General features: G+C 47.1%; 1 non-coding gene and 1 pseudogene across 1 annotated transcript; one reads left to right on the top strand and one right to left on the bottom strand.

Annotated features, from left to right (window-relative positions):
- Nucleotides 1-49,931: 49,931 nt before the first annotated feature.
- Nucleotides 49,932-113,646, top strand: LOC124620214 (annotated as a pseudogene).
- Nucleotides 113,647-121,300: 7,654 nt separating this feature from the next.
- Trnas-cga lies at nt 121,301-121,375 on the bottom strand. The gene has a single exon. It is a non-coding gene; the product is annotated as a tRNA-Ser (tRNA).
- Between the last annotated feature and the right edge of the window lie 22,804 nt (nt 121,376-144,179).

Here is a 144,179-nt window from a genome sequence, read left to right as displayed (position 1 = left end):
AGCTCCCATAATCCAGCTTCGATCGGACTATGGACCGATACAAGCGAAGCAGGACAGTGCGATCCGCTTCCCAAGATGAACCGCTAGGAACTCTTAGGACATTAAGAGAACGTGTACAACGGGCCGCCAAATAAGAGACATGTGGAGACCAACACAGTTTCCTGTCCAACGTGAGCCCTAGAAACTTAGTTGTTTCCACGAATGGGAGGACAACGGGACCGAGATGTAAGGATGGCGGAATGAACGCTTTATATCGCCAAAAGTTGATACAAACCTTCTCTTCAGAGAACCGGAAGCCATTTGCCACGCTCCATGAGTAGAGGCTGTCTAGACAACGCTGAAGGCAGCGCTCCAGGAGCCATGTTCTCTGGGCACTGCAGTAGATCGCGAAGTCATCGGCAGAGAGCCTGAGACATTAGGTGGAATGCAATCCATAATTGGATTGATCGCGATGGCAAAAAGGGCTACGCTCAAGATGGAGCCCTGAGGCACTCCGTTCTCCTGGAGGAAGACATCTGACAATACGGAACCCACACGTACCCTAAACTTTCGATCCGTTAAAAAGGAATCAATAAAAAGGGGCAGGCGACCGCGTAGGCCCCACCTATGCATAGTGCGGAGGATACCTCCTCTCCAACAGGTATCATATGCCTTCTCCAAGTCGAAGAACACGGCTACCGTTTGGTGCTTTCGCAAAAAGTTGTTCAACAGGTATCATATGCCTTCTCCAAGTCGAAGAACACGGCTACCGTTTGGTGCCTTCGCAAAAAGTTGTTCATGATGAATGTCGACAAGGTCACAAGGTGGTCAACAGCGGAGCGGCGGCGACGAAAGCCGTATTGGACATTGGTAAGTAGCCGTCGAGATATTCAAGAATCCAGACTAACCGAGCATTAACCATGCGCTCCATCACCTTACAGACACAGCTGGTAAGAGAAATGGGGCGGTAACTAGAAGGAAGGTGTCTATCCTTCCCGGGTTTGGGGATAGGAACAACGACGGCGTCACGCCAACGCATGGGGACCTGACCTTCGGTCCAGACGCTATTCTAGGTACGAAGAAGGAAGCTTTTGCCCGCCGGAGAAAGGTGTGCCAGCATCTGAACGTGTATGGCATCTGGCCCCGGAGCAGAGGACCGGGACAGTGCAAGCGCACGTTCTGGTTCCCGCATAGTAAAGGGGCATTATAAGTTTCCAGATTCAGCGAGTGGAAGGAAGGTCGCCGAGCCTCTTCTGCCTCGTTCCTAGGAAGGAAGGCAGGGTGGTAATGGGCGGAGCTTGAAACCTCCGCGAAAAAGCGGCCACAGGCGTTGGAGACAGCCACAGGATCAACAAGGACCTCATTACCTGAAGTCAGGCCAGGTACCGAGGAGTGGGCCTTAATGCCCGACAGCCAGCGCAGGCCACCCCAAACGACGGAAGAGGGAGTAAAACTGTTAAAGGAGCTGGTGAAAGAGGCCCAACAAGCTTTTTTGCTGTCTTTGATGACTCTACGGCATTGCGCTCGGAGTCGTTTGTATTCAATACAATTCGCCAACATAGAATAGCGGCGAAAGGTGCGTAAAGCACGTCGTCGAGCACGGATAGTGTCCCTACAAGCCTCGTTCCACCAGGGGACGGAAACGCGACGTGAAGAAGAGGTAGTACGAGGAATGGAACGTTCGGCAGCATTGATGATAACAGCCATGAGGTATTCGACCTGACTGTCACAACTAAGAAAATCGTGGTCCGGAAAGGTCGCCAGGGAGGAGTAAAGTCCCCAGTCAGCTTTCGGTATGTTCCAGCTCGAAGGACATGGGGATGGGGTGTGGTGCAGGAGACGAACGACACAGGGGAAGTGGTCACTCGAATAGGTGTCAGAAAGGACATACCACTCGAACTGACGGGCAAGAGTGGTAGAACAGATGGCCAAGTGGGAGTAGGTATGAGTAGAGTCCGAGAGGAAAGTCGGGGCGCCGGTATTGAGGCAGACAAGATTGAGATGGTTGAAGACATCCGCCAAGAGTGAGCCTCTTTGACAGGATGCAGGAGAGCCCCAAAGGGGATGATGGGCATTGAAGTCGCCAAACAATAAAAACGGCGGGGGAAGCTGAACGATCAGGTGCATCATGTCAGCCCGACTAACAGCAGATGACGGTGGAGTGTAGATGGTACAAACTGAAAAAGTAAAAGCAGAAAGAGTAATGCGGACAGCTATTGCTTGGAGTGGGGTGGTCAATGGGATGGGAATGGTAATAGACATCGTCCCAAACGAGCAACATGACCCCACCATGAGCTGGGATACCATCCACAGGTGTGAGGTCATACCTCTCCGAGGTATAGTGGGTAAAGGCAATACGGTCAGTCGGGCGCAACTTGGTTTCCTGGAGACCAAGGACGAGCGGACAATGCAGGCGAAGGAGCAGTTGTAATTCCTCCCGATTAGATCGAATACCTCTTATGTTCCAATGACACAAGGCCATCGCTAGTCAAAAAGTTGGGGGAACGAGACGGGGGAAGAGCTGGTCACCTCGATGGCCGTGGAGGGCCAGGTTGCGAGGGAACAACGCTACAACCGACGGGAGGCGGATCCGGTTCCATCGAGTCGTCGCCAGCTGCGGCCGCTGTCCCTGGTTGTGTAGGAGGGGCAGCATCATTAGCCGACGAGAGCCCGCCTGAGCGCCTGGCAGCAGAGCGTCCCGGCGAAACTGAGGATGGCCGGGAGCAGCGACTCACGGATGGAGCGTCAGATGAAACGCACCGGGGTGGAGAGGGGGATAGAGACTTCTTCTTAGAGGCCTTCTTGGAAGGCCGAGGAGGCACAGGTATGGTGGGCTGGACCCGAAGAAGGTCCTCACGCGCGGGGTCCGTTTTGGAACGCCGGACCTCGGAAGCTGGGGTCCGGAACGTGTCCCCGACAGACGCCTGAGAAAAGGATCGCTTCTGAGGTGGCGTGGGGAGAGGAGGAGGAGGAGGAGGAGGAGGAGGAGGAGGAGGAGGAGGAGGAGGAGGAGGAGGGGTGGCCCCTGGGGCAGAGGGGGCGGGGGCCACGTGGGAGGAGGATTTGGAAGGGACGGATTTGGGAGGCGGAGGCAGAGCCCCCTGATGGGTGGAGGAGGTGGAGGGGGGACAGGATAGGGGTGAGGATACCGCAGAAGGAGTGGACACAACTGAGGCAAACGAAGTGGTCAACGGCATGGGATGAAGGCGATCATACTTCTTCCTGGCCTCAGAATAAGAGAGACGATCCAAAGTTTTGAGTTCTTGTATCTTCTTCTCCTTCTGATATGTGGGGCAGTCTGAGGATCTAGACGAGTGGATGCCAGGGCAATTAATGCATCGAGGTGGTGGGGTGCATGTATGTTCCTCACGAAGAGGACGTCCACAATCGCCACAAAGGGGCTCAGCCTCACACCGAGACGACATGTGCCCAAAGCGCAAACACCAAAAACAGCGCATAGGAGGCGGGACTTAAGGTCGCACGTCGCACCGGTAGCACATCACCTTTACCTTCTCCGGGAGAACGTCCCCCTCGAAAACGAGGATAAAGCCCCTGGTGTCGATGCGACGGTCTTTGGGGCCGCGCTGGACTCGCCGGACGAAATGCACGCCTCGGCGCTCCAGGTTGGCCCTGAGCTCCTCATCAGATTGTAGCATGAGGTCACGATGAAAAATAACCCCCAGCGTCCTATTTAGTGCCAGATGCGGGACAATGGACACTGGGATGTCCCCTAGGCGGTCGCACGCCTGGAGCGCTGCCGACTGTGTGGCGGAGGTGGTCTTGATAAGAGCGGACCCTGAACGCATCTTGCTGAGAGCCTCGATTTCCCCGAAGATGTCCTCAATGTGCTGAACAAAGAACATGGGCTTGGAGGTGGCGAACGTCCCCCCATCGGTTCGAGAACAGACCAAATAGCGGGGAAAGTACTTCGCCCCAAGCCGGCGGGCCTGTCCCTCCTCCCATGGAGTGGCCAAGGGGGAAAGGGCAGGAGAACCAGAACTAGAACTAGAAACGGCACCTTTTCTTTTGAAAGACTCGGCCGCAGAGCGACCTGATACGTGTTGACGTTTAATCCGCGAAACGTCCGCCCCGATACCACCCACTCCGACCAGGGGCTCTCCCCACGGGCGCCACCCAGCCTCAGCAAGGGCCACCTGGCAGGATGACCGTTGCCGGGACTCCTGATGCCCCAAGGAGGCGGGCATCTACTACTTGGCCGACGTGGGGAGGGTGCAGCTCAGGTATCAGCAGTACAATCCCTGTGTTGTCAGGGGGCTACAACCTAGAGGGTACATGACGACCCCACCACAACGGGCTGGCTACCGTGCTGGATTTCTGGCGCCATGGAAAGTCCATCATGATCGCTGGTGCAGATGGGGACGCACTATGGGCGTTACTTGTACAACCCATCAGGCGTTTAGGCCCAATTTGAGGAATAGCGGGCATGGTTACAACGCCGGTACAATGCTGAGTGCCAAGGTCTTAGTGCACTTAGGACCAGTGGTACCCCACATAAGGTGTCGTGTCCTGCCCCAAAAGGCTCGTACTTCTGTAGAATTTTGAAAAATGGAGGTCAAACCCCAAGGGGAAGGCTGAAACGGTTGAAACTCCTTTTAGTCGCCTCTGACTACAGGCAGGAATACCTCGGGCCTATTCTTACCCCGGACCCGCAGGGGGGCCACTGAAAGGTGTCTGAGCATCTGACAATGGATGCGATCTGGCCCAGGAGCGGTATCAGGGCAAGCGGCTAGGGCACTACGAAATTCCCTCTCATTGAATGGAACATTTACGATTCTGGATGGTGGGTGCGAAACGAAAGTCTCCACTGTTCCATCCGCTCTTTAATGGAGCGGAAGGCCAGTGGGTAATTGGAAGAAGCTGAACTCAGAGCAAAATGCTCTGCCAAGCTGTTTGCAATTTCGTCGGAGTCTGTACAAACTGCTCCATTCACTGAGAGCGCAGGGACGTTGACAGGGGTCCGATACCCATAGACGCGTCGGATCTTGGCCCATACCTGCGATGGACAGACATGGAGGCCAATGGTGGACACATACCTCTCCCAGCACTCCTGATTGCTTTGGCGGATAAGGTGGCGGGCCCGTGCGCGTAGCCGTTTGAAGGTGATGATGTGTTCAATGCAGGGATGTCGCTTGTGATGCTGTTGCGCCCACAGGCGATCTTTAATCGCCTCAGCGATCTCAGGCGACCACCAAGGCACAGTCCTCCTCCGAGGGGACCCAGAAGAATGGGGAATTGAAGATTTTGCGGCAGTAACGATGATGGTCATGACAGAGTGAACCACCGCATCAAATGGCTCTGAGCACTATGGGACTCAACTGCTGAGGTCATTAGTCCCCTAGAACTTAGAACTAGTTAAACCTGACTAACATAAGGACATCACAAACATCCATGCCCGAGGCAGGATTCGAAACTGCGACCTTAGCGGTCTTGCGGTTCCAGACTGCAGCGCCTTTAACCACATTGCCACTTTGGCCGGCACCACCGCATCAATGCCGGCATTTGAAAGAGGATCAATCGTGGCAATGGAGGAGGATCAATCGTGGCAATGGAGGAGATCAAGTCCCAGTCAGCCTTATTCATAGCCCATCTGCTAGGGCGCCCAGAGGAGTGACGCTGTGGTAGTGCCAGAAAGATCGGAATGTGGTCACTACCACACAGGTCGTCATGCACTCTCCATTGGACAGAAGGTAAGAGGCTAGGGCTGCAGATCGAAAGGTCGATGGCGGAGTACGTGCCATGCGCCATGCTGAAGTGAGTGACTGCACCGTCACTTGGAATGAAAAGATCTAACTGTGCCAATAAACGCTCAATGGTGGCGCCTCGACCTGTAGCCACTGACCCACCCCACAGAGGATTATGGTCGTTGAAGTTGCCCAGTAAAAATAAAGGTGGTCGCAAATGGGCTATCAGCACAGCCAGGACATGCTTTGGGACATCACCATCCAGTGGAAGGTAAAGACTGCAGACGGTAACAGCCTGAGGCGTCCACACCCGAACAGCAACCCGAATGCACTGCTGGTAACCAAGTTTCCTGTAGAGCAATGCAGAAGAAAGGGTGAAGGCTGGTAAGTGTCGGAGCTCAGCTAGATGGAGGAAGAAACCGCTGCACTTCCACTGGCGTATAGTATCGGCCATGGCTGAGAAATGCGTGAAGGGACTGGGAAGTCAGATTACGCCGCTGGGTCACCTGCTGCCTCCAATTGAGCACCGGAGCTAGTACTATCCATGGTGTCCGAGAGACCGGCGAGATCTACGTCCTCAGCGGACGCCAGAATGTCCACCTCTTCTTCAGACGCAGCGGTTGTAGGAAGCGGTGGGACAGGTGCCACTGCAATGTCAGAATTCTTGGGGACTTTCTTCTTTTTCTGCTTCTCTCGCTGAGCCTTCGGTGGTTCAGGCTTGCAGGGCTTCACTGGGTCAGTCTCAGGGACGGACGACGACCGTGGTGCCCTACGGCCAGCGACTGGTGGTTGTTTCATCCACTTGCAGGTGTCCGCTTTTCCGCTGGTCGGAACTTGCGAAGGGAGGTCCCCAAGGGACCCCTTCCTGGCGAGAGTAGCCGAAGGAGTCTTACTCTTCTCCAGCTGGGAAGGTTGGGGGGTGTTGCTCCTGAAGTAGATGGAGCAGGAGCAACAGGGGGTGAAGTGCCCCCCCACAATCATTCTGACCGATCACAGAGTTAACTGTGCGGGACGACACGGGAGATGGGAAAAGCATCGGAGCAGCAGCAGCGTAGGTCGACGTCATTGGTACAGGAATGAGCCACTCATATTTCCGCCTAGCCTCTGGGTAGGTCAGGCAGTCCAGGGTCTTATATTCCGTTGTATTCCTTTCTTTCTGGAATATCCTGCAGTCCGGCGAGCAGGGGGAATGGTGTTCTCCGCAGTTAACACAGATGGGAGGCGGAGCACAAGGAGCATTGGGATGCGATGGACGTCCACAATCTCTACACGTGAAGCCGGAAGTACAGCGAGATGACATGTGCCCGAACTTCCAGCATTTAAAACACTGCATCAGAGGAGGGATATATGGCTTCACATCACAACGCTAAACCATCACCTTTACCTTTTCGGGTAAGACATCACCCTCGTCAGCCAAGATTAAGACACCGGTGGCTACCTGATTGTCCCTTGGACCCGATGGACCCGCCGGACGAAGTGAACACCCCGTCGTTCGAGGTTGGCGCGCAGTTCATCGTCGGACTGCAGAAGAAGATCCCTGTGGAACATAATACCCTGGACCATGTTGAGACTCTTATGGGGCGTGATGCTAACAGCAATATCCCCCAACTTGGCACAAGCGAGCAACCTCCATGACTGGGCATATGATGTTGGTTTGATGAGTACTGACCCAGAGTGCATTTTGGACAAGCCCTCCACCTCCCTGAACTTGTCCTCTAAATGCTGCACAAAAAACTTGGGCTTGGTTGGCATAAAAGATTTACCATCAACCCGCCTACAGACAAGGTACTGGGGTGAGTAATCTCCACTGCTGTCTTTAGCCATGTGTTCCTCCCATCGAGTGGCCAGGGAGGGAAATGATCAAATTTCTTCCTGTTGAGGTTAGACCTCGATCGCTTAGAGACTGCTGGTGGAGGCCCACCAGCGAGATATGATGTACCAGGCTTCATTGCGGGTCACCCCCGATACCACCCACTCCGACCAGGGGCTCTCCCCACGGGCGCAACCCAGCCACAGCAAAGACCACCTGGCAAGATGGTCTTTGCCGGGATTCCCAATGCCCTAGAGGGATAGGCATCTACTCCTCAACATACGTGGAGAGGTAGCAGCTTAGGCATCAGCAGTGCGATCCCTGTGTAGTCAGGGGGCTACCACCAAGAGGGTAAATGACGAGCCCACCACAACGGACTGGTTACCGTGCTGGTTGTTGGGTGTCGAATATCCATTAATAAAGGGAGCAAAGATGGAAGTGGAGAATGGAGAAAATGTAGGCTACCCAGATCACACTGCAGCTGATTTGGCCGGAAGCTCAGTGTAAGTCCAACTCCATGTCAGTAGCGAATATGCTAGATCTTAGGGCAAGATGGATGTAGAATGCATCACATAAGGCGTACTTCCCCCAATGGTACGCACTAACAGAAAATTTTGAACTGGAGTGGTCAAACCCCGTAGGGGACCAGCACATTGAGGCCGAAACGTTTGAAACTCCTTTTAGTCGCCTCTTACGACAGGCAGGAATACCGCAGGCCTGTTCTTACCCCCGAACCTGCTGGGGGTATGAGCATTAGTGCTCCAGATGACATTCCACTGTTGGGCAAAGAGAGATTTGATGTAGATCTGCATATCAGCAGCTGGACTCATGAAAGGAAAAGGGGTAAATATCTGCTTCTCTAGCCAAACGCTCAGCCAATTCATTCCCTGGCATTCCCGCATGACTCGGGACCCAGAGAAAGACAACTGAACAGGTGGCATGCTCAAGGGCAGAGAGAAGCTCTTGGATAGCAGAGACCAAGGGCTGATGTGGGTAGCATCGATCGACAGCCTGAAGGCTGCTCATGGAGTCGGGACAAATTAAAAAACTATGGAGGAACCCTTAGAAACAATAAGAATGGCCTATTAAAGGGCTGGAAGCTATGCTGTTAATACATTACATGACCCTGGCAACGAATGGTGCTCGAAGCTGGTAGGAGACGTGGAATTGTATCCCACCTTATCAGTAGTCTTAGAACCATCAGTGTAAAAGACGGTGGCACCCTTTAACTCTGCAAGGATGGCACATACAAGATGTCAGGGAACCATAGCAGCAAAAGAGACCTTAGGACCCTGGAAGAGAGCGGTCCTAATCCGTGATCTAGGTACCATCCAAGCCTGGTACAGGATGAGAGAGACAGGGCGCAGTCCAGTGAATGCAGATTGAGATCCCTGCAGAGGGTGGTGAGACACATGCCAACCAGCATTCCCACCCATAGGAGGGTGTTAGAAGGGAGACATTTCATGCTGCACTTGTTATTCACATAAACAACATGACATCTGCAAAACCAGTAAAAATATTAATTAACTCTTTTGATACTACGTGGACCTAGTTCAAAGCATATTACTAGCGGGATGTGTCATGTGGAAGCAATCGTCTGTTGGTTGCCTGTTTTATTCAAAGGAACTAAGTTGTCATTTTTCTCGGTTTTCATCCCACTCTAAACGAATTCATGAAATTTATGAAAAGGAAGGGCAAAATAGCTTATTATGTGTATGGTACCTAAACCGTATATTTTTATACACGTGACAAATGAGCGGCTCGGGGGAACACAATGCTAAGCGCCATCGCCGAGTGGTGGTTGGAGGGACCAGACTACGAAGGCCATCCATACCTTGCTCCACTGACCCACAGCGACTGAGAAGTGGGTCCTCGCGGGGCAAGAGATGACCGTCTCTCAGCCAGGTGTGGTCAATGCATAGCCGGCAGAGAACAACTAAGTCCTTGTGGGAGGCCCACAAGGAGGAGCGCCACACACCTGCAGTCTCCTTGACGACCAGAAGTCTGTATGGTGAAGGCAGGGTACGCCATTCAACACCCCAGGTACCAAGGACCTTTGCTGCAAAACTGATTGGAGATCACAATCCGAAAGGCCAATCCCCAAGGCCGGCGCACTGACAGCCTGTTTGGCCAGCACATCAACACGATCATTACCCGGGATGCGGACATGACTCAGGGTCGCGCAACAGGCAAGATTATGGAGGGAATCCTGGATAGCCATCACGAGATGAGAGGGAGAGAATCGCTGGTCGATAGCTCGTAAACCGCTCACGGAGTCACTACAGGTCACGAAGGGCTCACCTGAGCAGGAGCGGATATACTCTAGGGCGCGAGAGATGGCTACAAGCTCTGCAGTGAAAACACTCCAGCCAGACGGCAATGAGCGTTGTTCAGGATGATCCCCAAGATTAATATCATAACTTATTCTGCCAGAAATTATCGAACCGTCGGTATAGGCCACATCAGAAACGTGAAACGCGCCAAGGATGGAAAGAAAGCGGAGGCAAAAAGCCTCGGACTGAGTCGTTCAGGCCTGTGGCAGTTCCAGACAAAGGCATGGTATGGGCACACAATATGGGGATATACATACATTGGCCCGAAAAAGAGATGGGAGAGGTAAAAACTGAAGCCCAGACAGAGAGCCGGGACGCGAACTGCGATCGTACACCCTGACCAGGGCCGCCGTTCTGGAAGATGGATGACCGAGTTGGGGAACAGGTGCCGATAATTTGGATGCCCGGGCAAGTTGCAAACATGTGCAGATAAGCGGCACCGGATCCGCAATGGAGGGTCACCAGCCTCCGCAAGTATGAAGTTGACAGGGCATGTGCAGAGAGCTCCAGTGGCGAGTCGTATCCCACAGTGAAGTATGGGGTCAGACAACTGCAAAGTGGAAGATGATGCCGAACTGTAAGCCAGGCTCCCATAACCTAGACGGGACTGAATCAACGCCTGATACAGTCGTAGATAGATAGGCCGATCGGCACCACGGCTTGTGTGACACAAGCAACGAATAGCTTTAAGATGTAGGCAGCACGTCTGTTTAAGCTGCCGAATATGAGCGAGCCAAGTCAATCGGGTATCAAAAACCAATCTCAAAAACCGATGCGTCTCCACCACAGCAAGAGGTCAAGATAAAGCCTTGGCACAAGATGAACAGTGCGATGCAGGCTGAAATGCATAACGCAGGTTTTGGCAGCCTGAAGTTTAAGCCTGCGCCTTGCATATAGCGCCCTGCAGCAGCCGTTCATCAACTGCAATGCCAGCGGAGCTGTAGAGCATGCGAAAGTCACCAACAAACAATGAAGTTCATTGATAGGAACTTTAGAGGCACACACTCACTCAGGAAAGATCCTTGCCGGACCCCATTCTCCTGGAGTTGGACCAGCTTGCACACGGAAGGAACATAGCGACAGAAAACTTTGAATGAGAATAGGACGTGAGGCGCATAGACCCCACCCATGATGCTTGGTGAAGATGTGATGTCGCAATGTCGTATCGAATGCCTTCTGCATGTCAAAAAAGACTGACCAAGTGATGACTGCTGACAAAGCACGTACAGATGGCAGACTCCAGGCTCAACAGATTATCGGCGGCAGAGCGACTCCTACTGAACCCACCCTGAGACGGAGCCAGAAGGCCCCGAGACTCGAGTGCCCAATTCAAACGCTGGCTCACCATGCGTTCGAGCAACTTGCAAAGAACGTTGGTGAGGTTAATGGGTCGATAGCTGTCCACCTCTAGTGGGTTATTGCCAGGTTTAAAAACCAGGATTACGATGCTTTCCTGCCATTGCGACGGGAACTCTCCCTCAACCCAGATACAGTTGGAAATGGCAAAGAGCCGTCGCTGGCAGTAAACCGAGATGTGTTTGAGCATCTGACAATGGTTGCGATCTGGCCCGAGAGCCTTATCAGGGAAAGTGGCTAGGGCACTTTGGAATTCCCACTCACTGAATGGAACATGGCACGATTCAGGGTGGCACGAGTGAATTGAAAGCTTCCGACGTTATAACCGCTCTTTCAGGGAGAAGAAGGCCAGTGGGTAAGTTGCGGAAGCAGTACTCTGAGCATAATGCTCCGCCAAGTGGTTTTCAGTTGTGTCGGAGTCACTACAGACTGTTCCAAGCACTGAATGCACAGGGACGCTGACGGGGGTCCGATAGCCATAGATTCGCCTAATCTGGGCCGAAACCTGCGATGGAGAGGTACAGTGGCCAATGGTGGAGACATACCGTTCCCAGTACTCCTGATTGTGTTGGCGAATGATGCAGGTTTGTGCACGGGGCTGTTTGAAGGCGATGAGGTGTTCCAATGGGGGATGCCACTTGTGGCGATGGAGTGCCCGCCTGCGATATTTAATCGCCACAGCGATCTCAGGGGACCACCAAGGCACAGTATTCTGCAGAGGGGACCCATAAGTACAGGAAATTGCAGATTCTGCTGCAGAAACAATGCCGGTGATGATCGTGTGAACCACCACATCAATGGCGTCATGAGGAAGAGGCTCAATAGAGACAATGGAGGTGAACGAGTGCCATTATCCTTATTCATAGCCTATCCAGGGCGGCGTACAGGGGAGTGACGCAGGGGCAGTGACAGATTTGGAAGTAGTCACTACCGCCCAAGTCATACGCACACTCCATTGGACAGATGGTAAAAGGCCAGGTATGTAGACCAAAAGGTCAAAGGGTGAGTACGTGCCATGCGCCACACTGAAATGTGAGGGGGCACCATTATTTAAAAGAGAAAGTTCGAGCTGTGCCACACTTGCTAAACAATGCGGCTCGGCCTATTTCCACTGATCCACCCCACAGAGTGTTATGGGTGTTGATTATTTTTTTTTTTTTTTTTTTTTTTGTGGTTTTAGGGCGCAAAACTTCTATGGTCATTAGCGCCCAGCCCGTGACGTAGAAAACAGGAAAAAAACGAAATTTAAAATCAGCAGCAATGGAAACAAAGTCAGAAAATTTGAGAAACTAAAGGCAGAAGGAATGCTTAAAAGTCCACTATAGAAAGGGGTTGGTTGTCCCCCAAAAAAAAAGCTTCAAATGACTGACGTCATTTCACTGTCTCTAATAAACTGTAGAACGCGGTCAGCTGAGCGCGTGTCATCTGCTAAAATCGACGATATATCAGGCGATAGCTGTAGACGGGAGCGTAACGGATTAAAATAGGGGCATTCAATTAAAAGGTGTCTGACCGTCCACAGCTGAGAGCAGTGGGGACAGAGTGGGGGAGGATCACCGCTTAAAAGATGTCGATGACTAAAAAGACAGTGCCCTATCCGGAGTCGGGCTAAAATTACCTCCTCCCGACGACGCGTTCGGGAGGAAGAGGTCCAAGCGCAAGGAACGGCTTTCACTTCCCGCAATTTATTGTGGGGAAGTGTTGACCAATGCGCATGCCATAAATGAGTAACTTGGCGACATAAACCGCTCCGTAGATCGGTAAACGGAAGAGACTGAAGAGCTGGCCGAGGAAGAGAGACTGCAGCCTTGGCTGCTATATCGGCCGCCTCATTTCCACAGATACCAGCGTGTCCCGGGAGCCAGAGGAACGCCACTGAGATGCCCCCCAGGTGGAGCAAGCGCAGACAGTCCTGAATCCGGTGGACCAGAGGGTGCACAGGGTAAAGAGCTTGGAGACTGAGGAGAGAGCTGAGAGAATCTGAGCAGATTACGTACTGTATCCGCTGATGGCGGCGGATGTAGTGGACAGCCTGGAGAACAGCGTAAAGCTCCGCAGTATAAACCGAACACTGGTCGGGAAGCCGAAAGTGATTTGGGGTGTCGCCAACAATATAGGCACTCCCTACACCTAACGATGTTTTCGAGCCATCGGTGTAAATAAATGTGGCTTCCGTCATTTGTGCACATAGAGCAGCAAATGCCCGACGGTAAACAAGTGTAGGGGTACCATCCTTGGGAAATTGACATAGGTCTGTGAGCAAGTCGATCCGGGGATGGAGCCAAGGCGGTGCTGTACCCCAAGTTGTCAAGAAGGTTTTAGGAAAGCGGAAGGAAAGAGAATGGAGCAGTTGACGGAAGCGGACTCCCGGGGGTAGTAGGGAGGAGGAGCGGCCTGCATACCAGACATCAAAGGAGGCGTCGAAAAAAAGGTTATGGGCTGGATTAGCAGGCATGGAAGACAGATGGCTAGCATAACGACTCAGAAGGACTGCCCGCCGATTGGACAGCGGAGGTTCAGCAGTCTCAGCATAAAGGCTTTCCACAGGGCTGGTGTAAAAAGCTCCAGACACTAAACGTAATCCACGGTGGTGGATAGAGTCGAGACGCCGAAGAATGGACGGCCGAGCAGAGGAGTAGACTATGCTTCCATAATCCAATTTCGAGCGCACTAAGGCGCGATAGAGGCGGAGAAGGACCACCCGGTCCGCTCCCCAAGAGGTACCATTCCGGACACGGAGGGTGTTAAGGGAACGCAGACAGCGAGCCGAAAGATAGGAAACGTGGGAGGACCAGCACAGTTTTCTGTCAAACATAAGACCCAAGAATTTTGCGACGTCGGAAAACGGAAGGTTGACAGGACCTAGATGTAAGGAGGGCGGAAGAAACTCCTTGCGTCGCCAAAAATTAACACAAACGGTCTTACTGGGTGAGAAACGGAAGCCGGTTTCGATGCTCCACGAGTGGAGGCGATCGAGACATCCTTGAAGACGTCTTTCAAGAAGGCTGGTCCGTTGAGAGCTGTAGTAGATCGCAAAATCGTCCACAAAGAGGGAGCCCGAGACATCAGGAAGGAGACAATCCATAATTGGATTAATGGCGATGGCAAACAGTACAACACTCAGCACGGAGCCCTGGGGTACCCCGTTTTCTTGGGAGAAAGTACGGGAGAGAGTAGTGTTCACCCGCACCCTAAATGTGCGCTCTGCCATAAATTCGCGAAGAAAAAGGGGCAGCCGGCCTCTAAAGCCCCAAGAGAACAGTGTGCGGAGAATGCCTGTCCTCCAACAGGTATCGTATGCTCTCTCCAGATCAAAAAATATTGCTACCGTTTGGCGTTTCCGGAGAAAATTGTTCATGATATAAGTAGAGAGAGCAACAAGATGGTCAACGGCAGAACGATGCTTTCGGAATCCGCATTGGGCTGGTGTTAAAAGACTGCGGGACTCCAGCCACCAAGCTAAACGGTAATTCACCATACGCTCCAAAACCTTACAGACACTACTCGTGAGAGAAATGGGGCGATAGCTAGAGGGGAGATGTTTGTCCTTTCCAGGTTTCGGAACGGGAACGACAATAGCTTCCCGCCATCGCCTGGGAAAGGTACTGTCGGTCCAAATTCGATTATAAAGGCGAAGGAGGTAACGCAGGCTATGGGTTGATAAATGCAGCAACATTTGGACATGGATACCATCCGGTCCTGGGGCGGAGGAGCGAGAAGAAGAGAGTGCATGTTGGAGTTCCCGCATGGAGAAAACAGTATTGTAGCTTTCGCGATTGTGAGAGGAGAAAGCAAGATGTCGCACTTCCGCTGCACGTTTCTTCGGGAGAAACGCTGGCGGGTAATGTGAAGAGCTCGAAATCTCAGCAAAGTGCTGACCCAATGAGTTAGAAATTGCGACGGGGTCCACTAAGGTATCATGCGCGACAGTGAGCCCAGAGACCGGGGAGAAACTAGGCGCGCCTGAGAACCGTCGAAGCCGACTCCAAACTTCCGAGGAGGGAGTGAAGTTGTTGAATGAGCTAGTAAAGAATTTCCAGCTTGCCTTCTTGCTATCGCGGATGACGCGACGGCATCGCGCACGGAGCTGCTTATATCGGATACAGTTGGACAAAGTTGGATGGTGACGGAAAATGCGAAGAGCACGTCGCCGCTCACGTATTGCGTCACGGCATGCCTCGTTCCACCAAGGAACTGGAGGGCGCCGGGGCAATTCGGAGGTGCGTGGTATTGAACGTTCCGCAGCTGTGAGAATAACGTCGGTAAAATGTGTGACCTCATCGTCGACGCTGGGAAAGCGACGGTCATCGAATGTCGCTAGAGACGAAAAAAGTGTCCAATCGGCTTGGGCAAACTTCCAGCGACGCGAGCGCATATATGGCAGTTGAGGCTGCAGTCGAAGAACACATGGAAAGTGGTCACTCGAGTGTGTATCATCAAGGGCGAACCATTCGAAGCGCCGAGCTAGCGGAACAGTACCGACCGCAAGGTCCAAATGAGATAAATTTGCCGTGGAGGCAGACAAAAATGTGGGGACCCCAGTGTTGAGGCAAACTAGATCCGCTTGGTGGAAGACGTCTAGCAATAGTGAGCCACGTGGACAAGGATGTGGAGATCCCCAAAGCGGGTGGTGGGCATTGAAGTCCCCAACCAGCAAATAGGGGGGTGGAAGCTGATCAAGAAGATGAAGGAGATCAGCTCGTGCCATTGGTGTAGACGATGGAATGTATACCGTACAAAGAGAGAACGTGTATCCAGAAAGGGAAAGACGGACGGCGACAGCTTGGAAGGAAGTGTTTAAGGGGATTGGGTGATAATGGAGAGTATCATGGAGCAGAATCATGAGTCCTCCATGGGCTGGAGTGCCTTCAACAGAGGGGAGGTCATATCGGACGGACTGAAAATGAGGGAGAACAAAGCGGTCATGGGGACGCAGCTTTGTTTCCTGAAGACAGAAGATGACCGGCGAGTAGGATCGTAAGAGGATCGACAATTCCTCCCGATTGGCGCGAATGCCGCGGATATTCCAGTGGATAATGGACATAGGGTGAACAGAAAATGGAGGAACGTGACCAAGGGTGCTGTCAACTCAACGACTGCTCAGAGCTTGCGACCGACTGCATGGAATTGCATTCAGTCGAAGGCAGAAGATCCTGATCCATAGGTTGGTCAGGAGCAGCTCCTGCCACCAACGGTCGGCCAGTTGACCGGCCACCAGCAGTGCGCCTCGGCGACACAGAAGATGGCCGAGGGCGATTTCCGCCAGGTGGTGCTGTAGATGGGACACGCCTTGGCGGAGAAGGAGAGGAACTGTGTTTCTTCGTAGCCTTCTTAGAAGTATGATGTTTAGATGAAGGAGGAACCGATGGTTGTGAAGTTGCGGTACATAAAAACTCTTCACGAGAATGCTCTTTTTTCGAAGACTTGGCGTCTGACTTTTGGGCTCGAGATTTAACAGAACCCGACGAAGGGTGAGCCATTGAGTGGGCAGGCGAAAGAGGTGAGGTTGAACGGGCGATCTTTGCGCTGGCCGATCTGACGACCGTGGTACTAAAGGTGAAGTCGCAAGTCTGCGTGGCCGCCTCCTTTGTTGGTGGAGGAGAAGCAAGGACAGCGCTGTATTTACCTTTCTGAGGCACGGTGGGCGGTCGACTGGCGAGTAACTTTCGAGCAGCAAAGGTCGACACCTTTTCCTTCACTCTTATTTCCTGGATGAGCTTTTCATCCTTAAAAACGGGGCAATCTCGAGAGGAGGCAGCGTGGTCACCCATACAGTTGATGCAGCGAGGGGATGGAGGTGGACAAGGACCCTCATGGGCATCCTTGCCACAAGTAACACATTTGGCCGGATTGGAACAGGACTGGCTGGTATGATTGAACCGCTGACATCGATAGCAACGCATAGGGTTTGGGACATAAGGGCGAACGGAAATTATCTCATAGCCTGCTTTGATTTTTGATGGGAGTTGAACTTTGTCAAATGTCAAGAAGACAGTGCGGGTTGGAATGATGTTCGAATCAACCCTTTTCATAACCCGATGAACAGCTGTGACGCCCTGGTCAGACAGGTAATGCTGAATTTCTTCGTCAGACAATCCATCGAGGGAGCGCGTATAAACGACTCCACGCGAGGAATTTAAGGTACGGTGCGGTTCCACCCGGACAGGGAAGGTGTGGAGCAGAGAAGTACGCAGCCATTTTTGAGCCTGGAGGGCACTGTGTGTTTCTAACAACAGGGTACCGTTCCGTAATCTGGAACAAGACTTTACAGGACCCGCAATTGCGTCGACACCTTTCTGTATAATGAAAGGGTTGACCGTGGAAAAGTCGTGACCTTCGTCAGACCGAGAGACAACAAGGAACTGTGGCAACGATGGAAGAACAGTCTGTGGCTGAGACTCAGTGAACTTACGTTTGTGAGCAGACATAGTGGAAGGTGAGGAAACCATTGCGGAAAATCCCCCATGATTACCGGCGTCTCCGATGGCGCGCTCCTCCATTGTGGGGGCCCTCACCGAGGGCACACCCGCCTTAGGTGATTGTTCACACCTCAGGTCACACCTCCCGACAAACGGACGGAGGGACCAATCGGCACTTTCGGAAGGTATCAGCTCGGGTAATCACCCCTCCCTGGGCCTGGCCGTTACCAGGGGGTACGTACGTGTCCTACCTGTCTACCCGGGGCGGGGAATTACGCGTTACCCCGTCACCGGCTACGCATGGAAGTGCGTGGGTCGGCCTTCAGACACGCACAGGGAGGAAAGAAGAGAAAGGGAAAGGAAAGAAGAGGGGGTCTCAAACGCCGTAGCGGAGAAAAGGGCAAGGAGAAGAGGGAAGGAAAAGAGAAGGACGGAGGAAGGACGAGGACTGGCAAGTGTAAGAGCAAGGAATTTGGAACTGTTTCGAGCGTCCGTCTCCGGACGTAGGCACAAACCATACTCCCAGAGGGGGAGAAAGGAAGGAAAGAGACAGAGGTGAGTGGGGGGGGGGGCCAAGATTGGGGACGGGGAGGGATGCGGAAAGGGAGGGGAAGGTATGCAGCCCGGAAAAGGAAGGAGGGCCACATTAGCTCGGGGTCCCGTGCTCGCTACGCACGTGTCCACAAAAGAGTTGTGGACCCCCTGGGGGTTATGGGTGTTGAGGTCTCCCAATAACAGAAGGTGGCTGCCGCTGGTCTATCAGCGCAGCCAATACATGCCGCAGGACATCATCTGGTTAAAGAGACTGCAGCCAGTAACAGCCTGAGGCGTCCACACCGTAACAGCGACAGCCTCTAAAGGTGTCTGAAGAGGTACAAATTCGCTGTAAAGAGAGTTAAGGACGTAGATGCACACTCCACAAGATACCCTCTCATAGGGTGCCCGATCGTGATGATAACCCTGACAGCCATGAATGGCAGGGGGTTCGAATCGCTGAAAACCGAGTTTCCTGGAGAGAAATGCAGAAGAAAGGGTGAAAGCTATCAAGCTGTAGGAGCTCAGCAAGGTGGTGGAAATTCCACTGGGCGATGACATTTTCCGCAGCCAAAAAAGGCATAAGGGACCGATTAAGTAGAGTACGCCATTGGGTCATTTACCGCCACTGAAGGAGAGCCAGAGGCGAGATCGAGGTGGTCGTGAGACGCCGAAATCTACAAATCATTCTCAGACGCAGAGCTGGTAGTAACAGGTGGCACAGTGGCAACCTCAACCTCGACCTTCCTACTCAGCGGTTTCCTCTTGTGGTTCTCCTCACGCGCTTTAAGCACTGCATAGGAGGAGGGATGGAAGGTTTCACTTCGCAATGGTAGACCATCACCTTCACCTTTTCAGGTAACGAGTCACCCTCAAAAGCCAAGATGAAGGCACCAGTAGCAAACCTGTGTTCTTTGGGTCCCCTTATGAACGCGCCTTTCGCGTTAAGTTTGCGTGTAGCTCCTCATCTGACTGCAAGAGGTGGTCACTATGGAACCTAAGACCCTGGAAAATGTTAAGGCTTTCATTAGGACTGAACCAGACAGGGATATTACCCAGGTTGTCACAGGCGGGTAACTCACGCGACTGGGCTGGGGAGGCTCCCTGGACCTACAGTCAAGAAGCCTAAAACACATACCACAAAAACTCACTGCTGAGGCATCGGAATGAGGCCAGTGATCGAGCAGCCTGTGTTGGTTACCTAGAGAGGGCTGAAGGCCGGTTGATGTGAAAAGCCGATGGGCATCGACAGCGACAGTCAACAGCGGGTCAAGACACTGATTGTAACGTACAGAATTAGAAAGTATTTTTAAGTAAATTTCCTCGTTGCATGGGTGGACACTGTGCAAAACTAAACCAATTTGAAGTGCGTGCAGGAAGTTCACCCATGGGACACATATCTTGTGAGTGGTATTCGATTCTCGGGAAAATAATGGGTTTACAAATCTGCACACATCCCTGAACCCAGCAGCACCACTCCAAATCTTTGTTTCAATACATTAGTAGCAGTGTTGTGCGATCCAGTCGTCTCTGTGATTTGGACCCAGCATGGATCCACTGGTGCTGTGCAAGTGAGGCAGTGGGATGTAGTGTGACGGTGGTAGCACTGTAGACTAACATGCAAACAGTTGGTGTGTGATTCAAGGCTTCCCTGCACAGTTGCCACGGATTTCTGACCAAACTCCGCAGGTCGAATGAAAACCGTGCATTGTCGAAAATCATGGTTAACCTACCTACTTTCGCTTCTTTTGTGATTGCTGATGCGGCAATGGTAGGTCCTGTTATGAACGCCAGCTGAACGAAGGAGCAAGACAACTCTTCCTCGACTAACCCTCCCCCCCCCCCCCCCTCTTTGATGGCACTGGCTAGTCAAAATGCTGGTAAGGAAGCAGAGCTGTTGACCAATTATCCGTTACCTACCAAACTGACGCTAAAATTTGATACAAACGGCAGGATCCTGAAGAACACTGTGCTAGAAATAGTGACGATTGTAAATTCCTTTTTACTGCTGTCTTTCTTGTTACAGATGTGCCAACGGATGCTTCTATGCAAAATGGGAGTAAAAGTTCGCAGTATAAAACAGAAATCCTGCAAGAAGAACTAAGTTCTAGACGGATTCTTGTGATCATTCGTTAATCGGTTAATGACAGTGAGTGGCAGGTCAAAAACAATTCCATAAATCACAATTTAAACATAAATAGTTTTAACGAAACTTTTCCTGTCAGTACGCAACACGTTTCGTCGTCTGTACTACGATGTTAATTCTTTTAGAAGTGAAAAGCCGAGCCAACGCCTCCAAATAAGGAAGAAAAATTAGTGATGAAAGGTAAGGTGATAGGACCGTCAGCAGAATGTGTCCTTGCTACGAAGGAGACTTTTCTCCACCCTCATTCTCTGAAGAGTCACGTACTGTATACAATCAGAAGCTGTAGTGCTATCTGACGGCAGTCGGTATGGATCTCTTACACGGAGGAGGAATAAGCGCTCAGATGGGAGAGAGATGCTGCTGTTGCTCGTTTCAGTGTTGAACAGCCAGAAACTTTCATCAGAGGTAGAGGTCGCTTGGTAGCTCCATAGTTTCTTGACGATGTTCTGTCTGGAAGATTTTATTTTTCAGCCTTCCAGGTGAAACAAGCAAAAACAGAGTTTGAGGTAGTAGATAGTAGTCTTTAATACATATATTCGCAGATCCATTGTTTGGAAGCTACGAACAGTTACTCGCTGAACGTAACGCACCACAGTAAGAACAACTCCTCTGTCCTATCCTGCTACAGTGCAAATTTAGGTAGTCAAGGTGTAAATGAAGTCAGCTGCTTTAGGTCAGCTCTCAGGTATCTTATCTCCACAGATCGCGTTCCCCATACAACGGATGGACATGAATCGCAGAATTATTATTAGAAATGCATATAGCTAACACGGAGCGGAGTTGTAAATCTAAGTACGTAATTGTTAAACGTTGAGTATTCAACCTTTTTAAACTGTATTGAATTCAGTCTTTAATGAAGAGAGAGCCCTTGTGATGAAATATAAGGAAGAGTTGTCATCGGAGGGATGCGAATTTGAGTGTCAATGTGGGGAGTTTAGAGATTCTCAGTGGCAAGGTTGTGAACGCCCTTACAAATAGAAAGGCAGCCAAATGTGGCTAAAATGGTTAAAAGCGTTATCATATAGTAAAGAGTAAACATACAAAATGGCTCTCTCTCTCTGCACTCTTATTTATACACACACGACGTAAGAGAAAGAAGCTATACTTAGGACAAAATCGTAAGTAAAACGACATACGAGCTACAATAACAGTATAGAAAAATGTTACTAGGTGACCATTTACGAAGGACAGGTGAGCCAGCCATCCTGTTAACATGAGAATAACGTCTCCAAATAACTTTACGAAACACGTTGGACGTGTCACAAAACGCGCATAGTGTGGACTGCCGTCTCTAATCGCGGCCTAATTCCAAAATGTGTCACGTATTTATTCGAGAGTGGTATGATCTAAGGTTTTCCTTCCAGCGTTAAAAACAATTTCGGTATGATAGCTACATTTCTTAAACAGCAAGAAGTGCTGCAAAATGCAGAATAAGTAAACTGGCTAGGAGCAACGTTCTTCATCGCAAAATTTGGAATGTATGTACAGCGCTCTTGTTTGAACCATCACAGTAGCCAGCGCGGTAAGGAACAGATAACCAGTTCAATGTGAACTGTAGAAGGTGGAATTTTTTTTTATTTTTTTAATTTTTATTTTTTGCAGCGTAGTTTTCTCCAAATGAGATACTTTAGTGGGAAACGTGAGTGAATCCGAAGACGCTGATTCATTTTTTACGCTTAAACTAAAAGCTCTTCTGCGAAACTTCACAGGTGGACGTAGCTTAGCTTCTTAAACGTTAGTTTTTTCGAGGTAAATCGGATGACTTGAAATTTCGAACCAGGATATGACGGAATTGGTATGAAGAGACCAGATGTTTATGTTGCGCCGAATCATCTGTTAGACATACAGATCGGTGTTGTATCGCGAAGTTCTATTGTGAACCAATTATGCGCTTCCATTATGTTTTTGTGTTCCGCCGATGCGGGTTGCGTACGCATTCTCTATCGCAATTTTACTGCCTGAGAGTGAACTACGCCTTCAGGCCCCAATATGTTAGTATTGGAGTTTCCAAGTTTACTGTAATGGACGGACAATGGAGTGGGGTACAAAATCTAGTAGAGCTGTAGAGGAATTACTAAGGTTCGTCAACAGGAATCCCTATATGCACGAAATCTCTACGACCTTACCCTTTAGGAACTGCTAATGAGGGAAACTACTTTTCGCAACCCACACAGATTGGTAGATGGCCCAGTAAACAGCTCGTCGAAAACAAAATACAGAACAGGCATAAAACCAGAAACCTCAGGAAGAGGCCGAACAGAAACAGTTAACAGTCGAAGGTCAGGATGTGCAACACAGTGCGAATCTGAAGAGCTACGGCGCTTGAAGTGGGAGAGACTTTTTCCACCATATTATGAACTGTCCGTCCGATCATTGACGTGTCTGTTCCCCTGACAGTGAAGACTTACAGGAGGAATCGTATGTAACGTATCTGTGGAACAGGAATTAAACAGTACTTTCACCGTCCCGAAGGAGTGCACAAAGGTTTTCCCCTTCCTGTTGGAAGTGCTGATGTATGAACAAATTAGGAGCCAACTTGTATTCAAACAAATAGAATTAATTTTAAATCATCCTTTCCTCCTCCGACTGCATTGAAGTGCTAGTGGCGAAGATCTTTCAACCCAGCTTCAGTAACACTTTCCCAATTAATACTGCCTGCAACACCCACTAGCAACTACAAATACATTTATCATTTTAGACAGTACCTGCAAAATGACGTATTCGTCCTAATAGCTGAGAAAACCTGTCGAACGTAGACTAAAGTGAACGGAAGGCCTCCGGGCTTAGATTTGACAACTGTAGATGTTTATTTTCCTATGCTTGGTCGTGAGCTGCTTATACTATCCTGTTATCTGTATGTTTTGAGATAACAGGTGGAGAATACCTGTCGTAAATGATAACATGAACAGATTCTTTGTAATTAGGACCATTTTGAAAGCTGTGTTTGATGATTTCGAAAAAGGAAGCAAAAATAGACAGGCTATGGAAATTACGCCAGTTGATAACAAAAATTGGAGAAGTTAGTTTGAAGTAAGAAAAAGGCAGTTGTGTCAGCAGGTGAGATGGTGTGTTGTTGCAAATCCCAATGGACTTTTGACAGGCTTTACATTTTATCAGATGGAAACCACATACCGTGACTAATCAAGGATTTGGCTTAGGTGAAATTGCTGTAATCCAGCTGACAAAGTCTTACCCCTGGACATACTATCTATCGTGAGATTTTCTGCAGTCAAGCTGGTATGTGAGCTTCTGAATAGAGGTTTCACTTTATCAGGGACTATCCAGGAAAAAAGAATACCCAAGGATGCAAGACTCAAAACTGACCATGAACTTACTATGGCAGGCTGAGGGTCGTCACATATGCCTGTCCATTATGACAAATGTGTGTAATTAAATAGATGCATAGAAAGAGCAATGGTGATGTCTGATGGGTTGACACCATGGGCAGAAGACAAGTGCTTACGGTTCAGCAAAAAGGATATCACTCAGATTGAAGTCACCAGACCAATGGCCATCCAATCATACAGTGCTATAATGGGGGGGGGGGGGGGGGAGGGGGGAGTGGTCCTTGGAAATATGGAGGTCAATCCCGAGAGGAGACCAACATATATAGGCCGAATCGTTCTCAGCACAGAACAGTAATCCTGCAAGTTTACTAACTTCTAGACGGATTCTTATGACCACTCATTAAACAGTTAATTACAGCTAGTACCAGATCAAACAGAATTCCATAAATGAAAATTTAAAGCAAAATAGTTTTAACGAAACTTTTCCTGTCAGTACGCAACACACGTTTCTTCTTCTGGACAATGAAGTGAAGAGTCTAGCCAAAGCCTCCAAATAAGGTAGCAAAGGTAAGGTGAAAGAACCGCCAGTAGAATGTGTCCTGGATACGAAGGAGACATTTCTCTACCCTCATTCTCTGAAGAGTCACGTCGTACTGTACATAATGAGAAGCTGTAGTGCTGCCTGACGGCAGTCATTATGGAGCTCTTACACTGAGGAGGAATAAGCGTTCAGATGGGACAGAGATGTTGCTGTTGCTCGTTTCAGTGTTGAACAACCAGAAACTTCCATCAGAGGTAGAGGTCGCTTGGTAGCTCCATGGTTTCTTGACGATGCTCTGCCCGGAATATTATGTTTTTCACCCTTCCAGGTGAAACAAGCAAAAACTGAGTTTGAGGTAGCAGAGAGTAGGCTATAATATATATATTCTCAGATCCATTATTTGTAAATTACGAACTGTTACTTGCTGAAATTAACGCACCATAGTAAGAACAACTCCTCTGCCCTATCCTGCTACAGTGCAATTTTAGATAGTCAAGTAGTAAATTAAGTCAGCTGTTTTACGTCGGCTGTCAGGTTTCTCCGCTCCACAGATCGCGTTCCCCATACAACGGAGGGACATGAATAGCAGAATTATTCTTAGAAATGCATATAGCTAACATGGTGTTGTAAAACTAATTACGCAATTGTTAAAGGTTGAGTACTCAAAATTTTTAAGCTGTATAAAATACAGCCTTTAATGAAGAGAGGCCTACAGGTAAAAATTTGATTGGAAACTTGGAACAACAGTTTTCTTCATGTAGCCAGGTGTACTACATTAAGCTGTATAGTGCACTCGCGCTGAACTGCCTTCTGGAATAGAGAGGCGCTGCACAAATGCGACGCAACTGGAAGCGAGAATAGAAAAAACTTGAAACTCAACCATTAGAAGATAGTAAAGAGATACAATGCTGGCTGGCGCCAGCCCCAACTATGAGTAGTCAGCAAGGTGCCGATTAGTGAAGAATTCTGCACATCGTACAAGGGCATCGCCATGCAGCACTTTCCGTACATTATGCTCGAGTCGAGAGTAATCACGTGATAACTCGAAAAAAATTGTATGATGTCGTAACAGCTGTGTAGGATATGGAAACAATCCAGAGCTGACCAGAGTACTTAAAACGAATTAGTCTATTGCCCACTTAAGAAAAAGAACGAAAGTCTTTGACAGCAGCAAGCAGTACTGCACCGTATTAATTAGCTCGGGAATGGTGAGAGGTGCTTTAGTGACTGTAGACGGTTGCGCTGAATACTTTCATTTTAAACCTTAACAGCAAGGTAGCTCTGCTCACGTCTTCGCGATCTCAACTCCCTGCTTCCCGATCGCTGATCGTGGGCGACGACGCCACTGCAGTGGTGGAAAGCAACCACAGGAGAGACGCAGTCTACGTAGAAACAGTAATAACATGGCCTTCCTAACTGTGAGACTACACCAAGGTTGTAACTGTGACACGTGGCAAAATTTAAATATTAAGTATCCCCATAAAACGGGAATGTAACCAACATGTCAACACCATACAAGAATAAACACAGGTAAACGATAATAAGGTTATGCTCACGCACAGCCTTTTCATTATGACTGCAGTAATTAAATTACTGATATCACCACCCAGCACCAAAATATTTGCTGCAAAATGATGCAACTAGTACTTATTCCATAGCGCACTTCACAGTTCTTAACTGAAGACAAATTTTGGTAAGCAGCCGTACTAGCCGTTTATGGCTAGTTTTCACTTAGCCCACGTGGGACTCTCCCGCCTGTCCTCAGGTACCATTAGCCTACTGTACTGGTATCTTCGTTACTTGTAGCGATTAGCCCCTCTCTTCCCAAGCAGATTTTAGCTGGAGTATTTGTTACAGTAAAACTTCAGTCGTAGCTAGGCAGTTTTCTTACTAACGCTGCTTGCCATTGAAACGTTTTCCACTTAATGGCGTATTACGTAAGATACATTGAGACGAACACGATGATTATACACCACACAGTAATTCATGTCTTGCATACCAACCAACACAACAGACAAGAATTCCACCAAGAACTGTAGGATAGGAATAAAAGAGTCTCATCTGAACAACGGATTTTTCCATCTAGTGGCGCTCAACAGCTCTTAAGATTTCTCAGCACAAGTGAAATTTGATAAAACAAATGCAGGCATTAAGCCAAGATACTTACAACAGAATCCAAAGAATGTCACGTACCTCATACATACTACTCGCATTGGACCTTGCCCGGATGACAAACCGGAGCACACTTACCAACAGTTCCGTTACAACACAACGTCGCTAGTTTCTGAAATAAAGACGACCAATACTATCATGAAGTTGCCCTTGTACGATGTGCAGGATACCTCTTCTCCAATCGGCAGCCTGATGAGTACTCACAGCGACCGTAATCGAAGAATAGAATACAGTTCTGATGCGACTGCCTACGATGCGTAGTCAACAGCGGAGAGTACAAACTAACAGACAAATGCGACCAACCGGGAAATTCAACTTATAACAGATTCTTGAGTCAGACAATACATCACCGAAACCCAAGTCACGTAACTGTGGAAATGACACCAACTAAAGTACCCGATTTTCCTAAACATGATTTCACTGTGCTCCGGAACATGCACTCACGCGCACATCTACATCTAGATCTGCATGACTACTCTGCAATTCACGTTTAAGTTCTTGGCAGAGGGTTCATCGAACCACAATCATACTATCTCTCTACCATTCCATTCCCGAACAGCGCGCGGGAAAAACGAACACCTAAACCCTTCTGTTCGAGCTCTGATTTCTCTTATTTTATTTTGATGATCATTCCTACCTATGTAGGTTGGACTAAACAAAATATTTTCGCATTCGGAAGAGAAAGTTGGTGACTGAAATTTCGTAAACAGATCTCGCCGCGACCAAAAACGTCTTTGCTTTAATGACTTCCATCCCAACTCACGTATCATATCTGCCACACACTCTCCCCTATTACGTGATAATACAAAACGACTGGCATGCGACCAAACTAGCTCAACTGTGGAAATCACACGATTAAACAAACTACTTCCGAAGACTTGATCATACAGTGCCCGACGAAAACTTACTCAAGTACGCATTAACAGCCTTGACGTGGACTGCACCTCGGAAACATACCTCATGTACACAAGTCACAGCCCGCCGAAACCACCTTCGGAACCCTTCATGCACATGCCTGGTTGTACTGAATCTGCAAGTGCACTCTCCTACATCCAACAGCACGTGGGAAATCAATCAGCACGACCTATACATACGCCACGGACTACGTCCACGGTTAATCGTAACTGACAGCCGCTTCCACACTAGTCAGCAGAGCGGGAGGGACTACCGCATCAGGAAAAACGACCGCGCTCGCCGCAAATGTAAACAGCGCAGCGCTACCAGTTGCGGCGGGAATTCAAATCCTCGCAAACGCTTAACACTGAGCCAGCACCAACGTCATATGTTGCAGCTGCTGCTATACCGGAACCGAAACCAACACCACAAGACAAAATTAAAGCCAATATACAACGAAGTATACCCATACTATTTATGAAACCAGGTAAATGCGAATATTAAAAAAAACATCAATGACAATTCTGAAAAGGGTGTTAACCCAAAAATTGACAATATATGAATCAAAGCAATTTGTACTGCAAAAATGCACAATTCGTAGAAGGTGAAAAACAACAAGACATTGAGAAGTTGTTAAACAATACCAGAATAGAGGAGAAGTTCGCTTGTGAACTTAAGGGAAACTTTGTTTGTGAACGTCCCAGAGAACTAATTTTAAAGACAATATACGGTGTGACATTCTATGATGTCACTCCTCGCTGCAGTGCGTAAAATCTGAGTTCTTATGTGTACCGCATATAGCTGCAAGTCAATAACCCTCGTACATTGCGCATTTTGGAGCTGCTACATGATCTTCAGGAACCAGATGACCTCACTGAGTGCATTTATAGTCAAAATAGTGAACAGAGCATGTAAACAAAACTGTGTAATACAATCAGAGTTATGATTCAAGTTAGTAAAAGCACAACGGCATACAGTTCCACGTGCTACCGAAATTCCAGAAAATATCAGAAAACAAATAGTCAAGACTTGGAGAATATATAGTGTCTAAAGTACTGTATTTATTGAACATCATGTAGCAGTTCCAAAATACACCATGTCTGAGGATTACTCACATGTATGCATGCGTGATGCACATAACATTTCAGGTTTTGCCCACTGCAGCAAGGATGTACTGTATAGAAAAACATGACCTACTGCAAGGAAACCACCAGACCTTCCTTTGTAAAAAAAAAAAGAAAATGTATATGTAATACTCTTGGCAGGCAGTTCCTTATGTATGCAATGTTTTTGAAGCATCAAATACGGAGAAGCGATTATGGCAACGCTTAGTAAGATCTCCAAGCACATACCACCTAAGAAGATGCAAAGGGATGCAGAACGAAGGCAGAGACTACTATCAACGCAGGACTTCCACAAGTCAGAGGTTCTCTCCCTGTTAGCATTTCGGCGAAGATGAATGAAGACGTCGAGTCGGTAGAGTGTCCATCCATCGCATGCTTGTCGGTTGTGAAGGAATATATTCAGAATAGGAGAGACATTAAGATCTATAAACATAACTCACTCATCCTCTGTTAGAAATCTAGCAGATAATGCTTGTGAACCAAGTAATAATTACTGCATGTGTGATGAGGTCATAAAAGCTTCTAGACCATGGATCCATATCTATAACGGTCATGCTTAGGAAACTTGTGCTGACTGGGCATGTATGTGGTATCAGTAGCACATTGCCGTCTGAAGACATGGACAGCATTCAACTGGCATCGTCCAACATGTCATACAAGTATGATGAGCCCTGAGCCCTTGTTCAAATGATCTAAAAAAGACTGTTTGGTTTGTGGGATTAAAGGGACCAGACTGCTATGGTCATCGGTCCCGTGTTCCAAAACTTGAAAACACCCACACAGAAAAAAAGCGAATAAGGAAAAGATGAGAGACGACATATGACAAGAGAAACATAGACAAAGACCAGACAAAACAAATTAAAATCACACAGAGTGTGACGGTGGCTTTTTTTTTTTTTTTTTTTTTTTTTTTTTTTTTTTGTGGTTTTCGGGCGCACAACTTCAATGGTCATTAGCGCCCTGACTACTCTAAGAATGCACCGCGAGGCACAAGTTGACAACAACAACTAAAAGGGAAAACACAATAAAAGACAGACTGACAGGCATAGGATTAAAAAACATCATCAAATGTCCTTAGCGAGGTGTGTCAAATTGATAAAACAAAGAACACGAGCAGCTGCTCGTGGGTCATCCGCTAAAATGGCATCGAAAGTATTAGGCAGGTTAAGATCGAGGCGCAGTGTGTTAAGATCAGGACAGGACATTAAAATGTGTCTAACCGTCAGCAAGTGCCCACATGGGCAGAACGGCGCCGGCGCAGCCGTCAGCAGATGGCGATGGCTGAACCGGCAGTGTCCAATTCTTAACCTTGCTAAAACGACCTCCTCCCGCCGAGAAGGGCGTGAGGAGGACGTCCAAGCCACGGGAAGAGGTTTTAAGGCCCGAAGCTTGTTGTCGGTAAGTGCAGCCCAATCGGCATGCCACAGCGACACAACGCGCCGACAAATGACCCTGCTAAAATCGGACGAAGGGACACAACAAGAAGCTGTCCGAGGCTGGAGGACCGCAGCCTTGGCCGCGGCATCTGCAGCTTCGTTCCCAGGGATACCGACATGGCCAGGAACCCACATAAAGCTAACCGGCGTACCGACGTCCACCAGCTGCTGAAGAGAGCATTGGATCCGTTGTACGAAAGGGTGAACCGGGTACGGATCACTGAGGCTCTGGATGGCGCTCAGGGAATCTGAGCAGATGACATAAGCAGAATGTCGGTGGCGGCAGATGTAAAGAACAGCCTGGTAGAGGGCAAAGAGCTCAGCTGTGAAGACCGAACAATGGCCATGGAGCCGGTATTGGAAACTTTGTGCCCCGACAATAAAGGAACACCCGACCCCGTCATTGGTCTTAGAGCCATCTGTATAAATGAAAGTCATGTTGTTGAACTTCGAACGAAGTTCCAAAAAACGGGAGTGGTAGACCGAACCGGGGGTGACCTCTTTTGGGAGCGAGCTGAGGTCGAGGTGAACGCGGACCTGAGCCTGGAGCCAAGGTGGCGTGCGGCTCTCGCCCACTCGAAAGGTTGCAGGGAGTGAAAAATGAAGGTGTTGAAGGAGGCGACGAAAGCGAACTCCAGGGGGTAGCAAGGCAGAGACATACAACCCGTATTGAAGGTCAAGAGAGTCGTCAAAAAAGGAACGATAAGACGGATGGTCGGGCATTGACAGTAGCCGACAGGCATACCGACAAAGCAGTATATCGCGCCGGTAGGTGAGTGGCAATTCGCCAGCGTCAGCATGAAGACACTCTACGGGACTGGTATAAAATGCTCCGATCGCAAGTCGTAAACCCCGATGTTGTATGGAGTTGAGGCGGCGTAAGATGGATGGCCGTGCAGAGGAGTATACGAAGCTCCCATAATCCAGCTTGGAGCGGACGATCGACCGATATAGACGAAGTAGGACGGTTCGATCCGCTCCCCACGACATACCACTGAGAACACGGAGGACATTTAAAGAACGGGTACAACGGGCGGCCAAATATGACACATGTGGAGACCAGCTAAGTTTCCTGTCAAAGGTAAGGCCTAAAAATTTGATTGTCTCCACGAGTGGGAGAGCAACGGGACCGAGTCGTAAGGACGGTGGGAGAAACTCTTTGTAGCGCCAGAAGTTAATACAGACCGTCTTCTCGGCAGAAAAACGGAAGCCATTGGCGACACTCCAGGAGTAAAGACGGTCAAGAGAACGCTGAAGACAGCGCTCCAGGACACGTGCACACTGCGCGCTGCAATAGATGGTAAAATCGTCCACGAAAAGGGAGCCTGATACATCAGCTGGGAGGCAATCCATTATTGGATTGATCGCGATGGCGAAGAGAGCGACGCTCAAAACTGAGCCCTGTGGCACCCCATTCTCCTGGCGAAAGGTGTCGGACAGGACAGAACCCACACGTACCCGAAACTGTCGATCCATTAAAAAGGAATGAATAAAAAGAGGGAGGCGACCGCGAAAGCCCCATGTATGCATGGTGCGGAGAATGCCCGCCCTCCAACAGGTGTCGTAAGCCTTCTCCAAATCAAAGAACACAGCCGCGGTCGGGCGCTTCCGCAAGAAGTTATTCATAATGAAGGTCGACAAGGTAACCAGATGGTCAACAGCAGAGCGGCGCCTTCGAAATCCACATTGTACATTGGTAAGTAGGCGTCGAGACTCGAGCAGCCAAACCAATCGAGAGTTAACCATTCGCTCCATCACTTTACAGACACAGCTGGTAAGCGAGATAGGTCGATAACTGGAAGGCAAGTGCTTGTCCTTCCCCGGCTTAGGAATCGGGACAACAATAGACTCGCGCCAGCATGCGGGAACATGTCCCTCAATCCAGATGCGATTGTATGTACGAAGAAGAAAACCTTTACCCGCAGGAGAAAGGTTCTTCAGCATCTGAATATGAATAGAATCAGGCCCTGGAGCGGAGGACCGTGATCGGCCAAGTGCGGTTTCGAGTTCCCGCATGGTGAATGGGGCATTATAACTTTCACAATTCGAGGAGCGGAAGTCAGGTGGCCTAGCCTCCTCTGCCTGTTTGCGGGGGAGGAAGGCAGGGTGGTAATGAGCGGAGCTCGAAACCTCGGCGAAAAAGCGGCCGAAGGCATTGGAGACAGCCTCAGGGGCCACAAGGACTTCATTCGCGATCTTCAAGCCAGAAACTGGGGAGTGGACCTTAGTGCCAGATAGCCGGCGCAGGCTACCCCAGACAACAGAAGAAGGGGTAGAACTGTTGAAGGTGCTTGTGAAAGCAGCCCAGCTGGCTTTCTTGCTTTCTTTAATAATACGACGACACTGAGCACGTAATCGTTTATAATTAATACAATTCGCCACTGTAGGGTGGCGCTTAAAGGTGCGTAAAGCACGTCGACGAGCACGTAAAGCATCTCTACATGCTGCGGTCCACCAGGGGACCGGTACGCGACGTGGAGAAGAAGTAGGGTGAGGGATGGAATATTCAGCAGCAGCGAGAATGACTTCCGTGAGGTGTGCGACCTGACGATCGCAGCTTGTGAAGGTTTGATCCTGAAAGGTAGCCCTGGAAGAGAAGAGCTCCCAGTCTGCCTTGGAGATGGTCCAACGAGAGGAGCACGGAGAGGGAGTATGCTGCAGGAGATGGATAACACACGGGAAATGGTCGCTCGAATATGTATCAGAAAGTGCATACCACTCAAACCGGCGTGCAAGTTGGGGAGTACATATAGAAAGGTCTAAATGGGAATAGGTGTGAGATGTGTCCGAAAGAAAAGTAGGGGCGCCAGTATTGAGGCAGACAAGATCGAGCTGGTTGAAAAGGTCTGCTAACAAGGAGCCCCTCGGGCAGGATGCTGGAGAGCCCCAAAGGGGATGGTGGGCATTGAAGTCTCCAGTTAACAAAAACGGTGCAGGTAGCTGAGCAATAAGTTGCATCACGTCTGCCCTGGTAACGGCAGATGACGATGGAGTGTAAACGGTACAAAAGGAAAACGTAAAAGTGGGGAGAGTAATGCGGATGGCAACTGCCTGCAGGCCGGTGTGCAACGTGATGGGATCGTAGTAAATATCATCCCGGACCAGCAACATAACCCCTCCATGAGCTGGGATACCTACCACAGGGGGTAGGTCAAAACGCACAGAGGTGTAGTGTGCCAAGGCAATTTGATCGCATGGGCGTAGCTTCGTTTCCTGGAGGGCTACGACAAGCGGACGGTGCAAGCGGAGCAGCAACTTCAAGTCCTCTCGGTTGGAGCGAATGCTGCGAATATTCCAGTGAATAAGTGCCATCGTAAGAAAAGAAAGATGAGAGAAGTGGTCACCTCGAAGGCCGCTTAGGGCCTGGCTTCGAGCGAGCACTGCCGCCGCTATCAGTAGGCGGACAGTCATCGTCCATTGGGTCTATAGGGTCATCGGCCATCTCGGGAGGATGGCCGGGAGGGGGAGCTTCCTCCGCCAGTGAACGGCCAGATGTACGGCGACCAGCGGTGCGGCCAGGCGAAACGGATGACGGCCTGGGGCGGCAGCCGCTGGGTGGCGCAAGAGAAGAAATGCGCCGTGGCGGGGAAGGAGAACTGTGCTTCCTATGCGCCTTTTTGGAAGGACGTGTAGTGGAAGTACCGGTCGAAGGCTGTGAGGTCGAGGTACGGAGGAAGTCTGCACGGGATGGTTCCTTCTTGAAGGCCCGTGCATCTGACTTCAGTGTCTTCGTTTTAGCAGAAGCTGAAGAAGGTGCTCGTGGCTGTGGGGTGATGGGAGGAAGAGGAGACGTCGACCGCGCGATCTTGGCACTGGCCGAACGGACGACCGTGGTGCTGAAGGTCAGATCGCATGTCTGGGTTGCTACCTCCCGGGTAGTCCGAGGAGAGGCGAGGACAGTACTGTATTTCCCCGCTGCGAGCAGCGTGGGCTTCCTACTAGCCAATAGCTTGCGAGCAGCCGAGGTGGACACTTTCTCTTTGACCCGAATTTCCTGGATACAGCGTTCTTCCTTATAGACAGGACAGTCGCGGGAGGATGCTGCATGGTCACCCTGACAGTTCACACAACGAGGAGACGGAGGTGGACAGTCACCCTCATGGGCATCCCTGCCACAGGTGACACATTTAGCCGCATTGGAACAAGACTGTCGAGTGTGATTGAAACGCTGACACTGGTAGCAGCGCGTAGGTGTCGGGATATAGGGGCGAACAGAAATAACCTCGTAGCCCGCCTTGATGCGCGATGGCAGCTTAACACTATCGAAGGTCAAGAAAATTGTCCGGGTCGGTACAAGGTCATTGTTGACCTTTTTCATGACCCTATGGACAGCCGTCACGCCCTGCTCAGCGAGGAATGATTGAAGCTCCTCGTCAGTCAATCCGTCGAGGGAGTCAGTATAGACCACACCACGAGACGAATTCAAAGTTCGGTGGGCCTCCACCCGGACAGGGAACGTGTACAGGAGGGTGGCCCGAAGCAGTTTTTGTGCCTGAAAGGCATTCTCAGTTTCCAGTAATAAGGTGCCGTTACGCAACCTGGTACAGGATTTGACAGATCCGGCTATGGCATCTACGCCCTTCTGAATAACGAAAGGGTTGACAGAGGAAAAATCCTTTCCGTCCTCAGTTCGAGAAACTACGAGGAACTGTGGGGCAGGCGGTAGTACTTTTGTCACTGTTGGCTGGTCACGTTTCCGTTTTTGGGTCGAAGTCGAAAGAGATGGAGTAGAATCCATTGCGGAGGAATCCCCCATGATTGCCAGCGTCTCCGATGGCGCGCTCCTTCCTTGTGGGGACCCTCTCAGAGGGCACTCCCGCCTTAGGTGAATGTTTACACCTCAGGTCACACCTCCCGAGAAACAGACGGAGGGACCAATCGGCATGGTCAGAAGGTATCAGCTCAGGCAATCACCCCTCCCCGGGCCTGGCCTTTACCAGGGGGTACGCGCGTGCCTTACATGTCTACCCAGGGCGGGGACTTACGCGTTACCCCGTCACCGGCTACGCGTGCGAACGCGTGGGTCGGCCTTCAGACACGCACAGGGAGGAAGGAAGAAGAGGAAAAAGAAGAGAGAGAGGGAGAAAGAGGACAGACTGTCTCAAACGCCGAGGCGGAGACCAGAGAAGGCAAGGAGAAGAAGGCAATGAGAAAGCAAGGGGAAGAAGGCAATAAGAAGGCAAGGAGAAGAAGGCAATGAGAAGGCAAGGAGAAAAAGGCAATGAGAAGGCAAGGAGAAAAAGGCAATGAGAAGGCAAGGAGAAGGCAAGGGAAAGAGTAAGGAAGACAGTGAGGTGGAGAAGAGCAAAGAAAGGAACCAACAAAAGGAAGGAAGAAACGAGAAGTGAAAAAACCAAAAGGACCACGATGATAGGTCGTGGAACCGTCCGTCTCCGGACGCAGGCGCGAACTACCCCCGTGAGGGGGATGGACTCCTTTTAGTCGCCTCTTACGACAGGCAGGAATACCGCGGGCCTATTCTAATCCCCGGACCCGCAGGGGGGGTGACGGTGGCTGGCCGACCAGAGAGAAAAAAAAAGGAAAAGCCAATCACCGAGAAACATTAAAAACTCAGGCTAAAACTGTTGGCCAAAAGCCAGACTCAATACTAAAGATAAACACCTAGAGCAACTGATAAAAGCCCTCTGCCCGAATAAAACGTAAAAGTAAGCCTGCCATAGCAGAGTTATTAGTTAAAAGGGCAGGGAGCGTATCAGGCAGCGCAAATGTCCGCCTGACCGTAGCTAAAAGGGGCCAGGCCAACAAAATGTGGGCCACTGTCAAAACCGCCTCGCAGTGACATGGAGGAGGGTCCTCCCGGCGCAGTAAATAACTGTGTGTCAGCCGGGAGTGGCCAATGCAGAGCCGGCAAAGGACTACTGAGTCCCTGCGAGTGCCTCGCAGGGATGACCGCCACACAGCAGTCGTCTCCTTGACAGCAAGGAGTTTATTACGCGTTGGCAGTTCGCGCCATTCATCATCCCAGAGTGCAAAAACTTTTCGGCCTAAGACCGCCCGCAAATCAGTCTCTGGGAGGTCAATATCCAGAGATGGTTGACTGGTGGCCTCTTTCGCCAGGCAGTAAGCATGTTCATTGCCCGGGATACTGACATGACCGGGGGTCCGCACAAAGACCACAGAGCTGCTGCAACGGGCAAGAGTATGCAGGGACTCGGATAGTCATTACCACACAAGAATGAGGGAAAGACTGGTCGAGAGCTCGTTAACCGCTCAGGGAATTGCTACAGATAACGAAGAACTCACCTGAGCAGGAGCAGATATAATCTAGAGCACTGAAGATTGCGACAATCTCAGCACTGTAAACGCTGCAGCCAGCTGGCAAGGAACGTTGTTCGTAGTGGTCCCCTACAGTCAGAGCATAACCAACACGACCAGCAACCATCGAACCGTCAGTGTAAACAACGCCAGAGCTCTGATATGTGGCTAGGATCGAATAAAAGCGGCGGCGGAAGGTCTCCGGAGGAACTGAGTACTTCGGGCCCTGTGCCAATTCGAGCAGAAGGCAAGGGCGGGGCACAGGCCAAGGGGGTGTACGCAGAGGGGCATGGAAAGGAGTCAGATGAGGGAAAACCCCAAGCCCGGAAAGGAGCTCTCTGATGCGGAACGCAATCTTACAACCTGACCGGGGCCGACGATCTGGGAGACGGATGACCGACAGCGGGAACGGAAGACGATAATTAGAATGCCCGGGCAAGCTACAAACATGCATAGCATAAGCAGCCAGTAGTCTTTGACGCCGAAGCAGCAGTGGAGGGACATCTGCCTCCACAAGTATGCTGTCCACAGTGCTAGTCTGGAAAGGACCAGTGGCAAGTCGTATGCCGCTGTGTAGGATTGTGTCCAGCACCCACAACGCAGATGGGAATGCTGAGCCATAAGCCAGGCTCCCATAATCCAGACGGGACTGGATTAACACCTGGTAGAGCCATAAGAGGGTCTATCAGTTGTCGCCCGAGTTGGTGTGGATCAACCATCCCAGAGCATTTAGATGCCGGAAACACATCTCTCTAAGCTACCGAATATGAGGAAGCCACGTCAACAGGGCATCAAAAACCACATCCAAAAACCTATGTGACTCCACCACAGCAAGAGGTTCGCCGTCAAGGTGAAGACGCGGCTTCGGATGAACAGTGTGTCGCCAGCAGAAATGCATAACGCAGGTCTTGCCAGCCGTAAAATGGTAGCCGTGCGCTACAGCCCAAGACTGCGCCTTGCGGATAGCGCCCTGCAGCTGACATTCAGCAGTGGCAATGCCAATGGAGCTATAGTAGAGGCTTAAGTCGTCAGCATACAACGAAGCGGAGACAGACATTCCCACCGCCGCAGCGAGCCCATTAATTGCAATTAAAATCAGGCAGACACTTAAGACTGATCCCTGTGGTACCCTGTTCTCCTGAACTTGGGAGGAACTATGGGAGGCCGCGACTTGCACGCGGAAGGTACGATGCGCCAGAAAATTCCGTATGAAAATCGGCAGCGGACCTTGAAGGCCCCAATCATGAAGTGTAGAGAGGATGTGATGGCGCCACGTCGTTTCGTACGCCGTTCTCATGTAAAAAAAAACAGTGATGAGGTGCTGTCGGCGGGCAAAGCCCGTACGGATGGCAGACTCCAGGCTCACCAGATTGTCGGCGGCGGTGCGGCCTTTACGGAACCCACCCTGAGGTGGAGCCAGGAGGCCCTGAGACTAACACCCAACTCAATCGCCTGCTCACCATCCATTCGAGCAACTTGCAAAGAACGTTGGCGAGGCTAGTGGGGCGGTAGCTGTCCACATCCAAAGGGCTCTTGCCAGGTTACCTAACGGGGATGAAAATGCTTTCCCGCCATTGCGACGGAAACTCACCCTCGACCCAGAGACGGTTGTAAACGTCGAGGAGGCGTCGCTTGCAGTCCATTGAAAGGTGTTTCAGCATCTGACAGTGGTTGCGATCTGGCCCAGGAGCGGTATCAAGGCAAGCGGCCAGGGCACTGTGAAATTCCCACTCACTGAATGGAACATTGTACGATTCAGGATGGCGGATCCGAAATGAAAGGCTCCAACGTTCCATCCGTTCTTTAATGGAGTGGAAAGCCAGTGGGTAATTCGCAGAAGCGGAACTCAGAGCAAAATGCTCTGCCAAGCGGTTTGCAATTACATCGGAATCAGTACGAACTGCACGATTCAGTGAGAGCGCAGGGATGCTGACAGGGGTCCAATAGCCATAGAGGCGTCGAATCTTGGCCCAGACCTGCGAACGAGAGACTTGGAGGCCAATGGTGGAGACATACCGATCCCAGCACTCCTGCTTGCATTGGCAGATAAGGCAACGTGCCCGCGTACGCAGCCGTTTGAAGGCGATGAGGTGTTCTATGGAGGGATGTCGCTTCTGACGCTGGAGCGCCCGCCGGCGATCTTTAATCACTTCACCGATCTCAGGTGACCACCAAGGCACAATCCTCCTCCGAGGGGACCCAGAAGACCGGGGAATGGCAGATTCTGCGGCAGTAACGATGCCGCTAGTGACCGAGTGAACCACCGCATTAATGTCGTCATTAGAGAGAGTCACAATAGCGGCAGTGGAGGAGAACGAGTCTCAGTCAGCCTTATTCATAGCCCAACTGCAAGGACGCCCAGACGCTGTAGCAGTGACAGAAAGATCGGAAAGTGGTCACTGCGACACAGGTCGTCATGCACTCTCCATTGGACAGACAGTAAGAGGCTAGGGCTGCAGATCGACAGGTCGGTGGCAGAGTACATGCCATGCTCCACACTGAAACGTTTGAAGGCACCATCGTTAAAAGGGAGAGGTCGAGCTGTGCCAATACATTCTCAACGTTGGCACCTCGACCTGTTGCCACTGACCCACCCCACAGATGGTTATGGGCATTGAAGTCGCCCAGTAACAGGAAAGGCTGCGGCAACTGCGCTATCAGCGCAGCCAGGACATGCTGCAGGACATCACCATCCGGTGGAAGATACAGACTGCAGACAGTATCAGCCTATGACATCTACACCCGAACAGCGACAGCCTCTAAAGGTGTTTGCAGAGGGACAGACTCGCTGTGAAGAGAGTTAAGGACATAGATGCAGACGCCACCAGACACCCTTTCATAAGCTGCCCGGTTCTTATAATAACCCCGATAGCCACAGACGGCGGGGGTTCACATTGCTGGAAACCAAGTTTCCTGAAGAGCAATGCAGATTTTTTTTTTTTTTTTTTTTGGTAGGGTTTAAGGGCGCTCAACTGCTGAGGTCATTAGCGCCCAGTCACTGGTGTTAGAGCACAAGGAACCTGCTAAAACTCAAGGGGATGGGGGGACATCAAAAGGACCTGACAAAGATGCAGATGAAATAAGTAAAAGGTTAAATGTCTTTGGTCAAGCCAGTTAAAGTTATAAAACGCAGAAGACGAGCAGCTGCTCGAGCGTCATCAGCTAAAACATCCGGTAAGGTAGATGGCAGGGACAGGACAACACGAAATTGACTAAAACGGGGACACGACAATAAAACATGGCGCACCGTTAATGCCTGACCACAAGGGCACTGCGGGGCTGGGTCACCAGAGAGCAGGTAGCGGTGGCTAAACCGGCAATGCCCAATCCGCAACCTGGTCAGAAGGACCTCCTCGCGCCGAGATGGTCGGGAGGAAGTTGTCCAAGCAGTTGGGAGCGGTTTGACTGCCCGGAGCTTGTTTCCTTGGAGGGATGACCAAGCATCCCACCACAAGGACACAAGCCTCTTACGTACATCCCCACAAACGTCAGATGACGGGACACAATGGGAGGCTGGCCGAGGCTGGAGGACTGCAGCCTTGGCTGCAGCATCCGCAGCCTCATTCCCAGGCACTCCTACATGTCCGGGGACCCACAGAAAGCTGACAGAACCGCCATTATCAGCGAAACAATGGAGGGACTGCTGTATTCGTTGAATCAAGGGATGGACCGGATAGGGAGCCCCAAGGCTCTGAAGAGCACTGAGTGAGTCAGTGCAGAGGACATACGATGAATGGCGGTGGCGGCGGGCATACTGAATGGCCTGATGGAGAGCAAAAAGCTCGGCCGTAAAGCTGGAACATTGGTCAAGGAGCCGGTATTTAAAGGTGGCGGTCCCGACGACAAAGGCACAGCCGACACCATCGTCAGTTTTGGAGCCATCGGTGTAAATAAAGGTGTGACCAGCAAGTCGAGCACGAAGTTCGACAAACCGTGAGCAATACACTGCAGCCGGAGTACCCTCCTTCGGGAGTGAGCTGAGGTCAAGATAAATACGAACCGGAGCCTGGAGCCAAGGTGGTGTCGGGCTCTCACCCTCTCGGAAGGTGGTAGGGAGGGCAAAATCCAATTGTCGAAGCAGGCGACGGAAGCGGACTCCGGGGGGCAGCAGGGCAGACACATATAACCCGTACTGACGGTCGAGAGAATCAGCGAAGAAGGACTTGTAAGAGGGGTGTTCGGGCATAGACAACAGCCGGCAGGCATACCGACACAGCAGTACGTCGCGCCGGTAGGTCAACGGTAACTCGGCAGCTTCAGCGTAAAGACTCTCGACAGGACTAGTGTAGAAGGCTCCGGTCGCAAGACGTATCCCCCGATGGTGGATGGAGTTGAGCCGGCGTAAGAGGGATGGCCGAGCGGACGAGTAGACGAAGCTCCCATAATCCAGCTTCGATCGGACTATGGACCGATACAAGCGAAGCAGGACAGTGCGATCCGCTCCCCAAGATGAACCGCTAAGAACTCTGAGGACATTAAGGGAACGTGTACAACGGGCCGCCAAATAAGAGACATGTGGAGACCAACACAGTTTCCGGTCCAACGTGAGCCCTAGAAACTTAGTTGTGTCCACGAATGGGAGAACAACGGGACCGAGATGTAACGATGGCGGAAGGAACGCTTTATATCGCCAAAAGTTGATACAAACCGTCTTCTCTTCAGAGAACCGGAAGCCATTTGCCACGCTCCATGAGTAGAGGCTGTCTAGACAACGCTGGAGGCAGCGCTCCAGGAGGCATGTTCTCTGGGCACTGCAGTAGATCGCGAAGTCATCGACAAAGAGAGAGCCCGAGACATTAGGTGGAATGCAATCCATAATTGGATTGATCGCGATGGCAAAAAGGGCTACGCTCAAGACGGAGCCCTGAGGCACTCCGTTCTCCTGGAGGAAGACGTCGGACAATACGGAACCCACACGTACCCTAAACTTTCGATCCGTTAAAAAGGAATCAATAAAAAGGGGCAGACGACCGCGTAGGCCCCACTTGTGCATAGTGCGGAGGATACCTCCTCTCCAACAGGTATCATAAGCCTTCTCCAAGTCGAAGAACACGGCTACCGTTTGGCGCCTTCGCAAAAAGTTGTTCATGATGAATGTCGACAAGGTCACAAGGTGGTCAACAGCGGAGCGGCGGCGACGAAAGCCGCATTGGACATTAGTAAGTAGTCGTCGAGATTCAAGAATCCAAACTAACCGAGCATTAACTATGCGCTCCATCACCTTACAGACACAGCTTGTAAGAGAAATGGGGCGGTAACTAGAAGGAAGGTGTCTATCCTTCCCGGGTTTGGGTATAGGAACAACAACGGCGTCACGCCAACGCATGGGGACCTGACCTTCGGTCCAGACGCGATTGTAGGTACGAAGAAGGAAGCTTTTGCCCGCCGGAGAAAGGTGAGCCAGCATCTGAACGTGAATGGCATCTGGCCCCGGAGCAGAGGACCGGGACAGTGCAAGCGCACGTTCGAGTTCCCGCATAGTAAAGGGGGCATTGTAAGTCTCCAGATTCAGCGAGTGGAAGGAAGGTCGCCGAGCCTCGTCTGCCTCTTTCCTGGGAAGGAAGGCAGGATGGTAATGGGCGGAGCTTGAAACCTCCGCGAAAAAGCGGCCAAAGGCGTTGGAGACAGCCACAGGATCAACAAGGACCTCATTACCTGAGGTCAGGCCAGGTACTGAGGAGTGGGCCTTAATGCCCGACAGCCGGCGCAGGCTACCCCAAACAACGGAAGAGGGAGTAAAACTGGTAAAGGAGCTCGTGAAAGAGGCCCAGCAAGCTTTTTTGCTGTCTTTGATGACTCTACGGCATTGCGCTCGGAGTCGTTTGTATTCAATACAATTCGCCAACGTAGGATGGCGGCGAAAGGTGCGTAAAGCACGTCGTCGAGCACGGATAGCGTCTCTACAAGCCTCGTTCCACCAGGGGACGGAAACGCGACGTGAAGAAGAAGTAGTACGAGGTAGGGAACGTTCGGCAGCATTGATAATAACAGCCGTGAGGTATTCGACCTGACTGTCACAACTGGAAAAATCGCGGTCCGGAAAGGTCGCCAGGGAGGAGTAAAGTCCCCAGTCAGCTTTCAGTATGTTCCAGCGCGAAGGACGTGGGGATGGGGTGTGGTGCAGGAGACGAACGACACAGGGGAAGTGGTCGCTCGAATAGGTGTCAGAAAGGACATACCACTCGAACCGACGGGCAAGAGTGGTAGAACAGATCGAGAGGTCCAAGTGGGAGTAGGTATGAGTAGAGTCCGAGAGGAAAGTCGGGGCGCCGGTATTGAGGCAGACAAGATTGAGATGGTTGAAGACATCCGCCAAGAGTGAGCCTCTTTGACAGGATGCAGGAGAGCCCCAAAGGGGATGATGGGCATTGAAGTCGCCAAACAATAAGAACGGCGGGGGAAGCTGATCGATCAGGTGCATCATGTCAGCCCGACTAACAGCAGATGACGGTGGAGTGTAGACGGTACAAACGGAAAAAGTAAAAGCAGAAAGAGTAATGCGGATAGCTATTGCTTGGAGTGGGGTGGTCAATGGGATGGGATGGTAATATACATCGTCCCGAACGAGCAACATGACCCCACCATGAGCTGGGATACCGTCCACAGGGGCGAGGTCATACCGCTCCGAGGTATAGTGGGAAAAGGCAATACGGTCAGTTGGGCGCAACTTGGTTTCCTGGAGACCAAGGACGAGCGGACAGTGCAGGCGGAGGAGCAGTTGTAATTCCTCCCGATTAGATCGAATACCCCTTATGTTCCAATGAAACAACGCCATTGCTAGTCAAAAAGTTGGGGGAACGAGACAGGGAAGAGCTGGTCACCTCGATGGCCGCGGAGGGCCAGGTTGCGAGGCAACAACGCTACAACTGACGGCAGGTGGATCCGGTTCCATCGACTCGTCGCCAGCTGCGGCCGCTGTCCCTGATTGTGTAGGAGGGGCCGCATCATTTGCCGACAAAAGGCCGGCGGAACGCCTGGCAGCAGAGCGTCCTGGCGAAACTGAGGACGGCCGGGAGCAGCGACTCACGGATGAAGCGTCAGATGAAACGCGCCGGGGTGGAGAGGGGGATAGAGATTTCTTCTTGGAGGCCTTCTTGGAAGGCCGAGGAGGCACAGGGATGGTGGGCTGGACCCGAAGAAGGTCCTCACGCGCGGGGTCCGTTTTGGAACGCCGGACCTCGGAAGCTGGGGTCCGGAACGTTTCCCCGATGGACGCCTGAGAAGAGGATCGCTTCTCAGGTGGCGTGGGGGGAGGAGGAGGAGGAAGTGTGGCCCCTGGGGCAGGGGGGGTGGGGGCCGTGGGGGAGGAGGATTTGGAAGGGAGGGATTTGGGAGGCGGAGGCAGAGCCCCCTGACGGGCAGAGGAGGCGGAGGGGGGACAGGATAGAGGTGAGGATACAGCGGAAGGAGTGGACACAACTGAGGCAAACGAAGTGGCCAGTGACACGGGATGAAGGCGGTCATACTTCTTCCTGGCCTCAGAATAAGAGAGCCGATCCAAAGTTTTGAGTTCCTGTATCTTTTTCTCCTTCTGATAGGCGGGGCAGTCCGGGGACCTAGGCGAGTGGACGCCAGGACAATTAGGGCACCGAGGTGGTGGGGTGCAAGTATGTTCCTCACGAAGAGGACGTCCACAGTCGCCACAAAGGGGCTCAGCCTCACACCGGGACGACATGTGCCCAAAGCGCAAACACCTAAAACAGCGCATAGGAGGCGGGACGTAAGGTCGCACGTCGCACCGGTAGCACATCACCTTTACCTTCTCCGGGAGAACGTCCCCCTCGAAGGCGAGGATAAAGGCCCCGGTGTCGATGCGACGGTCCTTGGGGCCGCGCTGGACTCGCCGGACGAAATGCACGCCGCGGCGCTCCAGGTTGGCCCTGAGCTCCTCATCAGATTGTAGCAGGAGGTCACGATGAAAAATGACCCCCTGCGTCCTATTGAGTGCCAGATGTGGGACAATGGAGACTGGGATGTCCCCTAGGCGGTCGCACGCCTGGAGTGCCGCCGATTGTGTGGCAGAGGTGGTCTTGATAAGAACGGACCCTGATCTCATCTTGCTGAGAGCCTCGATTTCCCCGAAGACGTCCTCAATGTGTTGAACAAAGAACATGGGCTTGGAGGTGGCAAACGTCCCCCCATCTGTTCGAGAACAGACCAAATAGCGGGGGAAGTACTTCGCCCCAAGCCGGCGGGCCTGTCCCTCCTCCCATGGAGTGGCCAAGGGGGAAAGGGCAGGAGAACCAGAACTAGAAACGGTACCTTTTCGTTTGGAAGACTCGGCCGCAGAGCGACCTGATACATGTTGACGTTTCATGTGCGAAACGTCCGCCCCGATACCACCCACTCCGACCAGGGGCTCTCCCCACGGGCGCCACCCAGCCGCAGCAAGGGCCACCTGGCAGGATGACCATTGCCGGGAGTCCTGATGCCCCAAGGAGACGGGCATCTACTCCTTGGCCAACGTGGGGAGGGTGCAGCTCAGGTATCGGCAGTACGATCCCTGTGTTGTCAGGGGGCTACAACCTAGAGGGTACATGACGACCCCACCACAACGGGCTGGCTACCGTGCTGGATTTCTGGTGCCATGGAAAGTCCATCATGATCGCTGGTGCAGATGGAGAGGCACTATGGGCGTAACGTGGACAACCCATCAGGCGTTTAGGCCCAATTTGAGGAATAATGGGTATGGTGACAACGCCGGTGCAATGCTGAGTGCCAAGGTCTTAGTGCACTTAGGACCAGTGGTACACCATGTAAGGTGTCCTTCCCCAAAAGGCTCGTACTTCTGTAGAATTTTGAGAAATGGAGGTCAAACCCCAAGGGGGACCATCACATGAAGGCCAAAACATTTGAGACTCCTTGTAGTCGCCTCTTACGACAGGCAGGAATACCGCGGGCCTATTCTTACCCCCGAACCCGCAGGGGGGAGCAATGCAGAAGAAAGGGTGAAAGCTGATAAGTTGTCGGAGCTCAGCTAGATGGTGGAAGAACCCGCTGCAGTTCCACTGGAGAATGATATTGTCCATGGCTGGAAAGGCGTGAAGGGACTGGGGAAGCAGATTACGCCACCGGGTCCCCCTGGTCCGATGGAGCATCTGTGCAGGTGCTATCCATTGCGTCTGAGGGACCGGCGAGATCAAGGTCCTCAGAGGACGCAAGAATCTCCACCTCGTTCTCAGATGCAGAGATTGTAGGTAATGGTGGAGTAGGTGCCACCCCAGTTGCCTAGGTCTTATGGGTGTTCCTTTGGTTGCCGTTGCTGAGAGGGCTTATTGGAGTCAGTCTCCGGGACCAAAGATGATCACGAAGCTCGACGACCAGCGACCTGTGGCTTTTTCAGCCGCTGGTTGGTGTCTGCTTTGCCACTGGTAGGAACCTGGGAAGGGAGTGACGCAAGGAATCTCTTCCGAGCGAGAGAAGCCGAAGAAGACTTACGCTTCTCCGGCTTAGAAGCGGGGACTGGTGTCCCCAGTGGGTGAGGGGGTGCTGCTCCTGAGGTAGGTGGTGTGGGAGCAACAGCGAGAGAAGTGGCCCCCATTGTCAGGGGGCAGGTGAGGCCCTCTGGCTCTGAGAGTTGACTATGTGGTGCAGCTGATGGAGCTGGAGCAGGAGTGACAGTGGAGGCATAAGATGACATCATACGCACGGGATGTAGCTGTTCAAATTTCCGCTTAGCCTCTGTGTCAGTCGGTCCAGGGTCTTACATTCCATGATTTTGCGTTCTTTCTGTAAGATCCTGCAGTCTGGCGAGCAAGGTGAATGAGGCTCTCCACAGTTGATACAATCGGGAGGCCGGGCACATGGAGTATCCAGATGAGATGGGCGACCGCAATCTCGATATGTTACCCTGGAAGTACAGCGGGAAGACATATGGCCGAACTTCCAGCACTTAAAGCACCGCATCGGGGGAGGGATATAGGGCCTGACGTCACATCGGTAGACCATCACCTTGACCTTCCCCAGTAATGTATCAACCTCGAAGGCCAAGATGAAGGCACCGGTAGCAACCTGATTGTCCCTCGGACCCCGATGAATGCGCCGGAGGAAATGGACACCTCGACGCTCTAAGTTGGCGCGAAGCTCGTCATCAGGCTGTAAAAGTAGGTCCCTATGGAAAATGATGCCCTTGACCATATTTAAACTCTTATGTGGTGCGATGGTAACGTTAACATCCCCCAACTTGTCACAAGCAAGTAACCTGCGTGACTGGGCAGAGGATGCCGTTTTTATCAAAACTAACACAGAGCGCATTTTGGACAAGCCCTCCACCTCCCCAAACTTGTCCTCTAAATGCTGTACAATGAACTGAGGCTTCACGGATACAAAGGATTCCCCATCAGCTCTGGTACACACGAGATACCTGCGCGAATACGTGTCGCTGTCATTCATTGCCTTTCGTTCCTACCATGGTGTGGCCAGGGACGGGTACGATTTGGGGTCATAAACGTTAGCTTTAAAATGAGCCCTCGAACGCTTAGAGACTGCTGGTGGCTGGCCACTAGCTAGAGGTGATGTGCCACGCTTCATTGCGTGTCACCCACCCTGATTCCACCTACTCTGACCAAGGGCCCTCCCCATGGGCGCCACGCAGCCACAGCAAGGGCCACCTGGCAGGATGGCCATTGCTGGGAGTCCTGATGGCCCGGGGAGATAGGCATCTACTCCTTGGCATACGTGGGGAGTTAACGGCGCAGGCATCAGTAGAGCGATCCCTGTGTTGTCAGGGGGCTACAACCAACAGGGTACATGGCGGACCTACCACAACGGACTGGCTACCGTGCTGGATCTTAGGTGCAAAAATGTCTAAGGTCGTCATCGCAGCAAAAACCAACACTTTACAATGTAGCGTGGTAATCGCACACAGGGTCGTATCCTCGCCCAAGAGAGAGAAAACGAGCGGGACACCATTGCAACGACGAGAAAGCCGGCTAAAATTCTCAATGCACGACGGATACAGTGCACTATGGAAGGTGTCCTTCCCCGATTGGCTCTCTCTCCGGAAGAATTTAGATAGATGGAGGTCAAACCCGAGAGGGGACCATGACATAAGGCCGCAACATTTGAGACTTCTTTTAGTCGCCTCTTACTACAGGCAGGAATACCGCTTGCCTATTCCTATCCCCGGACCCGCAGGGGGCAGTAGAACGAAGGAAGTATACAACTCTTCCTCCCCCTAACCCCGCCACCCCCCTTTGATGACACTGGCTAGTTAAAATGCGGGTAAGGAAGCAGAACTGTTGACCAATTATCCGTTACCTCCCAAACTGACGCTAAAATTTGATACAAACGTCAGGATGCAGAAGAACACTGTGATAGAAATAGTGACTATTGTGAAAACCTTTTTACTGCTGTCTTTATTGCTACAGCTGCGCCAACGGATGCTTATATACAAAATGGGTGTAACAGCTCGCAGTATGAAACAGTAATCCTCCAAGAAGAACTAAGTTCTAGACGTTATCTTGTGATCATTCGTTAATCAGTTAATGACAGTGAGTGGCAGATCGAAAACAACTCCATAAATGACAAATTAAACCAAAATAGTTTTAACAAAACTTTTCCTGTCAGTACGCAATACACGTTACGTTGTCTGTACAACGATGTTAATTCTTTTAGAAGTGAAAAGCCGAGCCAACGCATCCAAATCGGGAAGAAAAGTTAGTGATGAAAGGTACGGCTACGAAGAAGACATTTTCTCCACCCTCATTCTCTGAAGAGTCACGTACTGTATACAATCAGAAGCTGTAGTGCTATCTGACGGCAGTCGGTATGGATCTCTTACACGGAGGAGGAATAAGCGTTCAGATGGGAGAGAGATGTTGCTGTTGCTCGTTTCAGTGTTGAACAGCCAGAAACTTTCATCAGAGGTAGAGGTCGCTTGGTAGCTCCATGGTTTCTTGACGATGCTGTGTTTCGAAGATTTTGTTTTTCAGCCTTCCAGGTGAAACGAGCAAAAACAGAGTTTGAGGTAGTAGATAGTAGTCTTTAATACATATATTCGCAGATCCATTGTTTGGAAACTAAGAACAGTTCCTCGCTGAATTTAACGCACCATAGTAAGAACACCTCTGTCCTATCCTGCTGCAGTGCAATTTTAGATAGTGAAGGAATAAATGGAGTCAGCTGCTTTACGTCAGTCGTTAGGTATCTCAGATCCACAGACAGCGTTCCCCATACAACGGAGGGACATGAATCGCAGAATTATTCTTAGAAATGCATATAGCTAACATGGTGTTGTAAAATTATGTAATTGTTAAAGATTGAGTATTGAAGCTTTTTAACCTGTAAAGAATACAGTCGTTAATGAAGAGAGGCTTGCAGGTGAAAATTTGATTAGAAATTGTAGGAACAGTTTTCTTAATGTAGCCAGATCTACTGCATTAAGCTAAATAGTTCACTGCCGCTAAACAACTGCATTCTGGAATAGGGAAGTGGGAAGCAACTGGAAGCGAGAATTGAAAAAACTTGAAACTCCGCCATTATAAGATGGTGAGGAGATACAATGCTGGCAGGCGGCAGGCAGAACTTAGGGCACAGGACAGGCTGTGAGTCATGAACCTCATTGTCGTGGGAAGGTCAGTGAGTTTCCTCCCTACGTCTAAGGGACCGGTGCAGATTCTCCGCTGTATAATGTTTTATAAAGAGTTCCCAGTTTCTTTCTTAGAAGGATAAATTTATTGTGACGTCGACATCACAATATAAAGCGATTGTCGCAGTAGGTTTGCGTGATCAATCATTAACAGAGTGACGTGTTAGTAAAAAAAGGCGTGAATCGCCAATGCTAGTATCCATAAAAATGCTTTAATAGTTAAGAGAGTGTTATTCTCCGTCGGCCAGCTGATTACATAGTTATTTTATGACGCCCTTGCATTGCTTGGTTAATGTCAGTTCTTGTCATTCCATATTTTGGTACCCTCCCCTTTTGCAATTAATATTTAATACGGTATGGCGCCGTAATTTGTTCATTTGGTACGTTATACGGTATTAATGAATGACTCGGGACTTTTCTGGACGGGTGTCAGTAATCGTTTCAAGAGTATTAAGAGACATAATATTTAAAGTAAATGCATTCAAGGCATTCATTTTGCAATGTGGACCCAACTGGTCAAACGACGACTGAGAAGATCCCTTCTGTGTGTTATTTAATTTTTTCGTTTCCTTTTGTGTAATTATCTCTCAACCCCGCAACACCACTCCAAATTTAGTTCAGCTATGTTGGTAGCAGTGGGTAAGCAAGATAGTGGTAGCGACCTGCGCACCTGTGGGCGACGGGCTCCAGCACGTTTCCACAGGTGCTGCAATTGAGGTAGCAATGATTAGTGCAACAGTGATGGCAATGTAGACAGACCTGTCAACAGGTGGATGTGAAATAGGACCCCACTGCACTGTTGCCACGGGGTTGTGACCTGGATCTGTGGCACAAATGACAAAAAAGGAAACAGCGTATTTGTGAAAACCATGGATGCCACGTTCCTGTCTTCGCTTCTTGTGCGATTTCTGACGCCACGATTCAACGTCCTGGTGTGCACACTAGTGGAACGGAGCCTCCTGTGGTGTCACGCCTTTGACGAGAAGGAAAGACATTGACGCAACATTCGTTAGCCACCTATCCAACGCTGTTTTGTACAAAGGTGAGGTTTCAGAGGAACACTGTACTACCAACAGTGACGATTTTAAATGCGTTTATTACTGTTGCACTAGTTGCGGTGGCTGTGCCAATAGATGCCTCGTTTCCGCAAGAACTTACAAACTCACGGCGTAAGATCAAAGCTCTGCAAGACCAAATAATGTTCTTGACGGATCGTTATGACTACTTCCTGAAACAATTTATGTCCCTTAAATGATAATTTAAAGCAAAACAGTAATAACGAAAAAATTCTCTCTTCTTTACGCAACACACACGTACCCCATTTAGTGCTAAGATGTTGACTCCCTTCATGGTGGAGAACGGCGTCAGAACTTCCAAATCGGAAAGGAAGTACCGTGATGAGAGAACAATAAGGAAGAGTTTTCAGCGGAAAGATGAGAATGTGAGTGTCAATGTGGGTAGTTTACATATTCTCTGTTGCAAGGTTGTGAACGCCCTTACAAATAGTAAGACAGCCAGATGTGACAATGGTTAAAAATTTTATCACACAGTGAAGAGTAAACATACAAAATGGCTTTCACGCTCTCGCTCTCCACTCGTGCTGATCCACACACGCCGTAGGAGAAGGAAGCTATACTTGGGACAAAATTTTAAGTAAAACGACAGACTAGCTACAATAACGGTATAAGAAATTGTGACCGGGAGACCATTTACAAAAGACAGGTAAGCCAGTCACCCTGTTAACATACAGGGAACGTCTCCCATTAATTTTACGAAACACGTTGGACGTGTTATGACACCCGCACGGTGTGGAGTGTCAAATCTAATCGCGGTCTAATGCCAAAAAGTATCTCACATTTATTCGAGACTGGTAAGAGCTACAGTTTTCCGTCCAGCGTTAAAAAGAATTTAGGTATGCTAGCTACATGTTTTAAATAGCAATAAGCGCTGCAAAATGCAGCACCAGTGAAGTGGCTGGTAGCAACGTTCTCCATTGCAAAATGTGGAATGTATGTACAGCGCTGTAGTTCGAACCATCACAGTAGCTAGAGCAGTAACTAACAGATAAATGTGAACTGTAAAAGGTAGAGTTATTTTTTTATATTTTTTTGAAGCATAGTCCCCTCAAAATGACATACTTTAGTGGGAATCGTGAGTGAATCCGAAAATTGTGGTTAATTTTTATGCGAAAATTAAAAGCTCTTCTGCGAAACTAACTACACAGGTAGATGTAGCTTAACTGCTTCTACGTTACAGTTATTTCGAGGTAAATCTGATGACTAAATTTCCCTCCAGGGTATGACGGAAGTTGTATGAAGCAACAGCATGCTTATGTTGCGCCGATTGATCTGGTAGGCATGCAGATCGGTGTTGTATCGCGACGTTCTATTGTGAACCAATTACGTCGCTTCCATTAGTTTGTGTGTTCCGCCGGTGCGGGTTGCGTACGCATTCTCTACTGAAATTTTACTGCCTCTGTGTGAACTACGCCTTCACGCCCAAATATGTTAGTATGTAATGGACGCACAATGGAGTGGGGTACAAAATCGAGTAGAGCTGTAGGGGAATTACTAAGGGTCGTCTACGGGGAACCCTATATGCACGAATTCTCTACGACCTCACCCTTCAGTAACTGCTAACAAGAGAAACTACTTTTCGGACCCCTCACAATTTAGTTGGTAGATGGCCCAGTGAATAGCTCGCCAAAAGCAAAACCCAGAACAAGCATGAAAACCAGAAGCTGCTCTGATCTAAAAAAAAATAAAAAAAAAAAAAAAACCCGAAAGGGGCAGAACAAAAACAGTGAATAGTCCAAGCTCAGGATGACCAACACAGCGCGAATCTGAAGAGCTACGGCGTTCGAAGTGGGAGAGACTTTCCATAAAATTACGAACTGTCCCTCCGATCACTGACATGTGTGTTCCCCTGACAGTGAAGAATTAGAGGAGGAATCTGTAGAACAGGAATCAACAATACTTTCACTGTCCCGACGTGTGTTCATTGGTTTTCCCCTTTCTGTTGTAAGTGCTCATGTATTAACAGATTAGGAGCCAACTTGTATTCAAATAAATTGAATTAATTTTGAATTATACGTTCCTCCTCCGACTGCACTGAGCAGCCACTGACAAGGAGCTTTCAACCCCGCTTCAATAACAATTTCCCAATACTGCCTGCAACACCCACTAGCAACTACAACTACGTTGATTATTTTGAACACTACTTGCACGATGACATATTCGAACTAATAGCCGAGAGAACCTGTCAAACGCACGCTAAAATAAATGGAAGGCCTTCGGGTTTAGATTTAGCAACTGAAAATGTTTATTGGCGTATGCATGGTCGTAAGCTGCTTACACTATCCTATTATCCGTATATATTTAGGTAACAGACGGAGAATACCTGTGGTACACGGCTATGAACAGATTCTTCGTAATTAGGACCAGTTTGAAATCTGTGTTTGAAGATGTCGAAAAAGGAAGCAAAAAATAGACAGGCTATGGAAATTACGCCATTTGATCACAAAAATTAGAGAAGTTTGTTTGAAGTAAGGAAAAAAGGAAGATGTGTGTGCAGTTGAGATGGTGTGTTCCTGCAAATCCCAATGTACTTGTGACAGACTTGGTTCGACAGAAGCGTCCGATCTTACGCGTCGGCTTTGACCTGCGACGTAAGGGTGTTGTGATGTGTGACGTCATGACGGCGCGGAGTTTGGTTTGTGAGTGTGGCGTGTTTGTAGATGTCGTCGTGTTGTGGTTTGTTGTACTCTCTGTTGGTATGTTCAGGGTTTTCGTTTGTTTGGTGTATTGGGCTCAGTTTGCTGTTGCTCAATGTCGAGTACTGTTTGCGTATTTTTGAAGTGGAATTCATTTCAGTGAGTTAACGGGTTTGTGGTTTTGTGTGAAGGTTAATGTATTGATCATCGCTGTACGTCGGGTGGTATTGTTATAAACTTTAATCGGTTGTGGTTTTTTGTTCAGGAATGGATAACAAAGTTAAGATAAATAGTTCACGTTTGAGAGCTATGATGGGGGACACAGTTTTAGAGCTGATTAAGTTCCTGCAGCTTTTTGGCCTAATTGCCGAGGTGGTGAAGTGTCGTGAAGCAATGAAGTTGGTTAAAGTTCCAGCCTCTCGGACCAGGGACGGTTATATGTGGCGCTGTCGGAAAGACGACATATGGCGTCCCATACGGGGCGGTACCTGGTTCGAGAAGTCTAGGTTGGGCATGTGCAAGATTGTACTTGTTACTTACTTTTATTATAGGTCCCCACAGAGTTTTTGCGCGCATGAGACCGGTGTGACAGAGGAGCGTTCTGGATTGGTATTCTTTTTGTCATGAAGTGTGTTCAGAATTTATTAAGTACAGGGTAAGTTGGGGTGGTTGTGGAGGTTGACGAGTCACAGTTTCGGAAGAGGAAGAATGGGATTGGAAAGTCTGTGGCTAGTCTTTGGGTGCGGGGGGCTGTTGTTCCGGGGGGGGGGGGGGGGTTCCGAATGTGTTTTTAGGGTTGTGGAAGGGAGGTCCAACCCCGAATTAGTGGGGTTAATCGAGGAATATATAGAGCCAGGGTCCACAATAGTTTCTGATGCTTTTTCTTCATATAGGGGTTGGGTGAGAGTGGATTTAATCATTTAGTAGTGAACCAAAGTTTAGAGTTTAAGAATTATGAGACATGGGCTTGTACTAATACAATAGAGGGGATGTGGGGGGGGGGCGGTTAAGTCAGTTCTTGGGAGGGGGAAGAGGCGCTCTTCCAACGTTCAGTCTCATTTAGATGAGTACTGTTGGCAAAAGAGTGTCCCAGAGGGCTATTGTGGTGTTCGGGTTTTCCTAAGGGCTGTGGGTAAAATGTATAGGCCGAAATTGGTTAGTTAGGGTGGCCTGGGTAGGTGGGTGGCTGCAGCTCAGGGTGGGGTGGCTGGTTTATTTTGTTGTAGAGTATTTGTTAAGGTGGGGGGAGTGTGTTTTCGTTGCGGAGAATCTATTTGAATCTATTTCGTTGCGGAGAATCTATTTCGTTGCGGAGAATCTATTTCGTTGCGGAGAATCTATTTCGTTGCGGAGAATCTATTTCGTTGCGGAGAATCTATTTCGTTGCGGAGAATCTATTTCGTTGCGGAGAATCTATTTCGTTGCGGAGAATCTATTTCGTTGCGGAGAATCTATTTCGTTGTGGAGAATCTATTTTGTTGAAGTTTTTGTTGAGTTGTGTGTGGTTGAGATTTTTTATGTTGCATTTGGTTTTTGTTTGTGGGTTTTTGTTTTGGGGTCGGGGGGGGGGCGAGGTTGGGTTGGTTGGGGTGGGGTGTAGGTGGTTTACTGTTTTTCGTTTGTTTGTGTGTGTGTGTGTGTGCGTGTGTGCGTGTGTGCGTGTGTGCGTGTGTGTGTGTGTGTGTGTGGGGGGGGGGGGTTTCGATGTATTTTCGTCTTTATAGTAAGTAACGACTTTATATGTGGCATATTGGAATTTTCGTTTATGGTTGCTTCCGCCATATTTGTGACGTCATGGGTCAAAGTAGAAGGGTGGTATCGGACGCTTCCTTATTTCCACAGACTTTACATTTTATCAGAGGGACACCACATACCGTGACTAACCAAGGATTTGGCGTAGGTGAAACGGCTCTAATCCAGCTGACCAAAAGTCTTACCCCTGGACATACAATCTAACGTGATATTTTCTGCAGTCTGAAGCTGGTATGAAAAGAATACCCAAGGACGGAAGACTCAAAACTGACAAGGAACTTACTATGGCAGGCTGAGGGTCGTTACATACGCCTGTCCATTATGACTGAAATGTGTGTAATTAAATGGATGCATAGAAAGAGCAATGGTGATGTCTTCTGCCCATGGTATCAACCCATCAGGTAAGTGCTTACGGTTCAGCAAAAAGGATAACACGTAGATTGGAGTCACCAGACCAATGGCCATCCAGTCACAGTGCTATAATAGGGGACGGGGGATTGGGGTGGGGAGGGCCTTTGGGGGGGGGGGGGGAGTGGACCTTGGAAATATGGAGGTCAATCGCGATTGGGGGGCCAACACATATAGGCCGAATCGTTCGCAGCATAGAACAGTAAGCCTGCAAGTTTACTAACTTCTAAACGGATTCTTAGGACCACTCATTAAACAGTTAATTACAGCGAGTGCCAGATCAAACATAATTCCATAAACGAAAATTTAAACCAAAATAGTTTTCACGAAACTTTTCCTGTCAGTACGCAATACACGTTTCGTCATCTGTACAACGATGTTAATACTTTTACATGTTAAGAGTCTAGCCAAAAGGAAGCAAAGGTAAGATGAAAGAACCGCCAGCAGAATGTGTCCTGGCTACGAAGGAGACATTTTCTCTACCCTCATTCTCTGAAGAGTCACGTCCTGTACATAATTGAGAAGCTGTAGTGCTACCTGACGGCAGCAGTATGGAGCTCTTACACTGAGGAGGAATAGGCGTTCAGATGGGAGAGAGATGTTGCTGTTGCTCGTTTCAGTGTTGAACAACCAGAAACTTTCATCAGAGGTAGAGGTCGTTTGGTAGCTCCATGGTTTCTTGACGATGCTCTGTCTGGAAGATTTTGTTTTTCAGCCTACCAGGTGAAAGAAGCAAAACAGAGTTTGAGGTAGCAGAGAGTAGGCTATAATATATATATATTCTCAGATCCATTATTTGTAAATTACGAACTGTTACTTGCTGAAATTAACGCACCATAGTGAGAACAACTCCTCTGCCCTAACCTGCTACAGTGCAATTTTAGATAGTCAAGTAGTAAATTAAGTCAGCTGTTTTACGTCAGCTCTCAGGTTTCTCCGCTCCACAGATCGCGTTCCCCATACAACGGAGGGACATGAATCGCAGAATTATTCTTAGAAATGCATATAGCTAACATGGTGTTGTAAAACTAATTACGTAATTGTTAAGGCATGAGTATTCAAGCTTTTCAAGCTGTATAGAATACAGCCTTTAATGAAGAGAGGCCCACAGATAAAAAATTGATTAGAAACTTGAAACAACAGTTTTCTTAATGTAGCCAGATCTACTGCATTAAGCCAAATAGTGCACTTCCGCTGAACAACTGTTTTCAGGAATAGTAAGGCGCTGCACAAATGCGAAGCAACTGGAAGCTAGAATACAAAAAACTTGAAACTCATCCATTAGAAGATGGTGAAGAGAGAATGCTGGCAGGCGGCAACCCCAACTGTGAGTACTCAGCAGGGTGTCGATTAGTGAAGAGGTATTCTGCACATCGTACAAGGGCAACGTCAAGCAGCACTTTCCGTACGTAATGCTACAGTCAAGAGTAGTAACGTGGTAACTCGAAAAAAATTGTATGCCGTCCTAACAGCTGTGTAGGACATGGAAACAATCCAGGCCTGACCTGAGTACTTAAAACAAATTGGCCTATTGCACACTTAAAAAACGAAAGGCTTTGAAAGCAGCAAGCAGTACTGCACCATATGAAGTAGCTGGGGAATGGAGACAGGGGCTTTAGTGACTGGCAGACGCTTGCGCTGAATACTTTCATTTCAAACCTTAACAGCAAGGTAGGTCCGCCCATGTCTTGGGGATCTCTAGGTCCTGCTTCCCGATCGCAGATCTTGGGCGACGACGCCACTGCAGTTTTGGAAAGCAACCACAGGAGAGACGTAGTTTACGTAGGAACATACAAGTAACATGGCCTTCCTAAGAGAGACTACAGCAAGGTTATAACTGCGACAGGTGGCTAAATTTAAATATGAAGTATCCCCATAAAACAGGAAGGTAACCAACACGTCAACACCATACAAGAATAAATACAGGTAAACGATAATAAGTTTTAGCTCACGTGCAGCCTTTTCTTTATACCTGCAGTAATTAAATTTCTGATATCACCACCCAGCACCAATAACTTTGCTGCAAGATGACTCAACTAATACCTACTCCACAGCGCAAATTACAGTTCTTAACTGAAGACTAAAATATTGGTAAGCAGACCCGTACTAGCCCTTTATGGCTAGTTTTCACTTAGCCCATCTGGGACTCTCCTGCCAGTCCTCTGGTACCATTAGCCTACTGCACTGATATTTTCGTTACCTTTAGGGGATAGCCCCCGTCTTCCCGAGCATATTTTAGTTTCAGTCAAATATTTGTTACGGTACAACTTCAATCGGAACTAGGCAGTTGTCTTACTAACGCTGCTCTCCACTGAAACGTTTTGCTCTAAAGCGCATACTGCGTAAGATGCATTGAGACGAACAAGGTGATTATATCGCATACAGTAAATCATGTCGTGCATAGCAACGAACCAACACAACAGACAAGAATTCCACCACAAACTGAAGGATAGAATAAAACAGTCGCATCTGAACAACGAATTTTTCCATCTACTGCCACTCAACAGCTCTTGAAATTTCTCACCACAAGTGAAATTTGGTAAGACAAATCCGAGCAGCAATCCAAGATACGTAAAACAGAATCCAAACAATGTCACGTACTTCACTCTTACTACTCGCATCGGACCTCGCCCAGATGACAGACCGGAGCACACTTGCCAACAGTTCCGTGTCAACACAACGTCGCAAGTTTCTGAAATAAACACGATCAATACTATCGTGACGTTGCGCTTCTACGATATGCAGGATATATCTTCACTGATCGGCAGCCTGCTGAGTACTCACAGCGACCGCAATTGAGGAATAGAATACAGTTCTGATGCGAATGCCTACGATACGTGATCAACAGCGGAGAGTACAAACAGACAAATGCGACCAACGGATAAACGCAACTTAGCTTCTTGAATCAGGCAATAAATCAACGAAATCCAAGTCATGTAACTGTAGGAATGACTATCTAAAGAACCCGATTTCACACAAAATGATTTCACCGTGCTCCGGAACATGCACTCACCCGCACATCGACTGGCATGCGACCAAACTACCGCAGTTGTGGAAATCACACAATTAAACGAACTACTTCCTAAGACGTGATCATACCGCGCTCCAGGAAAACTTACTGAAGTACGCATTAACAGCCTTGACGTGGAGTTCACCTCGGAAACATACCTCATGTACACAAGTCACAGCCAGCCGCAATCACCTTCGGACCCCTTCATACACATGCCTGGTTGTACTGAATCCGCGCACTCTCCTACAGCAATCAGCACGACGTATACATACGCCACGGACGATGTCAACGGTTAATCGTAAGGTACACGGCTCGGTAACGTGGGAGGCGATGTCCACTAACAGCCGCTTTCACACCAGTCAGCGGGACAGGACAGTCGGTTCTGTCTCAGTCCGTCTACCGCTCCATGGAAAACGACCGCCAGGGCTCGCCATAAATGTAAACAGCGCAGCGCTGCAGCGCTACCGGTTGAGGCGGGAATTCAAATCCTCTCAAATGCTGAGCACTGGGCCAGCACCAACGTCATATGTTGCAGCTGCTGCTATACTGGCACCTTAACCAACACCACAGGGCCAAATTAAATCCAATATACAACGAAGTACACACATACTGGTTATGAAACCAAGTAAATGCGAAGATTCTAAACAAAAATATCAATGATAATTCTGGAAAGAGTGTTAACCCAAAAATTGACAATATATGAACCATCGCAATTTGTACTGCAAAAATGCACACTTCATAGAAACTGAAAAAAAAATAAACAAGACCTTGAGAAATTCTTAAACAGTACCAGAACAGAGGAGAAGCTCGCTTGTGAACTTAAGGGAAACTTAGTTTGTGAACGTCGCAGAAAACGAATTTTAATGACAATATAGGTAGGTTGGTTGGTTGGTTTGGGGGATTAAAGGGAGCAAACTGATACGGTCATCGGTCCCTTGTCCCAAAATTTCAAACACCCACACAGAATAAAAAGGAACAATGGAAAAGACAAACGGCACAGGATAAGAAGGACTTAGACAGACACCAGACAAAAGGAATTAAAATCACACAGAGTGTGACAGTGGTTGGCCCACCATAGAGACAAAATAAAGGCCAACCGAGAAACACACTAAAAAATCAGACTAAAATCGTAGGCCACAAGCTAGAATCAACACAAGAAGACATACACCTACATTAAGCGATAAAAGCCCCCTGCCGAATTAAACGCAAAACTAAATGATAATATACTGTATGACATCATTCGATGATATCACTCCTCGCTGCAGTGGGTAAAAACTGAATTCTTGTGTGTACCACACACAGCTACAAGCGAGTAATCGTCGTACATTGTGCATTTTCGAGCAGCTACATGATTTTCAGGAAGCAGATGACCTCACTGAGTGCATTTATAGTCAAAATAGTGAACAGAGCATGTCAACAAAACTGTGTAATACAATCGGAGTTATGATTTAAGTTAGGTCCAGCAGAACGGCATACAGTTCCCCATGTTGTCGAAATCCCAGAAAATATCAGAAAACAAATTGTCAAGACTGGGAGAACATACAGTGGCTGCAGTTCTATATTTATTGAACATCATGTAGCACTTCCAAAATACACCATGTCTGAGTATTACTCACATGTATCCATGTGTGATCCAAATAAGATTTCACTTTTTGCCCAATGCAGCAAGGAGGGACTTTATAGGAAAACATGTCCTACTGGAAGGAAACCACCAGACGGTCCTTTGAAAAAAAAAGTATGTGTCATACTCTTGAGAGGCAGTCCCTCACGTACACAACGTTTTTCAAACGTTGAATGCGAAGAAGCGATTATGGCAACGCTTAGTAAGATCTCCAAGTACATACCACCTACCAAGATGCAAAGGGACGCAGAGCGAAGGCAGAGACTATTATCAACGCAGGACTTCCGCAAGTCAGAGGTTCTCTCCCTGTTAGCGTTTAGGCGAAGATGAATGAAGAAGTCGCGTCGGTAGAGCGTCCATCGCATGCTTGTCGGTCGTGAAGGAAGACGTCGACAAGCTAATATCCAAAATAGGATAGACATTAAGATCTATAAACATAACTCCCTCGTACTCTGTTAGAAATCTAGCAGATCATGCTTGTGAACTACGTAGTAATTACTGGTTATGTAATGAGTTCGTAAGAGTTTCTAGACCACATATCCACATCTATAACGGTCACGCTTAGGAAACTTGTGCTGTCTGGGCATCCATGTGGCACCAGCAGCACATCGCCATCTTTGAAGACTTAGACGTAGACTGCACTCAGCTGGCATCGTCCAACGTGTCATACACGTATGAGGATCCCTGAGCCCTTGTTCAGATGATATAAAAGAAACAGGGAAGTTTAATTCATTTACAAAAAAATGGAGAAATAGTGATTAAGTAAGGCAGTGAAGTGTTCGAAGCGTCGCAGCTTGGCCCAATAACCGTTACTACCCAAAGCAATGCGTAATGGTTAATTCAAAGTAGATTAGATTAATTACAGAAGTTTCACGGTCGTACAAGAATTGAGTAAATTGGCAGATGACAAGGAGGATGTTGATATCAATTTCATGCAACTGCCCAACGCATCCTTCGACTATGTCTCTGGTCTTCCTGTAACTGCACAGATAATTTCACTGGATAACATTCATTCATATCTCTGCCATAATAATTCTCAAAACGTTATTAAAACAATTAACACCGTTTTTCACAGAACACGTAACTGTTGTTTGAACTCACTTCTATGAAGCTATTTGGTACTGAATTAGCTCGTATTATCAGTTTAGATTACTAGCAGGTGACTACTTAATTCATCTGAATTGGGTTGTAAAACGTTTAGCGATAAAACACTCATTACAATGGACAGTAACGCCAAGTCCCTCCTTTTTGCGGAGCAACATCAAGGGCGACTGTGTCATCGCGTCTGAAGTTGTTTATGGAGTTGCGGTCATTCAACTTCGAACTTATAGATGCAGGCTGTGGTTAGTTGGTTGGTTTGTGGGATTACAGGGACCCGACTGATGCGGTCATAGGTCCCTTTTTCCAAAACTAAAAACACCCACACACAATAAAAACGACAATGGAAAAGACGACAGACGACACAGGACGAGAAAGACTTAGACAGAGGCAAGACAAAAGGAATTAAAATCACACAGAGTCCGGCAGTGGTTGGCCGACCATACAGACAAAAGGAAAACCCAACCACCGAGAGACACACTAAAAACTCAGACTAAAATCGTAACCAAAGGCCAGAATCAATACAGAAAGGACAAACACTTAGATTAAGTGATAAAAGCCCCCTGCCCGAATAAAACGCAAAACTAAGCCTGCAATAGCAGTGTCATCTCTTAAAAGCGCAGGGAGCGTATCAGGCAGCGCAAACGTCTGACTAAGCACAGCTAAAAGGGGACACTCCAACAAAATGTGCACCACCTTCAAAACGGATCCGCAGTGACAGAGGTAGGTCCTCACGGCGCAATAAGTGGCCGTGCGTCATCCGTGTGTCCCCAATGCGCAGCCGGCAGAGTACAACAGACTCGTTGCGAGACACACGCATGAATGACCGTCTCCTTGATAGCATGGAGTTTATTGGGGGTGGTCAGGTCGCGCTATTCAGAGTCCCAAAGTGCGAAATCGGCGGCGTAAGAATGCTCGCAAATCAGTCTCTGAGAGGCCAACGTCCAGAGGTGGTTTACTGGTGGCCTATTTGGCCAGGTGGTCTACATGTTCATTGCCTGGTATCCCAACATGGCCTGGGGTCCACACAAAGACCACAGAACGGCCGCAATGGGCAACAGTATGCAGGGACTCTTGGATAGCCATCACCAGACGAGAACGAGGGAAACACTGGTCGATAGCACGTAAACCGCTCAGGGACTGGCTGCAGATAACGAAGGACTCACCAGAGCAGGAGCGGATATACTCTAGGACACGAAATATGACGACCAGCTCAGCAGTGAAAACGCTGCAGCCAGCCAGCTGTTGTTCGTCATGGTCCTCTAGAGTGAGACCATAACCAACACGACCAGCAACCATTGAACCGTCAGTGTAAACAACTCCAAAGCCCTGATACGTGGCAAGGATGGAAAGAAAGCGGTGGCGGAAGGCCTCAGGAGGGATGGAGTCCTTCGGGCTCTGTGCCAATTCGAGCCGAAGGCAAGGGCGGGAGCGTATCAGAGGTGTACGCAGAGGGGCCCGGAAAGGAGGTGGAAGAGGGAAAAACCCCAAGCCCAGAGAGAAGCTCTCTGACGCGGACCGCGACGTATAACCCGCCCAGGGCCGACGTTCTGGGAGATGGACGACCGACTGAGGGAACAGGAGACGATAATTAGGATGCCCGGGCAAGCTACAAACATGCGAAGCATAAGCGGTCAGCAAACGTTGGCTCTGTAACCGCAGTGGAGGGACACCTGCCTCCACAAGTATGCTGTCCACATAGCTGGTCCAGAAAGCTCCAGTGGAGAGTCGGATCCTGCTGTGAAGGTTTGTGTCCAACATCAGCAATGCAGAACGCGATGTTGAACCATAAGCCAGGCTCCCATAAAACGAAAGGGACTGGATTAATGCCTGGTAGAGCCATAAGAGGGTAGATCGGTCGGCGCCCCAGCTGGTGTGGCTGAAGCATCGCAGAGCATTAAGATGCCGCCAACACATCTATTTAAGCTGCCGAATATGTGGAAGCCAAGTCAACCGGGCATCTACAACCACAACCAAAGATCTATGTGTCTCCATCACAACAAGAAGTTCGCCGGCAACATAAAGCCGCCGGCAGAAATGCGTAACGCAGGCCTTGGCAGCCGAAAACGAAGTCATGCGCTACAGCCCAAGACTGCATCTTGCAGATAGCGCCCTGCAGCTGCAATGCCAATGGAGCTATAGTAGAGCTGAAGTCGTCAGCATACAAGGAAGCTGAGACAGATGTTCCCACCACTGCAGCAAGCCCGTTAATGGCAATTAAAAACAGGCAGACACTTAGGACAGATCCCTGTGGTACCCAGTTCTCCTGAACTCAGGAGGAACTATGGGAGGCCACGACTTGCACACTGAAGGTAGGATGCGACAGAAAATTTCGTAGGAAATTCGGCAGTGGACCCCGAAGACAACGACCATGAAGCGTAGAGAGAATGTGATGGCGCCATGTCCTATCATACGCCTTCCGCATGTCGAAAGAGACAGCGACGAGGTGCTGACGGCGGACAAAGGCCATATGGATATATGACTCCATGCTCACCAGATTGTCGGCGGCAGAACGGCCTTTATGGAACCCACCCTGAGACAGAGCCAGAAGGCCCTGAGACTCCAGTACCCAATTCAACCGCTGGCTCACCATCTGTTCAAGCAACTTGCAAAGAACGTTGGTGAGGCTAATGGGACGGTAGCTGGTGGTGATGAGTTGGGATGTTTAAGGGGGACTAAACAGCTAAGGTCATCAGACCCCCATTCCAAGAACAGGCGAGACAAAAATTTGCGGAGCAGGTAAATCCCCAAGGGGAAGGAGACTCCCCCCCAGGCACTGAAAGAACACAAATGCGGCAACGAACACTACAGACAAGAAGAGTACAGATGAACACCAGACAGAAAGAAACAGAAGAAAAGAAGATGGCGGGAGACTGGTTGACTGACAATGAGCATAAAAAAAGGGAAAGAGTCCACCATCCGACTACACATCAAAATCTGCAACCAATTATGAGAGACTCGAGGACAAGAGACACAGAAAGGGAAAGGTGCAGGACCTCCGTAAACGGAACCATACAAAGGACTACCACGGATAAAATTTAAAACGTCGTCAGCCATGGCGGCATTGTTGCATAAAACCAAAGGCAAAGTGCCCGGGAGATTAAAAGATTGCCGGAGGGTGCACAGTCGGGGACACTTCAACAAAATGTGGGCGACCATCAGCCAGGACCCACACCGACACGGGGGGATCCTCCTGACGCAAAAGATGACCGTGCGTCAGGTAGGTATGGCCGATGCGGAGTCGACACAGGACGACAGAGTCCCTGCGAGAAGCCCGCAGGGAGGACCGCCATACATCGGTCGACTCCATAACAGCTTGCGGTTTATTCGGGGATGTCGGGCCACGCCACTCAGCATTCCACAGCCCAAGCACCTTACGGCGCAACACCAACTGTAGATCACGAGCCGGGTGGCCGATCTCCAAAGCTGGGGCGTCGATCGCCCCTTTGGCCAGCCTGTCGACACGTTCGTTCCCCGGGATTCGAATGTGAACTGGCATCCAAACAAAGACCACCCAACGACCAGAGTGGGTAATGGCAGAAACAGACTCCTGAATAGATGATACCAGAGGAGAAGAGGTATAGCAGCGGTCAATAGCCTGGAGGCTGCTCAGGGAGTCACTGCAGATGACGATGGACGTACCTGAGCAGGAACGCATATGCTCAAGAGCGCGCAAGATGGCCACCAGCTCTTCAGTAAAAATACTGCAGCCAGCCGGTAATGAGCGCTGTTCCACATGGGCAGTGTGAGCAAAACCGTAGGCAGTACGACCATCAACCAGGGAACCATCAGTGTAGACAGTCTCACAGCCCAAAAATGAGGCGAGGAGCGCAAGAAAACGGCGACGGAGGGCCACAGGCGGAACCGAGTCCTTGAGTCCCCGTGCCAAGTCCAGACGGATGGACGGCTGAAGCAAACACCAGGTGCACGGACGTGGAAGGGAGGCAGAAGAGGGAATGACCCCAGTTCTGACAGCAGGGACTGGATGCGGACAGCTATGGAAAGCCCAGACCTAGGTCGCTGTTTGGGCAGATGGAGGACCATTGCAGGGAAAAGCAGGCGAGGATTGGGATGGCCCGGCGAGCTATGCACGTGGACAGCATAGTCGGCGAGCAGTCGATGGCGGCGAATCCGCAGCGGGGGAACCCCGGCCCCCACCAGTAGACTATCCACGGGGCTCGTACGAAAAGCGCCAGTTGCAAGCCGAACCCCACAGTTTTGTATGGGGTCTAACAACGTCAACACGGAGGGTGATGCAGACCCATAGGCCAGGCTCCCATACTCAAGCCTGGGCTGCACAAGGGCTCTGTACAATCGCAACAGCGTTCGGCGATCTGCACCCAAAGACGTGTGACTCGGGCAGCGGAGGGCATTGAGGTGGCACCAGCACTTTTGCTTCAGCTGAGTAATATGAGGAACCCATGTGAGCCGGGCATCGAAGACGAGTCCTAAGAAACAGCAAGTGTCCACCACTTCAAGCAGGTGGACGTCAAGGTAAAGTTCAGGATGAGGGTGGACCGCCCGACGCCTGCAGAAGTGCATAACTCGAGTCTTGGCTGCAGAGAACTGAAAACCATGAGTCAGAGCCCATGATGCTGCCTTGCGAACGGCGACTTGCAGCCTGCGTTCGGCGACTCCCGTAGTCGTGGAGCTAAATGAGATGCAGAAGTCGTCGGCATACAAAGAAGGAGACACCGACGACCCCACTGCTGCAGCCAGACCATTAATGGCCACTAGAAATAAGGAGACGCTTAACACCGAGCTCTGCGGGACACCATTTTCCTGTGTATAAGAGGAACTAGAGGTGGCACCGACTTGCACCCGGAAAGAGCGGCGCAATAAAAAGGTTTGAAGAAAAACCGGGAGCCGACCACGAAGACCCCACTCATGCAACGTAGCAAGTAGCAAGGATGTGATGCCTCCATGTGGTGTCATACGCCTTCCGCAAATCAAAAAATACAGCAATGAGATGCTGACGTCGGGCAAAGGCCGTACGGATAGCAGATTCCAGCCGCACCAAATTGTCCACTGCAGGCCGGCCCCCACGGAAGCCATCCTGGGATGGAGCGAGGAGACTGCGCGACTCAAGGACCCGTTCGAGCAATTTGCACAAAACGTTGGTGAGGGTAATGGGACAATAGCTGTCCACCGCCAGTGGGTACGCACCGTGCTTCAAGATGGGGACAATAAAGCCCTCTCGCCATTGCGACGGGAACTAGCCCTCGCTCCAAATGCGGTTAAAGATGGTGAGGATGTGTCTCTGGCAATCCCTGGAGAGATGCTTCAGCATCTGTGCGTGGATGCAGTCTGGTCCTGGTACTGTATCAGGGCAATCGGCGAGGGCAGCGAGGAATTCCCTCTCGCTGAAAGGAGCATTTTATTTCTCAGAACGACGTATGTAGAATGATAACGGCGTCTGCTTGGCTCGTTCCTTTAGAGAGCGAAAGGCGGGGGGATAAGTTGCAGTCACAGACCTCCTAGCAAAGTGTGCAGCAACGTGTTCTGCAATGGCGGCAGCGTCCGTGCAGACAGCGCCGTTTAAGGAGATCCCAGGGACACTCATAGGGGTCTGGTACCCATATATCCGCCGGATCCGGGACCACACGAGCGAGGGGGAGACACGTGAGCCCAATGCTGAGACATACCTCTCCCAGCACTCCTGCTTACGCCATGCAATAAGACGACGGGCCAAGGCATGGAGCGATGAGGGTCTCAAGAGACGGATGCCGCCGAAGATGCTGGAGGGCCCGCCTACGGTCGCGAATAGCCTCAGCAATCTCCGGCGACCACCAGGGTACAGCCTTCCTCCGAGGAAGTTCAGAAGAGCGGGGGATGGCAGCCTCGGCCGCCGAAATGATTGACGTGGTTAAGACACGGACCACCTCGTCAATGTCACCCTGTGGGGGAGACTATGGTTGCAGCGGAAGTAAAAGCTGGCCAGTCAGCCCTGTGGAGAGCCCAGCGGGGCAGGCGCCCAGAAGAATGACACAGGGGCAGTGACAAATAGATGGGAAAATGGTCACTACCACACAGGTCAGGATGCACTCTCCAGTGGAGGGATCGCACAAGTCCGGAACTGCAAAGAGAGAGATCGATGGCCGAGAACGAGCCAAGGGCCACACTGAAATGCGTGGGAGCACCAGTGTTCAAGAGGCTAAGGTCGAGCTGAGCCAACAAATGCTCCACGACACGACCGCGGTCATCGGAGATAGTCCCACCCCATAGAGGGTTGTGGGCATTGAAATCGCCCAGCAACATGAAAGGTGGCGGCAATTGGGCTATCAGTGCCCAGTGCAGCCAGGACATGCAGCGCGACGTCACCAGACGGTAATAGCCTGTGGCGTCCACACCGTAACAGCGACAGCCTCTAAAACTGTCTGTAGAGGGACAGACTCGTTGTGAAGAGAGTTAAGAACACAGATGCAGACGCCACCAGACACCCTTTCATAAGCTGCTTGGTTCTTATAATAACCCCGATAGCCACAGACGGCGGGGGTTCGCATCGCTGGAAACCAAGTTTCCTGCAGAGCAAAGGATGAAGGCTGATAAGTTGGCGGAGCTCAGCTAGATGGTGGAAGAAACCGCTGCAGTTCCACTGGAGGATGTTGTTGTCCATGACTGGGAAAGGCGTGACGGGACTGGGAAGGCAGATTACGCCACTGGGTCACATGCTGCCTCCGATTGAGCACCTGTGCTAGTGCTTTCCATAGCGTCGGAGGGACCAGCGAGATCGAGGTCCGCAGCGGACGCCAGGATCTCCACCTCATCCTCAGATGCAGAGTTGGAATGTTGCGGTGGGACAGGTGCCAATGCAATGTCAGGATGCTTGGGAGCCTTTTTCTTCAACTGCTTTGCACGCTGTGCCTTTGGAGGGTCTGGCTGGGAGGGCCCCACTGGGTCAGTCTCAGTGAAGCCCTATGACCAAAGACCAGTTGTTGTTGTTTCAAAAATTTGCGGGTGTCCGCTTTCGCACTGGGCAAAGCCTGGGATGGGAGGGCCCCAAGGGACCCCTTCCCGGCTAGAGTAGCTGAAGAAGCCTCTCGCTTCTCCGGCTGGGAAGGGGGAACGAATGTCCCCGATGGTTGGGGTGGTTTTTTTTGTTTTGGTTTTAGGGCGCAAAACTGCCATGGTCATTGGCGCCCGGTCCGTGACTTAGGAAACAGTAAAAAACCGAAAATGGAAACCAGCAGCAATGGGAACGATAGTCATAAAATTGGAGAAACTAAAAGCAGAAGGAAGGCTTAAAAATCCACATCTGCTAAAATCGACGATATATCAGGCGATAGCTGTAGACGGGAGTGTAACGGATTAAAATAAGGGCACTCAATTAAAAGGTGTCTTACCGTCCACAGCTGAGAGCAGTGGGGACAGAGTGGGGGAGGATCGCCGCTTAAAAGATGTCGATGGGTAAAAAGACAGTACACTATCCGGAGTCTAGTTTAAATTACCTTCTCCCAACGACGCGTTTGGGAGGAAGAGGTCCAAGCACAAGGAAGAGCTTTCACGTCCCGCAATTTATGATGGGGAAGTGTCGACCAATGCGCGTGCCATAAATGAACAACACGACGACACAGAACGCTCCGTAGATCGGTGAAGGGAATCGATTGAATAGCTGTCCGAAGAAGAGAGACTGCAGCCTTGGCTGCGATATCGGCCGCCTCATTTCCACATATACCAACGTGTCCTGGGAGACAGAGGAACGCCACCGAGATGCCCCCCAGATGGAGCAAGCACAGACAGTCCTGAATCCGGTAGACCAGAGGGTGCACAGGATAAAGACCTTGGAGACTGAGGAGAGAGCTGAGATAATCTGAGCATATAACGTATTGTATCCGCTGATGGCGGTGGATGTAGTGGACAGCCTGGAGAACAGCATAAAGCTCCGCAGTATAAACCGAACACTGGTCGGCAAGCCGAAAGTGATTTGGGGTATCGCCAACAATATAGGCACTCCCTACACCTAACGATGTTTTCGAGCCGTCGGTGTAAATAAATGTGGCGTCCGTCATTTGTGCAGCAAATGCCCGACGATAAACAAGTGAAGGGGTACCATCCTTGGGAAATTGACAAAGGTCACGGAGCAGGCAGATCCGGGTACGGAGCCAAGGCAGTGCTGTACCCCAAGTTGTCAAGAAGGTTTTAGGAAAGCAGAAGGAAAGAGAATGGAGCAGATGATGGAAGCGGACTCCCAGTGGTATTAGGGAGGAGGGGAGGCCTGCATACCCTACATCAAAGGAGGCGTCGAAAAAATGTCACGGGCTGGATTCGCAGGCATGGAAGACAGATGGCTAGCATAATGACTCAGAAGGACTGCTCGCCGATTGGACAGCAGAGGTTCGGCAGTCTCAGCATAAAGGCTTTCCACAGGGCTGGTGTAAAAAGCTCCAGATACTAAACGTAATCCACGGTGGTGGATAGAGTCGAGACGCCGAAGAATAGACGGCCGACCAGAGGAGTAGACTATGCTTCCATAGTCCAATGTCGACCGCACTAAGGCGCGATAGAGGCGGAGAAGGACCACGCGGTCCGCTCCCCAGGAGGTACCATTCAGGACATGGAGGGTCTTGAGGGATCGCAGACAGCGAGCCAAAAGATAGGAAACGTGGGAGGACCAGCACAGTTTCCTGTCAAATATAAGACCCAAGAATTTAGCGCCGTCTGAAAACGGAAGGTTAACAGGACCTAGATGTAAGGAGGGCGGAAGAAACTCCTTACGTCGCCAAAAATTAACACAAACGGTTTTACTGGGAGAAAAACGGAAGCCGGTTTCGATGCTCCAAGCGTGGAGGCGATCGAAACATCCTTGAAGACGTCGTTCAAGAAGGCTGGTCAGTTGAGAGCTGTAGTAGATCGCAAAATCGTCCACAAAGAGGGAGCCCGAGACATCAGGAAGGAGACAATCCATAATTGGATTGATGGCAATGGCAAACAGTACAACACTCAGCACGGAGCCCTGGGGTGCCCCGGTTTCTTGAGAGAAAGTACGAGAGAGAGTAGTGTTCACCCGCACCCTAAATGTGCGCTCGGCCATAAATTCGCGAAGAAAAAGGGGCAGCCGACCTCGAAAGCCCCAAGAGAACAGTGTGCGGATGATGCCTGTCCTCCAACAGGTATCGTATGCTCTCTCCAGATCAAAAAATATTGCTACTGTTTGGCGTTTCCGGAGAAAATTGTTCATGATATAAGTGAAGAGAGCAACAAGGTGGTCAACTGCAGAACGATGCTTTCGGAATCCGCATTGGGCAGGTGTTAAAAGACTGAGGGACTCCAGCCACCAAGCTAAACGGCAATTCACCATACGCTCCAAAACCTGACAGACACTACTCGTGAGAGAAATGGGGCAATAGCTAGAGGGGAGATGTTTGTCCTTTCCAGGTTCCGGAACAGGAACGACGATAGCATCCCGCCATCGTCTGGGAAAAGTACTGTCGGTCAAAATTCGATTATAAAGGCGAAGGAGATAAGGCAGACTATGGGTTGATAAATGCAGCAACATTTAGACGTGGATACCATCCGGTCCTGGGGCGGAGGGGCGAGAAGAAGAGAGAGCATGTTGGAGTTCCCGCATGGAGATAACAGTATTGTAGCTTTCGCGATTTTGAGAGGAGAAAGGAAGAGGTCACACTTCCGCTGCACGTTTCTTCGGGAGCAATGCTGGCGGGTAATTTGAAGAGCTCGAAATCTCGGCAAAGTGCTGACCCAACGAGTTAGAAATTGCGACGGGGTCCACTAATGTATCATGCGCGACAGTGAGCCCAGAGACCGGGAGAAACTAGGCGCGCCTGAGAACCGCCGAATCCGACTCCAAACTTCCGAGGAGGAAGTGAAGGTGTTAAATGAGCGAACAAAGAACTTCCAGCTTGCCTTCTTGCTATCGCGGATGACGCGACGGCATCGCGCACGGAACTACTTAAAGCGGATACAGTTGGCCAAAGTAGGATGGTGGCGGAAAAAGCGGAGAGCACGTCGCCGCTCACATAGTGCATCACGGCATGCCTCGTTCTACCAAGGAACTGGGGCGCCGGGGCAATTCGTAGGTGCGTGGTATTGAACGTTCCGCAGCTGTAAGAATAACGTCGGTAATGTGAGTTACCTCATCGACGACGCTGGGAAAGCGACGGTCATCGAATGTCGCTAGAGACGAAAAAAGTGTCCAATCGGCTTGGGCAAACTTCCAGCGTCGCGGGCGCATATATGGCACTTGAGACTGCAGTCTAAGGACACATGGAAAGTGGTCACTCGAGTGTGTATCATCAAGGGCGAACCATTCGAAGCACCAAGCTAGCGGAACAGTACCGACTGCAAGGTCCAAATGAGATAAATTTGTCGTGGAGGCAGACAAAAATGTAGGGACCCCAGTGTTGACGCAAACTAGATCCGCTTGGTGGAAGACGTCTAGCAATAGCGAGCCACGTGGACGAGGATGTGGAGATCCCCAAAGCGGGTGGTGGGCATTGAAGTCCCCAACCAGCTAATAGGGGGGTGGAAGCTGACCAAAAAGATGAAGGAGATCAGCTCGTGCCATTGGTGTGGACGATGGAATGTATACAGTACAAAGAGAGAACGTGTATCCAGAAAGGGAAAGATGGACGGCGACAGCTTGGAAGGAAGTGTTTAAATGGATTGGGTGATAATGGAGAGTTTCATGGAGAAGAATCGTGAGTCCTCCATGTGCTGGAGTGCCTTCAACAGAGGGGACATCATATCAGACGGACTGAAAATGAGGGAGAACAAAGCGGTCATGGGGACGCAGCTTTGTTTCCTGAAGACAGAAGATGACCGGCGAGTAGGATCGTAAGAGGATCGACAATTCATCCCGATTGGCTCGAATACCGCGGATATTCCAGTGGATAATGGACATAGGATGAACAGAAAAAGGAGGAATGTGACCAAGGTTGCTGTCAACTCAACGACTTCTCAGAGCTTGCGACCGACAGCATGGAATGGCATTCAGCCGAAGGCAGAAGATCCTGATCCATAGGTTGTTCATTCAGGAGCAGCTCCTGCCACCAGCGATCTGCCGGTTGATCGGCCGCCAGCAGTGCGCCTCGGCGACACAGAAGACGGCCGAGGGCGAATTCCGCCAGGTGGTGCTGTAGATGGGACACGCCTTGGCCGGAGAAGGAGAGGAACTGGGTTTCTTTGTAGCCTTCTTGGAAGTATGATGTTCAGATGAAGGAGGAACCGATGGTTGGGAAGTTGCGGTACGTAAAAACCCTTCTCGAGTATCCTCTTTTTTCGAAGTGTTGGTGTCTGACTTTTGGGCTCGAGATTTAGCAGAACCAGACGAAGGGTGAGCCAGAGAGTGGGCAGAAGAAAGTGGTGAGATTGAACAGGCGTTCTTTGCGCTGGCCGATCTGACGACCGTGGCACTAAAGGCGAGGTCGCAAGTCTGCGTGGCTGCCTCCTTTGTTGGCCGAGGAGAAGCAAGGACAGTGCTGTATTTTCCTGTCTGAGGCACGGTGGGCTGTCGACTGGCGAATAATTTTTGGAGCAGCATAGGTCGACACCTTTTCCTTCACTCTGATTTCCTGGATGAGCTTTTCGTCCTTAAAAACGGGCCAATCTCGAGAGGAAGCAGCGTGGTCACCCATACAGTTGATGCAGCGAGGGGATGGAGGTGGACAAGCACCCTCATGGGCATCCTAGCCACACGTAACACATTTGGCTGGATTGGAACAGGACTGGCTGGTGTGATTGAACCGCTGACACCGATAGCAACGCGTAGGGTTTGGGACGTAAGGGCGAACGGAAATTATATCATAGCATGCTTTGATTTTTGATGGGAGTTGAACTTTGTCAAATGTCAAGAAGACAGTGCGGGTTGGAATGATGTTCGAGTCAACCCTTTTCATAACCCGATGAACAGCTGTGACGCCCTGGTCAGGCAGGTAGTGCTGAATTTCTTCGTCAGACAATCCATCAAGGGAGCGTGTATAAACGACTCCACGCGAGGAATTTGAAGTGCGGTGCGCTTCAACGCGGACAGGGAAGGTGTGGAGCAGAGAAGTACGCAGCAATTTTTGTGCCTGGAGGGCACTGACAGTTTCGAACAACAGGGTGCCATTCCGCAATCTGGAACAAGACTTTACAGGACCTGCAATTGCGTCGTCACCTTTCTGAATAATGAAAGGGTTGACCGTGGAGAAATCGTGACCTTCATCAGACCGAGAAACAACAAGGAACTGTGGCAACGATGGAAGAACTTTCTGTGGCTGAGACTCGGTGAACTTACGCTTGTGAGCAGACATAGTGGAAGGTGAGGAAACCATTGTGGAAGAATCCCCCATGATTACTGGCGTCTCCGATGGCGCGCTCCTCCTTTGTGGGGACCCTCTCTGAGGGCAGTCCCGCCTTAGGTGATTGTTCACACCTCAGGTCACACCTCCCGACAAACGGACAGAGGGACCAATCGGCACTTTCGGAAGGTATCAGCTCGGGTAATCACCCCTCTCTGGGCCTGGCCGTTACCAGGGGGTACGTACGTGTCCTACCTGTCATCCCGGGGCGGGGAATTACGCGTTACTCCGTCACTGGCTACGCACAAAAATGCGTGGGTCGGCCTTCAGACACGCACAGGGAGAAAGAAAGGGAAAGGGAAAAACAAAGAAAGGGAAAGGAAAGGAAAGATGAGGGGTCTCAAACGCCACAGCGGAGAAAAGGGGAAAGAGAAGAGGTAAGGAAAAGAGAAGGACAAAGGAAGGATGAAGACATACAAGCAGAGAAGGCGAAGAATGCTGTACAGTTACGAGCGTCCGTCTCCGGACGTAGGCACAAACCATACTCCCAGAGGGGGAGAAAGGGAAGGAAAGAGCCAGAGGTGAGGGGTGGAGGGGCGAAGATGGGGGAGAGGGAAGGATGCGGAAAAGGAAGGTATGCAGCCCGGAAAGGAAGGAGGGCCACATTAGCTCGGGGTCCCGTGCTCGCTACGCACGTATCCACAAAAGAGTTGTGGACCCCCTGGGGGAGGTTGGGGTGGTGTTGCTCCTGGAGTAGATGGAGCAACAGAGGGGGAAGTGCCCCCACAACTAAGGGGGCCGGTTCATACTGACATAGCTGAAAGGCAACAGTACGTGACGACACGGGAGAGGTTCGTACCGGTGTTGCAGCAGTGGCATAGGTGGATGTCATTGGCACAGGATGCTAACAACCATCCCCAGCTTGTCACAATTGAGCAACATCCGTGACTGGGCAGAGGATGCCGTTTTGATGAGCACAGAACCAGAGCGCATTTTGGACAAGCCCTCCACCTCCCCGAAATTGTGCTCTAAATGCTCCAAAAAAACTGGGGCTTGGTCGACATAAACGAGTCCCCATCAACCCGCGTACACACGAGGTACCGGGGCGAATATTCCCCACTGCCTTCTTTAGCCAGGCGTTCCTCCCATGGAGTGGGCAGGGAGGGAAACGATCTCTGATCAAATTTCTTCCCGTTGAGGTTAGACCTCGATCGCTTAGAGATTGCTGGTGGAGGCCCACTAGCAAGAGATGATGTACCACACTTCATTGTGGGTCATCCACCCTGATGCCACCCACTCCGACCAAGGGCCCTCCCCATGGGCGGCACCCAGCCTCAGCTAGGGCCATCTGGCAGGATGGCCATTGTCGGGAGTCCTGATGCCCGAGGGAGATAGGCATGTACTCCCTGGCATACGTGAGAAGTTAACGGGGCAGTCATCAGCAGAGCGATCCTTGTGTTGTCAGCGGGTTACAACCAACAGGGTACATGGCGGCCCCACCACAACAGACTGGCTACCGTTCTGGATCTTAGGTGCAAAAATGTCCAAGGTCGTCGTCTCAGCAAAAAGCAACACTGCACAGTGCATGATGGTAATCGCATCCAGGAACGTATCCTTGCCCAAGAGGTGGAAGACGGGCGGGACACCATTGCAACAACGAGAAAGCCGGCTAAAGGTCTCAATGTACGACGGATACAGTGCACCACGTAAGGTGCCCTTCATCAGTTAGCTCGCTCTCTGGAAAAATTGAGAGATATGGAGGTCAAACCCGGAAGGGGACCATCACACAAAGGCCGATACGTTTGAGACCCCCTTTTAATCGTCTCTTTGGACAGGCAGGTATACGCTGGCCTATTCTTACCCCCCAAACCTGCAGAGGGCCCTCAACGTCGATTCGGCGTATATCCCTCAGAAAGGTTGGTGGGCCACATCATCCATAAAAATCCCTTTTCAACCTATCCCAGTCATGTTTGGTAGGGTTCATGTCTGGAGAACATGCTGGCTACTCTAGTCGAGCGATGTCGTTATCCTGAAGGAACTCATTCACAAGATGAGGATGATGTGGACGTGAACTGTCGTCCATGAAACGAATGCCTCGCCAATATGCTGCCGACATGGTTGTCGTATTGGTCAGAGGATGGCATTTACGTATCGTACAGCCGTTACGGCTCCTTCCATGACCAAATATTGCCAGCCCAAAACAGCAGGAAACCTCCACCTTGCTGCACTCACTGGACAGTGTGCCTAACGTGTTCAGGCTGACCGGGTTGCCTCCGAACACGTGTCCGACAATTAACTGGTTGGAGGCATATGCGACACTCATCGTTGAAGTGAACGTGATGCCAATCCTGAGCGGTCCATTCGGCATGTTGTTTGGCCCATCTCTACCGCGCTGCATGGTGTCGTGGTTGAGAAGATGAACCTTGCCATGGACGTCGTGAGTGAAGTTGCGCATCATGCAGCCTATTACGCACAGTTTGAGTCGTAACACGACGTCCTGTGGCTGCTCGAAAATCATTATTCAACATGGTGGCGCTGCTGTCAAAGATCCTCCGAGCCATAATCCGTAGGTAGCGGTCATCCACTGCAGTAGTAGCCCTTTGGCCGCCTGAGCGAGGCATGTTATCGACATTTCCTGTCCATCTGTGTCTCCTCCATGTCCAAACAACATCGCTTTGGTTCACTCCTAGATGCCTGGACACTTTCCTTGTTGAGAGCCCTTCCTGGCACAAAGTAACAATGCGGAAGCGATCGAATCGCGATATTGACTGTCTAGGCATGGTTGAACTACAAACACGACCCGTGTACCACATTCCTATTGGAATGACTGGAACTGATCGGCTATGGGCGCTGCTCATGCATGGTTGTTTATATCTTTGGGTGGGTTTAGTGACATCTCTGAACAGTCAAAGGGAGTGTGTGTATGTGATAATATCCGCAGTCAACGTCTATCTTCAGGAGTTCTGTGAACTAGGGTGATGCAAAACGTTTTTTGATGTGTGTATGTTGTAATTGATCTTGATGCTATAATTTATGTTTATTCTGCAATATTAAAACAAATATAAAGAAAAAACTCATTCGAGAGAAACGGTGTGTCATTTTGCCAGGCAGCAAAAAATGCCATGTTGACAACATTTGTGAAGTCATGATTTTATAGTGTAACCAATTATTTTATTTTGAATTTTTATGCATATGTTACTCTTAGAAAGACAGTCTAATGTAAAATGGCATTTATGTAACTTTAAATTGTACAAATGAGCTGGAAAGACAATTAACATATCCCTAAGTCATTTAGGTCTCCCTTTCCTTAACGACCTATACCATTCAATTTGTAATTTTCAGATACAAAAAACCCATTCCCATCTCCTTGGTAACGATCTCACTCTGTACTTCAACCAGAATGTTCACTGACTTTATCTCGCCAAGTCTGTTCACGTATTTTGTTAATTTTGTAGTTTGAAAACAAATCTACCGTGGAGCGAAATACTACTCAGTTTCACATACAGGGTGTTTCAAAAATGACCGGTATATTTGAAACGGCAATAAAAACTAAACGAGCAGCGATAGAAATACACCGTTTGTTGCAATATGCTTGGGACAACAGTACATTTTCAGGCAGACAAACTTTCGAAACTACAGTAGTTACAATTTTCAACAACAGATGGCGCTGCAAGTGATGTGAAAGATACAGAAGACAATGCAGTCTGTGGGTGCGCCATTCTGTACGTCGTCTTTCTGCTGTAAGCGTGTGCTGTTCACAACGTGCAAGTGTGCTGTAGACAACATGGTTTATTCCTTAGAACAGAGGATTTTTCTGGTGTTGGAATTCCACCGCCTAGAACACAGTGTTGTTGCAACAAGACGAAGTTTTCAACGAAGGTTTAATGTAACCAAAGGACCGAAAAGCGATACAATAAAGGATCTGTTTGAAAAATTTCAACGGACTGGGAACGTGACCGATGAACGTGCTGGAAAGGTAGGGCGACCGCGTACGGCAACCAAAGAGGGCAACGCGCAGCAGGTGATCCAACAGCGGCCTCGGGTTTCCGTTCGCCGTGTTGCAGCTGCGGTCCAAATGACGCCAACGTCCACGTATCGTCTCATGCGCCAGAGTTTACACCTCTATCCATACAAAATTCAAACGCGGCAACCCCTCAGCGCCGCTACCATTGCTGCACGAGAGACATTCGCTAACGATATAGTGCACAGGATTGATGACGGCGATATGCATGTGGGCAGCATTTGGTTTACTGACGAAGCTTATTTTTACCTGGACGGCTTCGTCAATAAACAGAACTGGCGCATATGGGGAACCGAAAAGCCCCATGTTGCAGTCCCATCGTCCCTGCATCCTCAAAAAGTACTGGTCTGGGCCGCCATTTCTTCCGAAGGAATCATTGGCCCATTTTTCAGATCCGAAACCATTACTGCATCATGCTATCTGGACATTCTTCGTGAATTTGTGGCGGTACAAACTGCCTTAGACGACACTGCGAACACCTCGTGGTTTATGCAAGATGGTGCCCGGCCACATCGCACGGCCGACGTCTTTAATTTCCTGAATGAATATTTCGATGATCGTGTGATTGCTTTGGGCTATCCGAAACATACAGGAGGCGGCGTGGATTGGCCTCCCTATTCGCCAGACATGAACCCCTGTGACTTCTTTCTGTGGGGACACTTGAAAGACCAGGTGTACCGCCAGAATCCAGAAACAATTGAACAGCTGAAGCAGTACATCTCATCTGCATGTGAAGCCATTCCGCCAGACACGTTGTCAAAGGTTTCGAGTAATTTCATTCAGAGACTACGCCATATTATTGCTACGCATGGTGGATATGTGGAAAATATCGTACTATAGAGTTTCCCAGACCGCAGCGCCATCTGTTGTTGAAAACTGGAACTACTGTAATTTCGAAAGTTTGTCTGCCTGAAAATGTACTGTTGTCCCAAGCATATTGCAACAAACGGTGTATTTCTATCGCTGCTCGTTTAGTTTTTATTGCCGTTTCAAATATACCGGTCATTTTTGAAACACCCTGTATCTTCCTGCGCAAACAAACGCTGCAGTAAATTTCATCATTGTAATAAAGAAACATTCACTGAAAATAACACACTTAAAATAAACTGGACAGTACGGTAAAAGTCCTATAAAAGGATGCCGCCACCAGTCAGTTGGTCGAGAAATTGGTTTCAAATACAATGATGTCACGCACGGTGCGTATCATGTATGGTCTAAACTACAGTTTCTACTCTCATGAAACTCGAACAGCTCCTAGTACACGTTCGCTTTCACGTCGTGTGTGATGTCACTATGTTACAGAGGATGGATAGCTTCGGTCATGGAGAAGAAACAACCGCGAAAATATTAGCTCTTGCACGTGCGGGTCCGTGCCCTAACCTACTTTTCGCGACGCCATTGCTGTCACCCTGCCTCACCTTTCTGCCGTGAAGACCGCCTCAGTTTACTGTTAGCTAGCGGCAGTTCCCGGGGAATGCCATCGCTCAACATGCTGTCACTGGCACCCACCAGACGCCACCGCCCACTGTTTGCTAATAGCTGTACGCCAAACACAGCGCCTGTGGCTGTATGTCTCGTAAAGAAAGAAGTAATCACGTTCTTCTTTGTCAACGCGAAGAAAAAGGAGTATCAAACGTTCACATGAGCAGTATCAACTACTTTACTAAGGAAACTGCAACTTTTTCATTTGTAATTATTTTCTGTGAGCCACTGGTACAGTCATTTCTTGTATGCACGGTGTAAAGTGTAATGTTTGACCCAGTGCCCGAATGTCAGTATGCTGCACATACAGAGGAGTACGGTTTTTTCCAGCTGCCAAAGAAATATCTTTTCTTTGTGTGTGAGGAATGTTTCCTGAAAGTTTGGCCGTACCTTTTTGTAACACCTTCTATCTATGTTATGTGGACATGTGTCCGGAAACGCGTAATTTCCATGTTAGAGCTCATTTTAGTTTCGTCAGTATGTACTGTACGTCCTCGATTCACCGCCAGTCGGCCCAATTGAAGGAAGGTAATGTTAACTTCGGTGCTTGTGTTGACATGCGACTCATTGCTCTACAGTACTAGCATCAAGCACATCAGTATGTAGCATCAACAGGTTAGTGTTCATCACGAACGTGGTTTTGCAGTCAGTGCCCATTTGATGTATGGATTAGCAAGGGAGATTAGCTGTGGCGCGGTACGTTTGTATCGAGACAGATTTCCAGAACGCAGGTGTCCCGACAGGAATACGTTCGAAACAATTTATCGGCGTCTTAGGAAGCACGGAACATTCCAGCCTGTGACTCGCGACTGGGGAAGACCTAGAACGACGAGGACACCTGCAATGTACGAGGCAATTCTTCGTGCAGTTGACGATATCCCTAATGTCAGCGTCAGAGAAGTTGCTGCTGTACGAGGTAACGTTGACCACGTCACTGTGTGGAGAGTGCTACGGGAGAACCAGTTGTTTCCGTACCATGTACAGCGTGTGCAGGCACTATCAGCAGCTGATTGGCCTCCACGGGTACACTTTCGCGAATGGTTCATCCAACAGTGTGTCAATCCTAATTTCAGCGCAAATGTTCTCTTTACGGATGAGGTTTCATTCCAACGTGATCAAATTGTAAATTTTTACTATCAACATGTGTGGGCTGACGAGAATCCGCACGCAATTGTGCAATCACGTCATCAACACAGATTTTCTGTGAACGTTTGGACAGGCATTGTTGGTGATGTCTTGATTGGGCCCCATGTTCTTCCACCTACGCTCAATGGAGCACGTTATCATGATTTCATACGGGATACGCTACCTGTGCTGCTAGAACACGTACCTTTACAAGCACGACACAACATGTGGTTCATGCGCGATTGAGCTCCTGCACATTTCAGTCGAAGTGTTCGTACGCTTCTCAACAACAGATTCGGTGACCGATGGATTGTTAGAGGCGGACCAATTCCATGGCCTCCACGCTCTCCTGACCTCAACCCTCTTGACTTTCATTTATGGGGGCATTTGAAAGCTCTTTTCTACGCAGACCCGGTACCAAATGTAGAGACTCTTCGTGCTCGTATTGTTGACGGCTGTGATACAATACGCCATTCTCCAGGGCTGCATCAGTGCATCAGGGATTCCATGCGATGGAGGGTGGATGCATGTATCCTCGCTAACGGAGGACATTTTGAACATTTCCTTTAACAAAGAGTTTGAGGTCACGCTGGTACGCTCGGTTGCTGAGTGTTTCCATTCCATCATTAATGTGATTTGGAGAGAAGTAATAAAATGAGCTCTAACATGGAAAGTAAGCGGTTCCGGACACATGTCCACGTAACATATTTTCTTTCTTTGTGTGAGGAATGTTTCCTGAAAGTTTCGCCGTAACTTTTTGCAACACCCTGTATATAAACGACGCTGTACTGTGCTTCTCCGTACTGAAACACCGCCAGCACCGATGTTAAACATCTGTGGAGTTCTTGACCTAATGTGTTTGCAGGTCACTCGCGAACACAAACTCTCACAAGAACTAATTTTATTCGTTGCAGCCCAAAATGTCTTAGTACTGCTACCCTCTGGAAAGCTGTGGAACCTATACTAGTCCTACATTAGTAGGTACTCACATAAAATGCTGAGGAAAAGCCTCACAACATCCCACCGAGAAATTGGTGGTGTTCCAGGGACGAGACACGGTTCTGGAAATGCGTCAGTCAGAGACGAATGGTGAAATAATTTTACTGAGAAAAGTGAATACAGATGGGGAATCTGAAGAGGTAGCAGACTTTGGAAAGGGGCTGATTATTATGGTCTGTCACGCTGGAACGGGCATGTCGGGAACGCTTAAGACGGTCGGCTCTTTGCGTGCTAGTATCGTTATCCTCTATGTGAAGTGGCTGAAAGACAGTAAAACGACGAGGGGGGACAAGGTGTTGAAGATTCATTAACCACAGGGGGGCTGAAGGCTTATCCACTTCGTGAAGCAGGACAGGCAACGACCTGTAGCTTATATGACGACATACTACAATAATGGTGAAGGTACAAGTGTTTTAAACTTGTTGTTCAGCGCACACTATTGAACATGACGATCCATTACAGACGAACATTACACATTGCTATTTTCACACTACCACATAGTTACGACTGAAGGTAGCACGAGGTCTCGAGATTGGACCATGAACCAGTGGAAACGTTTCATGTGTCCAGACGAATCACATGTCTTGCTCACCAGGTAGATGTTCATTCCCAGACAAGCTCTTATCCAGGTGAACGATTTCTCGAAACATGTAGCACTGCAAGCATGCAGGCCAGTTGAGTCAATATGTTACTAAGTGAGATTCACCTGGTATGCCACGGGATGTGTGGTAGTAATCTAAGGCACTATGCCAGCTATAGGCTGTATGAACGTTACTGCTGACCAGCCATATCCCAACGCACTATACATCTCTCCTACAGGGATGGCACTTTGCGGGAAGGAAACTGCCTGTGTCACAAGGCGAGAATGGTGCCAAAGTGGTTTGTTTGACAAGACTGTCAACTGATAATATCTTTTTACCAAATTCGCCACATGTGAAACCGACTGATAACGTTTGGGACACTATTAGGTACCAGTTCTGTGCACACGAAGCATCACCCTGTAATATACAGGAAATGCGTGACCCAACCCTATGCATATGTTACCACATACGTCTGAGGACCTACCAAAGGCTTATCAAATCCATGCTAAATTGAATCTCTACTGTATAGCGTTCCAAATGCGGTACAACACGCTATTAAGTAAGCGGTCGTAATGTTTTGGTTTGTCATCTATTGACAGAGTAGCTAGAGGTGTAGAAAACACCACACAAAAGACCGTGTCACAGCTGTTGCTTAACATTTTAAGGCACATTTTCAGGCTAAGCGGTTATTTAGGAAAAAGTCGTATTGATAAGTTCAAAAATACAGATATATTAAAAAACCACAAATGAAATCCACGGCTGTGCAAGCATTGCCTGCAGCCGCTGGAAAACAGAGAAAGAATTACGATCGTCAGATGACGAAAGTATAGGACGTTTTGTTTGATAGGTCCTGTACAGATCGGACGCGTGTGGCACACCGCCATTAACATTGTATTATTTCAATATTTTATTCACGAGTTGCAATCACCGGAACTCGTAATCACATGATGTAAGTGTGTATTTAAACTATGTTTCTATCTCAGAATAGAACTATAACTAATTCATGTATGTTTTCTTTTGTGTCACTAGTTATTTGTAAGATTGTTGAGTGTGTTGGCTTGGCAAAGAAAGGATCCGTAAATTAAAAAGATAGTCGTCCAGCACGAACCATCGATGTCTTCGGGTGCTGATCTCAAATACGAAGTCCGATATACATAAAAGATAAAAGGCGAATCTGCAAGAGCGCGGTCATAATTAACATAACGGACAAAGATGCCTTGTCCAAGCACATAAAAAAAGCAAAGTTTGTAAAATATCGAACATAATATCCGTATTGTTATCTCTTCTGTGTATGTGAAGTTCAGATACGAAAAATACCAAAATATATATATTTATATTGGCGACTTCGTGTCTGGACGCATTATTGTATATACTACATTGTTTACCTTTGTTACATGTTTTATCGGAAACGACAAATTCGATTCGAGACGCTATTGTTGACCATTCAACTAATACCAATAATTGGAGCCGATGTCTGGACCTTAAATTATGCTGCAATCTCGGATTCAAGGTAAGACACCGCATCTGCACATCAGCAGTTTGACCAAGTGCTTTGCGTAATAGTAGCTTGCTTACTCACTATCAAAATTTCCCATTTACGAAAGTGTGAATTTCGAGTTGAATTCCGGTCACAAAATTATTTTCTATCAGGCATATTGTACGACAATAGGAATTTATCGGAACACAGTCGACTTCAGTTCTGTGCGATTTAAGATAGCAAGCAGCCATTAGATGTAAAAATTTAATCAATACGCTTGATAATCAAAATCTTTTGTTCAAGCATTGTCTCGCTGCGAAATTAATATTTACATTCATTACAACACATATACGTGTACAAGCGATATTGTGTGACATGGTAGTAACCAGGATGCATTCTGCAATAATGAAAAGCCAGAAAGGACAAACTGTGACAATTCGACTCTGACATTGTAACAAATACTCAAAATAATGAAACTTCCTGGCAGACGAACTCTGTACTGGGCCGAGACTCGAACTCAGGACCTTTGCCTTTCGTGGTCAAGTGCTCTACCATCTTTTTTCCAATTTATTGATCATAACATTCCACAGTAGTCCATGATTTTCAACTGTTTTTAAAAGTAATAAAACAAACTAAAATTAATTACAGGTCCCTTAACATTTTAGAGAAAAAAATCCAAGTCTAAACCAGATAGTGATGTTCGTCACTTTATCGTATTTGTTTTTCAAAGATCAAATTGTCTCTCGTTTCTTCATGTTCTGAATCGCATCCTCGAAAATGGAGTTGACATGACTGTTCTTCTGAGGAAGTTGGCGTATGTATCATAATAATTATTCATCTGAGTTACCAAAGCACGACTCACTCCCCGTCCTCACAGCTTCACTTCTGCCTGTACCTCGTCGCCTACCTTCCAAACTTTACAGAAGCTCTGCTATTAGTGTCTTATCATATGATTTTTATAAGAGAATGTGTGAATGTGTGCATTTGAACGTGTACCTGAGTATCCTGTCAAGAATTGCAAAATTTTAACTGCCGTAGGTAGTAAGTCTTTTAGAGTTAAGGAGCAGGAATTTGTGACTGTAAAGGTAGGTAATGGAACCGTACAATATCCATTCCTAGTCGTCCAAAACCTGGTTACAGACCGCATATTAGGTTTAGATATTTTATATGAGAAGGGTAGCACCATTGACTTCAGACGTAAATGTATACTTAGAGATAACGGCAGTGAAATTTCAATTGATCTGGATACCAGGCCTCTAAAACATGAAAAATGTTGTACAGGGTACAAGATTCAGTTAATACACGACACTGATGAAGTTGTTGCACAGACACACGCACCTGATACCGAGATCGAGGATCTTAAAGTTCTAATTAGTGATAAGTTGTCACAAACCACAGCTGTCACAAGACGAATGCAATGAACTCTTTGATGTATTGTGTAAATATACATGGTGTTACAAAAAGGTACGGTGAAACTTTCAGAAAACATTCCTCACACACAAATCAATAAAAGATGTGGACATGTGTCCGGAAACCCTTAATTTCCATGTTAGAGCTCATTTTACTTTCGTCAGTATGTACTGTACTTCCTCGATTCACCACCAGTTGGCCCAATTGAAGGTAGGTAATGTTGACTTCGGTGCTTGTGTTGACATGCGACTCACTGCTCTACAGTACGCGCATCAAGCACATCAGTACGTAGCATCAACAGGTTAGTGTTCATCACGAACGTGGTTTTGCAGTCAGTGCAATGTTTACAAATGCGGAGTTGGCAGATGCCCATTTGATGTATGGATTAGCACGGGGCAATGGACGTGGCATGGTACGTTTGTATCGAGACAGATTTCCAGAACGAAGGTGTCCCGGCAGGAAGACGTTCGAAGCAATTGATCGGCGTCTTAGGGAGCACGAAACATTGCAGCCATGACTCGCGACTGGGGAGACCTAGAACGACGAGGCCACCTGCAATGGACGAGGCAATTCTTCGTGCAGTTGACGATAACCCTTATGTCTGTGTCAGAAGTTGCTGCTGTACAAGGTAACGTTGACCACGTCACTGTATGGAGAGTGCTACGGGAGAACCAGTTGTTTCCGTACCATGTACAGCGTGCGCAGGCACTATCAGCAGCTGGTTGGCCGCCACGGGTGCACTTCTGCGAATGGTTCATCCAACAATGTGTCAATCGTCATTTCAGTGCAAATGTTCTCTTTACGGATGAGGCTTCATTCCAACGTGACCAAATTGTAAATTTTCACTATCAACATGTGTGGGCTGCCGAGAATCCGCACGCAATCGTGCAATCACATCATCAACACAGATTTTTTGTGAACGTTTGGGCTGGCATTGTTGGTGATTTATTGATTGGACCCCATGTTCTTCCACCTACGCTCAATGGAGCACGTTATCATGATTTCATACGGGATACGCTACCTGTGCTGCTAGAGCATGTGCCTTTACAAGTACGACAACATGTGGTTCATGCACGATGGAGCTCCTGCACATTTCAGTGGAAGTGTTCGTACGCCTCTCAACAGATTTGGTAACCGATGGATTGGTAGAGGCGGACCAATTCCATGGCTCCACGCTCTCCTGACCTCAACCCTCTTGACTTTCATTTGTGGGGGCATTTGAAAGCTCTTGTCTACGCAACCCCAGTACCAAATGTAGAGACTCTTCGTGCTCGTATTGTGGACGGCTGTGATACAATACGCCATTCTCCAGGGCTGCATCAACGGATCAGGGATTCCATGCGATGGAGGGTGGATGCATGTATTCTCGCTAACGGAGGACGTTTTGAACATTTCCTGTAACAAAGTGTTTGAAGTCACGCTGGTACGTTCTGTTGCTGTGTGTTTCCATTCCATGATTAATGTGATTTGAAGAGAAGTAATAAAATGAGCTCTAACATGGAAAGTAAGCGTTTCCAGACATGTCCACATAACATTTTCTTTCTTTGTGTGTGAGGAATGTTTCCTGAAAGTTTGACCGTACCTTTTTGTAAGACCCTGTAGACAGGTTTTCAGCAAATGATCAGGTGTGATCAACACGTATATTTATAAGATAGAAGTTAAGCGTCACCAGATTTTCTTCCACAAAACAATAGTGTGCCACTGTCACAACGACCCGCAGTATGGCACGAGTCGAAGCAAATGCTAGAGTGGAAAATTATTGAACCTTCCAAGTCATCTTATTGCAGACCTTTGCTTGTCGCAAAGACACCCAATGGAAGTATCAGTTGTTCAGGACACTCGTGCAGTTAATTTAATTATTTTACGAAACCAGAAAATTTAGAATAGCAACTCCAAAAGTTTAGATTGTGGTGTCACCGCCAGACACCACACTTGCTAGGTGGTGGCCTTTAAATCGGCCGCGGTCCATTAGTATACGTCGGACCCGCGTGTCGCCACTATGAGTGACTGCAGACCGAACGCCGCCACACGGCAGGTCTAGAGAGACTTCCTAGCACTCGCCCCAGTTGTACAGCCGACTTTGCAAGCGATGGTTCACTGACAAAATACGCTCTCATTTGCCCAGACGATAGTTAGCATAGCCTTCAGCTACGTCATTTGCTACGACCTAGCAAGGCGCCATTATCAGTTGCTATTGATATTGTAAATAATGTACAGACAAGAGCTACGTTCAACATTAGTGGATTAAAGTTAAGTATTCCACCATCTGCGTCCGTTTTTCTAAGTTCTAATTTCCTTGTCCTGTTCCAGACCTCACGCCAGCCTGCGTGAGCTAAAACGCGTGCCTTTCGGCTTCCTCAAACATTAGTGGGTTGGCTCTCCTGCCAATCCACAACATAGATTCTAGGTATTTTTCTAGGGTAGACTTGACAAATTCATTCTGACAAGTCCCACTCACCCCAGATTGTAGAAAATATACTGCTTTCATATTTGGAGGGAACTTATCAATTTTGTGTTCTTCCCTTCTGTCTGAACGTCGGTTCAGCTTAGTGATGAATTGGTTGAGTCAATCACTCACTACATAGATGACTTGCTCATAGCCAGCAAAACCTGGTCCGAACAAATCGACACCTTACAAAGGATTCTGCACAAATTTGCACAAGCTGGCGTGACAGCTAATCTCAAAAAGTCGAGATTTGCTTGCAGATAAATCTAGTATCCTGGGCACATTATTAATGCTCACGGTATACGACCTGATCCAAGACAATTAGACGCAATCAGGAATTTTCCTAGTCAACAGACTAGAAAATTTAAATCTTTTCTTGGAATATGTTCTTTCTTCCGACGATTTTTACCACGCCAACTTTTAAACAGAAAACTTCTATGAAACATTCTAAGAAAGAACCAGATGTGGATATGATCTGACCAGTGTCAAAGACTTCGATAGTTTTACGCATGCAATAGTCAACAATGGAGAGCGTGAACTGGTGAAAATTATTAGTTTTGCGAGCCGCACACTTAGTGAATGTGAACGGTCGTACTCTACCACAGAACTTTAAACACTCTATAGTGTGGGGGTTCAGGAAATTTAATTATTATTTAGATGGTAAGCACTCAAAGAGTTATACTGAGCACCAAGCTCTCACATTTTTGCTAACCTTTAAGCTAGTACATGTCAGATTATCACGTTGGGTTCTATCACTACAGAATTATTCTTTTGAAATTGTACACATTAAGGGTACGTCATAGCCGACGCTTTGTCTCGCCTACCAGGTTTGAATAAGAGTAATTCCGACATGGAGAATGTAAATGACTACAGAATACTTCTTATGCAGGATAAACACTATCACCAGTACTTCCCTGACTTATGCAGATATATGTCAACATTGCAAAAATCCGATGCGCACTGGAACACGGTAAGAATTTTACTCACGAATCAACCTGACAATCCTCGAGCCACTACTTGGTGTGTCTGCATTCCCAAAGTATCTGAACGAAACCTAATTTGGCACATACATTTTGTTTAGGATCGTTTTGGTACCAAGAAGTGCTTAGCGAAACTCAGTACCTATTGTTATTTTAGTAATATGAGACGCAAGATCCACAGTGTACTCAAGACCTGTGACCTGCCAGAAATCTGAACCGTTGAACGTATCCAAAAAAAAAACTGATCTACATTCCATTTTACCCAGCGAACCTTTAGAAATAGTAAGTAGTGACGTAAGTGGTCCACATCCCACAAGCAGTGGAGGTGTAAAATACATCCTCGCATTTTATGATCTATTCACCAAACACGTTAAACTGTATGCTGTAAGATCAGCTACTGCTACGACTATCATCCGACATTTCTCATGTGACTACATTCCTCACGTGGGAAAACCAAAAGCCATTCTACCCGACAATGCCGCAAATTATACTGGATACAAGTGGCGAAAATTTCTAAAAGACAATAGCATTAAAAATATATTAATTTCCAGATTCAGTCCACAATGTAATCCCACTGAACGCGTGTTCCGTTTGGTTAACCGATTCATGAGGACTTGCATTTCTAATAAGCATACCAACTGGGTAACGTATTTGTCGTTATTCGAGGAGGTACACAATAACCTCAACATCTGCGAAACTCCCTACACTCCAAATGAACTCATGTTCGATCCTCAGGAAGAGAACGATTGGACAACACCACTACCTAAATTTTATTTTCAACATGCAACCCACGAAGAAAATGTGAGAGAAGTTTGCATGAGGCTGACTGCGGAAGCCGATAGAAGAATCAAAGCTTATGCGCGCACTGTCAAAAGGAAGCAACAGTACAGAATAGGTATTAAGGTACTTGTGCGTACTCACCATAAATGATCAACTCTTCAGCGGCGCAACGCGAAGTGGCGTCTGCTGCACGACGGTCCTTACATCATCAGCATTCCACATCCCAATGCATATCTGCTGCAGCATCCTAAGACAAAACTATTTGACTATGTGCTCACCGTCATCTAAAAGTATACTATGATCAACGATAGACACACCTAAGTTATGCACAACTATCAAATACACGTACCTCACAGTACTTCCACAGAGAAGCTACGTAGTATAAGAATTTTATTTCAGCTGTTCGTGTTAGCAGCAGAAGGGGAAAGAAGAGATTTATCTTCGCCGAATACGTACAGCAGGAACACAAAACTTTAAAGTAAATTGTATATAAACTTTAAAACATGTCTGAAGAAGACGTATTTTCAGCCTACGAGATTGACTATTTGCACCGTCATTATTCAACTACTAATGACTGATTGATGTAAAAATTATTTTACAGCTGACATTTTCATCCAGAAACCGGATACGCTTCTCACCACTGAACATGCATATTTACAAGCAGTTAAGGCCATGCTTACGAGACACACTTACACTCGTGTCACGAGTATTTTTCTTTTGAGACTTGTTAGCTCATGCTTTTGCCTATTAGTAGATATGTGCTTGGTCTTAATACTGGTGTGAGATGTGGTGTCTAACCATTTTTTATTTCAGGTGCCATCATTTGCACAACGCAAAACACAAAATTTAAACCTGTCATGACTGAAATTCATGTAAACCTATTTGAAAATTTTTTTATTTAACCAATCGTGCTTGTAAAACACCACGAGAAATATGTTGCGATATTTGTGTAACATCCAAAATGTAACATCGTTATACGTATTTGTACCTATGTAAAAGAACTTATCTGTAACATTTCCATGCATTTATCTGTATTTATGTAAACCTGAATCAATGTATGCTCACTCGTGTACAATACCTGTACTTGTAAAATGTGAACATATGAGAAAGTTATTTGATCTGTATAGCCAGAAACTATTTGTGGACGTTCTCTGTACATAACTAAACTTGTAACCACGAGAAACAGGTGTGCCGTCCGCATCTCGTGGTCGTGCGGTAGCGTTCTCGCTTCCCACGCCTGGGTTCCCGGGTTCGATTCCCGGCGGGGTCAGGGATTTTCTCTGCCTCGTGATGGCTGGGTGTTGTGTGATGTCCTTAGGTTAGTTAGGTTTAAGTAGTTCTAAGTTCTAGGGGACTGATGACCACAGATGTCAAGTCCCATAGTGCTCAGAGCCATTTGAATCATTTTTTTGAACAGGTGTGCCATTCAATACACAGAAAAGGAGACTATTCAACATATAATGTAATGCATACAGACACAATGAACTATTTATGTTTGATGGTGGATGACCTGCAATTAAGTGTGGTACATCAACTTTCGCTGGTGAGCCTCCACCAGCAGTCTCTAAGCGATAGAGGTCTAACCTCAACGGCAAGCAATACGATGCAAGATCATTTCCCTCCCTGGCCAGCCGGCAATGAATGTTGTTCGGAATGGTTCTCTAGAGTTAGAGCATAACCGACACGACCAGCAACCATCGAACCGTCGGCGTAAACAACGCCAGAGCCCTGATACATGGTAAAGATGGAATAAAAGCGGCGGCGGAAGGCCTCTGGAGGGACTGAGCCCTTCGGGCCCTGTGCCAATCGGAGCTGAAGACAAGGGCGGGGCACGCACCACGGAGGTGTACGAAGAGGGGCCTGGAAAAGTAGTGGAAGAGGGAAAACCTCAAGCCCTGAGAGAAGCTCTCTGACTGACCACGATCGGACAACCCGACCCGGGCCGACGTTCTGGGAGACGGACGACCGACTGTGGGAACAAGACTATAATTTGGATGCCCAGGCAAGCTAAAAACATGGACAGCATAAGCGGCCAGTAAACGTTGGCGCCGTAACTGCCGTGGAGGGACACCTGCCTTCAAAGTAAGCTGTTCACAAGGCTGGTCCAGTGGCAAGGCATACCCCGCTGTGAAGGATTGGGTCCAGCACCCGCAACGCAGGATGTAGCTGCTCATATTTCCGCCTTGCCTCGGTGTAGGTCAGGCGGTCCAGGGTCTTTTATTCCATTATCTTCCTTTCTTACTGGAATATCCTACAGTCTGGTGAGCAGGGGGAATGGTGTTCTCCACAGTTAACACAGATAGGAGGCGGGGCACATGGAGTATTGGGATGCGAAGGACATCCACAATCTCTACACGAGATGCCAGAAGTACAGCGAGATGACATGTGCCCGAACTTCCAGCATTTAAAACACTGCATCGGAGGAGGGATATGTGGCTTCACACCACAATGGTAAACCATCACCTTAACCTTTTTGGGTAAGACATCACCCTCGAAGGCCAAGATGTAGGCACCGGTGGCTACCTGATTATCCCTCCGACCCCGATCGACGCGCCAAATGAAGTGAACACCTCGTCGTTCTAGGTTGGCACATAGTTCGTCGGACTGCAAATGAAGATCCCTGTGGAAGATGATATCCTGGACCATGTTTAAACTCTTATGGGGTGTGATGGTGACGGAAACATCCCACAAAAGTGAGCAACCTCCGTGACTGGGCAAAGGATGCTGTTTTGATGAGAACTGACACACAGCGCATTATGGACAAGCCCTCCACCTCCCCGAACTTGTCCTCTAAATGCTCCACAAAAAACTGGGGCTTGGTCGACTTAAACAATTCACCATCAACTCGCATACATAAGAGGTACCGGGGTGAATAATCTCCACTGCCTTCTTTAGCGATACGTTCCTCCCATGGATCTTGCATCGTATTGCTTGCCGTTGAGGTTAGACCTCTATCGCTTAGAGACTGCTGGTGGAGGCCCACCAGCTAGAGTTGATGTACCACACTTAATTGCAGGTCATCCACCATGATGCTACCCACTCTGTCCAGAGGCTCTCCCCACAGGCGCCACCCAGCCACAGCAAAGACCAACTGGTAGGATGGCCTTTGCCGGGAGTCCTGATGCCCCAGGGGAATAGGCATCAACTCCTTGGCAAATGTGGGGAGGTAGCAGCTCGGGCATCAGCAGTGCGATCCCTGTGTAGTCAGGGGGCTACCACCAAGAGGGCACATGACCCCACCACAACGGACTGGCTACTGTGCTGGTTGTCGGGTGTCGAATATCCATTAATAAAGGGAGCAAAGATGGAAGTGCACAATGGAGGGAATGTAGGCTACTCCAAACACACTGCAGCCGATGTAGCCGGAAGCTCAGTGTAAGTCCAACTCCATGACAATAACGAATATGCCAGATCTTAGGGCAAGATGGCTATAGAATGCACCACGTAAGGCGTCCTTCCCCAAACAGTAGGCACTAACGGAAAAATTTTGAAATGGAGTGGTCAAACCCCTTTAGGGGTCCATCACATTAAAGGCCGACATAGTTGAGACTCCTTTTAGTCGCCTCTTATGACAGACAGGAATACCACCGGCCTATTCTTACCCCCGAACCCACAGGGGGGTCTGGAGGCTGGCAGCTGGCCACCACCCTTCATTGCATGTCATCTGCCCTGATAACACCCACTCCAACCAAGGGCCCTCCCCACATGTGCCACCCAGCATCAGCAAGGACCACATGGCAGGATGGCCATTGCCAGAAGTCCTAACACCCCAGGGAGATAGGCATCTACTCATTGGCATACGTGGGGAGTTAATGGCGCAAGCATCAGCAGAGCAATCCCTGTATTGTCAGGGGGCTGCAACCAACAGGGTACATGGCGGCCCCAGCACAATGCACTGGCTACCATGCTGGATATAAGGTGCCAAGAAGTCTATGGTTGTCATCGGCGCAGAAAGCGACACTGCATAGTGCATGGCGGAAACCGCACACAGGAATTTATCCTCGCCTAAGAGATGGACAATGAACGAGACTGCAATGTGACGAGAAAGGGGTCCAAATATCTCAATGCACTATGGACACGATGCACCATGAAAGGTGCCGTTTCCCCATTGTCTCGCCCTTCGGAAAAATTTTAAAGAATGGTGATCAAACTCTACAGGGGACCAACACAAAGGCCAAAACGTGTGAGACTACTTTTAGTCGCCTCTTACGACAGGCAGGTATACTGTGGGCAAATTGTAACCCCCAAACCCGCAGGGGGTGGATGATAAATGAGGCCGAAAATTGAGACACTCCTATTCACCCCTTACGACAGGTGGGAATATTTTGGGCCTATTCTAATCCCCAAACCCGCAGGGGGAGAGGGGGGTGGCATGAACTTCCTGTGTAGCGCAGAATCGATAGCGTGAAAAGGAATAGGACACTGCGCCACATCCTGTCCTCTGCAGGCCACCCAGCAGAATGGCAGAATGACACCAGCTTACCTTGGCGTTGGAGCAACGTAAGTTGGTCATATATCAGTTTTTTCAAGAGTGATGGCTGATTTGCTGGGGCAGAAATTGGTAGATGATGTCACTGTTCGAATGTGCGAGTTGCCAACAGTATATCTACATAAATAATGTATCAGTCCACTAGACAGGGTGCTGTAAGTAAGATGATGCCATAGAGATCAAAGGTGCTGCCTATTAAACATAAAATTTGCGTCATTTGTGTTTGTCACTGTGTGACTGGAATAGAAACCTAAGTTAACGTTCTGTCGCTGCATGCTGAAGAATTAATGGAGATAGATTGAAAAATAGGAATTTATTTTGGGAATGCACTTTTCTCAAGCATTAGCGATAATGCAGTCAGAAGTGGGCATCATAATGTGTGTTCAGGTGATCTACAGTAATTCGAACATACTACGTGCAGATATTATTAACTTGCCACAGGATAAGACTGAAGATCATAGAAACTTACAACATGAAGCTGGTCACAAAACACTGTGGTCCCATGTTCATCTCCCCAGAAGAGCTGCCATGTAATGGAGAAATTGTGAGGTTGTTTGCAGTTACACATCCTAACATCCTGGATACTGAGAAAAGGTTCTTTGTTCTGAATTTTAGGGGGCCTTTCACTATGTTTTCCTGTTGAATCTGAATTCCAGCCAGGTGTGCACATGGCCTGGACTCGCTGCGATTTCCTAATCGATCTTCACTGGTGGTCTCTCGGACGTCAGTGTACAATAGTACCAATTTGAGCGTATGATACACACCAGAGGTACCATTGTGTTGCTGTCATAATCAGCTCTATCTGGAACATGCCAAGAATATTCAAGAGAAACAAGTTACATGTTACTTTCGTTTGTATCTCTTCAATGAAGTTGATCTCGTGTGCTTGAGCCAAGGAAGCAGAATCTTAGCAGGGAAGCAATGCCTGCTGACATATGCCAGGATGTTGCTACACCTGTTGGTGCATCATCGCGAGTTTTTCATAGGTCTAACGAGAAAATTTAGATACAGAGCCCAAATTCACACAGCCTCATTACCGCCCAGTTGGTTCGTTCAAAAGAGGGGGAAGTGACCAAACTACTAGGTCATCGACCCATTGTTCCGATTAAAAATGCTACAAGGGTGAAGATAAAACAACTGACAACACAAAACAGGGAGAAAGGAAAAACCACAAGAACGACAGAAGAGCAACAAACACAACAAAAGAGGACAATAAAAGCACAAACAGACGAAAGAAACAGGTAAAAGAGACATTGAAACAAGACAGCGACTTCCCATGGCTGGCTGACCATGAGAATAAAAGCGAGAAGCCAGCCACTCTGCAAAACATTAAAACCTCCAGCATAAAAACACTCGTGGAGGACACTGAAGATCAAAGGACACATGCTGAAACTTAGAATGACGTAATACGTAAAACCAAATCAGACGAGGCGTTGTCTGCCGTATTTGTTATCATTGATTTTAGCAATGGAAGATTTCGGCACAGGGCAGTTAAAGTAGGACAGTGCACCACAATAGGGACCACTATCAACTGGACACCGCACGGATATTGAGGCAGGTGCTCACAGCGCAGGAGGTAGCCATGGGTCGCCTAAGCGTGGCCAATGCGGAGCCGGCAGAGAACCACAGAGTAAATGCTAAAGGCTCTCATCTAGGACTTGCACACATTCGTAGCCTCCTTAATTGTACACAGTCTGTTGTTGGTTCGTTGGTTGGTTGGTTGGTTGGTGGGTGGGTTGTTTCGTTGGTTGATTGGTTTAAAAGAAGGGGAGGGACCAAACTGTGAGACCATTGATCCTTCGTTACGATTAAAATAATTCCACAAGAATGGGAGTAAAACAATCGAGACATACAAAACACAGCTGGAAGAAAGGAAAACCACAAGAACGACAGAACGGCAACGAACACAGCCAGACAAAACTGGACAAGAAAACCACAGACAGATGCAAGAAACAACAAACCAACTTACCATGGCTGGCTGACCATGAGAATAAAAGCAAGATGCCAGCCACTAACACATTGAACCCTCCAGCCTAAAAGCACTGAGGTGGAGGACACAGAGGAACAAAAACTTAGATCGAATGATAAGACTCACCCTTACAAATAAACTGTAAAACTAAATCAGCTGATGAGGCGTTGTAAGAAAAACTTAGCGGCAACGAGTCCCGTAACCTAACTCTTTGTCGCAGGATAATCAAAGTAGTACAATGCTCCAGATTATGGGCCACTGTGAAGCGGGTGCCACAACACTGAGGCAGCTATTCACAGCGCAGGAGGTAGCTGTGCGTAGCCGAAGCGTGGCCAATGTGGAGCTGGCGGAGAACCACAGAATCCCTGTGAGGGGACCGCATGGAGGATTGGTTGGTTGGTTTGTGGGATTGAAGGGACGAAACTGCTATGGCCATCGATCCCTTTTTTCAAAAACTTCAAACACCCACACAGAACAAAAACGAACAATAGAGACAACAAGAGACGACACAGGACAAGAAAGACTCAAAGATCAGACAAAAGGAAATAAAATCACACAGTGTGGCAGTGGTTGGCCGAACAGACACAAAAAAGGAAACGCCAACCACCTAGAAACACTACAAAAATAACAGTGTCTAAAATCGTAGTCCAAAGGCCAGACTCAGAACAAAAAATAACACTCAGATTAAGTGATAAAAGCCACCTGCATTAATAAAACGGAAAACTAAGCCTGCCATGAAGTGTCATCTGTTAAAAGGCCAGGGAGCGTATCAGGCAGAGCAAGCGTCTGCCTGAGCACAGCTAAAAGCGGACAGGCCAACAAAAGGTGGACCACCGTTAAGGACAACACGCAGCAACATAGAGGCGGGGCCTCATGGCGCAGTAAATGGTTGTGTGTCAAGTGGGTGTGGTCAATGCGGAGCCGACAAAGGAAAACTGAGTCCCTGCAAGTGGCCTGCATGGATTACCACCACACATTCGTCGTCTCCTTGGTAGGACGGCGTTTGGTGTGGTCAGGTTGCGCCAATCCATGTCCCAAAGTTAGAAATTTCGCGGGGTAAGATTGCTCGCAAATCAGTCTCAGGGAGGCCAATGTCCATAAACGGTTTACTGGTGGCCTGTTTGACCACGTTCAATGCCCGGGCTGCCGACATGACCAGGGGTCCACACAAAGACTACAGAGCAGCCGGAACAGGCAAGAGTATGGAGGGACTCCTGGATAGCCATCACCAGACGAGAGCGAGGGAAACACTGGTCGATAGCTCGTAAACCGCTCAGGGAGTCGCTACAGGTAATGAAGGACTCACCTGAGCAGGACCGGATATACTCTACGGCTCGAAAAATGGCGACCAGCTCAGCAGTGAAAACGCTGCGGCCAACCGACAATGAGTTGTTCAGAATGGTCCCCTAGAGTGAGAGCATAACTGATACAACCAGGAACCATGGAACCGTCAGTGTAAACAACGCCAGAGCCCTGACACGTGGCAAGGAGGGAAAGAAAGTGGCGGTGAAAGGCCTCTGGAGGGACTGAGTCCTTCGGGACTGTGCCAATTCGAGCCGAAGGCAAGGGCGGGGTACACACCACGGGGGTGTACACAGAGGGGCCTGGAAAGGATGTGGAAGATGGAAAACCCCAAGCCCGGAGAGAAGATCTCTGGCTCGGACCACGATCGTACAACCTGACCGGGGCCGACGTTCTGGGAATGGGCGACCGACTGGGGGAACAGGAGACGATAATTAGGATGCCTGGGCAAGCTACAAGCGTGTGTAGCATAAGCGGCCAGTAAACTTTGGCGCCGTAACTGCAGTGGAGGGACACCTGCCTCCACAAGTATGCTGTTCACAGGGCTGGTTCTGAAAGCTCTAGTGGCAAGTCGGATCCCGCTGTGAAGGATTGGGTGCAGTACCCGCAACACAGAAGGGGATATTGAACTATAAGCCAGGCTCCCAAAATCCGGACGGGACTGGATTAATGCCTGGTAGAGCCGTAAGATAGTAGATCGGTCGGCGCCCCAGCTGGTGTGGCTGAAGCATTGCAGAGCATTTAGATGCCGCCTGCACATCTGTTTAAGCTGCCGAATATGAGGGAGCAAGAAGTTCACCGGCAAGATAAAGCCGTGGCTCAGGGTGAACTGTGTGGTGCCGGCGGAAATGCCTAACGCAGGACTTGGCAGCCGAAAACTGGAAGCCATGCGCTACAGCCCAAGACTGCGCATTGCGGATAGCTCCCTGCAGCTGGCATTCAGCAGCTGCAATGCCAATGGAGCCATAGTTGAGGCAGAAGTCAGCATACAAGGGAGCTGAACAGACGTTCCCACCGCCGCAGCGATCCCGTTAATTGCAATTAAAAACAGGCAGACAACAGATCCCTGCGGTACCCCATTCTCCAGAACTCGGGGGGGGGGGGGGGGTGGAGCGAGCTTATGGGGAGGCCGCAACTTGGCAACTTGGACGAGGAAGGTACGATGCGACAGAAAATTTCATATGGAAGCTGTTTCTGCTAAGGCTGAGCTTGGGCCCTTCTTTGGTATTGTACAAATTTGTTTAGGGATTGGATGCTTGATTTTATTGACTGGTAGCAACATGGCCTTCTTAATTGGCTCGCTCCCTACCGAAAGGCTGCAACTCTTGCCAATGGCAAAATTTAAATACTGGATAGCCCCATAACTAAGAAAGCATCCGTGAGTTACAACATTTAAGACTTAGCAAAATTTCGCAAAATCCTCAAAAATCAGCTAGATCCATGAAACCGTAAAATCATCCACTTTAAATAGCTTAAACTTTGACTGACGGCGTCATCTTTCGAAATTTTGCCGATCGGTAGGCAGCACTGCACTCAAACAAACCCGACAGAAAAAGGTAACGAACTGTTGACAAGAGCGATTGACAACTTGCAACATTAGAGCAAGATTAGTGCTCACTGAACAGTTTCACTATGCTTCCAGTAATTAATGTTCCAATACCAAGACCCTAGCACCGACAACTTTTGCTACATTATGACAGGACCAGTGTGCATACTATATGTGTCAACCCGTTCGTTCTCAGAACGCAGGAGCCAGCGACACTAATTTTACTTTAGGTAAGTGTGGCGACCAGACCTCTTGCCACACTGATTTTAATGTGGGTCGAATAGCTGTTAAGGTACCTTTACAGTCTGAACTAGATAGTGGTTCGCGTACTAATGCTAAATACCCAGTAGATACTAAGTTCAGCGAGTGCACCCCATTGACTAACCAAGGGGAGGTACTTAATGCACACCACTTGAAAATATTTTAATCTAATTATGTTCCTTATATTTTAAAATTAAAGAATACTTTTTGCTTTTGATGACTTCTTATGCCATATTTCCTAATAACTTTCAACTTTTCAGTTAGAAGTAACCTAAAAATTTAAATCTTAATAGAACACGCGAAATTTCCCAACACGTAATTTTTGTTTTGAAGTCCAGGATCCTTCTCACAACTACGTATCTTAGAGGTATTTTGTGAATTAATGAAATCTGTATTTTCAAAAAATTTCTTGTAGTGGTCAGTAAGTACCTCTCCCGTCTGTGTACACATTACGGAAAATGCGTTGTTGGTTGGTTGGTTGGTTGGTTTGGGGAAGGAGACCAGACAGCGTGGTCATCGGTCTCATCGGATTAGGGAAGGATGGGGAAGGAAAGCGGCCGTGCCCTTTCAGAGGAACCATCCCGGCATTTGCCTAGAGTGATTTAGGGAAATCACGGAAAACCTAAATCAGGATGGCCGGACGCGGGATTGAACCGTCGTCCTCCCGAATGCGAGTCCAGTGTAAAATGCGTTGTTATCTCTGAGATTGGGCAAAATGATATTTTAAGGTTCTGGACCCTTCTCATACATCAGCACCTTCTTAGTGTTTCATGAAACTGCAAAAAAAACAATTTTTAAATTTTTTATTTGTGTTTTGGTGGGCTTTAAGCGATTACTCAGCCCCTCGCCTTGGTAGTATGCGTTAGGAAACACTGGTACTGCTAGGGTTAATATACGCCATGAGTGACGACCAACGCACACAGACCGACAATTTCCACGGAGGACTGAAAAACTGGAAATGACAAAGCACTCACATCCTGACAACGACATCAACTTTCTCCACAGTCAGGTGAGCAAAACTCGTCCCTAAAAATTCTTACCACTAGCGAAATTCTTCAATCAAACCGAGACAACAAACCAACACGCATAATAAAAAATCTACAGTGTGCCTCGCCCAGACAACAGACGGAGGCACACTTTAACAAAAACTTTAGCCAACGCTGGCGAGACCTCAGTCACTGCGGCTTTCACAAACAAACAGCCAGTACAATTGCTACGGTCCTGTTTTATAGCGTACAAGGTACGTCTTAATCAACCCACAACCTGCACAAGTCTCACATACACCGCAATAGAGAAATACTGCTGAACCATGATGCTAACGTCCGTAACTCAACGGCGTCAATCAACAGCGGAGAGTCTACACTAATCTAACAAATACAACTAGCAACTGAGCTTCCAGACAGTTGGCATACGACAGTAAAACGACAAATCTGCAACTAGAAAGCCACATAACTGTGGAAACATCAACTAACGAAATTCAAATATCCAAAACGCAATGTCACTGTGCGCCGGAAAACATACTCCACGTACACATCAACCACCTCCCCATGGAGGTGATTTAACCTTAGAGGGTTAAGATAGTCTCCAAACAAGGTGCCCGCCGTCGCTTAATGCATACGGCAGTCCGGAACCACCAACGGACTTCTAAGTACACACTCGTCTTGCCCACGGCGTACTAAATCATAGCTTTCAACAACCCCCGGAAAACCAGTATACATACGCCACTTAAGAAATCAACGGTTCATCGCTAAGTACACTACTCCGCACCATGTGAGGCAATAACACCGACCGCGGCTCCCGCACTGGTCGATGGGACACGAGATAGTGGCCGGCCACTCACCGTCTGTCTGCTGCGCCAGGAAAACGGCCGCCAGATCTCGCCACAACTGTAAACAGCGCCACGCACTGAAGGACGCGGGAGTTCAAATCCCCGAGCGTGATGATCACTCGTCTCAGTGTGCTTGCTTATGAAATCAGCAAACATTAGTGTTTTTGAACCGATTTTTCCATTATATCTACGTGATTACTCTGTAATTCAAAATTAAGAGCCGGGCAGAGAGATCATCGAACCACCTTTAAGCTACTTCTCAGTGCGGGAAAAGACGAACACTTCACTCTTTCCGTGTGAGCTCTGATTTCTCTTATTTTACTATGATGATTATTTCTCCCTATGTGGATAGGTCCCAACAAGTATTTTCATACTCTCAGCAGAGAGTTGGTGATTGAAATTTCATGAGAAGCTCCTGCCACAGCGAAAACCGCTTTGTTTTAATGACCGCCACTCCAACTGTTGTATCATATCCGTGGCACACACTATCCTTTTCCGCGATAATACTAAACGAGCTGCCCTCCTTTGAACTTTTTCGATGTCCTCCGTCAATCCTATCTTATGCAGATCACACACCGCACAGTATTACACCAGATGATGGCGGGCAAGCGTAGGCTATGCAGTCTCTCTAGTAGATGTGTTGAATTTTCTATATGTTATGCCAATAAATGGCTGGCTCTGAGCACTATGGGACTTAAATTCTGAGGTCATCAGTCCCCTAGAACATAGAAATACTTAAACCTAACTAACCTAAGGACATCACACACATCCATGCCCGAGGCGCGGTTGCGCGGTTCCAGACTGTAGCGCCTAGAACCGCACGGCCACTCCGTCCGGCTATGCCAATAAAACACAGTCTATTGTCGCCTTCCCCACAATTATTTCTGTGTGTTATTTCCAACGTAAGTTGTTCGTAATTGTAATTGCTAGGTATTTAGTTAAATTAATGGCCTTTAGATTTGATTGATTTATCGTGTAACCTTTCAGCACTGATGTGGATGAGTGGATTAACTCACACTTCTGATTCTTTGAGGTCAATTTCCAATTTTCGCACCATACATGTATCTAGATCGTTTTGCGATTCGTTTTGATCTTCTGATGACTTTACTAGACGATAAACGACAGCATCCTCTGCAAACAACCTAAAATGGCTGCTCAAATAGTCTCCTAAATCGTTTACACATATAAGGAATAACAGAGGACGTATAACACTATCCTGGGGTACGCCAGAAATCTGTTTTACTTGATGACTTTCCGTCAATTACTACGAACTGTAACCTCCTGACAGGGAATCACGAGTCCAGTCACATAACTAAGACGATAGTCCATAGGCACGCAAATTGATCGGAAGTCGCTTGTGAGTTACGGTGTCAAAAAACTTCTAGAACTCTACAAATACGGAATCAAATTACTCGTAAAATCCCTTATCGACAGCACTCAACACTTCGTGTGAGTAAAGAGCTAGCTGTGTTTCACAAGAACGATAGTTTCTGAATCCGTGTCGACCATGTGTCAGTAGGCCGTTCTCTTCGAGGTAATTCATACTGTACGAAAGCAATATATGTTCCAAATTACTGCTGCATATCGACGCTAATGATATGGGCCTGTAATTTAGTGGTTTACTCCTACTACCTTTCTTTGAATATTTGTGTGGCCTGTGCAGCTTTCTAGTCTTTGAGTATGGATCTTTCGCCGAGCGAGCGGTTGAATATGATTGTTAAGTATGAGGCTATTCGATCAGCATACTCTGAAAGGAACCTAACTGGTATAAAATCAGCTTATACTAAGCGATCTAAGGTGCTTCGCTACTGGCAGGATATCTACTTGTAATTTACTCATGTTGGCAGCTGTTACTGATTCGAATTCTTGAATATCTTCTTCGTCTTATTTCGTGAACGAATTTCCAAAAGCTGTGTTCAGTAACTCTACATGTACATCTACAGCCATACTCTGAAAGCCACCTGACGGTGTGTGGCGGAGGGTACCTTGAGTACCTCTATCGGTTCTCCCTTCTATTCCAGTCTCGTATTGTTCGTGGAAAGAAAGATTGTCGGTATGCCTCTGTGTGGGCTCTAATATCTCTGATTTTATCCTTATGGTCTCTTCGCGAGGTATACGTATGAGGGAGCAATATACTGCTTGACTCCTCGGTGAAGGAATGTTCTCGAAACTTCAACAAAAGCCCGTACCGAGCTACTGAGCGTCTCTCTTGCAGAGTCTTCCACTGGAGTTTATCTATCATCTCCGTAACGCTTTCTCCATTACTAAATGATCCTGTAACAAAGCGCGCTACTCTCCATTGGATCATCTCTATCTCTTCTATTAACCCTATCTGGTGCGGATCCCACAGCGGTTTGTTGTATTCAAGCAGTGGGCGAACAAGTGTACTGTAACCTACTTCCTTTGTTTTAGGACTGCATTTCCTTAGGATTCTTCCAATGAATCTGAGTCTGGCATCTGCTCTACCGGCGATTAATTTTATATCGTCATTCCATTTTAAATCACTCCTAATGCCTACTCCCAGATAATTTATGGAATTAACTGCTTCCAGTTGCTTACCTGCTGTATTGTAGGTAAATGATAAATTATCTTTCTTTCTATGTATTCGCAGCACATTACACTTGTCTACATTGAAATTCAATTGCCATTCTCTGCACAATGCGCCAATTCGTTGCAGATCCTCCTGCATTTCGGTACAATTTTCCATTGTTACAACCTCTCGATATACCACAGCATCATCCGCAAAAAGTCTCAGTGAACATCTGATGTCATCCACAAGGTCATTTACGTATATTGTGAATAGCATCGGTCCTACGACACTCCCCTGCGGCACAACTGAAATGACTCTTACTTCGGAAGACTTCTCTCCATTGAGAATTACATGCTGCGTTCTGTTATCTAGGAACTCTTCAATCCAATCACACAATTGGTCTGACAGTCCATGTGCTCTTACTTTGTTCATTAAACGACTGTGGGGAACTGTATCGAACGCCTCGCGGAAATCAAGAAACACGGCATCTACCTGGGGAACCGTGTCTATGGCCCTCTGAGTCTCATGGACGATTAGCGCAAGCTGGGTTTTATCGTCTTTTTCTAAACCCATGCTGATTCCTACAGAGTAGAAGACTACTTACATCTATACGTTTGCTGCCGTGACGACGGTCGAATGCTTGCATCCTTCGGCCGTCTCTTTCTGCTAGGCTACTGCGCCGAATAAACGAAAAAATACGGCTTTTGACAGGCTGAACTGAACAGCCAACGCAGCTCCTAACTTGACTGTACGCAATATGCGGAATCACATACGCATTTTGCAAACAGTAATACGAGTGATGAAAACAACACGCCAGTTACCCATTCAGCATGTTAAGGGAGTTTTCTGGTCTAGAAGTTTCAAAAGTGGCTTTTTATTGCATATTTCGAAACCATATATTATGGAGAACACGTGGGCAAAACTGTTTTGCCCATAATTTGCATATAGTCGAAATACACGATCATAGGACCGGCAGTCCCGCGTCATCGAGCGCGTGCGGCCTGCGCTCTGAAGGAATCAGACCTGTATACGAAGACCTATCGAATGACATTTATTGCAAAGATGTGTTGGCGCAAACAGTAAAAACTATAACGAGCCGATAAATTCCCTGATTTGGAGGCTTTCCCCAGAACACAGATATTCCGGAAAAGAAGTAGTCAAAATTGCAAACAGTTTGGCCACAGTTACCGTCAACGACGGCTTCGCTGGGCTCGCACAGAGAATGAATGTCATGGGCGTTCAACTTGGCTGCACGAGTTCGAATTTTGCAGAAGGCGCAACGCGGACAGCCTTGCTCGCTCAGAGCATCGCGCATCTACGGCCGGTAAAGAAGATCTGCAGCCCGGGAGGAAGCGATGCACACGAACGAGATTTACGCGGTCGAGAAGCGACGAAAACGCTTTCGACAACTTCAAACGCGATTTCCTAAAAGTCACATTTTTTTAGCTGTGTGTTTGAATTGCCGAAAAACTACTCGGCCGATTTTGATGCCGCTTAGCTATTTTGGTAGAGTACTGAACTGGCTCTCGTCGGAACCTCTAAAAATTAACAAATTTTCAAAGTATCGATTTTTTGTTACATTTGAATGCCCAAACAAAGTCGATTTACCTTAGTTTTTTTTTTCAAACAGTAGCCATTTTGTAAAAGAAGTCTTCACTTTTCAGAGGTTCTAATCATAGCTACAATCATATATTTTCATAATTTTTTGGTCATGTCTGTTTCAGACCTCCCAGTTACCTGAACCATATCCACCCACCTACCGGTTCAAAAATGGCTCTAAGCACTGTGGGACTTAACATCTTAGGTCATCAGTCCCCTAGAACTTAGAACTACTTAAACCTAACTAACCTAAGGACATCACACACGTCCATGCCCGTGGCAGAATGCGAACCTGCGACCGTAGCGGTCACGCGGTTCCAGACTGAAGCGCCTAGAACCGCACGGCCACACCGACCGGCTGTTGTTGTTGTGGTCTTCAATCCTGAGACTGGTTTGATGCAGCTCTCCATGCTACCCTATCCTGAGCAAGCTTCTTCATCTCGCAGTACTTACTGCAACCTACATCCTTCTGAATCTGCTTAGTGTATTCATCTATTGGTCTCCCTCTACGATTTTTACCCTCCACGCTGCCCTCCAATGCTAAATTTGTGATCCCTTGATGCCTCAGAACTTGTCCTACTAACCGGTCCCTTCTTCTAGTCAAGTTGTGCCACAAACTCCACTTCTCCCCAATTCTATTCAATACTTCATCATTAGTTATGTGATCTACACATCTAATCTTCAGCATTCTTTTGTAGCACCACATTCTCTTCTTGTCCAAACTATTTATCGTCCATGTTTCACTTCCATACATGGCTACACTCCATACTAATACTTTCAGAAACGACTTCCTGGCACTTAAATCTATACTCGATTTTAACAAATTTCTCTTCTTCAGAAACACTTTCCTTGCCATTGCCAGTCTACATTTTATATCTTCTGTACTTCGCCCATCATCAGTTATGTTGCTCCCCAAATAGCAAAACTCCTCTACTACTTTAAGTGTCTCATTTCCAAATCTAATTCCCTCAGCATCATCCGACTTAATTCTACTACATTCCATTATCCTCGTTTTGCTTTTGTTGATGTTCATCTTATATCCTCCTTTCAAGACACTATCCATTCCGTTCAACTGCTCTTCCAAGTCCTTTGCTGTCTCTGATAGAATTACAATGTCATCGGCGAATCTCATAGTTTTTATTTCTTCTCCATGAATTTTAATACCTACTCCGAATTTTTCTTTTGTTTCCTTTACTGCTTGCTCAATATACAGATTGAACAACATCGGGGAGAGGCTACAACCCGGTCTCACTCCCTTCCCAACCACTGCTTCCCTTTCATGCCCCTCGACTCTTATTACTGCCATCTGGTTTCTGTACAAATTGTAAATAGCCTTTCGCTCCCTGTATTTTACCCCTGCCACCTTCAGAATTTGAAAGAGAGTATTCCAATCAACATTGTCAAAAGCTTTCTCTAAGTCTACAAATGCTAGAAACGTAGGTTTGCCTTTCCTTAATCTTTCTTCTAAGATAAGTCGTAAGGTCAGTATTGCCTCACGTGTTCCAATATTTCTACGGAATCCGAACTGATCTTCCCCGAGGTCGGCTTATACCAGTTTTTCCATTCGCCTGTAAAGAATTCGTGTTAGTATTTTGCAGCTGTGACTTACTAAACTGATAGTTCGGTAATTTTCACATCTGTCAACACCTGCTTTCTTTGGGATGGGAATTATTATATTCTTCTTGAAGTCTGAGGGTATTCCGCCTGTCTCATACATCTTGCTCACCAGATGGTAGAGTTTTGTCAGGACTGGCTCTCCCAAGGCCGTCAGTAGTTCTAACGGAATGTTGTCTACTCCCGGGGCCTTGTTTCGACTCAGGTCTTTCAGTGCTCTGTCAAACTCTTCACGCAGTATCGTATCTCCCATTTCATCTTCATCTACATCCTCTTCCATTTCCATAATATTGTCCTCAAGTACATCGCCCTTGTACAGACTCTCTATATACCCCTTCCACCTTCCTGCTTTCCCTTCTTTGCTTAGAACTAGGTTTCCATCTGAGCTCTTGATATTCATACAAGTGGTTCTCTTTTCTCCAAATGTCTCTTTAATTTTCCTGTGGGCAGTATCTATCTTACCCCTACTGAGATAAGCCTATACATCCTTACATTTGTCCTCTAGCCATCCCTGCTTAGCCATTTTGCACTTCCTGTCGATCACATTTTTGAGACGTTTGTATTCCTTTTTGCCTGCTTCATTTACTGCATTTTTATATTTTCTCCTGTCATCAATTAAATTCAATATTTCTTCTGTTACCCAAGGATTTCTACTAGCCCTCGTCTTTTTACCTACCTGATCCTCTGCTGCCTTCACTACTTCATCCCTCAGAGCTACTCATTCTTCTTCTACTGTATTTCTTTCCACCATTCCTATCAATTGTTCCCTTATGCTCTCCCTGAAACACTGTAGAACCTCTGGTTTAGTCAGTTTATCCAGGTCCCAGCTCCTTAAATTCCCACCTTTTTGCAGTTTCTTCAGTTTAAATCTACAGTTCATAACCAATAGATTGTGGTCAGAGTCCACATCTGCCCCTGGAAATGTCTTACAATTAAAAACCTGGTTCAAATAAAGAGTATTTACAAAAAAACACATATTATCGTCACTTTCTCATCACATATCTTACATGTCGTTCACCTGCTGTGAGCTGATCCATATATGGATTAAACAGTTTCTGTAAATACTTGGTACCCATCAACACTTTAGTGAGAGGAAATTGTTGCCAAGTGGCCAGCAAACACAGTTCCAAACATCGATCATGAGAGTATGCATCGGCACTTCAGAGTACTGATGGGGATATTCTGACGCACAATGCCGCATGTTCTGTGGGTTCACATACTCTGACAAGGTGAGCCGGGCCTCACCTGAAAAAATGGAAACCTGCGGACCCAGAAGTCAGGTTTCCACTTCAGTTACAAAACACCCGAAAGTTTGTCTGGACGCTTTAAGGCATTTCGTTGGACATTGTTTCAGATTTCTTAGTTTTCTTAGTGTTAAGCTTCCTTTCGGATAGTTATGTTTCTTATTGGCTACAGAGCCCCATTCATGCCATTTTGACACTAAGCTATGCACTAAGAATTGTAATGGATCTTCGTCCAAAACATTTCCACCCTTGTGCAAACAGTCCCGCACACATTTTCCACGAGTTTTGCTTCGCTTAGCGCTCAACAGCGGACACACGCAGTTTTACTATGAGCGCCATTTTGTTTTGTGTGCAGTTGGTCAATAAACCCGTCTGTTCGTCTCACTCACTCGAAGGTGATGACGCGCGAAATACCGGGTAGTTGTAATTAAAGTGCAGCTATTCACAGAGGTCAAAAGTGCGCTGTAATTATAGTATGGCTATGCAACTTGGTATATATGCTAATGCGTTAATGGGGAACCGATTTACTCTATAAAAAAATTACTACCAATTATGTCCACCAGGTGGAAATCTGGCGCTGTAAATGCAAGAAAGGCGTATAGAAATGTTTCCATATGTAACGGATTAGGAACTGAACGTCTGCATAAAAAGTCAAACAAATGAGAAAGATATGCTGCTTTTACTACTAACTGCCGTTTACACAATTTGTTGAATATGAGCACCGCAGACGTCGATAGATGCTGCACCCGCAAAAGACTTGATGAAAACATCTTTGCAGCAGTTCTAGTGGAATCTGAGTAACGCCTCCTGTGTAATGGCCTTTAGACCCGGTAGAGACCTAAAGTGTCCCTGATAAACCTGTCTTTCCAGATATCTCCCCAACCAAAAGGCACATGTCAGGTGATCTGGTGATAACACGTTCGTTGAAGATATCGTGAAACAGATCTTTCACTGGGCGAGCGACGTCAAGTATTTCCCCATCTTGCATGAAGGCGATGGTTTCCACACAGTTGGCTCTTCCAATGCAGGCATCGCATGCCGTACAAGGAGGTCTCGTTAATGCGCAGAAGTCACGGTGTACCTGACACGCATCTGGATGTATACTCTTTAAAGAAGAACGGGCTGAGATTAATGGCTCTTTCGAATCCACACCGCAGTCATATGCAGCGAGTGCGATGGTTCTTCGTTCACAGTATTCAGTTTAACAGTACACCAAATTTGGCAGTTCTGTGTAGTCACTGCGCCTGGAGTGTGAAGTGTGCCTCGATACTTCCACAGAGTATTGCCCGGCTGCATGCCATTAATTTTTATCCGTGCCAGGAGCCGAAGAGCACTTTTAGAACGTTGCTGCGGATCATGCGGCTTCAGTTTCTGCACCGTATGGATCTTGTTCGTGTACCGTTTTACGATGGTCGTTCCGAAAGTAACGCCTCCTATTTTTAATCATGGAAACTACAGGAGATACATAAATCACGTCAGCACAGCTAAACAGAGCAAGATTTCATCTAAAGACTGTCATTTTTCCACATAGTCACCAGCATTCATCATGCACTTTTGCCAACGATGAACCAGAGCCTGCATGCCGCGTTTGTGGAAATCGGAACCAGCTGAGGCCAGCCACTTCCTTACAGCTTTGAGAAGAGCATCCGAGTATTGAAAATTTTCGCTAAGTAGTCCATCTTTCAGAGGCCCGAAGAGATGAAGTCTGAAGGCGCTAAATCGGGACTGTACGGTGGATGTGGTAAGACAGTCGCACCGAATTTTGCAATGAGTTGCGTGGTCGCAAAACTGGTGTGGGGCCTTGCGTTATCATGTTGCAGTCTGACGTGCAAGAGGAATGATGCTCTCCGCAGTGGACACAGGTGGGAGGCGGGACACATGGAGTATTGGGATGTGATGGGCGTCCACAATCTCGACAGGACTGACTGCGGACCTTTGGTACAGAGCCGAGTGGAGGGTCTGAATCAGAGGCTGAGACGGTTCTGCGACCATGTGGGCTGCAGATTCCTCGACTTGCGCCATAGGGTGGTGGGGTTTCGGGTTCCGCTGGATAGGTCAGGAGTCCACTACACGCAACAAGCGGCTACACGGGTAGCAGGGGTTGTGTGGCGCGGGCTGGGCGGTTTTTTAGGTTAGATGGCCTTGGGCAAGTACAGAAAGGGCAACAGCCTCAACGGGTGCGGGGCAAAGTCAGGACATGCGGGGACCAAGCAGCAATCGGTATTGTAATTGTCAACTGTCGAAGCTGCGTTGGTAAAGCACCGGAACTTCAAGCGCTGATAGAAAGCACCGAAGCTGAAATCGTTATAGGTACAGAAAGTTGGCTTAAGCCAGAGATAAATTCTGCCGAAATTTTTACAAAGGTACAGACGGTGTTTAGAAAGGATAGATTGCATGCAACCGGTGGTGGAGTGTTCGTCGCTGTTAGTAGTAGTTTATACTGTAGTGAAGTAGAAGTGGATAGTTCCTGTGAATTATTATGGGTGGAGGTTACACTAAACAACCGAACTAGGTTAATAATTGGCTCCTTTTACCGACCTCCCGACTCAGCAGCATTAGTGGCAGAATCTACTATGTAGGAATCAACATGGATTCCGGAAACAGCGATCGTGTGAGACCCAACTCGCCTTATTTGTTCATGAGACCCAGAAAATATTAGATACAGGCTCCCAGGTAGATGCTATTTTTCTTGACTTCCGGAAGGCGTTCGATACAGTTCCGCACTGTCGCCTGATAAACAAAGTAAGAGCCTACGGAATATCAGACCAGCTGTGTGGCTGGATTGAAGAGTTTTTAGCAAACAGAACACAGCATGTTGTTATCAATGGAGAGACGTCTACAGACGTTAAAGTAACCTCTGGCGTGCCACAGGGGAGTGTTATGGGACCATTGCTTTTCACAATATATATAAATGACTTAGTAGATAGTGTCGGAAGTTCCATGCGGCTTTTCGCAGATGATGCTGTAGTATACAGAGAAGTTGCAGCATTAGAAAATTGTAGCGAAATGCAGGAAGATCTGCAGCGGATAGGCACTTGGTGCAGGGAGTGGCAACTGACCCTTAACATAGACAAATGTAATGTATTGCGAATACATAGAAAGAAGGATCCTTTATTGTATGATTATATGATAGCGGAACAAACACTGGTAGCAGTTACTTCTGTAAAATATCTGGGAGTATGCGTCGGAACGATTTGAAGTGGAATGATCATATAAAATTAATTGTTGGTAAGGCGGGTACCAGGTTGAGATTCATTGGGAGAGTGCTTAGAAAATGTAGTCCATCAACAAAGGAGGTGGCTTACAAAAACTCGTTCGACCTATACTTGAGTATTGCTCATCAGTGTGGGATCCGTACCAGGTCGGGTTGACGGAAGAGATTGAGAAGATCCAAAGAAGAGCGGCGCGTTTCGTTACCGGGTTATTTGGTAACCGTGATAGCGTTACGGAGATGTTAAATAAACTCAAGTGGCAGACTCTGCAAGAGAGGCGCTCTGCATCGCGGTGTAACTTGCTCGCCAGGTTTCGAGAGGGTGCGTTTCTGGATGAGGTATCGAATATATTGCTTCCCCCTACTTATACCTCCCGAGGAGATCACGAATGTAAAATTAGAGAGATTAGAGCGCGCACGGAGGCTTTCAGACAGTCGTTCTTCCTGCGAACCATACGCGACTGGAACAGGAAAGGGAGGTAATGACAGTGGCACGTAAAGTGCCCTCCGCCACACACCGTTGGGTGGCTTGCGAAGTATCAATGTAGATGTAGATGTAGACATGTGACGCTGGAAGTACAGTGGGAAGACATATGGCCGAACTTCCAGCACTTAAAGCACCGCATAGGTTATCCGCAGATAACCAAGATGTTGGTCTTCTTCTCTGCTCTCACTCTGGAAATTCGGGTTTTCAGCTTAGTCAGTGTCGTCTTGTAGTGTATTGAATTGACAGTTTCTCCAGACTCCAGGACATCCAAAAGAACCACACCTTCGCTATCCCAGAGAACCGTGCACATCACTTTGGCTGCAGACGGCTGTGTCTTGAATTTCTTCTTTTACAGAGAATTCGAATGTGGCCATTCCATCGACTGTCTTTTGGATTCCGGCTCGTAGCGGTGACACCACGTCTCATCTTCGGTGAGGATGCTATTCAGAAAATTTTCACTTTCAGCTTCATATTGGCCCAGCAAGTCCCAACAGATTCTCATTCGATGAGTTTTTTGTTCTTCTGTAAACATCCGCGGGACCCATGTCGTACAGACTTTGCGATAACCAAGATGTTCGAATGTTGTTTCCAAGACATTACAGCCGACATTCAGCTTTGCACACAATTCTCTCGTCGTTATCCGCCGATCAACGTGGATCAGTTGATCAAGACGCTCTTCGTTGCGGGGAACCACTGAGCAGTGTCGACCGGGCCGTGGCTCATGACGCACACCATTTTCACCACCTTCAAAATACCATACCCATCTCCTCGTACGAGTATTGCTCACACCTATTGTATCGTGTTCATACACCTTTAGGAAGCGTCGATGGATTTCAGTCGGCAATGAGGAATTCAATCACCCATCGCTGGTTTACACGCGCGCCCATATCAGGTCCATTTTGGAAACTCCTCTGCTGGCGCCAACTACCGCAGAACGACGGAACCAACTGCGAATGGAAGAGGAAGATTCAAGCATTAGCACTGCACCAACGACATCTGGCGCGGACGTTCGAAGTTGACACAAAAAAATAGGAGTTTTTACTTCCGGAATGACCCTCGCAGAATAGTCTAGAAGACTTTCTATGCCGTTTACTATCGAATAGACAATTCTCGTGACACTGCTCGAGCACTACCAATATCCAGGGCACGTGCTCCATGGTCAGTCACAGCAACAGCAACCTCGTCAATAACTTCCACTGGGATAAGACGCCTTCCTCTTCCAGGTACCACACCAAGCTTACTAGTGTTTCGAAATACCATTATCAGCTCCTCCAAACCATTTATTGACATCGGGCCTCTCCTGACACCTTTCTGTCGCCAATACTCCCTTAATGCAGTACTGTAATTGCTGCCGTTCACACAAAACTGTTTCACTAACGGCGCACAGTCTCTCTTCTCGATAACTATACTGTTCACTCGCGTTACTGACTTGTCAAATGCAAGCGTGGATGTCATAGTCATACAAACAGTTTACAGCGCCAGATTTGCAACTGCTGATCACAACTAGAACCAACGTATTTTCCATGGTAAATTGGTTCCTCATTAACGCGCTATCATATCTACCAAGTTTCGCTGTCATACGGTAATTGCAGTCCTCGCTGGACCTTAGCGACTAGCTGAACTTTAATTATAACCTCGGGGAACTTGGGACAGATCATGTCTTACATTCGTATATGCAGAAATAGGACAGCAATCGATTGCCATTTCAGAATAAAATTTCCAGAATTTTCTGTGGTGCGCAGTTTTCCTATTCATTAACAAGCACCAGTTCCATATTATAAATATTTTCAGGGCTGGTTTTATTTTGCCGTTGTGAGAAGCATTAACTTTGACATTATTTCTCAGTTAATTCTTCAGATATGAGAAAAGCGAAAGAGAAGATCGCTGGTGGTGGTTTAATTACTATGTAATCTTAAGTTCGCGTTTGACTTTTAATTAACTGTGAGAGGAGACCTGCTGCTGTCTGACAGCGTTCATAAACATTTCAGACCAGACCGGTGGAACTGCCGTTGTACACTACTTAGAGACCGCAGTTAATCTCCCATCTGGCAAGTTACAACTTCCTCTGCCCCTCTGGAAAAGTAAGTCTCATTATAATAACTCTAAGTTTTCAGAGTCCAGTGGTAATACAAAACTAGATATTTTTATTTCCAAGACAATAATACGTTCCATTAGCTCAAAACTCGCGAGTTGTTATCCCTGTATGAAAATATTTTGGTTCTAGCCATTAAATCCCCAGCCACACACAACTCTGCCACTGAACAATATGAGATGTTTGAGACTTTGCCTTTCCTCAGGTTCCGAGGACGACGATACACAAAACGATGATGAACCTACCAGTTACAGCTATGCTGACGCTTACCGAGAAGCGAACACCGGCACCCAGCGGCAGCTGCCAAGTAACATCAACGCACACCGTCAAAGGTATCGATCTGTATGATATCCACTATTAACAAAGCCTACTCCTGCATGACCTGTTGCATTACTACCCGACCCAGCTATCGCAGAGGTGTTTTTTTCTCTTGGTTCTTGCCTTGGCACTTTTTCCCCTCTGCCCTTCAAACCACTACCCTTCGTTCAACTTTCGACCCAATCTACATCCAGATGAGCGCTTATTAATGGTTAACCTTAACCAGACGTACGCAAACATCGCAGTACCCATATCCTGCGAGACTTCACCTTAGTGAAAACTAACCCTTATGCAGAGATGGCAGTAGACCTTTTGTGTTGGCCATCTTGCCGCTGTGGGCATGGAGGGGCTCCACCTCTTTAAAATAAAAAAGAAATGAATAAATAAATAAAAATAAAAAAACGTAACGAGCATGTTAGTAGGACAGTAGGAGATTGTTCAAAGAGTATAATTTCAGGTTCAGTAGTGTATTCTAGCATGATTCCTAACCCAATTGGAAAACATTACGATTAAAATAACTGGTATAGGATTTGTGGCTAAATAAGCGTCTGTTGTGAATCAAAGAGAGAATGACGATCTTTATTGAAATATTTTCGTACAATTACGAGAATAGGAGATCGATCTGGATTTTACTAGTTAAATATGTCGGTTACCGGTTACGGTGTAAGTATGTTGTGTAGCAAAATCACGAATATAGTTTGACTCCTGGACCATGTCGATTAAGACAGCGGAACTTCCTACGACTTCGCAAGAAGAGGACAAGAGTCACCGGGGTGGACTGCATCCACAGTGTTGTTCAGCCGAATAAGTTTCTTCTGTGTGATCAATGATTAATTCCATGGATGTAATTGTACGACTAATGGACGCAGAATTCTTATAAACAGTAGTGTAACCGTAACTAGTATAACAATTTGGGATATCTTCACTTTAGGTAACAGATGTTTCCCTGTTACGGTACCCATAATTCTCTTCATCTCCCTAGACGTTTTCGTTCTCTTTCTTCGTAGCTACTAATTTTGATACCCAGTTTTTCATTTATCAGGGATGTTGCATTTTCATTCGAATTTCTTCCGATATTTTGAACTAACATTTCAAGGGTATAGATTCAGATCTTTCTTCTAACATCACTATGTCTTAGCTCGTTTCCTTCGTCATTAAACTAAAACACAGTCTAATCTCTCCCAAACCACCATGCTCCCATGCAACAGCGATTTTAAAATAATTCTCCATTCTTGCCTGTAACTTGGACGAATCATTTTGAATACAGCTGTCGTTTTAAGAAAATGAAATGCTGTGTAATGTGATGTCTCTTCACCCCAGTCTTTCAATAGAGAAACGTGTACTGATTAAGCGAGTATTCAGGTCTTACTTGAGATTAACACTTGAAAGTTCTTTAATGTTTCAGTTGTTCGGCTAATCAGTACTCTGGTTGGACTTTCCTCTCAGTGACGAACATTCCAACTGGTTCTACCCCCTCTTCTGCTACTGGATCTCCTCCTATTTTTGTATCTCCTAGTAGTCCGTTTGTTATTATTAATTACGCCGTAGTGCTCAAAACTGATTATCGTAGGTTCAATCTAGCTTTGAGGGGAGCATATAAATTGTACCCCACAGGATGTAATATGCTTGAACAGATCGACTCGTTACAATGGTAAGGCACTGGACTCGCATTCGGTAGGAAATGAAATGATCGTATGTTACTGATGGCCGGAAGTTCCCACTTGGAGAAGTTCGGCCGCCGAGTTGCAAGTCTTTTCAGTTGACGCCAAACTGGCTACTTGCTTCTCGATAATGAGGAAAGATGATGAGGACAACACAACACTCAGTCCCCAATAGAAAAATATTCCCGACCCAGTGTAAATCAATCCGGAGACTGCTGCATGGCAGTAAGGCGCGCTGACTTTCAGCTAAAGGGGTGGACATTCAGTAGAAGAGAGGTTCAAATACCAGTCCGCAAAACTATATTTGCGTCGCCTCTGTAACAGAGGGAATATTTCCTTTGACGAAGACACCACTGATGTCCTTCCCCATACTATCCGAGCTGGTGGGTCTTGTGTAATTGTGATATCGTCAAGAGATCGTGGTGCCATGCCAAAGTCGGAAAGGCGTATCGATACCAGAGACATTAGTGTTACCTCGCTACTATCCACAACGACGTAAAGGAGACGCTAATGAAGACCACGCCTCCAATATCAGCTCTGCAGTGCCCTCAGGTTGATATCAAAACAGTGACAAGGATGTAAGAGCTCGCACAGTCGCAGACCTCATCTGAGCGAGTGAACATCATAGTATAAGACCGAAAAGATACTAAAAGTTTCTGATAGACTTCATCATTTAAACGTGGAACATTGTACTGCAAGAGAACAGTTTGTTAATCTATCTATCAAGCAATGTTTTAATAGCCAATAATTATAACTTACCAAGCAATCCTGTTACAAAGGTCTGTGTCATATTTAAGTTATGTCATAAACTGAGTTAATACATTGAAGGGCCAAATAAACTGCTGTAGGCATGCGTAGTCAAATATAGAGATATGTAAACGGGCAGGATACAACGCAGCGGTCGGCAACGCCTATATAAGAGAACAAGTGTCTGACACAGTTGTTAGACCGGTTACTGCTGCTACAATGACAGTTTATCAAGATTTAAGTGAGTTTGAACGTGGTGTTATAGTCGGCGCACGAGCGATGGGACACAAAATCTCCGAGGTAGCGATGAAGTGAGGATTTTCACGTACGACCATTCCACTAGTATACCCTGAATATCAGGAATCCAGTAAAACATCAAATCTCCAACATCGCTGCTGCTGGAAAAAGATCCTGCAAAAACTGGACCAATGATGACTGAAGAGTATCGTTCAACGTGACAGAAGTGCAACCCTTCCGCAAATTGCTGCAGATTTCAGTGCGAGGCCATTAACAATTGTCAACGTACTGACCATTCAACGAAACATCATCAATATGGGCTTTCGGAGCCGAAGGCCCATCCGTGTACCCTTGATGACTGCACGGCACAAAGCTTTATGTCTTGCCAGGGCCAGTCAACACCAACATTGGGCTGTTGATAACTTGAAACATGTTGCCTGGTCGGAAGAGTCTCGCTTCAAATTGTATCGAGTGGATGGACGTGTATGGGTATGAAGACAACCTCATGACTCCATAGACCCTGCAGGGGATTCTTCAAGCTGGTAGAGACTCTGTTATGGTGTGGGACTTCAGTGGAAGTGATATGGGACACCTGATACGTCTAGATAGTCTCCGACAAGTGACACGTATGTAAGCATCTTGTCTGATCACCTGCATCCATTCATGTCCATTCGGCATTCCGACGGACTTGGGCAGTTCCAAGAGGGCAATGCGACACCCCACACGTCCAGAATTGCTACAGAGTGGCTCCAGGGACACTCGTGAGAGTTTAAGCATTTCCGCTGGCCACCAAACTCCCCAGATATGAATGTTATTGAGCATAACTGGGATGCCTTTGAACTTGCTGTTCAGAAGAGATCTCCACCCCTCGTAGTCTTACGGATGTATGTACAATCCTGCAGGATTCGTGGTGTCAGTTCCCTCCAGCACTAGTTCAGAAATTAATCGAGTCCATGCCAAGTCGTGTTGCGGCACTTCTGCGTGCTCGCTGGGGCCCTACACGATATTAGACAGGTGTACCAGTTTCTTTGGCTCTTCAGTGTATTTCATGTGTTCTAGTGCGAGGAGCCTTCTTCCAGAACCTACTGTTGCGCTAGACGAAAGTATTTTCGTCTGGTCAGACACTAACGACCCGGTCGTCAACGGTACATTTCTTCCTTCTTTCTGTATGGCTTCTGATAACATTCTCATCTTCTTGTCGCAGAACGGTAAAGGCGAACATTTACACTCTCACTCGGTTACAGACATACAACATAGTGGCCCACCGATTATAAGCGCTCATCACAGTGAGAAGTGGGAATTTTAAGAATTGTAGGGTTGAATGTCCGGTCGTTACTCCCGCTCAAAAGCAGCTGCCAGGTTTCTTAGCGAGCCTATGGCTTCTTGGTATAGAAACACGTGATAATTATTAATTACTTGATTCATTTAAAAAGAAAAAACCTTTGTTTTTCTTGGCGTTTCCGTTATCGACATTAATATTAAATAAAGCTAAATGATTCTCTTTTATATTTTTATTTTATGTAGGTTAAACGTTGGTCAACTTAGTAATTTGAGCGCGATACTCGTACAAATGTTGAGAGAAACAATTTCATAACGTGCAGAGGAACTACTGTTTCCAGAGTCGTAAAATGACAATGGAAACTAAAACAAAATTACTTTAGGTATCAAAATAGGTGTAGTTACATAAAAATTCGTCTTCTATAGCAACCTAGAAGGAAAATTAGAGGGTATAATAATAGCGCTAGCCATTACGTTGCAGTAGTTTTCGTACTTGCTATTGCTGCGACAGTAGTGAGGCAACATTTCAGACTTCAGCACTGGAAACGTAGCCGAGGGACTGTTGACCTTCAGCAGCCGTTTGGCTAAAATATCAAGAGTCACTGTTTCCACTAACTTCTGTTAACCAAATTCTCAACACAGTCCCACTGATGCGACCGGGCCGGCTTTTGAATCGCGTCCTTCTGAACACAAGTCCATTGTCTTAACCAAAGCGCCAGCCCGTTCGTGTCAACGACAAAAACACTGAACGACGGTTGAGCGGTCAATAATCGGGATGTCTACAGTGACTCATGCTAAGAACAGTCACTACCGTGGTCATGACCATTAGAGCGCAATAAGCCGCTCACTCAATCACTTGCTTCTGGATCTACACGTGGTTTTTGTTGTTGTTGTGGTCTTCAGTCCCGAACCTGGTTTGATGCAGCTCTCCATGCTACTCTATCCTGTGCATGCTTCTTCATCTCCCAGTACTTACTGCAACCTACATCTTTCTTGAATCTGCTTAGTGTATTCATCTCTTGGTCTCCCTCTACGATTTTTACCTTCCACGCTTCCCTCCAATGCTAAATTTGTGATCCCTTGATGCCTCAAAACATGTCCTACCAACCGCTCCCTTCTTTTTGTCAAGTTGTGCCACAAACTCCTCTTCTCCCCAATTCTATTCAATACCTCCTCATTAGTTATGTGATCTACTCATCTAATCTTCAGCATTCTTCTGTAGCACCACATTTCGAAAGCTTCTATTCTCTTCTTATCCAAACTATTTATCGTCCATGTTTCACTTCCATACATGGCTACACTCCATACAAATACTTTCAGAAACGACTTCCTGGCACTTAAATCTATACTCGATGTTAACAAATTTCTCTTCTTCAGAAACACTTTCCTTGCCATTGCCAGTCTATATTTTATATCCTCTCTACTTCGACCATCATCAGTTATTTTACTCCCTAAATAGCAAAACTCCTTTACTACTTTAAGTGTCTCATTTCCTAATCTAATTCCCTCAGCATCACCCGATTTAATTTGACTACATTCCATTATCCTCGTTTTGCTTTTGTTGATGTTCATCTTATATCCTCCTTTCAAGACACTGTCCATTCCGTTCAACTGCTCTTCCAAGTCCTTTGCTGTCTCTGACAGAATTACAATGTCATCGGCGAACCTCAAAGTTTTTATTTCTTCTCCATGAATTTTAATACCTACTACGAATTTTTCTTTTGTTTCCTTTACTGCTTGCTCAATATACAGATTGAATAACATCGGGGATAGGCTACAACCCTGTCTCACTCCCTTCCCAACCACTGCTTCCCTTTCATGCCCCTCGACTCTTATAACTGCCATCTGGTTTCTGTACAAATTGTAAATAGCCTTTCGCTTCCTGTATTTTACCCCTGCCACCTTCAGAATTTGAAAGAGAGTATTCCAATCAACATTGTCAAAAGCTTTCTCTAAGTCTACAAATGCTAGAAACGTAGGTTTGCCTTTCCTTAAACTTTCTTCGAAGATAAGTCGTAAGGTTAGTATTGCCTCACGTGTTCCAACATTTCTACGGAATCCAAACTGATCTTCCCCGAGGTCCGCTTCTACCAGTTTTTCCATTCGCCTGTAAAGAATTCGCGTTAGTATTTTGCAGCTGTGACTTATTAAACTGATAGTTTGGTAATTTTCACATCTGTCAACACCTGCTTTCTTTGGGATTGGAATTATTATATTCTTCTTGAAGTCTGAGGGTATTTCGTCTGTCTCATACATCTTGCTCACGTGGTTTTAGAGGTGTGAAAATTTTTCACGTTTACCGGTAACGAATGTAAGATGCAGCTCCAAACATGAAAAACTTCTGAAGATAACGTTAACAAAAAGTTGGCTAAGGCTCACAGTAAATGACTAAATCGGCACTTGTGGGAGGTGCAGTATTGTCTTCGATATATTGCGACATAGATAGTTTTTATTACAGTCGTCAGACCATCCGACGCGTACTAGTTTTATTAATTTTAAATTCTGTAATTACGAGTGTATCCTGCATTCGAACTCTAAATAACTGTACATTTAATGAAGTCTTTGTGAACGCTGACAGCGACCTGAAGCTTAATCAATTTAACGGCGACTAAATATTCATTTCAAACAAATGAGTTTAATTCGTTCATATGAACGAAATCCGATTACGATCGATATACATGGTCTAGCAGAACGAGTAATATGATACTGAAGTGTAACTAGTTTGACATGTTGTTACGATTACCGATATTAAATTATCTCGGTGGAGCTGCAGGTACGGAAACACAGGATGGTTGTGTATTTGGCTGCTGGATTAGTACATCACAACAATGTATGCGGGCAGCTAGTATGGGCAGGAATGTCGGCAATTCGTCGGAAGCCCCACTCTTTGGAAGTCAGTAGCATACATATATTCACACGTAGACTACTTAAATTGCTATATTAGCTTCAGACCACTTTAATTTGACTCGTGGTTTGGACGTGTTAGAGAGTCAAAAAGATAACCAAACTCCATGAAATGTTTGGTGTCTTTGAAATTAGTGAAGAAATATGCTGTTGTCGTTTTGAGCCAAATAAGTGACGTAGTCTGATAGTTCTCTGACTCCTGTTTCAATGCTGAAGGTGGAAATTTCGAGCTCTTACTGCCGAATCAATGCATGAAGTACAATATGTATCGCTGTTGTTGTTTTTCTTTTTAAAAAAAAATCTTATGGGACTTAACTGCTACGGTCACCAGTCCCTAAGCTTACTCACTACTTAACCTAAATTATCCTAAGGACAAACATACACATCCATGCCCGAGGGAGGACTCGAACCTCCGCCGGGACCAACCGCACAGTCCGTGACTGCAACGCCCCAGACCGCTCGGCTAATACCGCGCGGCTGTTGTTTTTTTCTTTGACTTTTAGGCTAGTACATAGAAAACAACGCCTATTTTGCTGTAGGGATTATTATATTTTGATGTAATTCATAATCCGCCGAATTTTGCGAAGTAAGTTCCCCTGTATCTTATAACTTTTTTTCCGTGGAGTATTGTGCCAACACCACGCTGAACAGATGAAGCTGCTCAATATTTCATGTATATACAGGGTGTTACAAAAAGGTACGGCCAAACTTTCAGGAAACACTCCTCACACACAAATAAAGAAAAGATTTTATGTGGACATGTGTCCGGAAACGCTTAATTTCCATGTTAGAGCTCATTTTAGTTTCGTCAGTATGTCCTCGATTCGCCGCCATGATTTCTAGAACATGTGCCTTTACAAGTACGACACAACATGTGGTTCATGCACGATGGAGCTCCTGCACATTTCAGTCGAAGTGTTCGTACGCTTCTCAACAACAGATTCGGTGACCGATGGATTGGTAGAGGTGGACCAATTCCATGGCCTCCACGCTCTCCTGACCTCAACCCTCTTGACTTTCATTTATGGGGGCATTTGAAAGCTCTTGTCTACGCAACCCCGACACCAAATGTAGAGACTCTTCGTGCTCGTATTGTGGACGGCTGTGGTACAATACGCCATTCTCCAGGGCTGCATCAGCGCATCAGGGATTCCATGCGACGGAGGGTGGATGCATGTATGCTCGCTAACGGAGGACATTTTGAACATTTCCGGTAACAAAGGGTTTGAAGTCACGCTGGTACGTTCTGTTGCTGTGTGTTTCCATTCCATGATTAATGTGATCTGAAGAGAAGTAATAAAATGAGCTCTGACATGGAAAGTAAGCGTTGCCGGACACATGTCCACATAACATATTTTCTTTCTTTGTGTGTAAGGAATGTTTCCTGAAAGTTTAGCAGTACCTTTTTGTAACACCCTGTATACTTAAAACTATATACGATTTATTTGTTCTGTAAGACTAATAGCTGAAACATTAAGAAGATGTTAATTCAGGATATTAATAAAATTTAACAAGTAGTTAATAATTAATGTATAATGTAAAGCACCACATCTACATTAAGAAACATTTCTTGTGCCACAACCGTTTTCGTTCTCTTATAACATCAGGAGGTTGCCTGAAGTTAAAGAAAACAACAAATCAGGCTAAAAGCTACAGTATACTGTTCTAAAACAACGTACTCGACTGTGACACAACAAATGTGTACTAATACATCCACGGTAGTTTTTCTTAATCAATAATAATAATGTCAGTTAGGGTGGAACTCAGTGTCATCAAGGTTAGTCAGACGCCACTGACTCTCCGGGAAGCTTGGTGGCTATTTCTGAGTGATTCATACGAAAACTTAATTATGAGACTAGTTCGATTTATTTATTTTATTATTCATAGAAATACTCTGCATAGTACTTTTTGGGAATCCGACCCTAAAACAGAGTCATGGAGTTACACTACTGTCCATTAAAATTGCTACACCAAGAAGAAATGCAGATGATAAACGGGTATTCATTGGACCAATATACTATACTAGAACTGACATTTGATTACATTTTCACGCAATTTGGGTACATAGATCCTGAGAATTTGGGTGCATAGATCCTGAGAAATCAGTACCCAGAACAACCACCTCTGGCCGTAATAACGGCCTTGATACGCCTGGGCATTGAGTAAAACAGAGCTTCAGAATGAGATTTTCACTCTGCAGCGGAGTGTGCGCTGATATGAAACTTCCTGGCAGATTAAAACTGTGTGCTCGACCGAGATTCGAACTCGGGACCTTTGCCTTTCGCGGGCAAGTGCTCTACCAACTGAGCTACCGAAGCACGACTCACGACCGGTACCCACAGCTTTACTTCTGCCAGTATCTCGTCTCCTACCTTCCAAACTTCACAGAAGTTCTGCAAGATTCGCAGGAGAACTTCTGTAAAGTTTGGAAGGTAGGAGAGGAGATACTGGCAGAAGTAAAGCTGTGGGTACCGGGCGTGAGTCGTGCTTCGGTAGCTCAGTTGGTAGAGCACTTGCCCGCGAAAGGCAAAGGTCCCGAGTTCGAGTCTCGGTCGAGCACACAGTTTTAATCTGCCAGGAAGTTTCATATCAGCGCACACTCCGCTGCAGAGTGAAAATCTCATTCTGGAAACATCCCCCAGGCTGTGGCTAAGCCATGTCTGCGCTATATCCTTTCTTTCAGGAGTGTTAGTTCTGCAAGATTCGCAGGAGAACTTCTGTAAAGTTTGGAAGGTAGGAGAGGAGATACTGGCAGAAGTAAAGCTGTGGGTACCGGGCGTGAGTCGTGCTTCGGTAGCTCAGTTGGTAGAGCACTTGCCCGCGAAAGGCAAAGGTCCCGAGTTCGAGTCTCGGTCGAGCACACAGTTTTAATCTGCCAGGAAGTTTCATATCAGCGCACCCTCCGCTGCAGAATGAAAATCTCATTCTGGAAACATCCCCCAGGCTGTGGCTAAGCCATGTCTGCGCTATATCCTTTCTTTCAGGAGTGTTAGTTCTGCAAGATTCGCAGGAGAACTTCTGTAAAGTTTGGAAGGTAGGAGACGAGATACTGGCAGAAGTAAAGCTGTGGGTAGCGGGCGTGAGTCGTGCTTCGGTAGCTCAGTTGGTAGAGCACTTGCCCGCGAAAGGCAAAGGTCCCGAGTTCGAGTCTCGGTCGAGCACACAGTTTTAATCTGCCAGGAAGTTTCATATCAGCGCACACTCCGCTGCAGAGTGAAAATCTCATTCTGGAAACATCCCCCAGGCTGTGGCTAAGCCATGTCTGCGCTATATCCTTTCTTTCAGGAGTGTTAGTTCTGCAAGATTCGCAGGAGAACTTCTGTAAAGTTTGGAAGGTAGGAGACGAGATACTGGCAGAAGTAAAGCTGTGGGTAGCGGGCGTGAGTCGTGCTTCGGTAGCTCAGTTGGTAGAGCACTTGCCCGCGAAAGGCAAAGGTCCTTAGTTCGAGTCTCGGTCGGGCACACGGTTTTAATCTGCCAGGGAGTTTCAAAACAGAGCTTGGATGGCATGTACAGGTACAGCTGCCCATGAAGTTTCAACACGATACCACAGTTCATCAAGAGTAGTGACTGGCGTATTGTGACGAGCCAGTTGCTCGGACACCATTGAGCAGACGTTTTCAATTGGTGAGGGATCTGGAGAATGTGCTGGCCAGGGTAGCAGTCGAACATTTTCTGTATCCGAATGAAGATGGAGCCACGGGTCGTAACACATCTCAAATGTAAGGTCCACTGTTCAAAGTGCCGTCAATGCGAACAAGAGGTGACCAAGGCGTGTAACCAATGGCACCCCATACCATCACACCGGGTGATACGCCAGTATGACGATGGCGAATACACGCTTTCAATGTGCGTCCACCGCGATGTCACCAAACACGGATGCGGCCATCATATACTGTAAACAGAACATGCGTTGATCCGAAAAAATGACGTTTTGCCATTCGTGCGCCAGGGTTTATCGTTGAGTATACCATCGCAGGCGCTCCTGTCTGTGATGCAGCGTCAAGGGTAACCGTAGCCGTGGTCTCCGAGCTGATAGTCCATGCTGCTGCAAACGTCGTCGAACCGTTCGTGCACATGGTTGTTGTCTTGCAAACGTCCCCATCTGTTGACTCAGGGATCGTGACGTGGCTGCCATGCGGATAAGATGCCTGTCATCTCGACTGCTAGTGATACGAGGCCGTTGGGATCCAGCACAGCGTTCCGTATTACCCTCCTGAACGCACCGATTCTATATTCTGCTAACAGTCATTGGATCTCGACCAACGCGAGCAGCAATTTCGCGATACTATAAACCTTAATCGCGATGGGCTACAATCCGGCCTTTATCAAAGTCGGAAACGTGATGGTACGCATTTCTCCTCCTTACACGAGGCATCACGACAACGTTTCACCAGGCAACGCACGTCAACTGCTGTTTGTGTATGAGAAATCGATTGGAAACTTTTTTCATGTCAGCACGTAGTAGGTGTCGCCACCGACGCCAACCTTATGTGAATACTCTGAAAAGCTAATCATTTGCATATCACAGCATCTTCTTCCTGTCGGTTAAATTTCGCGTCTGTAGCACGTCATCATCGTGGTGTAGCAATTTTAATGGCCAGTAGTGTATTATACGTAACCTTTCGGGATAAATGGTTTTACGTTTGGACGGGCGCTTATGCAAACGGCGAGTGGTGGAAAGCTGTAAATATTGTTTCATCTGTTGCTTTGTCTAATACGATGACAATTATATTTATTTAACAGCAACTTGTGGACGAATGACATGTGAATCTTGTAGAAAATGGTTTCCGGACGTATACTGCCCTAGGATCAATCCAGGAAGCCTTCACGGAAGGACGGTTTACAGATCATGTGGAGACTGTGCGAACTGCAAGCACCTCAGGCGCAGAAATCGAAGAGCGAAATACTTCGACCCTTGTTTATGTCATGGAGTACGGAAGGCGGTGATTCAGTTCAAGAGTTCCACATACCATACTGAGAAGCTTGTGGCAGTGTTCGGGAGGCGTAAGGTAACGCTGGTTTACCGGCCGCAGCAAACACCTCGAACTGCAAGGAATTCCCTAAAAATTTCCGGTGCGTGATCCTATTCGTCACTAAGATTCTGTCTGCTAAGAGCCGGACATTGGCAAAGAACTTGAAAGTTCATGCTTTCCGATAGATAAAGATCCAAAGGAATTGTATACCGTTGAATTAAATTTGAATGCTGAAGACTATTAGTCATTCCTGACCACAAAGTTGTCGGTTTACGGTGGACAAAGAGAGGTGGACATGGACTTGGGGGAAAGGAATGAATATCACAGTATAACAGCAAGATCAACAGAGACTGGGAAAAAGTCAGACATCTGAAAAACTAATCTGACCAGAAATATAAGGGGCAGTCACATGAAAACGGGACAGATGAGAAAAAGTAGTTGAATTGTTTATTTCAAAAGTAATCGCCATACCTGCTAATACATTTATCCCACTATAGGACAAGACGGTTAACGTCTTCATGGAAAAATGTTTGCGGTTGCCAGTAGTCAACCCTCAGACATCATTGTTGCTTATTAAATTTTCATTTGTAGAGTAGAATTAAGGGCAGGACATTATGTCCAAACGTGTTTTACTTAACTTGCAGTTGGTGTCAGCATCCAGGTGCAGCTTCCTTTACGTAACCTTGTTGAAAATGAATGAGGTAAAAGTGTTAATTTAGATGTGACTGAAGGATGATTTGTTATAACCACATTTTATGTTCACTTCACGCAGTTTAAGAGACCGAACCTCACAAGCATTTTCATAGGCAGTATGCCACAATACTCACACAAAAAATTAATATGCAATTTTTCATTGATATACCAGCATCATACCAAAGAGTGTCGTCAAGTGAAGACGTAAACTCCCGGGTTCGATTCCCGGCGGGGTCAGGGATTTTCTCTGCCTCGTGATGGCTGGGTGTTGTGTGCTGTCCTTAGGTTAGTTAGGTTTAAGTCGTTCTAAGTTCTAGGGGATGATGACCATAGATGTTAAGTCCCATAGTACTCAGAGCCATTTTTTTTGAAGACGTAAACTGCACAATTACAAGTGACGCAAGGTTCAATCTATATATTAATTAAATATTGTTCTAGAAGCATCTAGAACATCCAATGAGTCAGATTGATTGTACACACATCTCCGCTTTAAGATTTAATACAACTCCAAATAAGCCTATGTTTTATGAAAATAAAAAACTTTTGCAAATGAAAAAATTTTATGGGAATAAAATGTATATGTGTCACGTCAATATAAATTAGACATTTTTCATGTAAATGCTATGACATAGGTATATTTTTATAAGCTGCAAAATTAATGAAATGTAAGCAGTATTTTTTTATGAAAGACCTTACATTGATTTTATAAGTCAGACATAAAAACAAGATTGTATTCTATATTTTGTTGTGACATTGATGCGAAGACTAATTTTCGTAGCATAATCCAGTAGCGTGTAAAATAATTCATAGAAACTTGACTGACTTTGAATAAGACAGAGATTCGGCAGAAAACTATACCATTGTGTAAATATCAGAAACCATGAATCAGATATTTCGTATCCGAAAACAAGTACAACCATAGCTGAAAAGTTACTAGACAATCTTGGTTTGTTGTAATACTCAAACATGACTGTACCCAGGCACGCGCCTGTTCGCCCGAAGTAAACCGATGGCGACGAATGTCTTTCTTCAGCGCTAAAAGGTATGGAAATCGCAAAGGAAGAGTAGGGACTGTATGGTGGATGTGCACGGGTATTCCAGCGAAACGCCTGCAGATTACTCGAAATAATGTTGGCAACATGTGTCTCGGTATGCAACCGCAAACTTTTATCCATGGAGTCGCTGACCGTCTTGCCTCGCAGTGGGCTATATGTATGAACATTTATGGCGATTACGTGTGAAATAATAAAGAATGTACGCACTTTTTTTACAAATATAAATTTCTATGTGTAACATGAAAAAGTTGCAACTTCTGTGTGGTTTTTGTCACCGTACCAGGATGGAAAACGCACTGAATTATGTGCACATAAAATTGGTTTTAAGAAAGCAGAGAGAACATGAGTCACTTTAGTTCAAAAAATGGTTCAAATGGCTCTGAGCACTATGGGACTTAACTTCTAAGGTCATCAGTCCCCTAGAACTTAGAACTACATAAACCTAACTAACCTAAGGACACCACACACATGCCCGAGGCAGGATTCGAACCTGCGACCGTAGCGTTCGCGCGGTTCCAGACTGTAGCGCCTAGAACCACTTGGCCACTACGGCCGGCCTATAGTTCAAGCTTTAGGCTGACATGTTTTAATGAGTTGTACATGCTGGTCCAAAAATTGTGCTAATGCGACTGAACTTTTCTCACACTACCGTCTTATCAGACACTAGAAACAGCTGTTACTCTATACTATCTCTCAGTAATGCCTTACTGAATCGGATAGTAAGCGCTCTTTGCTTCTGCGTCTGACGTTCACTTAAATTTGGTTATTACTCACAAGCTCCGACAGTCAAAACTTTTCCATTACTGCACGGTCTCACGTCTCTCCATTGACAACATGCGTCTGTACTCGCATACACCTACTTACACTACGCAACGCTAATGCAAATGCAGAAGGATAATTTACAATAGTAATACTCGCTCAAGTAAATGATGTAGTATGTGTTAGTTACCGGACAAGTGAAACCTACCGTATATACAAAAAGCTGTATGCATTATAACTGCAAGATAAATCGTCGTTGCAGTGTGCTCTAGAAGAGTTATATTGTGTACAGGTGACTCGAATTTCTTTCCATGACACACGCATTAGAAATTAGCTTAATTGTTTAAGTTCCCACTACTAAAGAATTGCTTCCAGTATTTCGTTCATTCACTAAATTACACTGACATATTGAAGGTATTTACATATTATGTCGCACACACGTTTTCTTGTTACTGTTTTGTATGTGTCTGTTTCAAACATGTAAATCTGGAACTCTCCTACCTAACATGGAGGACAGTTGCTGGAGGCGGAAGCTTCTTCCTCCTTAGATCCGCTTCCGTTCTTCTCTCCATCACCTTCACCATTTCTGAACACTTAACTTTCGAATACAAGTTTCAACACATTCACCAAGACGCCAGTATTCAGCAGTATTCAGTCTCCAGCAACGCTTTTCGTTAAGAGTATAACTTCTCCGAAACTGCTTCACTTTCACTTATTCTCATCACAGTACCTCTATCACCTTCACCTCAATCTTAGCCAAAAGTACTGTTTCTGTCCTCCTTCATTAAAGTACACCAACGGAAAAGAATCGCAGCACCAAAAAGGAGTTTTGCGACATAAACAAAAGTTGGTAGGCATATTTCTACATCTGAAAGATGATGTCTATAAATATTTCGCATCCAGTCGCATAAGAGTGTCCCCTGTATATATTAGCGCCACTATAAAGATGCAAACCAGTTTTGCTTTAAATACTCGCTGTAGCGGTTGTGACCGTTAGTTACCTTCGACATTGGACGTGGTGAGTTAATATCAGTCAAGAATGCCTTTGAGGTGGAAAAGACGCCATTATCAGAACCTCGCAGATTTTGAACGAGGTCGTGTAACAGAGGTACGAGAGCTGCAGTTCCTTCTTCGATAAAGCCACCGTACATGATAGGTGGCGGCGATGGTCGCGACAATGTGCAGTCGCAAGAACACCATCATGTTTGGTATATGGCTCTGTCGCATCGTACAGTATCTGCAGCAGCAATCTGAGTAGCAGCTGGCAACACAGTGACATAACGAACTGTTACAAATCGGTTACTTCAAGGGCGGCTCCGAGCCAGACGGCCTGTAGCGTGCATTCCACGGACTCCACACAACCGCCATTTGCGACGTCAGTGGTGTCTAGCTCGCTAGAGGGCAGCGTGGGGGTCTGCTGTGTTTCCTGATGAAAGCTGGTTCTTCGTCAGTGCCAGTGATGGCCGTATGTTGGTTAGAAAGAGGGCAGTTAAGGCCAGCAACCAACCTGTCTGCGTGCTAGACACACCGACCTGCACCTCGAACTTGGGTCTGGGATGCTATTTCGTTTGACAGCAGGAACACTCTCGTGGTTATCCCACGCTCCCTGACTGCAGAATTGTTCTCAGTCTGGTAATTCGACTTGTCGTACTGCTATTCATGAGCAGCATTCCAGGGGATGTTTTCCAACAGGATAACGCTCGCCCGCATACCGCTGTTGTAACCCAACACGCTCTCGAGAGGGTCACCATGTTGCCTTGGCCTGCTCTATCACCAGATCGGCCTCCAGTCGTGCACATATGGGACATTATCGGACGATAATTGCAGCGTCTTTCACAAACAGCGTTAACCGTCCCTGTACTGAATGACCAAATACAATATGCATGGGACTCCATCCCACAAACTGACATCCGGCACTAGTACAACACAGCACATGCACGTCTGCTTGCTTGCACTCAGCAGTACGTCACTTAACACTGGTTATTGGTGTACCAACATTTCACATTTGCAATGGATTATGTAGTGCTTACATTAATGTGTGATGTTGCAATGTTAATCAGTTAAATGTGTACCTAGACAAATTTATTCGCTAAATTTCATTACTATACATGAATTACTTTTTTGGTGTTGGGGTTTCTTTTTGCGTCAGTGTACTTCCAAGTCTCTGACTACCTTTCCACTTTCTCAGCTGTCTTTTTGTTCATTTAATAGGATAGACGTTGATTTTTATCTAACCGGCTAATTTGCACATTAATATTACATGAAAGTACAACGAAAAAACACATTTACAGATAAGGTAACATACGTTAAAATATACTTGTTCAATTTGAGCAAATTTATAAGGATAAACAGCAAGAACACAAATTAGATTAACATTAAAAGCATAGACAATAAATAAGACAAAGAACACTACATGAATCTCCCTGTTTTAATTGCAGTAAGGTGACAAAACTTTTTCATTCCGCATCTGTGAAAGTTTTGCCCACACCTTCTGACGTTTTCTTGCGTTCTTGTTAGGGACTCTATTAAATGTTATTTCTACTAGCTAATCTCAAATAAAATGAAATATGTAACTCAGAAAATTGATATCTTCCATGCCACTCGTAGCACCTGGACCTAAACATAGAAATAATAAAGAACAATTTTTAAGTACAGCTGTGTTCAATAGGATGTCTACATAGTGTTCTATGACAGTTATAGAATAACATAAATTTCCCAACATTTTAATGAGGACTTGATCATTAATGTCACTGACGTTTATAATTCTCGTGACCACTGGGCTAGGTCTGCGTCATCTGGCATGAAAATAGGCTTCTATAATTGTACATCAGGATTGGCCAGAGATGATCCTAGGTTTGAATTCCACTTGGAACATCGCGTCACACAACAAGGACGGTACAAGGTAACGGCATGGAGATTAACGTAACGGAGGATATCTCTCCTAACGTATTTACCAATCCGTTCTGCCAACGTGAACCATTATTGTTACACATCATGAAATAACTTCTCGTCTGCACAGCAGTAACACGAAAAATATAGCTTGCTACAGTCGTGAACTGAGTGACACTATAACATTTTTTGTTATCGGACAGTATCAGCTTAAGACCTTGTAACGATCTAGTTGATCCGGTACTCCTTCATGAAATAATTTCTCGTCTTCAAAGCAGTAACACGAAATCTATAGCTTGCTACAGTCGTGAACTGAGTGACACTATAACATTTTTTGTTATCGGACTGTATCAGCTTAAGACCTTGTAACGGTCTAGTTGGTCCGGTATTCCTTCATGAAATAATTTCTCGTCTGCAAAGCAGTAACACGAAAACTATAGCTTGCTACAGCCGTGAACTGAGTGACACTATAACATTTTTTGTTATCGGACTGGATCTAGTTGGTCCGGTACTCCTACACAGGCCGTTCAGACGCCTGTTTAAGTTTCTCTGCTACGTAACGAGCCAAGAGAAACCTAAAGAAAATGAAGACACGAACGAATTAAGACACTGGCTACGAGCGGGCATTGATTGAAATCAATAGCGCCGGTTGAAAATTTGTGCTGGACCGTGATTCGAGCCCGGGTCTGCTGCTTACGAGACAAATTTTCTCACCGCTAAGCCATCCAAACACAGAGGTCATTGCAACTGCACGGGACACTCTAGCAAACTTCCCGCCAGACACAAATTCTCAACTTATCCATTCACTGCTAATGTAGAACTCCTTGCCTCTTACCCTCCTTACTCGCAGCATTTCGCCAGTCTCGTAATAGGTCGGGCTTGGTGTGCATCTACACTGTAGAAATCATTTTCCGTCTCGCCTTAATTATGTACATGAAAATTGTTGCTAAGTTGCAGGGTTAAGTTACAAGTGGCGAATTAACCTCTTCTTCTAGTTTTGAAAACTGTCGTAATAAGAATAGTACCCTGCCACGCTGTTCTCTGAATCAATAGGGAGCGAAGTAGCAGGCCATAGCAGCAAGAACGGTTACGGCACTGCGACAATGGACCGGCAGCCAAGAAGCATCCGGGGGTGTCTGTAGCCACTCAAAAATGCTTTTATATTATACCAAGCCGGATTATTCGTTGAGGTAAATGATAAAACTAACTAATTGTTTAAATATAATTAGGGAGAAAGAGGCGCTTGATGGGTATGTGTATTTCGTAGTTCTCATTGGGAGTTTGGAATTATTTCATTGATAATGAAGCATGTCGTTTCTGGTTTATGTTTAATAAGCAAAAATCGCAGACCAAACGCTTATGACACAGCAGGCTGGATTCATATTGGGAAACTGGGCACCAATCAAATCCTCTCCCTTACAGAACTCTTAGAGAAAGGATTTGAAAACAAACTGCTCACAGGTGTAGCTCAGGTAAACTTAAATTTTGCATACGACACCGTCAATCACTCAGTCATAGAATACTCATGAAAAAACTCTGCATTTAAGAACCATTAGGTCACAAAAATTATTGATCTCTGTTGCAAAACAGACTGTTTTTTGTAACATTGGTGGGTAGAAAAAGTCGTTGGCTTCGACAAAACAAAGGCGTCGGTAAAACAAACGTCTCGCCCAGAGCAATGTCGCGTCCTCCGTTTTATTTAATAACTACACAAATGGTCATCCAATACCTGATTGTGCTACCTGTCACGCTCACAACAGGCAAACAAAGAGCTGAACGTCGAACAAGGAAAAAGCTTTGAGGAAGAGGAAAGAAAACTGGAAAACTTGTTAAACATCATGTGTGAATGTTACCAAGAGCATTCCGTCAAACCAAACCCCAAGAAGACACAAATTAGCGCTTTTCACCTTCGCTCAGAATGGGTGAACAGGAAACTGAAGGTCACCTGGAATGGCAGCAGCCTGGAACACAACGCCAAGAGATTGCCGCCAGGAATAGCATCTTGATCGGCCGCGGTGGCCGAGCGGTTCTAGGCGCTTCAGTCTGGAACCGCGCGACTGCTACGGCCGTAGGTTCGAATCCTGCCTCGGGCATGGATGTGTGTGATGTCTTTAGGTTAGTTAGTTTTAAGTAGTTCTAATTCTAGGGGACTGATGACCTCAGATGTTAAGTCCCATAGCGCTCTGAGCCATTTGATTTGTCCAATAACATCTCGAGGAAACTAACGAATAGTAATGGGCAACCAGACCAATTGTTTTAAGAACAACTTCTCACTGTCTTTGTTTATCCACCGCAGTATACGCATGACCCGTACGGTCCAGATCTCTACATAAAAAAAAGGTCAATAAAAGCCTAAATGAAATATGTAGGCTAATAATAAAATGCATAAACTCCACACTACTTGGGAATCTGTATTAAGTATACGGATTCTCAGATCCTCAGTCATGAAGAATTGCTCTTGAGCAAACAGAAAAATTTTAACAGACTTTCGATGAGCTCCACCATCTTCCGCCATCCTCTACGAAGTGCCTCATGCAGACCTGGAACACTTAAATCACGCTAGAGATATCTTACAACCGAGCTAAACAAACACACTACATCGCATTAGTTCTGGTGTATCGCCAGTCAAAACAAATATATCCAAATGGGGCCTTAAAGACGAAGCAGGCAACAAATTCGATTGTGGTGTACTCCAGGACATGCAACATCTTGACGCGTTAACACCCGGTAAATAGATTTTAAAATTTAATTTCTGAGATGTGATACAAATAATTGGTACTCGGGGTAGATGTCACCAGATGGGGGTTGCGCGCATGTTGTCGTCCGCAATACGCACGATTCAGCGCATTTTTTTTTTTTTTCTAAAGAAAGAAGAAAGATCAGTCAGCGCTTCAATTCGAGTTCAGCGAGAAGCGGAATGCGTAGGTTATTAAAACCACCAATAAATTCAATTAATCGTGTGGACCTGTCTCCAACTGGTGTAGACTGTACATCATCATTGTTAGAGGACTAATGATCGAATCCTCCAATGTATAGTTTGCAAGAAAAATTCCACGGGACACAAGAAATGACCAATACAGGTGTCTAAGGGACTTACTGCATAATACGCAATGAAAAGCAATGAACAAAGAGGATGAGTGTTCGCTCATTAACGTCCACTAGCAATGTAACGTCGATTTCTCTGTTCCATCCGCACCAATCTGAGAAAATATCATATGAATTAAAAGACACAGAAAAACGAAGAGGTTTGAAATATACTTGAAAGGCAGAACAATTTTGACATTGTACTATAGTACGGAAACTTACGTAAGATTTTCGTAGGAATATTTACAAGAGCGCAGCAGAATGGCTGCTGTATCTTACCAAGATAACACACGGAAGGAAACTCTAACAAGGTTATTCGAAACATCGGAACAAAAATAGCGGACGAAAGAATCTGGTCCATCGTTTACATCTATGTAGCAGACGTGACGTTTTAACGATCGATACAGCAATATAAGTGGACAAATTCAGGGTAAATGCACAGATGTATCGTTTACATGGTTATTGTACGAGAAAGTCATACGTGCAATGTCTGACAGACAAAATGTAATATCACATGGTCCCCTCAAGGCATGAAGGTATACTAAACACTGAATATCTTAAAGTCTTCGACCATCGTTAGGGTGAAACCATGATACCGTAAGTTGCATCGTTTTCATCTTATAAGTTACAGTTACTTTAGTGGGTAATGGCAATCGATAATGGTTAAACATACATGTACTGTAACATATTCAGAGAGTATCACAGACAGCAGGATCAGACAACAGAGTTGATCAGTTATTTACATATATCGCGTTCGCTACAGAAAACTGATTTATTTCCAGTTTTGAAAGCATTTGCATCTTTACAGAGAATATGAAGATCCATGGATCAATCACAGATTCAAATGATCAGAATTTTCAGAGAAATATAGAGTGCTTCAAATAAATCACGAAGATCAACTTGCTCAGCGTGAACTACACATAGTGTAGCACATTTCAATAATTTCATTACGTAAGCCTGTTTAGAGCGAATCGTGGATTAATTGTGATTCAAATCATGACTACTCCTACAAATTTGGTTTGATGCACTGTTGACTCGACGTCTCCATGGATCGACCGTCAGCAATGGTCCAAAGAAAATGTTGGATTTATATAGACACAATGTGTCCACGATATCCTTCACGGATGGATTAGGAATATCGTTCAAAGAAATGTAAATCTGTAACTCAGAGTCGACTCACAGTCTTTTGAAGGTGGTTGACAGAAAAAACGTCCAAATATGATGAATTTGAACAAAAGCAAAGTAGGTCTTCTCATGTTGAGTAGTGTTGAAATCTACATAGAAAATGGATGTGTGTAATACCGTAGCAGACTCTTGGTCATCTGCTGTAGTGGTCTATGGAAATTTATTTGATGATGTAAATTCAATGTAGACTAGCAGTTTATACACTACTGGCCATCAAAATTGCTACACCACGAAGATGACGTGCTACAGACGCGAAATTTAACCGACAGGAAGAAGATGCTGTGATATGCAAATGATTAGCTTTTGACAACATTCACAGAAGCCTGGTGCCGGTGGTGACACCTACAACGTGCTGACATGAGGAAAGTTTCCTACCGATTTTTCATACACAAACAGCAGTTGACTGGCGTCGCCTGGTGAAACGTTGTTTTCATGCCTCGTGTAAAGAGGAGAAATGCGTACCATCACGTTTGATAAAAGTCGGATCGTAGCCTATCGCGATTGCGGCTTATCGTATCGTGACATTGATGCTGACATTGGTCAAGATCCAATGACTGTTAGCAGAATATAGAATCGGTGGGTTCAGGAGGGTAATACGGAACGCCGTGCTGGATCCCAACGGCCTCGTATCACTGGCAGTCGACATGACAGGCATCTTATCCGCATGGCTGTAACGGATCGTGCAGCCACATCTGGATCCCTGAGTCAACAGGTGGGGACGTTTGCAAGACAACAACCATCTGTACGAACAGTTCGACGACGTTTGCAGCAGAGTGTACTATCAGCTCGAAGACAATGGCTGCGGTTACCCTTGACGCTGCATCACAGAGAGGAGCGCCTGCGATGGTGTACTCAACGACGAACCTGAGTGCACGAATGGGAAAACGTCATTTCTTCGGATGAATCCAGGTTCTGTTTACAGCATCATGATGGTCGCATCCGTGTTTGGCGACTTCGCGGTGAACGCAAATTGGAAGCGTGTATTGGTCATAGCCATACTGGCGTATCACCCAGCGTGACGGTATGGGGTGCCATTGGTTACACGTCTCGGTCACCTCTTGTTCGCATTGACGGCACTTTGAACTACATTTCAGATGTGTTACGACGCGTGGCTCTAGCCTTCATTCGATCCCTGCGAAACCCTACATTTCACGAGGATAATGCACGACCGAATTTTGCAGGTCCTGTACGGGCCTTTCTGGATAGAGAAAATGTTCGACTGCTGCCCTGGCCAGCACATTCTCTAGATCTCTCACCAATTGAAAACGTCTGGTCAATGGTGGCCGAGCAACTGACTCGTCACAAGATGCCAGTCACTACTCTTGATGAACTGTGGTATCGTGTTGAAGCTGCATGGGCAGCTGTACCTGTACACCCCATCCAAGCTCTGTTTGACTCAATGACCAGGCGTATCAAGGTCGTTATTACGGCCAGACGTGGTTGTTCTGGGTACTGATTTCTCAGAATCTATGCACCAAAATTGCGTGAAAGTACGATCACATGTCAGTTCTAGTATAATATATTTGCCCAATGAATACCTGTTTATCATCTGAATTTCTTCTTGATGTAGCAATTTTAATGGCCAGTAGTGTATATTCTGCACACTCGGAAGAAAATGCTTCGAGTGAGAGGGGTAGGCAGGAAGAGAGGCAGGTGCCCTCTTCTCCAGCTGATAACCGCATGCAGCAGCCCACCTACACCGTCATCGTAGTGGCGGGATGTGGAGGCAAGATGCGTATGTGCGCACGTGTGCATCGGAAGACTCTGAAATGTTGTCAACACGCAATGCTACCAACGCTGCATTCTGAACTGATGCCTCTCACAGGATGCAAACTCTTGTTCTATACAAAACTTTGATCACGATCCGCTGCACTAGTGACTTGTTTATTATATATACTGTCTATAGGTTGTTACCATACAGTCTGCCTGTTGACTCGACAGTCATTAGCGTTCAGAGCATTTAACATAAATGAGAAACGCCGCTTAACAGACCAGAAAGTTTTCTAAAAATCTCATTCATATTAAAGTGAGAAAGTGATGCCACATCCACACTGGGTTGTCCATATGTGGCATACACGTAAATTTAGCTGCTGTTGCAGAAAGTTTTAGAGTTTAAGATTGCTTTCGTCGGGTCAACAATCAGGTTCATAGCTCAGTCATTCGGTCGGCTATCGCGCGCGGACACGCGACATCTAAGTTCGCGAAGCTTCTAAGCTCGTCGGAGTGTGTTTCATCTGTGATAGCATCTGTGAAAAATGCGCTACCTACAGGAACACAAGATTACAATGTCCCAGGATTCAAAATACATCAGCGTCCGACCGAGACCAGGCAGGGACGATTGAAGAGCACTACTGTATATTACTCGCGCAAACAAAGTTGACACTCGGCGCGGTGGCTGGTGGGAGTGTCTGTAAATGGGAAATGCTTTTACGGTCGCTCCCATCAGCCAACGCGCCGCGTGTCAACTTTGTTTGCGCGTGTAATATATTCTCCTGTTTCATGTTTAGTGATCTCACACAGTAGTGAGAAAGTTTTGCTTCCGCTGAAACGCTAGCCTGTTTATTCACTTTATAAAACGTCTGTGCACCGCTGCTAGTCACACAAGTGTCTATAATTAAGCTGTGCATAATGTATGCATTCTAGTCCCAGTAATGTGACAATAGTCTTTCCGAGATTCTCATGCATGACATCATCTTTTCTCAGTTAAAATTAGTCATTTGACAAGCAACTGCAGAGGGTAGGTAAGGATGTAGATGTAGATGTATATCGGCTATATTTTTCAGATTTGGAATATACCAGCAGACACTTGCAAATGGCCCATGGTCTAACAAATAAAAGAACATGAACAAAAGTTTGGACATCAAGTGTCCTAAACCTGTACACGCAGTGCCAGCTGTTGTGTAGGAGCACAAGAGCACGTGAACACACTAACTTCTGACACCTTGTGGATTTACTGCTTATTTTTCTTTGAATGCTGTCAAACGTAATGTAGATATGGTAGTCTGAAATACACGGCACGAAATCTACTTTACTGTGCTACATTGCTCCCCTATATTCGGTGAAACGTGCCATCAGGGTCGCGAACACACCTTTACTTGTGTACGTTTTCAGGAGTTTCTGTGCATGCGCAACTGACGTGACGTAATTGCCTTCCAGACGGAATACATATGGAAATGAAGTTCCATGCTTCTTGACAGAGCATAGGGGAATGATGCGGGACACCCGCACCGCCATACTAGGCAAGGTCCTAATGGAGGTGGCTTGACATTGTCTTCCTCCGACCGTAATGGGAATGAATGATGATGCTGTAGATGACACCCAGTCATCTCGCGGCAGGTGAAAATCCCTGACCCCGCTTCGAATCGAACCCTGGAGCCCGTGTTCGGGAAGCGAGAACGCTACCGCGAGACCACGAGCAGCGGACCGAATACATATAGATTTAATAAACAATGTGCGTGGTTCACGGTGTGCACTGTGGTGTCACCGCCAGACACCACACTTGCTAGGTGGTAGCCTTTAAATCGGCCGCGGTCCGTTAGTATATGTCGGACCCGCGTGTCGCCACTGTCAGTAATTGCAGACCGAGCGCCACCACACGGCAGGTCTAGAGAGACTTACTAGCACTCGCCCTAGTTGTACAGCCGACTTAGCCAGAGATGGATCACTGACTACTACGCTCTCATTTGCCGAGACGATAGTTAGCATAGCCTTCAGCTACGTCATTTGCTACGACCTAGCAAGGCGCCATAGCATTTGATAATTAATATTGTGAAGCATGTACCGTAACGAGAGATGTTCTACAATTGTGGATTAAAGTTAAGTATTATATCAACTACGTACTTTATTTGCTACTACTAATTCCCTTAACTGTTCCAGACCTCGCGCCAGTCAGCGTGTAATTAAACGCGTGCATTTCGGCTTCCTCTAGCAACACAGTGTTGGCTCTTCTGCCAACACATCATGCACTGCCATCCCTTACCACTCAACTACAAGTTCAGGTCAATGACGTCAGGTGGCAGCACACTGCAGTCGACTTTTATCCTCGTTCGCTTGAAATAAATCCCGCTAGGCGGTAGCACACTCCACACATATGCCAGTATCACTCACTATGTAGTAAAGTTAGATCGGTCATCAGAATACGTTGTAGTTATACTGATAGAAAAACTTCTTTCGAGGTATTCTGAATGAGATATAGTACATTAATTTTTGGGTTTTACCATACAATAATGCGATTCAGGCGCCGAGAACCAAAGGCACATCATCGTCGATTTTGAGACTACAGCATTTATTCATGTTTCTGACATTGGCTGATCTTATTTTTGGTCAGGTTTATCTGTACTGTAGGCACACAATGTACGTATATCTAAACGTTCACGAAAAACTGTCTCAGAGATTTCTCTGATATTCACTTAAATATGGGGAGGAAGACGGTGTGCTTTCGGCCCTTACCACTTTCAGCATCTGATTTGCATTCTATTCAAGTAACCTTGTTTGTAGATAGTACTAGTTGTCTAATAATTTACGCAAACGGCAGCTCGTGTTTGGAGTTGGTTGTTTGCTGTGCAGGAATGGGATTTCCTGTGTCGTGTCAACACGAATCTGTTGAATCTGTATTAAGCCAGGAAACAAGAAACGTTGGCCACAAAGAAAATAGGGCCTCCCAGGTCAGATCCGTTGCCTGAGAAAGTGACAAAATCAAATGAGCGTGACCACAAGTGAACATTTGACAAAGCGGTGTATAAAAGCGTAAGTTGTTGTGTGGGTGCAACGTAAGAATGCCTGATTTTCAAACGGGAAGACGATTCGTTACCTAATACACGAAGTAGGGATCATGTACATTTGTCCGAAGAAATAAAAAATCACTAAAACTCCCACTTACACAAAGCTGCGAAACGGAGAGTAGCGGTAACTTAAACATTATTTCGTTCTTCCCGTAAACTGTACTTAATTATGTACAAAACAACAAAATTTTGCAAAAACATTTCTTCCCTTTTTCAGAAAATTTGTGCATGTTATTGTTATTATTATTATTGACAGCGGTTGAAGTTGCATAAACATGTTGATAAGCATAACATATTCATCTGAATTAAAAATAATTGTGAACACTCAGAATGTACACCCACGAGCCGCCGCTGCCCGTACATTAAAGAAACAAAGAAAAACGACCATAGCCGGAAAAACAAGGTCGCGAACGCGATTGCCAACACGGCAGTATGACGCACTTTAAAGATTTACCCAATAACTCATCTTCTGCATCATATTCAGGACACAGACAAAATATTCAAACAAACAAAGCATTAATAAAAATACACTTGAAAAAACAAATCATAGAACTTTAATCTGGTTTGCTAATTAAGCACTAAAGATTACTTCACCTGAAGTATTTAGTTCCCTAGTCTTACAAATACTAAATGACTCTGAGCACTATGGGACTTAACTTCTGAGGTCATTAGTTCCCTAGACTTAGAACTACTTAGACTTAGACTTAGACTTAGAACCTAACTAACCTAAGGACATCACACACATCCATGCCCGAGGCAGGATTCGGACCTGCGACCGTAGCGGTCACGCGGTTCCAGACTGAAGCGCCTAGAACCGCACGGCTACACCGGCCGGCTTACAATTACTATATACAGACCGATTATAGAGATCTGTACCTCATGGAGAATTCTAGAATAGCGATCAACGCTAACTAAGTCATCCTCGTATAGGTAATTACACTCAAATTTCTCTGCCTAGTGGCGCAATTAAAGAGAAGATCCATATCCTCAATCAGTGGATTTCAGATTACCACTTCATTACATAAGAGAACATACTAGACAAACGACAAGATAAAAATATTAACTATTATGTTACACTGACACATATTAATAAAATTCATCGAGCAGTCTCATCAATGGTACGGTCGTTGGCCATTATAATGGTGTTCTTTGTTTTCTGTTCTCAGAGTATGGTACATGCAGCATAAAACAAACCGTAGATAGGTACAATGCAAATTATTTTGTGTGACCACGACAATGGCGCGTTACTACCCGGCAAATAGAGTTTAAAACTGAAATTTCTGAGATTTGACACAAATTGCAACATAATTTGGTTACGCACGTATTGTCGTACACAATACGTACGACTCAGGGCAGAAAAATTTTTTAGCGTTTCCTGGCGAGTTTAGCGAGAAGCGGAATGCAGAAGACATTAAAACCACCATAAAATTCAATTAATCGTGGAGTCCTACGTCCGACCGTTGTAGACAGTACGACATCATTGTTAGAGGACGAATGACTGAATCATCCAATTTACAGTGACCGGTTAAGATATCTCAGGGACGTACAGCGTATTACACAATGAAACACAATGAGAGAACAAGATAAGTGTTCGGTCATTAGCGTCCATTAACAATGTACCGCCGACTCCTCTGATCCAGCCGCACCTCTCTGAGAAAACATCATATGAATTAACAAACATAGAGGAATGGAGGGGTTTAAAATGTAATTGAAAGGCAGAACAATTTGGACATTGTCTTAAATTAAGAAATGTTATACAAGATTTTCTTAGGAATCTTTATAAGACAGCAGCAGAATGGCTGCAGTATCATACCAACGAAACACACGAAAGGCGACTCTAAGATGGTTATTCGAAACATCAGGAAAAAATAGCGGACGAACGAAATTAGTCCATCGTCTACATCTATCTCGTAGACATGAGGTTTTAACGATCGATACAGCAAAATAAGTGAGTAAATTCAGAGTAAATGCACAGGTGCATCGTTTACACGGTTATTGTATGAACAATTCATACGTGCAAATTCTAGCAGACAAAATGTCATAGTAGAATCTGTATTTTCAAAACTGCCCCACGAGGTGCACTGTTGACGACCTATGCTTGACAAGGAAGAACCATTGGTTGTGGCCCGATATTGGGCTGAAAAAAGTTAAAAGAAATTGTCGTGACACGAAAAAATAAAATAAAGCAATAGGCAGTGCCATTACGTAAAAAGTATTACGCGATTTGAGCAGGAGCATTTACTCTGTGGAAGTTCTAGAATCTAATAAAACTCTGAACTTCAGAATTTACGTAGGGAGGAACTTAATTCAACACACTGGCAGATAAAAATTTAGAATCAGACAATTTAATTAAATATCCATTGGGCATAATGTGGGATTTGAATGTTAGGCTCTCGTTGGCAGATATACACCACAATCGCGATTTAACTATTCTTGAGTACTCAAGAATGTGGCAACAGATAAGCTGCTAATTAATCCCAGCCCCCAGACAGCAGAAGCGCCACACTGCTGACTTTACTGCAAGGATCTTACTGGCAATCAACTTATATTGAACTGTAGTCGAGTGTAAGAGGGCATGCTGTGCAGTCCGCTACAACAGGACGTCTTCAACATACGTGTGAGACGATGGAGTGTGGCTCACCTCACCTCTCACGACGTGTGCTGCAGCGTTTGGCAGGTGAAGGAGGACTGCGCAGTGGCAGCTGCCCACGTGGAGGTCCGACATTCAACGGCGCTAACTTCTGAGGTGAGCTTGGGTGGCGTGACTTCTGCTTTCTCAAGGTGGGCGGTAAGCACGTCAGCTCGCTCTCTTTGTGGGGGCGTCATGAAAACGGTTTCTTGGTGTGCGTGTGTGTGGTGGATTCAGAAATCACCAGGAGGGGGCGCTGTACTGCCTCTAGATCTTACTGGGCGAGGCGACGACATGTCTTGCAGACTGAGGCTAAGGGCGCTGGCTAGGTTCTGAATCACGTGAATGTGTATTCCCCCTGTGCCTCATCTGGCTGCTTCACAACCGATGGACCGCAGCTGGAGCCTCAACATCGCGTGCATTCACCGGCAGCACACACGACCTACTTGGATCTCAATCTGGCTTGATGAATCAGTCGTGCAATATACAGGTTTGTGGCCTATACCGATGTGACAGTGGCCCGATTTTACACTGCATGGAAAAATGCAGATTTACTCGTTGTCACCATCTGGATCGACGACGTCTGACGACCATAAGGCAGAATCAAGTTATTGTGCTTCAAGCTATTGGTAGCTCCTCCGCGTCTGTGCCAACGTCTGAGAACAAATAACGGACACACTGCAACATTATACAGGGTGGTCGGAAATTCCAGTTACAAACTTGTAGGACATGTAGAGGGTCGTAAGTACATAACATTTTGAATGGGAACCCATGTCCGGAAACGTATCGTTTCCGTTATACGGCAGTTTGAGTGCAGATGATTATCTCATCCACACCCACGTGAGGAATGTACTGAGGCGTGACCGAATCGTTCCGTTATTACTTACGCATTTGCATTACAACTTACATCTTATGGTTTACATTAGTCGGTAACAACAAGAACCCAGCGTCTACGGCACCAGCCGCAACGTACCGATGCATTAGAACAGTGGCTCGATGTGTTGTGACACACATTGTACCTCCGAAGCATGTTCTGGTACACTCTCTCAATCCCACCTGGTGTCTCTTCACTGTCTTGTGCAGAGGCTAGAACTCGTGCCAGCAGATCTTCCTCTGTCTCTACAGGTGTCTCATAAATTAGGCTCTTCATACGACCCCACAAGAGGTAGTCCATAGGGGTTAAATTCGGCGATCGTGGCGGCCACGCGGTTGGACCACCACGGCCTATCCATCTTTCACCATACCGTCTGTTGAGATGTCTATGGATATCCAGTGAAAACTGAGGTGGTGCTCCATCATGCTGAAACCACATTTCCTGATGGACATTCAATGGCACAGCTTCCAAGAACGGGTCCCTTAAGTGTCTTAGGAAGACTGCGGGACCCGTGAGACTGGATGAATGGAGGTATGGTCCAATCACGTGACCGTCCAGAGTACCTGGAAATCCCTAAACATGCATGGTATGAGGGTTTTCGTCCGCCCAGACACGGCTATTTCGAGCATTCGGAACACAGTCCCTTGCGAACCTTCATTCATCTCGGAAGAGAACTCGACGTGGAAACAGGGACTCGTTGATGCAACGGTGCAGGAGCCATGTGCAGAAGGCGACGCGTTGTGGAAAGTCTGCTGGACCCATAGCGTGTACCTTTTGTAAGTGGTACGGACGTAATTGTTACTCATGCAGGACGTCCAAGACGGTACTGTGACTAACAGCCATTGCACGCGCAATTGCTCGCGAACTCGTTGACGAACTATCTTCAATTCGACGCAGTACACTTTCTTCCAATTCGGGAGCGCGGCGTCGCCGTGGAGCACCACAGTCCTGCCTCCTCACGGTGAACGTACCCGTTTCTCGTAGCCGTTGTGTAACTTGGGCAAACAGTTTGTGTGATGGAGTGTGACGGTGTGGAAAACGTTCGTGATATAGCCCAGTAGCAGCCCTTCCGTTACCTCCAGCTTCGCCATACACAAGGAGAATGTCTGTGTATTCCGCAAACGTGTACTACACCATGTTTCCTCTATCGGTGATGCACAGGTATCGACTCGGTCTCACAGCAAAGCGGAAAATAAGTGACATAGGGGGATCGTTTGACGTAGTACACGTCATCGTGTATACCCTGTTGCATACCAGGACAGGGAACTCTGAGACGTCTTAGACGGTGAAGAGGTACACATCTGAATTGAAACTGTCGTAGAACTGAAACGATACGATTCCGGACATGGGTTCCTATTCAAAATGTTCTGTACTCACTACTCTCTACACATCCTACAAGTCTGTAACGGGATTTTCCGACCACTCTTTATGTCATACTGCACCATTCGCCTGGTTGTAGCAGCAGTCAGACTAGGGGATTATCATCCCGTGTACAGTAGTGGTGCCGTGATTAGGAAGCACCAACTTCTACATCTACATCTACATACATACTCCGCAATCCACCATACGGTGCGTGGCGGAGGGTACCTCGTAGCACAACTAGCTTCTTCTCTCCCTGTTCCACTCCCAAACAGAACGAGGGAAAAATGACTGCCTATATGACGTATTGTGTTCAGCGATGAATCGTGGCTCTGCACTGCGCTGGTGACCATCGTCGACGAGTGTGGTAGTGACATGTGCCGAGATACAATTCTTGCAACGTTTTTACAGAGGCACAGTGATGCTACTTCTGACGTCCTTGTGTGAGGGGCCACCAGGTCACAGCCGGTAACGAGTGAGGGAACCCTGAAGGCCCAACGGTACGTCATCGGCATTCTGCGCTATCATGCGCTATTTTCCATGCGACGGAATCGTCCTGCCGTTTTTCAACACAACGATGCTCAACTGGGCATGGCATGTGTGTCTATGAATAATCTGCGTGATGTTGAGGTACTTTTGTGACTAGTAAAATCCTTAGATCTGTCCCAGATAGACTATGTGTGGTAACACCTCGGAAGTGAGCTCCATCCCGTGCCAGTATCCAGGGCAAGGACCAGTGACCAAAGATGTGGTACAGATTCCCTAGATTCCCTAGGGACAGCATACAAAATATACCCAACCGAATCTACGAATGCATCCAGGTCAGAGGCGGCGTGACG

Source organism: Schistocerca americana, chromosome 6, assembly GCF_021461395.2.
Source record: "Schistocerca americana isolate TAMUIC-IGC-003095 chromosome 6, iqSchAmer2.1, whole genome shotgun sequence".
Lineage (NCBI taxonomy): Eukaryota > Metazoa > Arthropoda > Insecta > Orthoptera > Acrididae > Schistocerca > Schistocerca americana.
Note: the sequence above shows the minus strand (reverse complement) of the source record. Positions and strands in the feature narration are given on the sequence as shown.